We start from the raw sequence: 129,012 nt of genomic DNA on the forward strand, positions 1-129,012 counted from the left end.
GCTTTACAGCCGCTACTTGCATCACGTCGACCCCGATCACTCCGATAACTTTGAACACTCGGGTCACTATAGCCAATTTGGACACTCTAGCCACTCTAGACAGCTATACACGCTCCAGACACCTGAAAATATATCCAATACCGTGTACTATAGATGACACGGGCATATAAGGTAAAACGTAATCACGTTATACACGGTAAGTTTTACAGATTATATTATCGGCACAATAATTACAAAACAACAGCTTCAGAACTAAACCTAACCCTGCTCGATAAGAATCCTACTGTACTAAACATTTCTTAAAAATGTAGCTTTATAATACTAATATAAATTCCTTGATAAGTCGCAACCAATAATAGAAATATGTTCATTATACTGCGTAAACCAAACCCACATAGCAAACGCACCAAAATAATCGTGGTAGTACAATCGTTATAACTTAATGCAAGAAATTAATAACCTTACATACCTCTACAGCTGAAGATGTCCAATTCCTTAAGGTCTATTGGTGTTGTCCATCTCAGAATTAACATCATTTGACGTATCCCTAGTTCCGAAAAGTTAAAAGGTTTTTATGTTTATTTGTTTTCCCTCCATAGTGTGTATGTTTGTTTCATTTATTTTAGAAATTTCATTTTGAAAGATTTTGATCTAGGGTTTCTACACCTGCCTAACTAGTTTATCATTTCTCCTCAACCCAGGCTGGTTTTTGGAGTTAATTATACAAGTGATCAAGGCCAATGGATCAATTGTGTCCAGTGTGTTTATTGCTATATTGTTTGTATGTTTTTATCCTTTTGCGTGTTTGTACGGACTGGCTTATATGATCAAATTCCATTCGAGTTGTTCTTATTTTACTTTGTTGGAGTTTTTAGAAGCATTTTAGTGTAGGTAGTAGGTTGGAAGATAGTAGGTATATATATATATATATATATGTGTGTGTGTGTGTGAGAAGGTGTTGAATGTGTTCTTTTCATTGTTATATTGTTGTGTTAGAAAGATGAATAAGTAGGTATATAATAGTATATACTGTCGTACAAGGATCTCCTTAGGTGTGCCAAAAAACAAAAATTTTTTAATAAAAAAAATCAAATATTAGTATTAAGTTAAAATCATAATTTCTGAGGTTTTAAGTTAAAAATCTTCCCTTCTCGTTTTCATAATGGAGTTGATATATAGTATTAATTCGTTATATAGTTTCTTGTCGTTGATGTTGTTTGTAAATAAAAATTGTGAATCATTTACTGTTCCATATTTAGTTGTGATTTTAGTTTTAAAAGTTGTCTTTCTGCATAATTTTTAGGACATCGTAGTATCAGGTGTCCTTTTGAATCTATATGCTTTTTACATAGTCTACATTGTGGTACCGCATTTATTATATGTCTAACAAAAGCAGTCTCACCTGTTATCCGGCTTTCGTGTAGGTATAAAAAAAGTAGTCTACCTTGTATACATGGTGATTTTATTCCTGCAAAGTTTTTCCATATTAATGTCCAATTTATATTTGGGTATTTTAGTTCTATTAATTGTTTAACTTGACAGACTATATCGTTTAGAGTTTTATATATATATATCCTTTTTTATCCCATATATTTTGATTATAGCTACATTTGTATAGTAGTTCAGTTATTCTTTTACATCTTCCAGGCGGTTTTAGTCGTTTAGTTAATAAATTGTTTTTATATATTGAATCGTTGAAGCGACATAGATATCCATATGTGTATATATATTGCCTCCCATGGTAGTTGGGGTGTATTATTCAAAATATTTAAACCTCTTTAAAATGTTAGTTTTCTTTATTAAGCTTAAATTAGGTATGGCTAATCCTCCTTTGTCTTTAGGTCTGCATATATGCTGATTTTTTTAACTAGCGGATTATATTATCCCAGATAAAGCTCAGTATTCGCCTTTCTATATTGTTAGTAATGGCTTCAGTTGTTTCGTGCTCATTGTGTAATTCAATTGACTATACATGTTGGTTTTAGCTACCTGTACTCTGTTCATGAGTACATTCCTAGTGCTTTTACTTGTTTGTTAATTCAGTTGGGTAATCCTGGGTGATTACCTCGCCAGTTTCCTATTAATAAAACTTCTGTTTATCATGATTGATCGCTGAACCTCATGTGTTTCCAGATTTTGTGAATTCATATTGTAGATGTTTGAAAGAAAATTCATCTCTGGTAAAGTTGGTGCAGTCGTCTGCACGTAATATAGTTTTAAATTCTTTTTTCAAATGTGGTATTTTTATTCCCTGAATATTGTTGTTTTGGTTGATAGTTCTGCTCAGGGATTCTATTGCTATTACATATAGCAGCATAGACAGGGGGCAGCCCTGTCTGACTGATCTTTTTATATTAATTTCCTTAGTAAGCGCTCAATTTACTATTATTTTAGAGGTGATATCTTTATATATAGCTTTCATCCAGTTTATCAAATTTTGGCCGAAGCCACATTTTTTTAATGATTTAAAAATAAAATTATGTTCTATTCGATCGAACGCCTCTTCTTCATCAAACAGATATATTACTCTCTTTTCTCCTTTAGCATTTAAAAGATTTATTATTTCATTAATTGCTAAAGTATTATTCGTAACATTTCTTCCATTCCCCCCCCCCCACAGCTCTGGTTTATATGTATTATCATGTTTAAAAAATTTCGTATTCTATTGGTCATGATTTTGCTAAAAAAATTTATAGTCGTTATTTAGCAAGGTTATCGGTCTCCAGTTTTTTTTTATCAATTCTTTGTCTCCCGTCCCTTTATAGAATAAAGTAATAATTCCCTCCCTTGGAGTTCTCGGCATATCCCCTTTTAACAGTACTTTGTTATATAATAGTTCTAGTAAATTAACTAATTCGTATTTAAATGTAATAGAGACGTCCGTGGCTATGCCGTCGGACCCTGGTGATTTCTCTTTTCGAAGGCTATTAATTGCTTCTAAGATTTCTTTATCGGTGATAAAGTTTGTGCATTTCTCCTTATCTTCTGTAGTAATTTGCTTATCATTAGTCTTTTCTATATAATTATTTATTTCCTTGTTGATATTTTGAGATTCACATATTTTTGTGTTGTATTGACTTATATATCACCACTTACCTCTCTTATTTCGGCTCAACAATTTAAAAAAATTTCGACCGTTAATCTAGATGAATTATTTAAAATCCCTCTTAATTCGTCAACCTTTGTGTCAACTATCCAAGAAATACCTCTACGCATTGCATTATTCAATGCCCAGTCAGTAGGACCACCGGAAAAGCGCACAGAAATAGTTAATTTTATCAACGACCAAAATGTTGACATATTTTTCCTGACAGAAACATGGCTTAAAACATCAGGCGATGAACCCAAATGTGCGAAACTAACACCCACTGGTTACTACATCAAGTCGTTCCCCCGTAATTCTCGCGGAGGTGGAATTGCTGTCATCTCAAAGGACTCCATGATACAACGTCTTAACTACACTACAACTTTCAATTTCGACCACATACCGTTTGAACTAGTCCAAACCACACTCACACTGGAGCAAAGGTCAGTCCATTTTTTCAGTCTATACCGCCCTCCACCTAGTAGAAAAAACAAGCTGGCTGACTCTCTCTTTTTGGAGCAGTTTCCGAATCTCCTGCACTATGGAAATTCGATAGGTGGCAACCTGGTTATTCTTGGAGATTTCAACTTTCACTTTGACTGTCCCAGAAACTCAAATACATCAAAACTCATAGATTCCATTAATGTTTTCAACCTCAAAAAGTCAGTTAACCAACCCACCCATAAACATGGTCACATTTTAGACTGGATTCTTCATAGACCTGATGATAACATTCTACGGTCCTCCCTGGTATCCCATGACGTTGCATCAGATCACCTCTGCATTATATGCCATCTGGACGTGTCAGTCCCTAACCCTCCATCTTTATCTGCTACTAAGAGAAAACTCCGTATGATAAATAGAACCAAACTAATGCACGACATCCAAGCTAACCTAACAAAGTGCTTACCTCCTACTGCAGAACAACTCGATAACTGTATGCGTTCATTGCTTGACAAACATGCCCCAGCTACCAAGTGCAGAGTATCAATTAAAAAGTGTTCTCCATGGTATAGCAGTGTTAGGGACCAGCTTCACACTGCTAAAAGAGACCGCCGTAAAGCTGAGAGGCTTTGGCTTTCCACCTAACTCACTATTCATAAGCAAATCTATGAAGCCGCTAAGAAGAATGTCACAAACAAAGTTCCAGCTGCAAAGAGCTCCTCGAGATTACTAACAACCTAATGTCAAGGAACAAATCAACACCACTTCCAACTACCTTCTCTCCAGTCGTCCTTCCGGACATGTTTGCAAATTTCCGAGACAAATTACAAACCATTAGAGATAAGCTTGACACCACAATTTCAATTGACTCGTCGTCACCATACAGTTGGGATACAGAATTTGAGCGGCAACCATTAGCAACATTTGAACCTACCTCTATGAATTTTGTACGTACAATCGTGATGAAGAGTGCACCAAGGTCATGTGAACTTGATCCAATACCAACATCACTGCTGCGTGAGTGCTTAGATCTAGTATTGCCTTCACTAACCGATGTTATTAATACCTCTCTCTCATCCGGGAAATTCCCATCATTTTTCAAAACTGCCATTGTAAAGCCTCTGCTGAAGAAACCAACACTAGACCATAACGATTTAAAGAACTACCGCCCAGTTTCTAATCTCCCATTCATTTCAAAAATCTTAGAAAAGGTTGTTCTATCCCAGCTTGTATCTCATCTAAATTCAAACAGTCTTTTTAGCAATGTACAATCTGCATATCGACCTTGCCACAGTACTGAAGCTACTCTTCTAAAAGTAGTTAATGACATTCTCTCTGCATTGGATAGCGGAAAGATTACAGTCCTCACCCTCCTTGATTTGTCTGCAGCATTTGACAAAATAGACCATGATATATTACTTCACCGTCTCCAGCATGTATTTGGCAATCATGATAGAGCCTTACTGTGGTTCAAGTCCTACTTGGTCAATAGGACACAAATTGTATCTGCAAATGGAATACACTCCAGCCCAGTTGATCTATGGTGTGGTGTTCCACAGGGGTCTGTTCTTGGACCTGTTCCCGCCTTTCTGTACACTCAGCCGCTCTCAAGTGTCATAGATCATCATCCAGTACCTCACCAATTGTACGCTGATGACACCCAAATATACAAATCTAGCCACCCAACTGAAGTTGATGCTACCATCCAAGGTGTAGAGAGGTGCATTTCTGATGTGAAATTATGGATGACATGTAACAAGCTGCAGATGAATGATGATAAAACTGAGGCCATTCTGATCACAACACAAAGACTTTCTCATTCACATACTTTACCTCAAACAATAAATATCAGCAACGCCAACATTAAATTCACACAATCAGTAAGAAACCTAGGTGTTACTCTGGACAGTACTCTCCTATTGCTCCAACATGTCATGAACATATGCAAGGCTGCATATCTTGAGCTGAGACGCATCAGCTCCATTCGCAAATATCTTTCAGTTGATGCCACTAAAACACTTGTATGTTCATTGGTACATTCAAGACTGGACTATTGTAACTCAATTCTGTCTGGTTCATCTCAATATCTACTCCAGAAACTTCAAAAAGTTCAAAACACAGGTGCTTGGATCATACTTAGAGTACCACGATCAGAGCATAACTCCCCGCTGCTCTGTTCCCTACACTGGCTATCCATTCGATCCAGAATCAAACACAAAATTTGTTCTCTGTGCTACGTTTCACTGTCGGACTCTAGTCCAACACACATATCCGATCTCACCCATGTGTACACACCAGCAAGACACTTACGCTCCTCTTCTGACAACCGTATACTCATTATTCCCACTGTGAAAACAAAGTCATATGGACAGCGTTCTTTTGCATACCAGGGCCCAGCAACGTGGAATGAATTGCCCACTGAACTTAGACACAAAGTCACAGTGATCACATTCAAGAGAGCTCTCAAAACTCACTTATTTCGACAGCAAGAACAAACTTAAAGACCTAATAATGTTTCCTATCTGAAATATTCTCAACATGTTTTTTTTAATATTTTTTTAATGTTTTTTTCTAATTTCATGGTGTTTGTTTTTGTAATAATATTATTATATGTTTTTTATCTTATAGGTGTTGTCTAATGTTGTAAAGCGCTTAGAGCTTCTAAAGATTAGGTTCTATACAAAGTCCTCATTATTATTATTATTATTATTATTATTATTATTATTATTATATATTCTAAACTATATGTTTTATTTAGGTGTATTATGTCGTTTTCTTGTATTGATTCTATCTTTTTATTTTCTCCCCTTTTAATTTCTCCATTCTTCTGTATAGCCCTCTCCCCTTTTTATATATATTCCCATATTTCGCTGATCTTATCTTTATTCCTTGTGTAATCTCTTTCAATTTTCTCCCATTTATTGATTATTTCATTATCTAATTCTGTTAATGGCCTTACAGATGTCATTAGTTCTAAATATTTTTCCTTTAGGCATTGTTGTTGCAGGATTTTTTGTCTTACTATGGTATTTCGTAATTCGTTTAATTTCACTTTTGATTGTTTCCCAGTCTTTCATTATGTCCCCAGTATAGTTTTCCTTGAAAATCTTGAGGTATGTGTAAACAATGCTCACATGCAGGTCATCTTGCATGAGAACACTGTTTATTTTCCACACTCCCTGTCCACATGTTATATTGTTCGGAATAGTTATTTCAAGTAATACTAATTTATGATCTGCTAATTTTTCTTGTAGAATTTCACATTTCTTAAATGCATTTGTCTCGTTTTTGGTTATGTAAAATGTATGAATACGACTTTCTTTATGGATTTCATTTTTAAACGTATATTCCCTCTTAGTATAATTTAAAAATCTATAAGCGTCTACAATATTATTTGTTTTTATGAAAGTATGGATCCATTTAAATAGCTTTTTATCAATTTCCATCAATCTATCACTTTTATCTTCTGTTAGTATCCAATTAAAATCTCCCATTATACATGGTTCTAAAACATTTTTGACCATAATGATTTATATTTTGAATAAATGTAGTTTTCCTGATATTTTCACCTGGTGGCGCATATATATCAAAGATGTTCCATTTATTTATTTTTAAGTGAATTAGACGTCTTTTTAGTTCATTATGTATTTCCATATTTCCAGGGTTCAATCCCCTGGCGGTTTGCCTGATAATTGTAGCCACTCCAGCTCTTATGTCTGTAGGGTCGTTACTAATAAAGATTAGTGCATATAGTTCTTCCTCTAATCTTTTCATAATGTGTTCCGGTTATTTTGGTTATTTTGTAAATTTGCTAGTGGGTAGTTTTTTGCCCTGTATTCTTCGATGTTGATTATTCTTTTATCTTCTCTATTGAGACTGACTTTCGTCTTGTTTGCTCTGTTTCTTTTGTTTCTTGTCTGGATTTTCTTGTCTCGTTTCCTGGTGATCTAAACTCGTCAATAAACTCCTCTTCTGACAGTGTTCTTGGCGTTGATGCTGTCCTTTTTTGTGTTATTGTTGGTGTTGCAGGCTCTTGGTTGCGTTGCTGTTGTTACCACTTGTTGCTCTATTGAAGTGTCTTGCGTCCATTGTCTCTTTAATAGTCGATATATCTGGACTTGTCTGTATATTGTCAAGAGTTTGCTACAAATTTTGTGGTGTTGCTGGTTTTTGAGTCTCTTCGAGGACATAGAAGGGGGCTGTCTGTCTCTCTATCAGTTTTACTTCCTGCTTCTTTCTTTGTATTTGTCTGTCTCTAGCTCTTGCCCTTTTCTTTTCTGCTGAGCTAGTTTGGTCCACAGATTCCCATTTTTCATGTTAGCTTCCTGTAGTGTCATTTTGAGTTTGTAGATCTTGTTCAGGTTCTGGTAATTGTACTAGAATATTTTCTGTCACTGTATCTGTCCCCTTGGGTACTGAACTGGACAGTGCTTCAGCATATGATTTTGGGGCGGTGTCAATCTGCCTTTCTGTGTCCTGCGGTGTTGCTTTTTGCTTGCATTCTCTCAGTAGGTGTCCAGTATTCCCACATTTGTAGCATTGCCGGTCGTATTGGCATCCTTTATACCACGATTTTATTATAAAAACCATTATGTAGAAAAAGGGTGGCAGCTTCTTTACGTTTTCCGGGGTGAGGTTCATTCCTGTGTATACTGAGAAGAGTCATTTTGTGCAGTAGTGATTATGATGCCGTACTTATTTTGCAGTTTGTTCGTTAATTCGAAAGTCGGTATTTCAATTGGGAGTCCCAAATAATACACATCTATCATTCTATTGCCAATTTTCTTGATCAAGGGCGGCGGGGCGTAGATTTTCACTGGCTTGCCTCTGAACTCGGTTGTCTGATCATTGTCATATAGTGGAAGTATAGCCCTCTGTACCATTTTGTAGTCCTTTGATGTCGTTAGTTTGTGTTCCCGTGCATATTAGGTACTGCAGAATCTCGGCTGGGCGCGGCTTTCTGCCTCATTAAAGCTTAAGGTCCAACACCTGGTACCCTGGTGATCTATACGCAAGTAGTCTTCCACGGTCTGTATTCTTTAGGTCTGTGGGAAAGTAATTTTTAATCTTTCCCCCAATTTGTTCTTTAGTTGGCATTGCTATTTTGGGCTGTAAAAACTACCCTCTTAATTTGATAGGGGCTAAACACCCTTCAACTTCAAAAATGCCCCCCAAAAAAAAATAATAATAACAAAAATGTACACAGTATAAAAAATGGCACCTTGCAAAATATAGGACAAAATATACATGGAGAACCTTGTATGAAAATCACAATCAATCACAATGAATCACAGAATAAAAATCCTCAAAGCACCGGATAAGCTTTCCCATAAAGGGGTAAACTTTCTGACAAGACTCGTCGTAATGTAATTCCTTAAGGTAGACCGCTGACTGACAAGACTATCCGTAATGTAAAGAGTTGTGCCTACGGTGAGGTATTTATGCTCATATATAGCCTGTGCACTGAAGGCTTTCTGTTCTTCACATCGGGAACACTTCGCACGTGCGGCATATGAAGAACCGAACTCACTGTTTCTAAATACAACACAATATATATAAATCATCCTTGGGTATCATTGTACACTAAAAACGAAATCCGAGTACATGTTGTTGTTATAGGGTTTAACGCCATTTTCTCAGCACAAGATAGGCTATAAATGGCGGCCAGTATTAATTGTGGAGGAGGAACTCGGGAAAACCCCAGAAAGAACCATCGACCCACGCCGAGTACATGTACAGAATAAATAAAAGAATTTTTACAATTCCGTAACAGTTGTATGTGCCTACTAAAGTTCTACCTACAACAGCAAACACTAGTACATTGTGAGCTAGAAATAATAAATAGAACTTACCTTACATTTCAGACATGGAAATTAGACTCTGATAAAAGGTAATTTGATAACTACGTCAAATCCGCCGAGACGTATTCCTGAATCGGTCTTGACTTGTATTCCGATAGGGATAAACAGTTTACAAAATGACACAAATGTAATTTACTGCAACATGTTAGGTCACCTTGGCGACTGCATGGTCATTGGACCAACCTTGGATGCAATTGGTGTCCGGCATAGCAATAAAACATCGTCACAATGTTCCTTAAAATAAATACAAATAATAAATAATCCATCAGACTAAGCTCATGTATGAGCTACTTCAGCGTGGTGTACAACGTTATAGGTAGCAACTTTAAACTGTTCGAAAACAAATTTAATCTCCACCGATCCTGGACGGTTGGATAGCTATCACCCCAGAAGAAATTAATATTGTGCAGCAGACAGACCTCCATAAATGAGGAAGTATTCAGTCGTTGCCAAGTAAATACGTGAGCACTGTTAACCTAAGTAATAAAAGTAGGACTAGAACCAAAACATAATCGTCAGTAGTAATCTGTTACTAGCAATTATAGAATATAAACTGTCATGGTAAAGATTAATGGGTACCATCGTAAGCCCTAGTGTAGCACATGATAAAATACGCCGGAAGACCTGAATAGTGGACAAGAATGAGACTTTGCCGAGTTACCACTTCTGGTCCTCAGATTATGTATCTTTACTACCCCAGACAAACGCATATTCAGCATATCTCTTCTCTCACATCTTAACAGGAAATTGTGGTGGATAGTATCATTATCATTTAACTAAATCATTTTTAAAAATATTTTGGAAGAGCAAAGTTTGATGTACGGGACAAAAAGTTTGTTTTAAACAAACCTCACGCTTTATAGACCGAAAGAATATGACGTTTGAATACTTAAAGCGAAATAAGTTTTGCAGGCTTGAATGAACGTATTGGTACGATGAAGTCATCTAAATTGCCAATACACGTGTATATGTGGGATATTCTTAGTACATAGAGCCCTCTCAAATGGACAAACTGCATTACACATTATATAATACGAAATAGGCGAAACCTAGAGTGAGAAACAAAATGCTAGATGTGTATGTGCATTATGACCGACATAACCCGAGATTGTGTGGATATGATGCATTGTGCACAGTAGAAGAAACATTTATTGATATTGATGCTGATTTAAATATAAGAGTATAAATATAAAATATTGTTTTAATGGTGTTACCTCTCAACAAAAATATAGTCTGATAAACGTTGCAAATACTACGATAAAGCCGGAGACTGTATGTAGCAGTTTACTGTTGCTGGTACAATAACATATGCAATATCTTGGAAAGAACAAGCGCAGCTTCAGGTTCATGCACTGAATAAAATAAATGTTACCATTACCGACAGAGTGCTTTCCAAATTAAAAAGGAGGAATCTCGGTGAACAGGGGCAATATTCCGTACCGTCATATATATCAGGCTCTCGATTTCATAAACTTTTCTGAGTTGCGCGGGATATTCATTTCTTGCAAAATTATTAAACATGTATTGAAATTCACGAAACATGTTTTTATTGTTTTTCATATCTTTAATTTTTTATATATTATATTATATTATATATATATATATATATATATATATATATATATATATATATATATATATATATATATATATATATATATATATATATATATATATATATCTTGACTGTTGACGTACCTTCATTAGCAAATCATACAAGAAACCAGAAAAATGCATCTAGAAAACTCACCAGACGATACGGACTCGTTTTGACTCCGCACTCGATAATGTTTGAGCTTCGATTTACAAGCTGGCTTCATTAATCGAGCTTACCAGGCCTCGTTGTGAATGAAAGACACTAAGGGTAGTAAAATTTAGTATACATTCTTTATGGTCTTTATAATAGTCACGATTCTATTGAATACACACCGCTATACGAAAATAAATATGCAAGAAGAAAGCACTCGCAATAGTCTGGATAATACATTGTTAGCAACCCCTCACTTTCCCGTTGGAGATTCATCCCACAGGCACCTATCTTATCCTAAACATTGTGGGATGGATACTGTCATAGATGACGTAATGAAGGAAACCCATCCTGTTTGTATTATTCGTTTTAACGCTTACAACTAACTATTCATTGGTCAATACATACCTCATTACATTTAAATTTGAAACCGTATCGTTTGGCATCTTGAGTCCTTGAGAACGTTGCGATACATATTAATTATATTATATGACGAAGATTTTGTTATCAGAGGCAAAGTCCAGGGATTCTGCATCTCTCCGTGTGTTATAGGAAGGAACATCAAACTCAACACCTCTATATAGTATCGAATACAGTAGTATCGAATATAGTAGTATCGAATACTATGAGGATAACTCAATCCACTTATTAATGTATTGATTTAAATAACGTCTGAGAAACAAATGCTTTTTCAATAAGACATAAATAAAAATGGGTGTATGTAGGCATTAACAGGGCACCATTACAATCATGGCTATCTGACTACGAGTAAACATTACATAGTAAAAGTACAGAGGTAAAAAAATAATAAAATATGTATCTTAATTTAATACAGTCTAATTAATTCTTAATTGCTATAGGAGGAAACGTACATTGTAAGTAATTTAAGTAAAGTATCTAAAATAAAGATAGAAGCAAAAATGGAAAACCGTAAAATATAGTTAACAGTCATATTTGAACCAAATTCTTTTATGCAGTCTGATTTTCCCATATAGCAGATTATGAAAGGCATATTCACCGAGTCAAAATCAAACAATTTTGCGAAATTAAATAAAATTAACAAGTCATTGCTAGAAGAAACTATTTCGAAATCTAAATATTTAACTAAGCTGCTAAATAACAACCGTTTAAATATCCACACTACTAAATAGTAGCGGTTTAAATATCCCCACTGCTGAATAGCAGTTTATACAGTCCGTACTGCTGAATAGCAGTTTATACAGTCCGTACTGCTGACGAGCAGTTCCAACAGCCTTCACAGCTGAATATCAGATTGTACGTCATTGCTGAATAGAACCTTTGAATTCATGTTACTCAGGTAAGCAGATAATTTAATATTATCTTATATTCAAGAAATATATTGCTGCCAGTGATTGTAATAAATAATGAAATTAATGTTCAAATTTAATTTTGGTAGTTTTTGAATACCTTGGTTGCACCTTAGTCTTGAACTTTTCAGTCATATTCCACTGTAGTTGCAGAGTTCGAGACTATTCGTTACGTTCCAGTTGCATTGCAAATATTTTATTATATTTCTCAGATTCTCTGTATAATGAATACACAGTTCTTAAATATTGGGAGTTGAGGCAAAAATACTGCATGTTACTTAATGCTTTTACGATAGGCGAAACGCTTAACAGCTTAAGGTTATGCGAGGTCGTAGGCGTAACATAGCGCAGTTGTTAGAATCATCCGAGATGTCAACATTTCTGTGAAGAGTTCACGTCATTGACTTTATTATTATTTTACTTTAATTTATAGTAACAAATCGCTGCAAGAGAATTCTCTTGTTTTTATATTGAAGACTTTTAGACCTGTTATATGTAAATGTTTGCTATAAATGGTGTCTCTAATTGCACTGAATTTTATTAAAATGTGGCTTCTAATTTTTCGTTGCCTTAAACAGGTATCCCTTGTAAAGGTTCGATCGCTCCGTACTGGAGGTGGAAAATGTTTTATCTTTAGAGGTTCTAAACCCATGTTTGTTCCTGTATATCCCCATCATATCTTGTTTATCCCCATCATATCCTGTTTATCTTAAACGTTTCCTATTAATTCTAAAGTCGACGCGAATGTAGTTATTGTAATGCTCGCTCATTCGACTTTATCAATTTAAAAATGTTGGCGCATTAAGTTTATAAAAGTTAATTTTGACAAGATTCGATAATGATAATACGAAAATAAGAAAAACACACCACTAAAAAGTAAATAACGGAATGTATTATACACATTCTGGACAAATTCAACATGAACTACTGCACAGCAATGTGCCTTTTTACAAATTTCGAATAAAGAGCGGTATCCATTTTATTTCAAGCTTCTGTCAGTATACGAATGAAACATTATGGTGCACAATCTCTCTCTCTCTTCTCCTCTCTCTCTCTCTCTCTCTCTCTTTTGTACTGAACACATTTTATTTAAAATAACGTCTGTACTGTGCGTTAACAGACGGCATTATAGCAAGTAAAAGACGAATTTATCACAATCCTCACCACTGTATTTTCTGTACGCGTTATGGAGGATATGATTGGATTTCGCTTTAGAAAGTTACACTTTATGGGACGTTTAGAAACCAAATATATTAGTAATTTTAAATTTAAATCAGGAACTTGAAATATTGTATATTTAAATGCGTGGTCCTTTATGAAGAAACAATTTATGCAGGCTATGCTAATTACGTGAGAGCGTGATAAATATGCTTAGGATTACTGGTTTGGTCATCAGACAGATTTACTTGTATTATTACCAAATGATAACGAGCGTATCATGACTTAAATAACTTTGGTAGGTGATGGACTTGTATGTGCATGCAGATATTACTTATTTGGTACAGAACATTCTCTCAGTTTACATGACAAATACTGTAAACATTACACTAATGTCATAAAAAGTTTGTTTATCACTTAATATAGATTAAAGATTTGGTCCCCAAAGAACGTCGATCCACGTGCGTATCTGTACAGGGTTTCGCAATTAGGAAACAAATTGAAAATAATAATTTTATTCCCGTAATCGCCCAAATGCCGATAAATGTTTGGACCCCAAAACTAATATGAACAAATTTTAGATTATTAAAACCAAAAGCAATAATAAAGGAAAGTAAAATAATGGGGTCATTTAGTATGTGCAAATTTGAGAAAAGAACGTTTCCTCCATGCTGCATCCATTATGTCATCATCTTTTGTATTTCAGCAAAACAATGCCTACTATTATGCAAATTTAGTTGTTAAATGGGTATCTCCGGCAGATACGATTGTATTTTTACCTTGCTTTGGTTTATCTAAGTCGAATTTCTTTTTTTCCTTTGTACTTCTTGCCCCACTCCTCCACCCCGTTGTTTATCTTGTACGGTATGAGATATAAGCAGAGCGCATCATATCTATAAATAATGACCAGTATATCGCCAGTCGTTTTCAGAAAGGGAGTCACTTGTATGTAAAGAAAATATAATTTCCAAACAATGTCAGAACTATTTTTGAAACAGCAACATTAAAGTCATAAATGGATAGTGTTTTCATTTTGTATCTCGAATCATAAATGCCGAACTCACTGCAAAAGAAGGCAATGTACTTCAATTGATGAGCCGCGCTTCTAGTCTTCTTCCAGACTTGATTCTGATCTTGATTTTTCAGTTATACTTTTGTGCAGTAAAGCCTGTGCCCTATCATCCGATTTGCATAATCTGAGTTTTATTTCTGACACAAGTGTTTTGCAATTGATCAGGAGGGACACTGCTTTGTTGGCTTGTCGGGAATCGTGGTACATAGGAGAGTAATAATTTACGATAAGCTTTCATTATATCAAAACAATGTGGGCATTCGTCAATGATGTTAGTGGCATCGACAACTATATGCTATACACTGGATTGAAATACTTGCTCCGGCGATCTTTCTGGTATCACCTTAAGTTGTAACCACATTCTCGTTCGCGCATCCACTATTTCACGCCGGTAATCACTAAGAAATGAGTAGACAGTTCCCTACAAGACATGTCATTTTCTTGCATAGTCCCATTAGTCGATGAATGCAATTGTTATAGACCGTTCGGGTTTCACTACCACGGCATCACGGCGATTCTCTTGATCTACCCCTAACCTATATATACCAACAATGTACATGGAATCCTCATCGTGCTTTAGCTTACTACACAATATTTCGTACCATACGAAACATTTCTCTCTGAAAGTTTGATAAAACCTCTAGAAAATTAAATTGAGTCTCCTAATTCAAGCTTCAATATACATCGAAGTTTAAGCATTAATCTCGAAAAATAACCCATAATCTCCAATAATTAGCACACCTGTTCGTAACGTCAACAAATTGATCAACGTTTGGAATGCACGAAACATGACTCATTTAGAAGATGACATATATTTTTACAAAGCCCTCTGTCCTGACGTTTTACTTGTAAATCCTCAGAAATGAATGCAAGTTCGAAGATTGTCCTAACGCTTGTCACCAAGAAAAGCGGTACCTATGTTTACATGCCACTGTTTTATGGTTACAGTTCGAAATCCACAATTATATATGTCAGTGTCCTATAAGAAATAAAGGACATGCCCACCAGCACAAATAATGCAACATCTGGAGCCATATATAACATTGCAAATATTTCTCTCTCTCTCTCTCTCTCTCTCTCTCTCTCTCTCTCTCTCTCTCTCTCTCTCTATATATATATATATATATATATATATATATATATATATATATATATATATATATATATATATATATATATATAATGAATTATTTCAGTTACAATGCAACAAGAAGCACTTACAATGCTAGAATTGCAAGTGAATGTGCGGTATTTGAAGACACGCAGAAGAGGGACGGCAAAGATCCTACCTTATATGACCGTGTGCTAATGATTGTACTGATTATGAATGCTATACTTACCTACATTTTGTACGTATTGATTGTGGTTTTAATTTTGCCGCTGACTTTCTATAATCACTCCGAAAAGTTAATTGTAGTCATATTGTTTTGTTGTAAAATTTTAATATTATCGAATAGCATTATTTTGAAACAATCTCTACCTATAATCTCATATATTGTAGTAAATCGCAGAAGGAAAATTATTTTGTTTATTTCATAAATAATTTTGATTAAACATAAATAAAAGTAAATATCACTGTCGCTTCTAGCAACATATCATCAAGGAAAGAATTCGACTTCATATATGTGGTCGAATATACTGCTAGCCTTAAGAAAACCCTATCTGCATTTATTTGTTGCATTCCACTTCTGTGGTCTTTATCTCGCATGTTTGTGTCGAGCTTAAAACCAGGTAAATCCAAGGGTTAGTACTGCTGTTTATATGGGTTAGTAACATCCTAATGGTGAATGCGGCTCCTGAAACAAAATATATATTTGCAAGTGCAATATTTATTTCCGTTTGCCAGATCGCTTGGCCTGAATTTAAGATGGTGTCAGCCTATTTTATATTTCACGTAATAATTCTGAATCTTTATGGAATAATTAGAGATTTCATTTACATAAAACATTTCACAAACTCAAACTTGTAATGTTATAGTGTTCTCATGTTTAAAATATATAGCATGACACGTTTGTTAAAGAGAAAGCTTTATGTTTTCATTGCTGTCGAAAGCATCTGAAATAGCTAAATATAAAAACATGATTTGCAAACAGTGCAAACGAATGCTGATAATAACATCTTCTTTTGTGGAACATTTAGTATATTTCCCCTTCCATCCTATATAGAATGTAACAATGTATAAAGCAACAACGACCTCGTCTTCTTCATCCAGTAAATGAAAACCCGTGTATATGAGTTAGACGATGTATCTCTATTAATAATGTGTATATTCAATTCTGGAAAAAGCATTCAGTGTGGATGCATCATTGAATGTTAACCTGAATAAGCTACGAAACTCGAAGGGCTTGAATATGCGGGTCATGATATATATTTCATTGCCATTTAGAAAGAAAAAAAACAATGATTAAATAGATTAAATATATGATTTTGATTAAGATCAGGTTCAAAATGACATTTTTTTAAAAAATAAATAAAGACATCCGCCGAATAGTTGGAGTAGCCTATATCACAAACATGGTTTTGGAAGCCAGACTACGGTGGTATGTGCACGTGGAACGGATGGAATAAAACTGCTGCATGAAGGCCGATGCTATGGAAACAGAAACAAGGACGGCGGAAGACAAGCTAGATGGATCCGGTACAGCAGGATCTGAAGAAACTCATATCAACCGCAAAAGATACTGGCGACAGAACTGATTGGAAAAGGATAACCCGTGTGACTAACCTATCTTTGGAGAGGTAATAACAGCCGTAAGGAAAAAGAGAAAAATGATCTCATGTTTTACCTCAAACTGGACGCGATAGTCCTATAGCATGACGAATTAAGCATACAGAAAACAAATTTCCTTTGCCTGAGATTTATCTGCTTTGGTGCTAAAACGAATGTAAAATTATTGGAGAGTCTTGGATACTCTTTTACCATCTGCGCATTATTGTTTCGGATAACTAAGTCTTTTTAAGTCAATGTTTTACCATATATCAAAATTTTTTTAAAAATGATTCATATCAACTGTCATATTGCAGCATAGATCAGTAATGTTAGGGATGCGTATCCGTGTGATACTGATTTAAACAAAGTATGTATTACCCTTCATCTCAAAGGCATCACATGACCTATCTTTAACTTCTTTACGTTTTGTTTATTTTATTTGCAAATATGTAGAGTTTGTTTAAAACGCTCTGTCTATAGCAGGTCGTTTTGTGAAAGCAAAATTAAAACAGACCAGATAAGAATCGAAGTTTGGCAGGCCAAATGCAATCACACGGCAAAACGGTTCTAAGTGAATGTACAGGATTATCTGTTATGCGGTCCATATATACGATATACAGATCTCATTAGCTGACCATTATTATTAAATTATGTATATTCGCAATCCCACATGCCTATTATTGGATATGAGTTGGCAATAAGTTATATTCTTCTCTGTTAACGTTATTTATTCTTTCATTGATTCATTGATTGAGTGATTGATTGATCCATTCATTCATCATTCATTCATTCATTCATCCATTCATTCATTCATTCATCAATTCATTCATTCATCAATTCATTCATTCATTCATTCATTCATGCTGTCATCCGTTTGCTGATTCTTTAAACAAATTTCATTATACTTTGTAAACATAGTTATGAAACGAGTTCGCATATAACGTATTCTCATTTTAGTTGCTATTGCACTTATTGCACATATGAAATGGCGTGTCAGTGTTTGCTCATTAATAAGGAAAGCATGCATTCCATAAGAATCGTGTCATCGTAAGACGTCTGTATCTAACACAGAAACATTATGCTGTTACAGCAATTTGCAATACCTAGTAATGACAATTAACATTTTGGGTTTTTTTTTTACTCTTTTGTAATTATGTGATTGTTTCCTTTAAATTTTATATGTATGTAAATATATCGGGCGCCTACGAATGAGACATGGCTGATAGTTGCCTTTTACTCGCGTCGTGGGTTAGATTCCTAATTTGAAGTGACCATAATTGGAACGAAATATAAACTCTTCAACCAGTTAGATTATATCGATGTCATTATATCTAAATTTGTGTCATGTACTGGTGTGTGCAAACATTTAATATGGGATGCTGGAATATGCGCTTTCATTTCCGTTTAATATATAGCTGTCTATCTTTATAATTTATTGTACACAATTCATATTTGTTAAAAGCAAGTTAGCTTGTTTGTGCATATAGCTAAGTGTTAAGCTCTCTCTCATAGCGACTGTGTTCTCATCGACCTGGATCAATCCTTCTCTTGAGATGAGTGCATGGCCGTCTTAGTAACGTCGCCGGTTCGTGAGAGTCAGGCGATCGATACTGTTATCAGTAACATTAGCTCCATTTCCGAGGGGAACGAATTATGGCTCTAAACATGATTAATGTACTTAATGTCTTATATTATATATATAAGACATTAAGTACATTAATCATGTTTAGAGCCATAATTCGTTCCCCTCGGATAAATACACACACACACACACACACACACACACACACACATATATATTCAGTCATTCCAACGTAAAAGAGTCCAGTATTACTTCCGGGGTTTGTGTCTTGTATTGGTTGGCTGATTTATGCCCATTGGCGAAGAGCTGTTTTGAATTTGCGTACTTGTTTGCACAGACACAGACACAGGCACACGCACACGCACACACGCACACGCACACACACACATTGTTCTGTATATTTATTTTAGTTTATCTTTGATTTATTTTAATTGTTTGTCAGGGTTTTTTGTAAATCACTTTTAATCTCATTATATGTCAAAATAATGTAGTTTCGTTTACTTTTCCACATATTAGTTTGACCTTAGAGTTAATCGTAAACACTGAACTTTGCATCGTATGCTGACCTAGTTCCCGACCTTAATTCAGAAATCAAAAGTAAACAGTTTGTTATATTAACCTTATTCTTAGAGTATAATGATTGGTTTTTGTCAAGGTCATACTGGGATTACGTTCTTTTAGACGTAACTACTTTTAGAAAATTCTGGAGAGTTGACCCTCATCCGGGAATCTGTTTCGCGTTTCAGGTTACTGTATTTGTGGAGATATTTCTCAGTTGGGACTGTTTTGTTATAGTGAGTGTTTGTGACCAGTTTGGGAATTACATTTTAATTTGTATTCGAATTATTTTGATTCTAAAAGATTAATTCTTTTTCCTGTAAATATTTGAGAGCACATACTGAATTATAGGACATTTTATTCTGAAATTCAAACACCGGACAATGGAATTAAAACGAACTTTAGACGATGCAACACCAAACTGATGACAGTATACGTCATAGCCTTCCATTTTGAATTCATCATCGGGACTAGAACTTTAATTCATTAGAACATTTCATTATTAGGACTTATACAATTTTATTCGTGGATTATTCTTGGATTATCTTTGCATTTGTATCTTAAAAACGTAAGTTCTTATTCTTTTTATTTTTAAAGCGTTTATCAAGGGAAATCAATTAGTTATGAAATTGTTCAAAGCTTATTGTTTTCAATCTATCTTATGCTACTGTTTATTAGGGCCTACAAACGTCACAATATATATATATATATATATATATATATATATATATATATATATATATATATATATATATATATATATATATATATATATATATATATATATATATATATATATATATATATATATATATATATATATATATATATATATATATATATATATATATATATATATATATATATATATATATATATATATATATATATATATATATATATATATATAAACAGCTTGTCATAAAAAATGTATGTATATATAGAAAGGGAAAGAGCGTGGTACGGAGAGTGTGTGTTGGAGGTGGAGGACAAATAATTGTTGGTCTATATAATGTAATGTATATTTAATTTAAATGTTTGTTTGTTAGTTTTATAAAAAAAAAAATTATTTCGTTGCATGCTATTGTAATGTTACACTGTATGCTGGAACTGACCTTTTCGAAGTTGAGTTCATTTTTGCTTGACCTGATTGACTTATTTTATTTTCTTATGTTTTTTCCTAAATTTCATAAAAACTAATATTATTTTCTTTATTCTCTATGTGTATAAACTTAATATCAGGATTTTTATTTATTTTTCAAGAAGGATTAAATCTGTTGATTTTGGTGAGTGTTTTGGAGCTTCCTAAGTGAATTTTACAGGTTATTGTACTGTAAATAAACAAGGCTCATTAGATCATTCTTGAAGGTTATTTTCCATTAGATATTTTTTTCTTCATATAAAATGCTAATTATGACCTGAGGTCAAATATAGAACTTTATACAAGTTTGATTGTGCGGATTCGCTCATTTGTGCTTTAACATCTAGCACTTTTGAGTTGTATTATGTTGTGATCAGTTTCGGCTGAATTTTATTTTCTTCAAATTATTAAATTCAAGTGATTATCTTCTCTGGAAATAAAAAGTGCTCTGATAAAATTCGTGAATAAAGAAACTCACTGGAATTTATAATATAATTAAAACCTGGAATTATATGACAGTGATTCAACGAAAGACTGTTGACACCCAAGGTCGTGCAGTATTCCATCCGAAAAAACTTATTCATATTTTCCCATACAAATGCAGTAATCTATAAATAATACACACTAAATTAAAGGAGGAGGACTCAACTTCTTTTCTGCTAAATAACTGAAAATCATTAGCACGTTACATTCGGCGCAATATTTTCTAATCAATCACCTTTCAAGTAGAAAGAAAGATCTCACTATCTATATGTCAACTACATGCAACACAATATAACTCCAGAAACTGGATATGGAGATATAAATAACACAGCTGCTGGGCAGTGAAAAAGAAGTTGGAAACATAAAAGAACTATAAGGAAAAATTAACTCCAGAGAAATCTTTGATATATTTCGGCAATATTGTGAGATGAATGTATCTATTGTTCGTGATTTTTATCAGATTAAATGAACCTCCCATGTGTAAATGGCCTGCGAAATTGTTTTTTATTGGCTACGTCTACGTCGCTAGAATGATGACGTGAATTTATTTCGTTTGAGCAAACATAACGCGTGAATCAATTTCTAGTGGATTTTTATACTGTGAATGCGCCTTTAATTTGCATGCCAATATACAGTGCACACATATGTGTTTTTTGAAAATCCACGTTCCAACGGTGGACCTTAAGGAAATGACATCTTGGTCGTCGTGGACTGCCCACTTACGGGTTTATAGGGGACAAAGTAGGTTTCAGTGACCCAATTGGAAGTCACCGCAGTATAATTATGTAACCGTGGGCATCCACTGCAACGTATTTTACTTACTTGATGGCTCAGCTCTTTTTAAGTTGAACATAATGCCTTTAAATATACAATAAGCCGCCCACACAATCACATTCTGGTATTGATATAAATTAACGATTTCTGAGCAACGAATACTGAGAAAGGTTAGGTGCTTCACGACGTAAGCAATGTTTAATTATAGTAATTTTAATATGAGAGAGAGATTTAGCATTTAAACAAACATGGATAAACAACTCACACATAAGTATTAGCGGGTTTCATTATGCTAGTCATTTTTAAATTGTTTGCCTAACATGCCCCACACAAAGAAATATGCACAGCACTATCCAACATGCAACTTCTGCTCGGTAAGTCTGTTTTGTTCTTGCCATATACATATCCACGCAACAAATATTCTCAGGAATTAGGTATGCTTTTACTTTTACCATATTCCTACAGTTTTTACGCAGGGTTGAATGAGCCACGTGATGCCACAGTCTATAAACATCAGCTTAAAAACATACTTAGAATTGCTGGTTAGGTCATCTGATCAGTTTTCATCTAATATTAACAATGAGAGTGTGATGGTGATACAATAATAAAACGACAACTATTTCCATTTAGAAATAAAGTTTTATGCATTTGTTTCAGTTAATGCAGATGATGAAAATTTTGTACGTTAAACTATTTATATCTACATGAAAATTACTGCAATAGAAGTCACTTTTTTCCAGTGCTAACATGTGGATGATACCATCATCTTTTGCATTTAAACGGAAATGCATACTATTATGCAAAACTAAGTTGTAAATTGGGTATCTGCTACTTTATTTTCAGTAGGACAAATATCCTCTAGTTTTGCACGTTTGTTTTTAAAGCCAGTTTAACTTGCACGCTGAACACATATTCATCAATAATGCCATGTAAATCGGCCGGAATGGCTAAGAAATGTTTACCATGGCTATATAATATATCTCTGATTTCACTGATTGCTATTACTACAACTTCCTATGTGTCGCTTCTTTAAACAGGTATTCCTCGTAAAAAAAATAAAGTACGTCCCTATCATTTTATTTTTATTTTCAAACTTTCCTATTAATTCCAAGGTCGTCAAGAAATTTATTGTAGTAATGTTCACTCACACGACTTTCCGCCTAATAAATGTTTGAATTACTTACGTTCGTACATGTTAATTATGACTGGATTCGACAACAGAAAATACGAAAAAAAGAAAAGCAAACCCCTAGCGAATTTCTTAAATAAACTTTTGCTAAATACATGAACTTCTTCACAACAAATGTACCATTTTACTTCTTTCGAAGAAAACTCGGAATCGATTTTATTTCAACACTTTGCAGTAGATTAATTCCAAATGGAAGATAAATGTAACACGTCTAACAAATAATACTCTTGAATTATCTATAACATCGATCAAACGTTATGGTGCATAATCTCTATCGGTCTCACTCTAACGTGTAATTAAACTTTTTTTAAAAAAAAGAACAGAATATAGTGCTGGTTAACAGATGGCTTTACAGTTCATAATAGACAAATGTATCAGATTCTTCACCGTACTTGCCTCGGCAGTACATATGCTAAATAAAAACGATACAGAAAAGATTAGCATGGAACTTGGATCGAAGGGTATATGTATACAGGGTTGAGTAATTAGGCAACAATTTAAAATTGATAAAATTATACACATAATTGCCGAAATGTCACTGAATGTTTGTGAACCATAACTAACATGAAGAGATTTGGGATTAGTACAGCTAAAAGGAATAACACACGAAGGTTAAAGGATGGGTCAGTTAATGTGTGCTTATGTGATTTTGTAATTCAACGGATGCGCCTAGTATTATGCAAATTTAGTCCTGAAAATGATATTTGCGGTAGATACGAGTGTATATGACATACTTTGAGGAATTTTATTTTGTTCTACATACTTCTTCCCCCCCCCCCCCCATTTCACCGCTCCACCCGGTTGTTTAATTTGTACGGTATTAGGCATAAGCTGAATACATCATATATATCAAAAAATGTCCTGATATTCCCCCAAAACAGCAAAGCCATGTATTTGCCAAGGAAACAGAGATATTCTCTAATTGCACTGATTGCTATTAAAATGTGGCTTCTTTTTTTTAGCGACTTGAAAAAGTACGTTAGTGATGACAAGATTGGACAATACATAATAGGAAAAAATATTCTAATACGCTATAATATCACAGCTAAACCACATAGCGATTCGCAGTTCATATTATAAGTTCGAAATTCGTTTATTACACAAACAAAACATTTCGATTCAGAAACATCTGTGGTAAAACATATTGAGGTTCAACACCTTCCTGACTGGCCATAGTTAACAAGCATAGCTCCTAACTTCAAAGTAAAAATTCACTTCTCGGCGTAAGCTTGATGACATATTCATGAACAATGACGAACACCGTCGTTTGTTGCATGAATAGATGTTGATAGAGATAAAATTACAATAACGTGAGTAGTGAATGGGGCCACCCTAGCCTCAATGGGAATTATCATTACAGAGACCCCTGGGCCACTCTAGCCTCAATGGAAAATTAACATGGAGAAAAATCGTGGGCCACTCTAGCCTCAAGGGGAATTTAACATGGGAAATAGTCTTGGGCTACTCTAGCCTCAAGGGGAATTGAACATGGAGAAAAAAACCCTGGGCCACTCTAGCCTCAAGGGGAATTGAACATGGGGGAATAAAGTGTGGGTCTATCTAGGGACAAGGGGAATTGAACATATGGAAATTGAACATGGTGGATCTGTATAGCGTCAAGGGGAATTGAACATGGTGGGACTGTCTAGGGACAATGATGATAGAGGGTCAAACACAACAGAGACAGAGACATACATACAGTAGAACAAGCGTGAGATTTATATATAAAGCATTACCAAGACCTGAAATCTTGATGGGGTGTTCAAAAATTTGCATAATTGTAATGATGCTATAAATAGCGATAATCAAGGTAAAGGTAGAGTAGCCCAAGACTATTTCCCATGTTAAATTCCCCTTGAGGCTAGAGTGGCCCACGATTTTTCTCCATGTTAATTTTCCATTGAGGCTAGAGTGGCCCAGGGGTCTCTGTAATGATAATTCCCATTGAGGCTAGGGTGGCCCCATTCACTACTAACGTGTGGACTAATTGGGCGCATTGAAACATTATGCCCTAAATAATCAGCAACATTCTAAGTCGACTAATAAAGGTATTTATATACTGGAACGCTTATGCGTTCATCAAGTCCATTGGACCATTTATTTAAATTTTAAGCTAAACGGATGTTCGCTAATGGGAACAAAAAACGATAATTACATTCAGGGCCAAATAAGGTCAAGTACTGGAGAGGACATCCAAACTTTCAAAGTTCACTGACTTTCCTGGAAAGAGCACCATAGCAAACGTCTGTCTTTTTACTCTAACTGTGCATAATACCCAATAAACGTGTTGAAGAATACAACGATGGTCAAATGTCAAGTGACAAGTGGTTTTTTGTTTGTGTGAGTACGTTTCTTTTTAGGTGGGGGGTTGGGGTTGGTTGGCTTGGGTTTCTACCCCACCCACTCCGATCAGGACCTGATATTTAATTTTCATATAAAGTTAGCGACTAGTTTCATGCGATCCTATGAGAACTTAACATAAAATGTGTTTCTCAGTCCAATTTTGATTTACCAACTAACATCTGTTTAGTTGTAAGGTAACAGAGTGAAACAGCCAATACAGTGTATACAATTCCATGCCGTCAAATACATGCCGCAATCTCTCATAATGAAAGCTGTAAACGTGCAGAGAACTTTTCCTAGTTTAGCTCGTGTATTTCTTTCTTTTAACGTACGATCCCATGTCTTTCTAACAGAATAAACTTTGAATGGAATTATGACTTGCATGTCACGATGTTCCAGTGTTCTTGATTGTACATCTCCGATATAAATAGTACGGCATTCGTTCGTAATATCTTATCAAATTTTATATTTTGTTACTGCTTACACTAATTGTTTCAAAGTGGGTATTGGAAATAGTATGGAAATAAAATGGAAACATTTACCAACTAATAACCAGTACATATAACACGTTTATGATATATTTATTGAGAGTGTCCCCTGAAGTTACGACTTGATGCAAAATGGGAAGTTCATCCATCAAGTCAACGAGGACCACTGTTATGCATATTTGATTTAATTTATATTTGATTTAATTTAAGTGTTTGTAAGTTTTAAAATCTTTCTATTTTTAATTTCATTATATGTCAAAGCAATGTACCTTTGTTTACTAGGAATTTGATATTTTCTAGAAATTAGTTCGACCTAACTTAACTGTTAGTTGTAAACGCCGAACTTTGTATCGTTTGCTGAACTAGTTCCTCGCTTCGATTGAGAATCAAATAAACGTTTTTTTAAATTAATTTTTAATATGTGAATGATAATCGTAAAATCGAGGCTGTACTGGACTACGTGCCATTAGACTTGTAGATGCCTTATAAACCATTCTAGAATGTGATCACGTGACCCTCATCCGGGAATCTGTTTTCGGTCTCAAGTTACTGTATAACCTTTGTTTATAGAGAAATTATTTATTTGGGCTTCTAAACACAAGAGACGCAAAGATGTTCCTTTTGTTGCGACAGTTTGGAATTATATTTTATTTTATATTCAAATTATTTGGATTCTTAAAGATTAATTCTTTAACCTGGAAATATTTGAGTGCTCATACGGAATTCTTGGACAGACATTTATTTAAATTTTATTCGGAAATTCAAACAACGAAATGTTATTGACTGTGAAATAACAAAGAGCTGTAGATGATACAACACCATAAAGGCTTCAGTAAACGCCGTCGCCTCCCATTTGGGATTTTTCGTCGAACTGGAACTTGGATTTGATTATTAAAACCGTAAGGTTTTATTTTATCAGTTTAGCAGTATTTTTCCAGTGAAATAAATTTTTTAAATTTTTCAAAGATTGTTGTTTTAACATTTGTCATCCAGTGTTTAACAGGAAACGAATGGTCTGTGGGTGCATAGGTGCGCCCTGAAGGTTATGTGGCATTGAGTACATTGTATGGTAGCAACGCTGATCGTAGGGTTCCTGCCTCGGGATTTCCTGGCCTGCCTCCGTTGTTCTTACGCGGCTGTTATATTGACCTTGCTAGTTTCAGCACCTTTACTGACACAAGACTTTCACGCGACCCTGTCCTGGGCAATCCGCTCCCACTGGTCATAGCGAATGCCAAAGTTCTTCAATGACGTCTTCAGGGTGTCCTTGTATCATTTTCTCTGGCCTCCTTTATTGCGTCTACCTTGTTCAAGCTCGCCCTAAAAGAGTGTTTTTGAAAGCCGGTGGTCTGGCATGCGAGTCTACATTGTTTGCTTATCGAAACTGATTGCATCAAGATGGTGTAGATACTGGGAAGGCTTGCTTGGGCAAGGACCTCAGTATCCGGTTCCTGTCTTGCCACTTAATGTGTAGGACTCTTCTGAGGAAAATAGTTTGGACGTGGTTTAACGTCTTTGCATGGCGCCGGTAAACAGTCCAGGTTTCGCAGGCGAATAATAGCACAGGGAGTTCTATCGCTCTGTACACCTTCAAATTTTTCTGATGACTAATGCCTCTTCTAGTCAAGCCCTTGGCGTGTAGTCAGCCGAATGCTGCGATGGCCTTTGCAATCATGGCATTAACTTTGTCCTCTATTACGACATTCTGGGACAGTGCTGCCAAGATTGGTGAACCTGTTCATTTTGTAGCCATTGACTGATTTTTTTTGGCTCAGCTTACGGTTTTCCTGGGGAAAGCTGACACATAATTTCATTCTGAGTTGTATTGATCCTAAGGCCAAAATTTGTGCAAGCATCAGAGAACTTGTCGACTATGCGTTGCTTATCAGCTTCAGGGCCAGTGTTGAGGGTGCAGTCATCAGCAAATAGAAAATATATATGATGATGTATGTTGTGACCTTAGTTTATGATGCAAAACAATGTAAATATAAACTTTAGCTAGGCAATTGGTTTTTATACAAGTTACATAATGTAGAAGGTTCGGAAGATATCGATGAAATTTATAATCTCGTTTTAATCAACGAGTGTTTATCTCATCTCAAATGCAATCCACCTACGACGGCTGGTCAAGGTTTCCTTTACACAAGTCAAATAGTTGTATGAAAACAATTTCCCTCCTTTCAGACGTATTAATTCTGAACATTCACATTTTGATTCCAAATTCCAAAGGTTTCTGCGTACAAAGTATTGCTAATTAAACTGGTTTGAGAATCAAAGTCAATATGTAAGATCCAAATAAAAAACAGACTGATGTAGAGAAAAAATGTATAACATGTTACATTGTAATACCTAAATAATAAAGCATATACACTTTTTCAACAAATCGCTTTCGCCTTTATATATCCCTATCTAGGCCACTGATAAATATTACAATAAATGTTATCACTCTAGAGTTTGTACAGGTGCACGTATGAAAGTGATATTTGTAATGGTCGCATTTACGCTGTTGACGTTTCGCCAAAAGGTTTGGTTGTTATTTTGACTCGCGGAGAGGATATAACAGGACCAGCGAGGGGTGCCATAGAACCCATTACAGCAGCAATAAAGTCCGTGAGGGACTCGCACTAAACTGATTGGATTTCCACTTGAATGGTTGGAAAATCCTCCAGACTGAATGGACTTTCACTACTCATAGTGGGCAGATAATATCATAACCCTCTGTCCAGGTCTACTGGACTGAGTAGGCATTATACGGACCATCAATTGCAAAACAGCACCTTCAACATTGTATTTAATTTGGATTTACACAAACGTTGATTAAGAGCATTAGGTCTTGTGTCTGTAATTCTGTGATTAATTGGGATTTGATTCGCAAAACAAGTCGCATTTTACAAAGTTTTATGCTTCTCGCTCTTTTCTATTACTTATTTGATACCGGAAATTTAATGTGAGACTAATATTATGATTAACTAAGATTTAATATGCATATAGTGATGAGCTTGTTTGCAATCGGAGGTGTCCAAAGCCCAATATAATAAGAAGTTATGCTGTAAATATTGCTTCTAAGATACAATCAAAGGTTCTCATAATAAAGGCTTGAACAGAAGGAAGAAAAGATACATTTAAATCAGAATAATGACAAAGAGGTATGCTAGGAGAATAAACGAAAGCTGGTAAATGACATGGAATGAAGACAACTATTAATGCAATAACATCTTATCACCGTAGGAAGTCGAAACAAGCTAAAGGCTATTATTTTATACCACGAAATTTGTTAATTGCATCGATTGCATCTTGAAGGTGTGAGAACATCTCGCTTCCCTAAGCTTCGCACGGTTTAGTAAATGATCGCTAGAGGAATAGTTCCAAGCACTAAATTTATCTTCAATATTTTCATTATCGACAACCTTTGTATTCTGGTTCAGACTAGATATCATCATTCCGGTTAAATGCGCAGCCAAATTGGCTTTATTGGATATCGGAACGGCACTGGATTAGTTATTATTCCCAATAGAATTACAACCTCACTAGTCCAAATGCTTTATGACCCGTTCTAGGCACAACTGTATGCTGCCATTCTCAGAAGGTTGTCCTGGATAGTTCTCTATTGTAAACCTACATTTCATTGTCTACGTAAAGTCTTTATTGCACAATCAATAAACGTACCTATTTTTTAGAACAAGACAACTATTTCGAAGCGCCTAATGACACGCACAATCAATAAACGTACCTAATTTTTAAAGCAAGAAAACTATTTCAAAGTGCCTAATGACACGCACATACAACTCTATGTACACATGTTCAATAATTTCAATCACATAAACTTTTGTACATACTTTCCAGGAGACACTAAGGCAGAGCTCAAATTTCCATAGTTACAATTAAGATTCAGCCTCTATTACGTGTGATTATATTGGAGTTGGTGTAACGAAGTCGAGCTAACACCCTTTGAGACTGAATTGGTATTTAAGAAATAACAAACACATATGCAAGTGACAATAAAAAGATGTATTATTCTCTAACACTAATGATGAAATAAGATGACATCAAAATAAATACAAAGGTACATAATATGGATCCAATGGAAAACTATGATGAACAGATATATAATTATTTGAAATGTTCAATAATTATAAAGTTATCTCCGATAATTAAACACTACCATGCTTTTTGTCGCTGTGGTCAACCAATATGCTGACCCTTTCCCTATATAGTCAAAACACTAATGGCATTCTTATAGTCAAACACTATAATGAAATTCTTATAGTCAAACACTATAATGACATTTCTTTTAGTCAGACACTATGACCTTATAGTCAAACACTATAATGAAATTCTTGTAGTCAAACACTATAATGACATTTCTCTTAGTCAAACACTGACCTTCTTATAGTGAAACACTATAATGAAATTCTTATATGTATGTCCAATGTTTACTTAACATTTCATATCCCTTTGACTCGCTTCCGGGCTCGGCCACTTCAACCATCCAGACTTTTCATGCACATATACGTTGGCACCTTCCTGGCGGTTTTTCATCACTATTGCTGCGGCCTCTGGCTACACCTAGTCAGTCCGCACATAGTTATCCACACCTAGACACTCATACCTAGTTATCCACAACTAGTAATCCACAACTAGTAATCCACACCTAGTAATCCACACCTAGTAATCCGCACCTAGTAATCCACACCTAGTAATCCGCACCTAGTAATCCGCATCTAACCTAGTTATCCGCATCTAACCTAGTTATCCGCACCTAACTAGTTATCCGTACCTAACTTAGTTATCCGCACCTAACCTAGTTATCCGCACCTAGTTAGCTGAATATGAAAAGAATCAACTTTCCAAATAGTCTGATTTCTGTGTATCTAGATTAAAATATCTGAGCATTTCAAACGGATTGATACTAACACACCTGAAATAGTCCTTATGTACGACTATGACGTACGAATGGCATACCAAAAAAAAATAGAAATATGATATACTAAAACTCTAATACATACATAACACGTCTTCAATATTAGTTATAATAGCGACAAGATAACCTACCAACAGGAGTATTGCATATGTCTTCATATCCCTGTTAATAATCCGAATCGTACAATCTCTCGCTACCAAATTACATAAGCCATACACTCTTGATGAATTAAACTACAAGTACGATAAAACAACGCAAACGTATAATACAACATTGAACGTGTTTTGCGAAACTGAACGTTATTTAAAAAGAGTTGATTAAAAAGAATGTAACCCAACTCGTTGGCTCAAACTAAGACATAATGGCGATCCCGCCCCGACAGCTAAACACATAAAGAGCTTCCCTCTAATGGCTGTGTCAGTCAAGATCCCTAAGTAACATACATAGTCGCGCGCGTTAACATGTATTATGCACGTGCCGCGCAAGCGAAGAAGGCGTCACGCGATGCAAAGAAAAAGCATATTTACAAGATACTATGGCGCGCGAAACACGTCAAATACTGGAATTTATGGTGGTCTAAGCAAGCCATATCAGGTATTTCGTAACAGTTGGTGGAGACAATAACTACGTAAAGGATCGATATTCCTAAACGTTTAACTATAAAAATGTGCAAGTAAGAGAAAAGAATATTTCAGCAATGAAATTGAAATAATATTGCAGTACAGGAACAGTAAAAAAAAAGTCATACCTTATAGATGAACATATTTATTTTTAAAGAATCTAAAATCTAGGGACAGAGAAAGACCGAAAACAATATTTTACACAGAGCAGGCATATCTTCAATAAATAAATAAAAACTTTTGGCAGTGAAATTTAAATATTTTCAAAAACCTTATGTATCAAATGTATCGGGAACATATACAATCAATCCTTATATATATATATATATATATATATATATATATATATATATATATATATATATATATATATATATATATATATATATATATATATATATATATATATACATATACATACATACAGAGAGAGAGAGAGAGAGAAAGGGGCCCCGAGTGGCCGAGTGCTCTAAAGCGCTCACCGTTCCGGATCACTGCCATCTCACCTCTGTCTGCGTGGGTTCGAGTCCAAGGCTCGGCTAGCGTAGGTACGTGGGAAAGCCTGCCAGTAGCTTCTCGTGGGTCGGTGGTTCTTTGTTGGGTTTTCCAGGGTTCTTCCTCCACCAGTTATACTGGCCACCATATATAGCCTATCTTGTACTGAAAAATGGAACAACAACAACAATAAACGGTTTTCATTATACCCAAATCAAAATAAAGATTGAAGTAAAGACATAAATAGATTAAAGCACAAAAAGACGTAACAACAAAAGAATAAATAAAAGGAGTAAAAGAAATTGGAAGGACCAATAGTACTACAATAACATATCTTGCTGGGTGCAAAGAGTATAAGATACTGCGGTCTATAAGGATAATACAGAAAATTAGTTATTTGCATTATCTGCAATGAATGTTAAGAAGATGCGATGAGGTATCGGCTCTATAGGGATCACCCGGCTTAATGAAATCAATACTAAATCAAATGTGTCTCGCACTAATCTTACTTTTAATATTTTCATTTTTGATTATGTATTTATTATAATCTAGACTTTATCTGATTCTGATGAAATGCGCAGGAAAATATATTTTATTGGCTATATGAATGCCACTTCACTTTTTAGTATCCCGCACAGGATTACAATCGCAGTATTTCAAATGCTTTGTAATCCTTGCTCGACACAACTATATGTTACATTCGTCAGAAAGTTGATCTGGATAGTTCTCTATTATATAAATCCATTTCAGTCACTTATACTTTATTGTAGAAAACGTTTGCATATGAAAAAGATACTCTTGCTAAATATGAGATTTTGTAAAATTAAACAATACGTGGACATTACGCTTTCGTGATGAAGAGCTATGTATCCTTATTTTTTATAACATAGTAAATTTTACTATATCGAATATCTAAAATATGCGCACTATACAATATAATCATTTTTGTAATCTACCAATATATTTGCGGTTCTAAACACTGGTTCTGTCTTACATAGTCACGTCCGTCATTTCATAAGCTCCAGTATGTTCCACATAAAATAATGATTATTTTCGTAATGTAACAATATATTCGTTTTGATAAACCATAGTTACAGAAACGAAAGGATGCGGCAGGTCGTGGGTTCGATTCCTGGCCGAGTCATACCAAAGACTTACAAAAATGGTACTTACAGCTACCTCGCTTGGCGCTCAGCATTAAGAGCTTAGTGTTCTGACTGGTCGGCCTGGTGTCAGAAGAATGTGGCTGGGTGCGACGCATTGCGACATGTCTGCGGCGTGATGTCCCAGCGCTAGACAACACTATAAACTGTCACACTGCAGACATCGTAGAGATATGACTAAAACTTTGTTAAAGCTACGTTAGAAATCTAAGACACACACAGACACACACACACACACAGAGAGAAATAAAAATCTTTTGTTCAAGCCCTTTTTATTACAAGTACTAAAAAATGCGCAACGCGCTACAGCTCCGTTCATCTTAAGATGAAAGCTTTGATATATAGTTTTAAACTGTTTTTGCCACTGGTCCAAACATTCGTGTATAAAGTCAAATTTGACATGTTTCATTTTGTTTGGACATTGCGTTCTAAATAATCCCACTTGAAAACGATGAACATCGGGTGGAGAAGCCACATATGCATTTTTGGGCCAGGTGATAGTTACATTAACATCTACGCTAATACATTAGTAGAATTAGTAGAATTAGTAGAATGCAACAATTATTCCATAGAAAGCATAGACACTATACTGCTCGCATTTTCGTCAAATTATAACTATCCTTGTCGAAATACTGTACTAAAATGGTCGTAGTAGTTCATCATCATCTTTATTTCCTTCCATGGAAGATTACATGATATTAGAATAAATCATCTGAATACAATCAATAAATAAGTATTAAAAAAAATAATTAGAATACAAATTCTTACACTATATCAGCCAACAAAGTGTTCGTCAACTGCATAAGTTGCAAGTTTCAGTACCTTATCTGCAAAAGATAGCTGCACACTGCATGACAAAGTATGCTGCATACAGGACGAATAGCTTGGAGTTTTCTTTGTCGATTACACCTGATGGTAACCTTGCTTTTACAAACCAGATATAATCGCCACTAATAAGAAACCGATCGAAAAATGTCGCTATTTTGTAACTCTCTAAAATTATTTCGAAGCGCCTGGCGGCACCCAGATACGACACTATAAACGAATCTTCATTAAGTGCATGCGCATAAACTTGGAATTTATTCTCAGAGACGCACCTTTCCCTTCTTAACATTTCTAAATCTGCAGTTGAACACCGGGTCATCCGTGAGTGCGCATTCAGCTTGGTAATTTTGACCTCTTAAATTCTGACATCAAAGCCATGAACTTTGAGTGGCATTTTTGTATCAAGAGTACGCCTCTGAGGTCTATCAACGAATCTGTGTTAGGGACAGTGGTTGTGAAGAGTTTAACCGATCATTAATAACCACTGAGGATAATTAGAACAGTGACAATACCCGTTTAGTTAAAGAGATTACTTCGACAGAATTTAAATATTACAAAAACTTTATTTTATTAGAGTAAATAAGATATTACATTTCATGCTAAGATTGTGATTATGTAGATTGCACGAAGGATCTGCAAGACATCCAAAAACTGTCTTTAAGAAAGAGATGGATGAAAAATTAATGTTTGCATCTTTCGTTGTAAATATTTGAACAATATAACTTGTCTGATATACCCATGAATGAAGGATTCGAACTTTCTGCAGATCATACAAATATATAAATGTAAATGCGATAAAAGAAAACAAAATTTTATTTATAGATACATACGCAATTATATACAAAAATCTTACGCATACTAATACACATTTAATCTCAACCATAACCATTTTTTCATTATAAGTCACTAAAATTTTCATGAAGACTTAGAGAACGTGAAAGCTTGCCGGGTATTACCATACATCCTTTAAGTAATCGGAAAATGTTATATAGGTAATTTTTATTTAAATTTACGTGCTCAAATTTCTTTACAACGGTACAGTTTGAAGTAGGGAAAGCGTGGAAATATATAGGCTCCAGAAAGGTCCCAAGTCCAACATTTAAAACTGTAAGAAACAACGATTACCGAAGTATAAATATGGCGACTTCACTGAGTATTGTGATGCATTAACCACTGACTCATACCTGTGCAAATGTAAATGTTCCCCCTTCAAATTTATTCCAGTAATACGACTTTGTGGAAACTACATTGGTTCTCTTCCAGCACAAAAGTCTAATAGCGACGACACCAGGTCTTATATAAATTAGAGTTGTAGTAAATTCTTTTTACTTTTTGTTTTCTTAAATGTAGCTCTGTAAATCAATAGGTATGCCAGGTTTGCGTCTAGTAAGTACAAGGCTAAAAACAACGAACACATAGACACTTTCTATTCTCGGTCACTATTAACTTCATCAGCGCGAATGTGATGTCGACAATATGTTTCCTGATGTATACGATTCATGAGAGAGAGAGAGAGAGAGAGAGAGAGAGAGAGAGAGTCATAAGATGTCAGGAACGTATGGAAGATATCTTCCCACTCGATGTGCCGGAAACCCTTGTTGTTAACTTTTCAGGTAGCAGAATATATATTACCCCAGTCCATATGCATGCTGAGTAATGATATGTTAAAAATGATTGACCTATTGAACATACATACTGTATAGTATTTTAAAGAGTATTTTTTGCCGAAATTCCTAAGGGGCCAAACATCTACGTTTGAATAAACCTCAAGGTTAGGTCCGTCCATTAATATCTGATTAAGAGTAAATGCACCATGAAAGAAATTGAACTTTAAAGGACAAAGTTCCAATTTGCTTGACTGTACCTTATATGTGTTGAAGATGGACTCTTATCTAAAGATGTAATGTATCAACAACCATTTCTAATTTTTGGAAGGTTAAGTTTATGATCAAATGAATATAACATCGTGATATCAGACAAAAACATAGCACACACAATATTAAACTGTAGGAAGAACCCAAAGGTCAAAAGGTAACAATTCAAAGAATGATAAACCGTATGATATAATACACTGAAAACGTAATTTATTGTAAAAATCCAAAATATGCAATAAAATGGATTGCATATGTTTAGTGATTCATCGCTATATTTTGCCACGCAAACTGGTTAATTAAACTCTCATTTTAATAGTGATCTTTAACAAAAGCAAATGTAAAGTGACAAGCGAAAAAAGTTATGTAATTCTTCAAACGAATATCTAATTTTTAGTAAAATAAGTGAGTGAAATATATTCTTCGTGTCTTTTAATGTATAGTAGAAATTAAAACTGTTGTGATGATAGCCTTCATTTTATTTTTAATTAGAGATACAAATGATGATTGATCTATCGAAGTTTCTCTTTTATAGGATCAAAATCTAATGACGAAGTCTGAACAAAGTCCGTGTTGGATGGAATAGGAGAATTTAATTTATTGACCGAAACACCAATGTCTGCCTATCGGTGGTTGGTTGGTTTAGAACGATAGGGTAAACACAGTATTGCTTATATCATGAAGAGAAATTGGGAGCTACATTTAAGTGCCTTTCCTCAGACTACTATGAATCATCATACACAAGCTGGACAAGGCGAGTGTCAATTCGACAATCGCAGGATTACGAATCTGGTTTTCTACTATCAGCGGCTCTACAGCCATATAAAAAATCAGCTTTTTGCACAATAAAAGCTCTAGTTTCCACTCCACCGTGTATTCTTGAAGGAATGTAAACTTTACAATTTTGGCTACCGACGAAAATTATTCAAATATAACCAACACCTGTATTGTTTTATTGCTTATTTGTGACATATTTCTGTATAAATCATATGGTGTCAGAGCGCAATGCATGTGATGTCCAACTGGGATCATAGACACAGATTTATGTTATTAATTTTTATGATAGATTAACATTTGATACTATCTGTGTATCTTCCTAGCTTGCATCAAAGGTTCTTGTAAATATCAGAATCATTAAATATCCTTTAGATATGATGAACAAACAAAAGTGCAGGAATAACATTCCAGTGTAAGATTAAAACATAAGACATATTTTGTTTGTTTATGTTTGTTAATGCGAGAACATGACATAAATTTTAGAATGGTTTAGGATTCTCTTGCACAAATCTATTTTGTAATATCTTGAAGCTATATTCGTGAACTGTCCTAACAGGCCTACGATATGAAAATCATTTAAAATGTTTGTTCTGAAGACTTTCGATGTCTGTCAGATAACTAACTATAGATGACTTAAGGTGCCGTAGTTCCGAATTAATATCACGTAGAAAGTACAACTTTGCCGCTCCACCTTTAGCAATGTCGACGTTTCCAAAAACTAAATGACACAAAGAAACTTTCATTACATTATCACAATCTAAAAAGCACATATTGGCTGTTATTGAATAAGCACAGCACGATTTTAATCATGGTTATGACAAATTAGTACAATTTTGTATATGACCGCTGCTTCTGATGGAACAATTCTGTGTCATGACATACTTGTTAATACTGAGCATACATGCAGCATTGGTTCTAAGCATTTTATCATGCTTACGTGGAACGGCAGATAAATCACTTTCGATGTATGGTTATGTGTTCCATGTAAAGTTACGTATGCTGTGATAGAGGCAGTCATATATGAAATGTACATTTTTCATAGAACTCAGGACTCCGTAGGGTACGACTGTGACAATTAATTAAATATTGTCCGTACATAACAAATTATTGAGGATTTGAAATAATTAAAACTGACCATATTCGGTACATGCAGTTACTGTACGGATGCCAAACAATCTGGTTATTTAAAATAAAATAAAATAAAATAATCGAAAAGTAGCTCTAAATTTCTATGTCAGAGTCTTATCCTGTAGTTCATTAAAATGTTGAGAAGCAAGGTTGAATGTATACATTTTAAACTTTAAATCAAGAGGTATATCTTCCGTGATATATGATAAATATTTTGATTTAACTGCTGTATACAATGCATAGAAATAGGGTTCCATTATACAGATATATATATATATATATATATATATATATATATATATATATATATATATATATATATATATATATATATATATATATATATATATATATATATATATATATATATATATATATCGTCTAATACATGCAAATATATACATTGTCAATAGTTAAACAGCATAATTCTGCCTGACAAAAAGGTAATAATGGAAGATAACTAAGGTGATAGGAAAGAGAAGAAACTACTGGTAATGGAATTCGGCATCGAAACGATCAATTGTTGTAGGCGAGATTGGTTGAAAGGTCAGAAACAAAGAATGAAAAAATGCAAAGATCACAGATATCCGAGATGTAATTATACTTACTCAGATTAACGATTTCATATAGAATTGATTGTTTTCATGATGAAAACAATACAGCGGCAAGGAGACTTTGAACGAAAAAGTGCTTATAATTTCCATAGTTAACTCATTTGAGATCTTGGCTTGTAAAGAAGTGATCTTTACGTTAAACTTGCGTTGTGTCCATATATCAAATGACAATATAGGTTACATTTATATTTTCCTAATAATAATAATAATAGATGCAAATCATGCCTTATAATCATAATGTATATAAATTACAATGAGATGACAATGCAGCTTGGAGAAAAGTTTCGTTTAAAGTTGATATTTGCTTATAAATTCCATAATGACAGAACATACCCGAATAACATAAATCGATGACTTTACCGTAATAGTTATAAATTCCATAATGACAGAACATACCAGAATAACATAAATCGATGACTTTACCGTAATAGTTATAAATTCCATAATGACAGAACATACCAGAATAACATAAATCGATGACTTTACCGTAATAGTTATACCCAAAAACATAGTTGCCCATCTGTTTGAAACGCTCGAGAGAGTAGTAAAATATGGTTTTAAAGCAAACGTATGGTGTATATAAGAAAACGCGAATCTGACAAGAAACCATTTCAAAAGATCAAACGTAATATTTTATATCTATATATTATACGTTTCATGTTGATCATACTTAAGCAGTTTTATATTTAATTCAATGAATACTTTATGACACATGCTAGTGTTTATAAACAATTGATGCATTGTAAATTATTAATTGCAAAAAGCAGTGGTCAACGTTATATTCACTGAGGATATTTAAACATCATACTTAAAGCCTCGCTTTGATACATGTCAGCTACGTCTTTTCACGTCAGTTTGACGTAACACATTGCACATTTTTCAGACTGGTTCATGTTACCAAGGGTACCAACTCGTCAAAGTATCCGATCTGAGTTACTTGTGTTCATTAAAAATTTATCTGATTCAGACAGCTGAATAAAATTGTATCAGGAGGTATGCATATATTCGTTCATTGAAGTTGAGTTTCTTCCAGGAGAAATCGACACGATATCATTTTTATTCCTAACCTGAACTTCAGCCTGAAACACGTTGTTGCAAATGTATCAAATTTGGTATCGTTTGATACATTGAAAGTGCATAGTTGTCGAGTAGAAATTTGTACAGTGGATACTGGAAGAAAACAATGACGAACTAATTTGTAATAAATGTTTGTTAATCTTATTGACCTTAAGCGTGAATTTTCTATATCATAAAGGTTTTTCATACTTCCGGTAGAAGTTTATTCATTTCAGTAACAAGCGGAGCCGAGTGGTGCCAACGTAGGCTGGACAGTATGTTTGCCTTAACTTAAAATAAAGGCAATTTTACATTCAGTGACCTCGTCATCTTTTGTGGGTTAATAAGTTTTGTGGATCCCGTCTGTCCACCAAATGATACATTTGAATATCATGCCAACAATGGAGTAATTTGTTGAACCGCATGATCCATAACCACAGATCTCAAATTGAAATAACAAAGAATGTTTCAGTTTTGGTAACACAGTGAAATATTAGACTACCTCAAAATAATCGAATTGGCTTAAATTGCAGGTCAGTTCGGTTTTGTGTTTCAATCACACGTGTCTTATTTCTTTATGTTTAAAATATCATCGCATATTATGCAATAAAAGTACACATAAAAAGTAAAACATTAGATGATCCATTCATAATTAATGCTTCATAGTGAAGCGTTGGCCACACATTTCAGACAAGTTGGCAGCAATGTGAACAAAACAGTTAATTAATACTATTTTTCCTGGGTGTTTTGAACACGTTAATGCCAAAGAAGCTTCTTGTTATTTGTTTGTTTTGTTTTGAAGGAATAGATTGCCGCTGAAGTGAAATTGAACCTCTAACACAATTTGGAGGTCCTTTTTGTACAAATTATGTATACTTCAGACCTCAGAGAGAGAGAGAGAGAGAGAGAGAGAGATTTATAACTGCAGGAAGTGAAAAGTTATTGAGCCTTATAGGGAGATGTTATGTTCGCTGTGATATAAGTTAAAGACATTATGCAGATTAGGAGCTTTTTGAACCTATATAGATAAGTTGAATGTAATGATTAGAGACACTATCATTTATGGTGTCCGTTGATGTCTGCTTAAAAGCTCTATCGTGTAGAAAATCCCATATCTTTCAGGAAATGCATTTGACACTCAAGCCAATCACATTGGAATCCAACTTTGACTTTCACTCTTTGTTTGGCGTGGACAAGGTATTAGATTTGTTTGAGGTATATCTGAGATAGATGTTGATTTACAATTTGTAAGATGTAAGAACAGAACACAGAACAATTGTATAATCTTCTCAAATGATATGTTCATGTTATGGATATGGTTCATAACAGCACAATGTGAAATAAAGTGCAAACTAGTTATGGAAATAATGAAAAGTTTCGACCAGGTGTTAATGGCTTCAAACAATATAATTATACATTTCAAGTATCATGCGTTGAATTATGCTTGAAATAGTACCATCACGTGGTTTTGCTACTGTATTTGCTAAGAATATGTCATTGTTTCTTGTATATAAAAAACGTATTACGTCGCGATGAAAGTTGAAGCGATTAAGGAACAAAAGAAAACGCGTCACTTAAAAGGTTAGTCCTCGTAACTTTTAAATATGTTCATCCACAGTGTACGTTAAATACAAAATACTTAAGTGACAATATCTGCATTGCTTGGTTTCTAATCTGAGATAACGATTTATGAATCCGAGATCTCCGTTTGCTAATTAGTGATAAGTAATTGCTAATCTGAGATCTATTTGCTGTGAGAGTAAGCTGAGTTCTCTAAGTAGTAAATTAAACCAATATGTTTAACTAGAGAATCACGATTTCATAACAGAAAATATATTTTTCCATTTCAATATGATCGGCTAGTTTCCCTTGTTGGGCCCATACGCATAACTATGTATTGATCAATTAGAATGGGTCTCTGTGACCACGATCTGTTAACCCTTGACCCCACCCCAACAGCATTAGTTATATCCAATGGTGAACATCTTTACTTTGGTTGATGGCAATTTATTTATGGTATTAATATTGTTACATCCATAAAATTACAATCTGGAATCCCATCAAAACTTTAGACACTTCTGACTGTACTCTTGATCTTATAGCTCGTGGCCATCAATTTGTGCATATTTCCCCCTCTCTGGTAAAAACGTAATGGCAAGGGCAGACGATGTGTTCCTGATAAAAACAAGAATTATTGCCCCTACAAAATGGGATAAAGAATTAATCAGAGAAATATAAAACCTAAAATACAGCTCTCTGTGAAGGTCATCTGGCATTGTTTTATTTGGGTTAATTGTTGACGAAGAGTGTGTTCTGAGTCGTAGAACGGGTAATACATATGATTAATGACGGGTTGGAAATTCGTTTTGGAATCATAACAATTATAAATGAAAACGATATCAATATAGATTGTTGATGCTCCTATCTCAAATATACTTCTGACATTGTTCAGAAAGTATGATTCGCTTCCAGACAGGTTGCGCCCGATGCTGAAAAATGAATCAATCAATAAAAATAATTTGCAGAGTATTGCACAGAAATTGGTTTTACTAACATGCACAAAAGTTATCTTCAAATTGATATTTTAATTTAACGAGCTTTTGATAATAATCTTACTTTTGTTTTAAGTGGTAGTTCTTCGGTTAAAATAATTTTCCTAACCAGTCATCAAGCTCACATCTGTCTGTATATGTGTGTGTTATTCGGATAGCTTCTCTCTCTCTCTCTCTCATATATATATATATATATATATATATATATATATATATATATATATATATATATATATATATATATATATATATATATATATATATATATATATAACTATATATATATAACTATATATATATATATATATATATATATATATATATATATATATATATATATATATATAGTTATGTATAATTAATTTAATTGTTAGTTTTATTTTATTTTATTTCATTACCTGCTTTTGTAACGTACATTGTATGATGGACTTGACCTTGTCCAAAACTCAGCTCATTTCTGCTTGACTTGATTTACTTTTTTATTTCAGTCGTTGTAAACAACTAATTGAGAGTTTAATTATTCTTTATGTGTATGGGCTTAATATCAGAATCTTTATTAACAGAAGTAAATATGTTTATTTGGGTCAGGGTTTTGGACTTTGGTAAGTGAATTGTTTAGGTTATGGTTTTGATTTTGTAAACATCATGATCATTCTAGAAGGTTAAATTACATTAGGTAATTTTTATATAGAAAATGCCAATTGTGAGCAGAGGTCAAGTAAAGAAACATATAATCTTGCAATTGTGAGGAAATGATCATTTGTGCGCTTACATCTAACATTTTTCAAGTTGTATTATGTTTTGATCAGTTGGAATGAATTATATTTTCTTCAGATTATTTAATTCAAGAGATTATTTGCTCCAGATATGCAAACGTGCTATGATACAATTCTGAGACAGATACATTTTCTGGAATTTATACTGAATTCAAACCTGGAATTATATTACTGTGATTCAACAAAAGACTGTTGACACATCAACACTTTAATACCTACAAGAGATACGTCAGCGACTTCAGTCTTTAGAGTTTTTTGGGGACTTTTACTAAATTTTATTCAGGACTTTCAATTATTATGACTTGTGACTGTAAATCTTGGATTATTTTGGGAATTCGCAATACCGTAAGTGTATGCTGGGGAAATACATTATTTGTAAAATTGTACAAACCTTGGAGTATTTTACTCTTTTCTGTTACTTATCTTAAGAGCATCTTTGAATCTTGTCAAGAAACAATTAATCAACTAATTAACTTTAGGTAGACATATTTTAATACAAATACTATTTTCATACTGGTTATATAAATTTTAATGTTAATTCTGCCTACTATTATCTAGCATTCTTCTATAGAATCTAGGGAAAACACTTTCCGTCCTGTCTGGCAGATATTTATAATTCTCTATACTTCTATTTACCTTGATTTCTTTCATAGGAATCCGGTATGAATTTGTGTAGATGATTAATTTCTAGGTCGTCAAGCGAGTGTGTCTGCTACACACTAATGCATATATCCCCGAGTAAGTAACATTTTTTGGTGATGTGTGGTTAGTCGTGAGGGATTATGGGCTTGTGTGTGCCGGCGCGGCGATGTGTGCCGTTTACCAGCGGACTTGGGTTCGAATATCCGTAGAGTACGAAATAAAAATTATCTAACATATATGATAATATTATATATATAATCAAGGAAAACACAATTATACAAATATCAAACAAGAAACGTTTACTTTAAGATATTCTGATTTACTTCGTGTTAAATCAGTTTGTCGCACTTGATTTATTCAAATTAGTAGATTCACTCGTGGATGAACATAATAAAAGCAAAGAGAAAAATACGGGGAAAGAAACAAATGCATGAAATTATTGTGATTCCCTTTACCTGAAATTGGCGCAATCTCGTCTTACGCCAACCAAGGTTGAGCTATGAAAAATGGCTACCAACATATGAAATAGCTGCAGACGACAGTCATGGTCAATTTAATAATCTCCAGCTTCGCAGTGGCATCCTCGCACGTCCCGCTGACCTCTGTATTTCATTTGTTTTCGTCGTTTACCAGAGTGTGAAACGAATTATCATCTAGGACTGATAATAATTTGTAATACTACTGCAATAGGTATTTGTTGTCATAGGCATGTCCCCACGTTTCGTTGTTTGTCCAAGCTGATATCCAGTGCGGCCGCCGCTTCATACAGCCACACACATTCTGCCATGGCAGTATGTCATTATTAGCGTGTGGAAAATGTAAACGAGTAAAACGAAGACTGTTGAGTACAATGTCGACGTCCACTGCATTGAAAAGATAATCATTTGCGGGATGCTTAGAAAGAAATACAATATCCAGGCTATTCCTACAGTTTTATTCGTTCTCCTATTCGGCCAAGTAAGACAAAGAAATGGGTAGCATATTGCGATAAAACGGTCAATGACAATGACCACTAGAATATAGGAAGCAGCATAAACAGTTGCCACTTAAAGAGATGTAACCACTTCACACAGAACCGCGCCTCCTTGGAAGGGATAGATGATGTCCCACATGAGTTAGGGAATCAAACTTCCAAAATTAACAAAGAGATCAGCCGTAGCCGAGTGAACCATCAGCCGATTAATGCGGGTTAACCTCTTCTTCATCCGGAACAAAATTATGAGGCAGTAAGATTACCTAATAATGCTACTGAAAATATCACACCTTGCACCTCTATTTCACACTGTACGAAAAACATGTCGCGCCCATTATTAACCGTCTTAGTGTTTGATATTTAATTGCCTTTGCTATGGTTATATTCATGGAAAATGTTGCTATTTGGTATGTTCGGAAAAATTAATGTTGATGATATATTATAGTGCTGTACATTGCGTCTGACAAAGTTTGTTTACTCCTTTGTAAAATAATGACAATTTTGTGTTTGCATATTACTTAAATTTTTAATTTCCTCATTAGCACAAACAAAACTAACAGCCATTCCGTTATTAACCTCCGGTGTCCTTTATTTGGTAACTGTCAAAATATCCCAGATAGGATGCCTTGAAACATTGTAGCTAACATGAGCTGGTAACGTTCAACGATAATTCTATTTTGTCCGGTTTATGTCATACGGCATTCCTAAATAAATGTTCTCTTTCCAAGTAGTGCGAACTATAATGAAAACACAGAGTACGTTTAGATTTGTCGCAATATTTACTTAGTCATTAGATTGCCCCTTTAACATGGTCTTTGAATTACAAAATAAAGAATAAACTAGAAGTTTAAATAACGTATTGTTGGTATCAATCAGCACTATATTGATTGCAAGCTGCGGTCCTTCAAAATGATTCAATACTACGTTTAAGAGAACCCCGTATCCAGAATGATGATTTGTTAACATTTTCATTTTAATGAGTAGCTTATCCAATCATATTCATGGAATTATTTGAATCAGAAATTGAATGGTATTGACAAATTTTGGGTCAATCGTTTGACATTATTTCAATTTAGTAATAATATAAAAGAAAAAATAATTAACAACAAAAAGCCATTTTACTCGAACAGCAAACATTTATACTTTAAGAATATTTATTAATATATAAAAAAGGAAAATAATAGTGATGTCACTATAACTGTTGAGTTACAGCGAGAAATTTCACATGTACAGAGTGTTTAATGACAATAATTTACCGCAAAACCAAAGTTTCCAGTTTCGAAAATCTAGTGAAATTATTCGAGATATACTTGCATTCTTATCCATAAACTCTAGGTATACGTTCCATCTTTAATTGCTGTGTTATGTTCTTATCCATTGCATGCTGTAATTGGTACCAATCAGAGCGTTTATCCGAACAACTCACTTTTCACTGTTTGGTAGAACAGAAATAAGCCGATATTTTGTGCTCGTCAAAAACAACTTGGCAGAAAAATTACACCTTGTATAGTGAGCGGGGGGATTTTGTCTGAATACTAGGTGACGATTACATGTGAATAATAAATGTAGTTGACTTTATATTCGGTGAATTTCCATACTAGAGAGTTCACTTAATACGATAGAAATTATGATATTTGTATGCTATATACAGATGACTTATTTTGATGCAAACCGGATACAGTAATGCTGATTTCGTTAGTATCACGTACGTATATCAAATATAGATACATATGAACTGACGTTTTAAGCACTATATACTGCTCTATGTTTGGCTTATGCTTTATTCATTTAACATATTCTAATTGCTTTCTGCAGATAGGTGTTAAGATGGTATATAGTGCCGAGAACAGAAAATTTTATTGAGCCATATATAATAGAATCTAACTGTTTTATATCGCTGAACAATCCACATTAAGAAGTAGGCAATTCTCTTATATTGTTCGGAAACTTTATAAGGCTTGAAACAATTGTTATCGAATAAATTTCTGTATTTACATTGAAACAAACGTTAATATCACTTTGACACTATATGAGTGTGGTTGATTCTTGAACTAGAACATAAAGACATAAGCACCATTACAATATTAGTCAATTAGTCATTCAGCCACGTTCTGTATGTATTTATGCACACGCGTACTTATTTATGTATGTAAGCTACTCAAAGGAAAACGTTCCAATTAAGTTTTGTACATATTGCATAGAGACTAAAGAAAATATGTATTTGAGCCTGCCAATTTAGAAAGTTTTGTCTTCTTGTATTAATCTCTCAATATCACGTTATGGCCATACTTGAATGTCGTGTATCATAGGAGAACTAGGCTATTTCCTGGTGATCCACGCTAAAAGTATCCTCGTTTTGTTTTACTTAATGGTTGGTTTGGGGGACAACTCATGTTGTACAGTCCTAAATGTGAAGGAATGCTGTTGACTTAAACCACCAAACAAGGCGTAAATTTCAAGCATATAGAAGTTTCCAGAGATTTGTAAATGTACTTAGCATTTTATTTTTATGCTAATTCCGTTTTAATGTAAACATTTAGCTTTAAAAAATTGCAATTGCTCGGCATCACAAATTCCCAAGTATTTGCCATATCATTATAATCTCAAGAGTGTCTCCCATCACATTTTCCCGATAGTCATCTTCCCTCTGACCTCCAAAACAGTGTATGTGTGTGATTTAGATTTTTAATGTAGCTTTAACAAATGCTCAGTCATATTGCTACAATGTCTGCAGTGTGGCAGTTTATAGGGATGTCTAGCACAAGGGCATCAGGACGTAGATATTTAGCATCATGTCCCACCTAGTCACTTGACACCAGGCGGACAAGTCCTAACATTAACATGTCAATGCTGATTTCCAAGCAAGGCAGTTGCTAGCAAAAAAAATTATAAGTCTTTGGTAAAACACGGCCGGGATATAATTTGCGCTTACATAAATTTACATCAAATAACAGATGTGGTTATGGCTCATCGATTTCTAGATCAATATAACTATTTTTCATTGTCATCAACAAGTTGAAATAAAATATTTGCAACATAATACAGTTAAAATTTTGACTCCTGTAGCAACAGCCATGTAAAGTTTTGCAAATATAACCGTTTTTCTGTTTTATTTGTTTGTCTTGTCTATGTTTTGTATTTGACAGTAGCATTGAACTTCGTCTTTCTCTCTGATTGGATATAATAAAATGTAAAAGGATTTTTCTAATGGTAAGCATTTTCTTGTAATGACTAATACTCGTCCCGAATACTGACTTAATGGTAGTTCAATGCTTAAAATAAACCTTAGGCATATTTTATTGCTCAATCCAAGGTTTGACGTTCACATCTATTTCTGAACTGATTTATGACGTTCACAAGAATTTCTGAATATGAACTAAGTTTCTATTTACGTTATTTATTCAAAGGTATAAGCCTTGACGAAATTGTCTGCGGCATGTAAGTATTATGTTAATTACTCAACGAATTCCTTTTGGAGCTTTTATGTGAAGGTCGTCTTATTTTCAAGATTTAATTTGAATCTTAGTCATCACTTTCAAGTTTTAATTAAGCCCTAATTATAACAAGCTTCCACTCAAACAGCGTAGAGTTGTTTGGTAATGAGAATGCTAGCCCTTAATTACGTTACACTCTAAAGCTGTTAAGACTTTAGCTTCATTATACGGAGATATAATAAAAGTAACATATGTGTACTTTGGGCAGATTATGATTTGTATCAGTACTGGTTAACTTAGTTTTTAGGAGCATCTCATTATTATGGTTCGTGGACGGCAAGAGTTTTTGAAGCGCCGAATAGTTGCGATATATACCTTTTTATGTAGGAAAAGGAGTTATCAGTGTCGAAAACTTAATCAAATGAGATAAATAACGACTTTTATCATGATAGCCGTTAGGTGAACTGCATATCGGATTGTGCAGTATATATATTGGCTATTTCAGCTATTATATGTTGATGCATGGCTTGACAGAAGGGATGTTAGCGGTTAGAGTAGTGATCAAACTAGTATATTTCGTGTGCGGAGTCTATCGCCTATGTGTTTAATGGCGATTGTCACGAGCTGCGAAGTGCCACATTGTTTGAAAATCGTTGCAAATTTCGCCGGTATAGTTAGACCGCTGACAGACTTAGCTATGAAATGGCAATCTTTTAAAGTGTTTTCGGGTTTGTCAGGAAAGAACATATAACACTTTTTAGTGAAAATAATCATTTTACCAATCATGAAATCGCCAGAACCAGATAAAACGTGTATTGATAACTGATGTACCTGGCACAGGATTGAGTGGTTGTGCTACAATAACAAGAGTAGATGCACAAACCCATCCCGTGTCGCCTCGGGAGAAAACCTACCCCTTGATCGAGGAGTGCTTGGATCTGGTGTGGTGCAAATTTCACACGTATTTGTTCTGAGGGAAAATTGTCCTTGAAACGGGCCATCAGCCTCGCATGTATTTAAATAAAGCAAAAGTCGCCAACACAAGATTGATTGTTTTGTGCATTAACTCGGCCATATCGTTGCCGGATAAAGGTAGTTCTAAAGTCGGAAAATGTAAGAGCCGATTTCGTGTGCAGAGTGTTATTGGCAGATAATTTATGTGAGGAGCCATTCCATTGTTTTCCAAGAGGCGCCACTATATCAGCGGGGATATGTTGTCATGGCATTGTGTATACTTATTATTTATGCATTGGAACTAAAACGTGTTCGGGTTTCGTGCACGCGTACCGTGTTAACCAAAGATGGTTTATTTATTTATTAAAGAATACAAAGTTGCAATATGGCAATATCAGGCCATGCAGGGCACATTCTACCTACCGCAATCATTAACATATAGAGAAAAAAGAATATATCGCTTAACATTGTCTACTTCTTGAAGGGAAATATCTTTTTTTAGTTCCTTAAACATGATATTTATCTCTCCTTTTATATATGTGTATATCATAAAATAAAATAGAAAACGTCGTCATATCATATAATACTTTACTTTTGACCTTTTTATCACTTAAACATATTTTTCAAACGTAAAGATTGTACTATTGGAGGATTTAGGATTCATACATATTAATATTTTTGCAGTAAAATTCTGTATCATTACATTTCGCTTTTACAAAATGTAATGTTTACTACCGCAAAGGGACAAAAGGGCAATACAATATATTAAACTACATCCACAGTGTCTACAGGGCGTATACCGCCCGCCATTATTTTACTTCCAACACGGCCATCAGTTTGCTTCCAAACGTCAAATAACTGAATTAATTTAGAGTTAGACTGTACAACATATTTCAAACCACGTAATCTACGATTACAATCATCAACAAAATCATCGCCCGATAGTGCATACTTATATACTAATATTGTCATCAACAACAAAATCTAGGAAGGTCAATGATAAAAGGAAAACAACCACATATGATACATTTACAATCTTTATTAAAAGCACTATCTATTCTCACCAAAGACAACCAGTTCCTGTTAAAATATTTGCATCATTCATCGATTGCCTGCTCGTTTAGCAACTGTCAATTTTGTTTGCCAAATACTGAACATAAAGTCTAATCAATAAAGTATCGTCATACCAGACATTATGAAACAAACATTTTGTTCCTAACAAATGTATATTTTACGTTTACATTTATTCCCCACACCAAAACACACACATATTTTATTTTCCTATGGGTATTCTAAACATATTTCTTAGGTCACAGTCATTTTAAGAAGAACGGGAATATTTTGCTCCTATCTGATTGTAGATAACTCTTGCATAATTAACAGAGAAAAGCTTGAAGTCTCTTTCCCCACCATGTTTAGTTTTTGATAATATATTGGATTTTTGTCACCTCATCTTAACTCTCTAGTAAAAATGTTCTGTCTTCTAGTGTTCTTGTGTGAACTTTGGTTGTTTCTGTGTGAAAAGCAACTGGGTATCGTTTTGGTTACAGGACCGTGCAAACAGCAACTGGGTATCGTGATGGTTACAGTTGTATGTCATATTTTATTTTCACTGACGAAGACGCTCGACTATTAATAGTGCGATATTGATTCCAAAGATGTGTACAGGCTTCCTGAATAGAATCATTTCTCATGGAACACTGGTGTCCAGAAATATTTACTTCACTGCCTTTATACACTAAGTTTTCAATTGTTAGTTTTTTTAAAACAAAATTCCAATTGGCGTACATTGTATTCTATTTGAAAATATTGTCAATTGAGATCGTTTGATTGCGTGACATTGACTTTCTTCTGCATGAAAGTGTGACTAATTTCCGTATATTCTTATACTTGGGAATGGAAGCTCATGACAATTACGTGAGAGATATTCATCATTTATTCGGATTGCGTTCTGACGTTTAAGTTATAGAATCCTGGGGAATAGATTTTGACCCTTACGTTATGAAACATTAACAGATCTTGTGTTTTGGGGGAGGGAGAATTCGTCATATTCGCATTCAATTGGAATGTTGCAATGTTATCACCACCTTGAAACACATTTTAGTATTTATTTTTGGGAAAGGATGTTAACACTCTATTATTTTTATGCACATCTATGGGTACGTTCCCATGCTAGCGTGAGCAAATAGTAACAGCCATTTTGGTTGCACACTCTGTAGGCATGCACTGAGTATGATCATTCTGAGTATCTTTAACACCCGATGTAATTTGGAATAAAGTTCTTCAGGTTTTTATTGCTCGTATTGTTTTAAAAAGCAAAAACCTTACTCGCGAAGGTATCGCGCATAACCATTTTGTTTCCCTCCTTTTCATGCTTCCTATTTTGACCCATCGGATAAGGAAGGAGACAATGCATTAAAATATTGAGGAATCAGGGAGTTTATAGGATTGAGCATCCCAAATATGGAGCGGATGTTCGCTGACGCGGCAGCTCAGATCAACTTCTTCACCTCAGTCCAGTAACCAAAGTGTTTTCTTCTCCGAAAAGCAACCTGTTGCTAAGGGAGAAGTGGCAGTACATAGTCCACTGCCTTGTCAGAGACAAGATGTATCCGGAGTGTACCCTTACCCAGGCCATAAGAAGAGTGCTACGTTTAAATGCAGTTCATACCCTTTTTGCTTATAGGACAAGAGGCTTTGACAACTGAAAGCATTAATAAACTAGAAGTAGTATTATGAAATGTATTTACATGGAAGAGTATAATGTAACGGTTATATACTTAGAGGCTGAAGTGTCTACTTGAAGTGATTATACAGAGAGCCATTGACAAAGGTTACATCACTCAGTGAAAAAGAAACGATATGCTTCGTTCTAAATACTAGAATGAACGGACATGCGACTGAAGGATCCTACACATCACAAGTTTGATACAATCAAAGACTTTGAGCAACTAAGAATAAAACTACGCAAGATTGAGCCTTCAGATTTGCCGCATGATGGTGCATGTGCATGCCAAAAGATATAGTTTATGCTAGTCTTTAATCTATCCGCAAGGTTTTGATAATTGGTCCCAAACCTATACGTTGCGAAGCTTGGATCCTCAGAAAATAGACACCGACGGTATCTTACAAGAAACGAATGGCGTGTGTTGGTTTACGAGAACTTACACCTATCTTGCATATAATTTGATCACGATCCGGATTAAATTACAAAGCAGATGTTAAGAAGGTACCAACACACTTGGGTCATAACACCGTTAATGAGTATGTGGTATAATTAACAGACAACACACCATTTAAGCAGCCGCAGAGAAAAATTCTAAAGGATTTATATGAATAAACAAAAGAACATTTGCGGGACATGATGAAGTAAGAAGGTATCAGAGAATCCGTAGGCCCGTTTTTATCAAATTTTGTTCTTGTCCGGCAATATGATAATTCTCTTCGATTATACGTAGATTCCAGGATCGGGAGTTCTTGGTCAGTAACGGATGTCGGTCCTTTTTCCCGTACATTCGAGACTTTAGAGCATGGCTGACGAATGTAACCTGTAATCTAGTCCATTTCTTGCTTCGGCAAGCTCTCGTGGGTATTCTCAATTAAATATAATACCAGTGCCAAACAAGATATTTTCGTTTGCGGACATAGAAACTCACGCGTCTTGGAATGCCACCATCAAGGACCGTTAAGCTTGACTACCTCCAAATCACGGCGACTCTTTTGATTTATCTTTAACGTGAAGCCACAGGCAATGCATATGGAATTAACATCAGGGTCCAGCTGACTAAATACAATTTCACACCACATCGAAAGAGTTTCCTATGCAAATTTCATCAGGAATATAGGAAAACGTTTACTTCGCGCTTCAATATCTATGGAAGTGTTAGCCATAATCTTTTAACGTATCAGCACACAAGTATGTGTACTTTCAATGACTAGGTCAACGTTTTGCATGCGGACGACATTATACTTTTAGAAAATGACATGCATTCTGACAAGACCATTCGTCCTGACTTAATCGCTTGTAAATCCCCACACACGAATGTAAGGTTAAGAGATGGAGACTTGTTACAAATGCTTGGTTCTCAGAATACGTAACCTATATTTACATGCCGCTGTTTTCTAGTCATCGTATGGAACAAACCTTTACACCTATCAGTATCATCTAGCACGGAAAATGGTTTGTACACCAGTACAATATATTCAGCATGAAATGTTTGTGTGATATTATTCATTTAACTCTATATATGTATAGATATAAGCGACCCTGTCATGATTAACGGGAGCAATTAACACTTACAAAGATATGAAAAATATAAACAGATCCATTTCCCTAATTATACTCATACTGATGTTACATTCGTCAGTTTGATCCCGATCAATGCTGTAAAGGTATTTTGTGGACAAAATATGAAGCTAAAATACTCATGAGGGTTCCACAAGAACTATTGATAGTATCATCTGATCCAAGTTACTGGCATTCAGTCGTTTATTAATCACTTCAGAGGTGATGATAGGTACTGGAACATCAGAAAGGCATTTTGAAGAAAATCAGAACCAGCTATGATATACGCCGTGATTGTTATGTTCTTAAAGAGAATATACTTCATTATTCTAATTATTACGAATGCGACAATTCCCTAGATTATATTGCTATTGACTGTGTTTATATTTGTTTACTTTGCATTTTGTATGTCGCTCTGAAATGATCATTGTAGTAATCGACATTTTCTAGACTGCTCTTGTCCTTGCCCATTATCTAATAGCTTATCTAATAGCTTATCTAATTGCCCATTATCTAAAGTCTCAAATCCAAAAAGATTAAAAAACGAAAAACAAATTTATAATTTCATGGACAGTTTTGATTGGACGAAAGGAAATATTGGTGTTACTTTCGAATTTTATCAACAAAAGTAAATTTGATGTCATTTCTTACAATATCTGTATACGTTATTGTTTAAAAAGTTCTTGCCTACAAAATATATTCACGTATATAATTTCATAAACTAAGTTCTATATGTTGACATAGAATATTCGGAACATCATCTGTTATAGCCGCCCTACTTTGAAGAATTTCTTATTGAAGATGTGAATAAAGTATATGTCTGACTGGTTGTAACAGATATATATGTATCCAAATTCTAATTTGTCGAACCGTACTCTAATTTATACTGATGTGAAAACTGGTGATAACTAATTGAGCCAGGGAAGTTTGGATCAAATCTAAACAAACATTATGTCTTTCGTTGTGTGAACTGCCATTTGCTTTCCATCCATATAGCTGTTTTTTTTTTTTTGTAAAAGATTTTTTTTCGATTGCAACAAAAATACAAATATACAATCAGATCATCTGTTTGTAGATACAAATTGTATAATGTTTGAAACGGTGCAACAGGTAAGCATGACTTTGAACTCACCTGTTCCTCGTAAGGGGTAGTTCGATACTATTTTGCGATGATTAGCATAATGTAATAAGGCAACATTTGTGTACTTATAAGGTTAATATATAGACGTTATCATATCACAATATATAGTATGCCATGAAAAAAGGCAAGGTGAAAGAACAGAATATAATTGAAACCGTGCATTGAAAGCATAGACAATGTACCTATAGCTTGAGAAGATTTAGTTCTATATGTCAAGAAATTGACTCATACATACTATTATTAGCACTTCATAGTATTTCCACAATTTACAAGACAGAGAATAGTGATCTTAAACAGAAATAGGATTACATGTTTACGCAAATTGAAGGAGAAAACGAAACGTAGAGTTTGCGAAAACACAGTTTACAGTTTATAATTCCTTTCTCTAGAATATTAGTTTTCTCGATTTTGTCATATTAAGGTGCTTTTTGTCAACTTATTTGGATGATCATCAACAAAAATGCCGTATGACAGCTCTTTGTACTTTTCTCCCTAAGTCGATGTAAATGACAATTGTAATCGAAACAACATTGTTTTCAATTCCAGTAGGATGCATTCGATTAACTGAACGTGACTCTTTCCAGATTAGTACGATTTTTGCGAATATACTCCTAGATCCTAATAAAAAGACAAATGCTGGTTTAACACTCCGGAACGTTTCAGCAATGAATCTGTTAATGCACGAATAATTTATAGTGTTATTCGTACAACCTTTCGTGACAGAAACTCAGGAATGGTCAGTTTAAAGTGCTTAGAACTGTTGCTTACGTTGCTGTTAGTAATGGCACCTCGTTCTGATTTTGCAGCGTCAAGAAAGCTACTGAGTAGTAAATAACCATGGAGATGTTAATACAGCTTGATCACGATTGGAAACCTAGCATTGGAAGGAATAGTCAATATTTTTTAACCAGGATCCAATGGTTGTTGTTGTTGTTGTGGGGTTTTAACGCCATTTTTCAGCACACGATAGGCCATACATGGCGGCCAGTATTAATGGTGGAGGAAGAACCCGGGAAAACCTCAGAAAGTACCACCGACCCACGACAAGCTACTGGCAAGCTTTCTCACATACCCACATTGGCTGGGATCCAATAGTCTTAATAGTCGTATGCATCATAAGGATCAATGCCATCACATATTTTAACCATACATATTATATCCATCGGAAAATTAATTGACATGTTTGTAAATTACATAAGCAAATTGAAAGGTCATGCTGTTAACTTTAAATAATTCGTACGCAGAGTTAGGAAAATAGAGTGAGGTGTTGAGCTGTTGACTTTACTATTCAACATTAAATAAAACGATTTAGCAATAAGCCTACCTGTTGTGGCCATAATTATGAACAACAAAATGGCACCAGTGGAGATTACTCAAATAAGGATGGTGTGTTTGGAACAAAAAGACTGTTGACAATTTGAAACTGAAATACTTTGATTAAAAGCAATAATGGTGGTTGAATCAGAAATAGAAGGCAAGAAAGTGTAGAAAATAGGTTAGAAAGAAAAACGTTGGCTGCCACCAAATATATTTGTTTCCGTAGGCTTAGACATTTCTCCTTGATACACATGCTTTGTTCTTTCGTTTGCTCTACGCTTTTTAATAACTTTGGAACAAATATTGGTATTACATACGTCTGTGAATATGGCAATTAAGTTTCGATAAATGCTTAAGAAAATATTTCATATGTCATGTATTTTTTCTTATTATAAAATCACAGTAGCTCAGCCGTACGAGTGTTAATCGCGTAACGCACGGGTCCTTGTTGAAACCTGCACAGGTAAACGAGGTGGCTCCATTGGAAGAGTGTCCTACTCGTAGTTCATTGGTCGTATGATCGATATCAGTCCAGGCCAAACAATGTCGGCTGCCTCCATGCACCCATGGGAAAGCCACTTAGCTCATACTTCGCCAGTACGATAGAGCTAATAATATGTTAAAAGTTGCCATTAAAACCAATCAGAACAATTCGATATCCTATTCCGATCACCTCAAGTCGGCTGCCAAATAAATTCCATATCCCGGGAATGATATATGGAAATAAAGTACTGAACGTGCAGTTAAGGAATCCAAATAATTGCCTCATCTCTCCAAAACGCAGCAATTATCTCTGTGTGTCCATATATTAGAAAAGAGAAAACTCCATCTACAACACCAATAACCCTTGCAATGTTCTTTACATATTAAAATTCACAATGATGATTGAATTTGTAAATACAGAAATGAAGGCATGCAAAATTGTCGTTACTATATATCATACCTATGTTTGTATTGTTTGATGCTATGGGAGGTAGATTATGTATGGGCAGGAGGATTCTGTGGCGGAGTGATTAGATGATTAGAGCAACAACGCAGACATTGTGCATTGGCGTCAAGTATACACACGGGAGCCATATTTCGAAATTAAAGTGTTACAATACTTATGTTTACAATGCTGTAATGACCTGTCAAATTGTTACATGCATTTATAGCGTGTACTTACCTGTCGTCATGATTGTAATCTGTATGTTCAGGTTATTGTCATTTTCTAAAGAAATAGTTATATACCCTACTTTTGTCCATGATTGTATGTTGTACTTAAGTTAATATTTGTAAATTCATTTGCATTGCATTTTGAATTTAGAAGTGTTTGGGCAATGTCATAGTGATAATTGAGAATGTTGGTAAATTAGCACCTTCGGGATCTGGAAATCATTTTGAACACTAGTTTGTAGGTATAACAGAACGTGTAAGTAAATGTTTTATGTAGTTCACCATTCTGTTAAGTTCCCCTTAAATTTACATCTTTAACTTCGAAACTGAAAATCATTTCAACGTTTTTACAATACCTGTTGGTTTCCGTTTGATATTACTTGGTTTGAGACCATATAGACGTAATATTTGTTTATGACCCTAACAATATATATAGAAAGCAGAACTTAATATATCCAGATTTTGATGGTTGCCTGATAGAATTACATGATCGATTTCAGACTTGATCACATATATACAAATATTACGGATATTATTTTAATAAGGGTTTTTGAAAAAGTCATTTTCCAAGCCGTTGAAGAAGAAGTTAAAAGTGGAGAAATACGATTTACAAAACAGAATAAATCACTTGATTATGAAGTCAGAGGGGACATGCATGAACCGTTGACTTATTGTTGGATATTAATATTTCTTAAGCTATGATATAGGGAACTGGAACTTACGAAAGGAACATATTTATAACTTCTATGTACGACCTAGATTATGTTGGTAAAATAGGTATGTCATATGATCCGATGTCGTTATTGTAAGTTAAGTCTATGCTAATTTATAATGTGTTTTCTACAAGAGTCGGAACATATTAATGCAATATGATTATGTTCTATAAATTGTCATAAATGTAGATTATAATATGCATAAATACTAAGCATTTAGATATATGGATAAACACTATTGCCAATCAGTGTAATAATCATTATATCACTCCCTAATGAATGACACAATAATATATTGAGATCTTGTTTTTCTAAGAGAAAACCCGTCTACCATATTAAAGGTATATGTTTGTAGAGTTCTGTTCTTTATAGGCTCATGTCGTAATCGAGATAAGACAAATTTCAACAGAACATCAAAGACGGAATTAAAATGTTCAGTCTGATGTATTCCCGGATTAGCACATGTCCTGATCACATTCACTTGGTTCTCTCAACAAGTATATGATGTAGCTCGTGTGTTTGAGAGGAACTTCTATCATTATTTGGCGGTTTTCGTTTCCGGAGGAAACTGTACAGACTGGTACACGAGTTGTAAGTAAACGCGATGTAAATCCAAGGGTTAGTACAACTGTTCAGATGGGCTAGTAGCATCATAATGGTGAATGCGGCTCCTGAAAGAAACAAAATATATATATTTACAAGTGCAATATTTATTTGAGTTTGCCAGACCGCTCTAGTATGAATTGAATATCATGTAATGGTATTTTATTTGTCATGTATATTTCGTAGTTTGGTTTACATAACTTGAAAAAGGCCAGACAATCACAATGGAATAAATCCATTTATATCAAGAATTTACAAATTCAAAGGCGACAGAAGACCTTGGGATGCAATTTTGTTTTCATTTTCACAAACAATTATACAACTACTGGCTCCTTAACTAAAACATTCTATGCTTTCAGTCTTAGCAAAACGCAGACAGATAAAAATAAACATGATTTGCAGAAATTAAAATGAAGGTTTCTAATCCGCTAGTGTGGATGACATTTGGAACTGTAAATTAGTGTGTGTACGTGCAGGATTCAAAGTATTTACTGAAATCAAAATATATATTGTACGCCTTAACAAAAAACAACAACGTGTATGGCTTATAAGATTTGCTTATGGTCTAAAATGGTATGAAAACGCCACCTTTCAAGCAAAATTATATTAAACTATTCGAGGTCGAATAAGAACGATAGTAACAATAAAATCCTACGTTAGTATATATATATATATATATATATATATATATATATATATATATATATATATATATATATATATATATATATATATATACTTTCAATCGGTAGGATGTTTTGTACAGTTTTGTTGAAATTGAAATCAGGACTCATTCGTCCAGAACAATATATCCTGTCTATATAATTTGATATTTCAGTCATGTTCAGTAATAGTTCAGTGCTAAAATGGAAATGATTTCACAGTGTTTATATCATTGATATTTACACAGAAGCAAATTGAACATGGTAAACGTGAAGCTTGCGATATACAGTAATTGATTACCACTACTGGGAAAACATTCTTAAAGCATGCACGTTTAAAGACAAACTATTTTTATTAAGATCAGAATCAAAATAACGTGATTTGTTTTTAAGGTTAGAATGTCTTTATACGTGAAGTTGTTTCGGTTGTTTTAAACGGCTTTCAGAACTACAAACAGTGTCTCACTGTTAACATTCACATGACAAATAATCAAATACGCATCTACATTATACTCTACAAAGATGACAGACGTGTTGTAAAATTAAAGAACCTACTTTTCATTTAGTACTCTATTAAAAGAGTAAGACTCCATGTTCAGGCATTACTAGCCTTTGCAAGTCTTTTTAGGGTAAACAAAAAGGTAAAATATATTTAACTGACACTAGTGTATGATGTATCTTTCAGTTTTTTGCAGACAACATGTATGTTCAGAAGACCAAAATATACTCCTAACTAAAATGGTCAGTGCAATAGTAAGTTTAATCACAACAATCAACACAATCTACTTTATCAAATTATTCTTCTGTTTTGTTTGTATCAGACGATTGCCTTCAACGCGCTCCTGAAAATATCATGCTCGTGTTATTTGCGTGCATTAGTTTTACACAAAACACCGAAAATAAGAATAATTGATTTTAATGTAATTGTCTTGTTATCTCCAACCAACTCTATCTCTAGATATATCAGTTCTCGTCGTAGAACGTGAGACATCTACGAGTCGTCTCCAATAATATCGGTCTGCTGATTGACGGACAGCTCATGTGCATATCGGATTACCCTGTCTGAGCTCCTCCAGGTCTCCTTTGTACATACCGTTTCCACTCTTCACCTTGGTGTCCATCTTAGTGGGATCTTGGGCAGGCTGTCTGGAATCATCTCCACCTGAATTATTGTACCTCGTCTGAAAGAAACCTTGCACTGACGTTGTCATGAGTTCGTCCCTCTGTAGGATATTACGCAAATTGAATTGTTCATTTTCGTTTAAGTCACGTGGATTCTAATGAGTCCAGATAGTTACCGATGGCTTGGGAGGTTCTCCATCACTCAGGTCCAAATAAGTGGATGCAGCGTTCATTTAATTTGTTGATTCTTAGTTTGTCCAGAGGGAGAGTTGTTTTTATTTCTATATTCCATTTAGCATGGCAATCGTCTTGGCGGCTTTCAACAATATTGATACAACCCCTGCCTCACAGTCACCATCTGCTGAAACTTTGTTGCCAAAGTATATATATATATATATATATATATATATATATATATATATATATATATATATATATATATATATATATATATATATATATATATATATGAGGCACAGCTTCTTTTTCTTTACGAAATGGGTTTGGCGTCACATATAAAAGTCAAGTTGTCATCTGATCAGCAAGTAATGTTATGCAAAGATAAATTAAAAACTTGGCAACGACAATGTTTGTCTCAGATAATAAATAAAACAAATTATCACCGAACAAGAGGAATAAAAGCGTTTCCAAACATTATTTTTAAGCTGACTAATATAATAAAACAATCAGGCATTTAACTGCATTTCATGAACTTGATTCAAGTTTAATTCCAAAGAATCATCTTTAAAATTCATTATAGTGTTATTGGTATGTGGACCCATATATATATATATATATATATATATATATATATATATATATATATATATATATATATATATATATATATATATATATATATGTGTGTGTGTGTGTGTGTGTGTGTGTGCGATTCAGTGAATACAATTATGTTACAGGATATCATGGTCTAATTGCGAATGAACGAAAGTACCCTGTCAAATGTAAAATAAATAGACTGATACAGCTATCTGTTTCTGTCTCATTAACAGTAGCAAATAGCGATCAATTGCCATCAATTTTCAATAATTGTATGAGACATATATAGTGTTGTTCGTTCTTGATTTCATTTCTTGCAATTAAAGTCGGTGGATGTATTCTGATTTATTTATTTCGTTTGATATAATGTATCCTAGTCTTCGGATATAAGCTGTAGCCACTGTTCTCCATTACTTGTGTCACATATAGACTGTTAGTCATAATGCAGTGTCAAATTCAGGAAAACCACTAAAAATCAAATTAAGATACAAAAGCAAACCTACTTATATGGAAAATATTAATAATACATAATAATATATATTTAATAGAGCGCTTAATCTTTTAGAAAGCGTAATACACCATCAAGTTAACACATACATATATAAAAACTGTTTGCATACACACAACATAGATTACATGAAATGTTCTAGCAAACACTATACAAAATAAAAAAATTATTACAGAAAAAAATAGCATGAAAGTAATGAATGGGTCTGCAAAATTACCTTATAAAAAAACAAAACGAGCGTACAATATCGTAAAATGTAACCATAATATCAAATGGCTGAATGTGACGTTTATTCATGTGGGTCAAAAATATGTGTATTGAGAACACTATAGAAAGTGATCATGGTATATTTGTGTTTGGGATGAAGAAGCAGTCGGGGAAAAGAACTGGGCCCAAATAGGACTAAGTTTAATGTCGAAAAGCTGTCGGATAAACCGAACGGAGCCTATCAAGGGTTCGTCTTTGTGACCAGTTTGACGGAGAGCATTGACGGAGGAGTTAGAACTGGCATCCGATACTGAAAAGGGGAAGTTGTTGTTGGACAGGTAGGCCAATGTTTACGTAGAAACTGTTCTCACTTGTCAATGTCTTGTTCTTATGTTTGAAAGCACATTGTTTTATTATTATTAATATAATCGCACAATGACTTGATTGTCGTTGTAATGTTCCCAAAATATATATGACCGAATGATCGACCTTGCACTCGGTGATTGCATTTTGTGGGTTAGATATCTATGGGTAGAGGTTTCTTTATAACAGAGTGCACTTAAAGGTCATCTGCCATGTAAACGTGTAGAACAAATAATACATGTTTGAGGTTGAACTGGTCATACCCTTTTATATATTTGAACCTAAAACTGATCCAGTAAAATGTTAATCCGGAAGCTTATACAGAAAGGTCACATCGCCTTACTTGAGGACAAACATTGTATGAATTGGAGACTAAAATTAAAGTAAGGTCGTCCCATGAGAATTAGTAAAAACCTGGCACATATCAACTGAAGTTTTGGTAAAGGAGATCGCTCGATTTTATAATAGGTTGGTGGAGGAGAACTCTCCCTTATACAATTAGCTACATAAAATATGGAACGGTGCATGATATATGGAGACCTCTTCTAAGGCAGGCTATACTTTATATAGTATTCTGTAAATATCCGCAGTTGAAACTGTTGTATCTGCAATTGCTGAAAACGTTTTATATTGATTGTGTATGCCCTTTTTGCCAGCATTGTGTATAGGGCAGAAATGTTCTGACGTTTCAAATAATATGTATGAAAACATAATTGTGTAATGCAATATTATGTGCAGTTACAAATAAAACAAAGACTCAGTTTCACTGGATTAATTTAATAAATTCGTACAAGGAAGACAATTCGTACAAGCAAGCAAGTGTTTCAGTTCATGCAAGCGTAGAGGGGATGAAGCTACTGTACTTCGAAAAGCATCCGGATATCTGTCACGTATCAGCCAGACACAACAAGAGGGTATGGTACGAATCCCTCCAGATCAAAGCCTTCCGTGCTGTCTTACCATGAACTGCCCATAGTCTGCATGTCTATTAGCGCTCATCATGTCAACTGCATCGTCGAGGACTAGAACATCCCATCTGTACATCATAGCCAAGGCAATGACAACCTCATTAGTAATTAGAACTTGAAAATCCTGAAACATTATTCCAATTTAATATTATGTTTCTAAAATGTAAAATATAACATGTTAAACAATAATATAAAAACACGCTTATTCAAAGTGTATTTATTGTCCGGCAGGATATTCCACTGTAAAATAAATATGGCTCGAATCTACACACGTTGTTTTTTGGTTTTTTTGGACATGAAGACTGAGAGTTCCATTACAACTAGAACTGGTATTAAGTATAGTTAATATCAAGATAGTCAGCTCAAAGTTTTCAGGAGCATGTCTAGAAGTCACATCTGCTATGGGATCAAGTAGATGACTGCAGATGGAAATAATACTTAATCAAGAAGCTCATCTTTCCATCATCATTGACCTAGATTTGTCTGCTATAGTGAGGTACCTGTATTGCAACCAATTTATAAAACCAGGTAATGAACTTGATGAGGATCAAAAATAAAATGAGGCCTTCTCTTTTGCATATGTATGCATGCTTGGATGGCTGACATTTTTAAAATTCATCAATAGTGGGTGCAAAAAATAAATTAAGCCTACGTCTTGTTTGGTAAGCAGTCTCTGTAAAGGTTGTGAAACTCCTTACGTTAAATAGCCTCTTTAGCACCTTACGATTAATGCATTAAGCGACAGTACATATAAGCACACACGCACACGCACACACACACACACACACACACACATATATATATATATATATATATATATATATATATATATATATATATATATATATATATATATATATATATATATATATATATATATATATATATATATATATATATATATATATATATTTGTCACCAGGGAAAATGAAATGCAGTGCTCACATAACACTTTGTCCAGATATGTGAGCATCTCCTTACATTTTCCATGCACACACACTCTGGTAATTTTGTGTCAGAGGTTGGGTGATAATTACCACATTGCCTTGGACCTGGATCCAACATATTAAAAACAAGGCTAGGATGGAATTGCAACATCTGTATGAATTGATCACTCAGCTGGACTTGATCCACGTATCTTACGATCTCCTAGAATTTGTTTAAGATATCAAGCATACAGAATCCTCGATACAAAAAGCGTGAAAGATAAAATCACAATACGATTGAAACTTTAACCTTTACCACAATCATGTATTTACATCAGGTATCAGTCTGTGCAAGTCAACCGTGGAAATAGATGCTTTACATATTACAAACGTTGTATTGTCAGGGTAACGAAACAAGTTTTAATTTTGTGTGTAAATGAATACAGTATTTGATTTTTGTGTACAAAGTGCAAATTATGCCTTCATATGCAGCTGCTACACATAATATGTATACACAAAGACGTTTCCTGTAATATCGGCCAAATTATTCAGAACACTGTGTTATAAAGATTTTGTACAAATAAGTTATAAGCTTAGGCGATAACATCCTCAAGTAATATATAAAAGTTCTTAAGTAATTAACGAAGTTTCAAACTTGTCACTGTATCAAGTAACAATTTTATTACGGAATTCATTTGCAGTAATCGCCAGTTCAGAAGTGGAAAACGTGAATGCCAAGCAATCTGGGCAATTAAAATCTTTAGCCAAAATGTGTTATCAACTATGAAAAGAAAATTATATTTCTTTAAAGCCTTCATGTCCGCCAAAAATCTGTGCAATAAAGCATGTTGAGAAATCTTAGGTCATTTATGTATCATGATAATACTTATATAGCATTATCTTTACCTATTTTGGTGATTTAGAAATATACTTTAAGGACCCTTCATATTTCAAACAGAAGAATAAGTGTTGCCATTTTTTTACAAAACGTAGATGGGTACATTCATTTTGTACTCGTTAATTTTTTGATCTGTACAGTCAGGCTCCTTCCTCGGGTCTAATCGTTAACATCCACAGAAGGAGGACATGGACACTTACTGTTTACATATTTTGTATTTTTTAAATTAAAAATATAAATCTCTTACTTAAACTACAAAAGGTGTAAGCTGACCATAAAAGTGTTAAGAATTTGTTTGAATGCCACTAGTGTAGATCACATTGTCCTATATATGAAATGATTCTAGCAAGATCGCCACAGGAATTTAAACTTGTACCACAATCATCTATTTAACTCGCCTTATGTATATTGGTACATACGTTTGCTTGACTTGCTAAACCAATACGGATATATCGTTAATTACTGAGATTGACGAAGACAAAATAAATGACATGTATTTTCTTTGGTGTCAGGTGACCTCTGTATTTTCTAATTTATATGTGCATGGCGTTCCTTTATCTAATGATGTTGTGTGGGATGATGAGTAACAACACAAAGTAAACCATTTCAACATACATTATTTGGTTAAAACAATTAATCCTGCAATGAAATTGTGCGTTTTCTAAGTTGTGCAAAACACGACTGACATAAAGATATTTATAATCTTTCCCAGATACCAAACATTTTTTAATATGTGTCAATACTTGTTTTGCATTATATAAATAAATAATTACCCCCATTTTTAAAAGCAGTCTTTGAACTATCTGATAGCTTGGTCACCTCTTTTTTCAGACTGCAAAGCATGTCTTGTTCCTCCCACCCACCCACTCCCATTGGTTCTTGTTCCACGTCTCGTCCTACCTCTTTATCTCCGTGTCCATTTTACATACTGGTCAGTCTAGACTTAGCCTGAAATTGAGCTTATTTCAGTCACGGTAATAATAATGACTTTGTGCATTTGAATTTATCATAGACTGTATATCTCTTCTATTACACATTATAGTCGCTACCGTGTGTGTGTGGTGTGTCTGTAATGAATTTTGACATTTAAAAATATTTCATAATTTAATAATTTATGTATTCATGGTTACTTATCAAACTTATAGGAATACGGTGCTAACGGAGATTCAAGAATTAACACACCAGAGGTTGTAATTATACTGCAGTTTTATAGTCCTGAGTTTATCAAGTGTTTGGAGGGGTTCCAAAGTTTAAAAAAGGTCCAATCTTTCCTCGAAAGGGCACGAAAGCAAACCAACGGCTATGTGATATATAGTCAAAGTGCGAATGATACCCCAAAAACATGCTCAAGAATAAAAGGATGGTCAAATTTCAAGTGATAAGGACTGTACGTACGTATGTATGTGTGCGCATACATTTTTATCTTAGTGAGTCACCCTCTTGATATGGCCCTAAGGCTTCGACCTCTATTCCATGTTCCAGTGGCGGATTTTATTAAAACTAACCTTTAATTCCCTGTCTATGTAAGATAATAAACGAGAGAAGCAGAGCACTATTTTGTTTTTCCAAAGTATACTTTTATTTCTTTCATTTGATGCTACAGTGCTTAGTTTGTAAACACACTTTTGATAAAGCAGAAGACTTGTCGGATCTAAGACATGCACAAAAGTTATATCATTTATTGCTTTAGAGCTTTCAACCGTACTATCGCCAGAGGAGTCCCAAACGGGAGTTTCTTTAGAAATGCTGTCGCCGTATTTGCATTGACTAATCTATGTTTCAGGCAATATATGTCTTTTAAATTGATATGTTTAGGTATTTTAAAATGTCCAGAGTTACTTCTCCTTAAACACGTGCATACTATTGGTGTTGCTTTCGATTAGTTCATGGCACTATGGAACTAATAAAATAAGACATTGCAAATACTGGACCTAAGAACTGTTACATGTACCAGAAGAGGAAAATGAAGATTCCATCTGATTCTTTGTGTCGCGGTCAAACTAAATACTGCAAAAACTAAGTCTAACAAAACAACAAAAAATCTGAGGCCTAATAAAATCACCCACAGTCTCAGAAAGACACGCAAATTAACAGTTTGACAATAATTGTTCAAATTAGAACTTTGTAGCCAATTTTCGGTCATTTAATTCGGCATAATTATAATGAAAACTAATATTTCGATTAGGTTAATTTTAACAACAATTTAAATTACGATATAAATAACCTTTTCTAATTTGACTTTGCATGGTTGTATGGTTATTTCAAGCTTTGTATGGTTTTGTAAGGATTAACTATGTTTAGTAGTTTTTCATCCAGAGCTTCTGCTTCTGTGTGGAAGGTCAGTTCGAAGACAGTGTTAGGGGTCCGCTGACGACAGCCTGGTGAGAATTTATATATTGATTAATGAAACGACTAAGTGTTGATCATTTGTTTAATATCCCAGACAATTTTCGCGTATCAAATCGATGGATGTGCGGGGGAACAAACAAACGGGAGGGTGTGCGAATACTATACAAGCAAAAGACTACTTTTGGGTTTTTGCAATTCTGTACAAAGCACTTTGATTTAAATCATTCTTGTAATACAAGCATTACTTAAATATTACTATACAAATACTTTTAAATAAATTCAAATGTTTCCTCTGTAAATAAAAATGTAAAGAAAAAGGATAAGGAGAAAAAAACAAGATCAGACGAAGAACGTACTCACCTTTGCTGACATGACTAAATTGATTTTCGAATAATGTATACAATATGCATGTATTATCTATTTACCCATGTGATACATGTTTTATTAGCTTGAAAAAAGCGACTAAATATACTAGGAAATTAGACATAGTAGTTACTTTGCGATCACGCATCTGGAACGTGTATATATAATCCTGGGATGATACATTGTTTCGAAATTGCATGTCTAAATACAAAATACTTTTTCAACTCTATGTTGGTAGATACGCAGCCTGTGCGATTGGAGGCCGATAGAGTTCGCAAATATATAATTTGCTCCCAATCTGTTACCTCGAGTTTCTTGCTCTAAATATACTAAATATTTATCCTTGTTCGTGACTGTAAAGATATTTTTCAATAAAGTGCAGGTAAATTTTGTCTTTCATCCTGTCTGAATGCCGCTTGATTTGGCCCTATTCATATTCAGAATTCGATTGCAGTCATTGTCGGATGAAAGCTGAATGGTAAAATTGTGTTTCTTTGTCTAAATAAACTGACAAGATTAATCCGTGGGCGTAAACATGCGTTTCAGCAAAAATACCAAATCACTCTTCGGTCAATGGTATAGTCATATTTGGGATCCAGTTTTGTCACTTTCTTGTCTTTAACTGATAACAGCGATTGTTTAAACAAGTTTGTTTCTGTTGTTCATGATGATCTTAGAATTCAGCCTACATGACTGATGGTTTCAATATTAGATGCAAGTACGTGATAGAATTCCCCACGGCTAAATTTGATTCACCGTATGCCATGTCAACATTAATTTTTCAGAGCCAAGACAATGCTACTCAGATATGTTTGATTGTTAGACATGATTGCTATTACGTATTCAAATTTTATATTCTAACACTCCGAAAGTCATTTCAAAACGTTGACACACCTATAACAGTCAAACAATGTTGGGAATGTGCTCGAAATAATTTTCTGTACATTATATATATAGGAAACGTATTATGCTCAGGATATATATGTTTGTGTGTGTGTGTGTGTGTGTGTGTGTGTGTGTTCCGTTTATTTTTTTTCTGAGAAAAACAATAATTCTCTGCTTCAAAGAGGAGTGCGCTGATATTAATTTGCAGATGAAATTTGGACTGAAATATGTCAGGCAAAATGCAAACAATCCATTGGGAAAATTGAACTTCAAAACTCTATTTTATTTCCATATGGAAGATTGATAAGAAAGTCAGAACCTACAAATGTAAACCTTAGGACTTCTAATTAAATGTCAGTTATTTAGTAAGTTGCTACATAATTCGTTCTGAAATAATTTTTTAAAAAAGAAGAGGGGGGAAGGCAAGATGTCATATGATGCTGAAACCTATTTCACAGCAGCACCCTAGATACTTATGCAAAATAGTAAATAAATCGCCAGGGAAGAAACACGTTCATGTTTGAAGGAAAGTAGTTAACATTAAAACTGTCCTTAGAAAAGGAAATAACGGTCTTGTATCCAGTTCATTCATATATTGCGTTGAAAAAAATGTTTGCGAGGTTAGTGTATAAATAGACCTAAAACTACTTTCTGTTTCTATAAGCATACGTTGAATGAGAGTTATCATACCAAGGCATAGCACGACAGAGAATGAAGACAGTTGTATGGTGTTACCTAATAATGGAACGGATAACGCTATATTGTATTCTGTCTGGCTTGAAAGCTATCGTTAGAGATCGTGAGAAACTGTAAATATCCGAGACTCTTTAACTAGTGTCAGGAAACATTGATGCACGAGAACCCCAAAGCTCATTATTAGTCACTTTATTAAGAAAGAATGATTATTCCGTGTGAAAAACGAAATGCAGGAGATCCACAAGGATCATTATTGGATTCTTTATTATTCTTTGTTCTTGTAAATGATAATGCTGAAATAACGAACTCCATCAATCACCTTTTGCATCATGATATAACAGGCTATTTCCCATAATTTGAAAACATTAACTGACTGAGCTAAGCAGATTTTTATGACACTGAATACTATGAAAGATCAAGAAATGTGAAATACTTTTAGATAGTACACTTTGTAAACTCTCATAGACAACGTGGTTTTGCAATTCAAAATATTTTAGTTGGAAGTTGCTTATGAGACATAGAGACAGAAATGGTAAAGAAAGGATTAGCATTGCTGGGAGCATTTACATTTAAGCTTTTCAAAGAAATATCTTTCCGAATCGCAACCGACCTATGTTAGATCTCAATTGTGATACGCCAATTTGCCTGTGACTGTTATAGTGGGGATAATTTGATTAAAATACAGTGAGCAAGGCTTGAAGTTGGCCTCGTTATCGCAGGGTTTACATTATATGCATTTCAAAATGTGTACATTTATAAACAGGTTGTTCTATGCATTTGAGAATGTGTACATTTATAAACATGTTGTATATATGCATTTGAGACTGTGTACATTTATAAACAGGCTGTATATATGCATTTGAAAATTTGTACATTTATAAACAGGTTGTTCTATGCATTTGAGAATGTGTACATTTATAAACAGGTTGTATATATGCATTTGAGACTGTGTACATTTATAAACAGGCTGTATATATGCATTTGAAAATTTGTACATTTATAAACAGGTTGTTCTATGCATTTGAGAATGTGTACATTTATAAACAGGCTGTATATATGCATTTGAGACTGTGTACATTTATAAACAGGCTGTATATATGCATTTGAAAATGTGTACATTTATAAACAGGTTGTTCTATGCATTTGAGAATGTGTACATTTATAAACAGTTTGTTATATGCATTTGAGAATGCATACATTTATAAACAGGTTGTATATATGCATTTGAGAATGTGTACATTATAAACAGGTTGTTATATGCATTTGAGAATGTGTACATTTATAAACAGGTTGTATGTATGCATTTGATAATGTGTACATTTATAAACAGGTTGTTATTTGCATTTGAGAATGTGTACATTTATAAACAGGTTGTATATATGCATTTGCGAATGTGTACATTTATAAACAGGTTGTATATATGCATTTGACAATGTGTACATTTATAAACAGGTTTTATATATGCATTTGACAATGTGTACATTTATAAACAGGTTGTATATATGCATTTGACAATGTGTACATTTATAAACAGGTTGTTATATGTATTTGAGAATGTGTACTTTTATAAACAGGTTGTTATATGCATTTGAGAATGTGTACATTTATAAACAGGTTGTATATATGCATTTGACAATGTGTACATTTATAAACAGGTTGTTATATGCATTTGAAAATGTGTACTTTTAGAAAAAGGTTGTATATATGCATTTGATGATGTGTACATTTATAAACAGGTCGCATGTATGCATTTGAGTATGTGTACATTTATAAACAGGTTGTATATATGCATTTGACTATGTGTACATTTATAAACAGGTTGTATATATGCATTTGACAATGTGTACATTTATAAACAGGTTGTATATATGCATTTGACTATGTGTACATTTATAAACAGGTTGTTATATGCATTTGACAATGTGTACATTTATAAACAGATTGTAAGCAGCAGGGAAGTTCTACAGACCCCCTGGCTCAGATAAAATTAACCCTCCCACCAAACATTTCTCCGTAGAAGCCTCAGATTTCAAAAATAAAGCCTCCTACGCAAATTAATCCGCAAAATTTCAACCCAAAGTGCATTTTCAGACATAAAAAAAAACAGCATTTTTTGGGGGGGGGGGTATTGTAAAATTTATTTGTGCCATAATGAATTATGGTGGGCTGCGGATGCTAATTTTATTTCACATTAAAACAATATCATTGAAAATAAGATGAGTCGGAAAACTAGCACAGTTGGAGAACCTCAATCTGCTAGATTAGCGCGAGAGCAATTAGCGGCATTAAAGAAGTTCATTCCGACAAAACAATTATTTAAGAGAAATGTTCGTGGTTACGAAGATATGCAGCATGGAATTTCAGAAACTTCGGCAAAATGGTTGAAGCCAGTGACCGGAACAATTGAGCAGGTTGTATATGGCGACGAAAAAGATCCAGATGCCAGAAAACGTGGAATATTTCCTATGTTGAAAGGTATTGAGGATCAATCACGAACATTACCCGAGCGATTAGCAATAGCAGCAGCGGCGCAACAACTTGCAATTGATGATGGAGGACAACCTGGAGGAAAAAAACCTGGAGGAAAACCTTTAATGATAAAAGGAAAGTTTAATATTGAGAATTTAAGAGAAAATTTTACCGAGGAGGGATGGGATATGATATCGCGACCTCTCTCGGCATTGTATACTATAGAACAAATTGGTGATTTTGCGGAAAATTATTTTAGCGATCGAAATGAATATTTGACTCCAATAGGAAAAAAAAGATATGGAACTCGTGATAATTGGTACAGCATGGTATATAAAGTTTATACGGGAAAAACACATGTGAGTGTAGTAACGGATCCGCGTTACAGAAGATTTTTAGAAGCGGCAAGAGATACACAAAGATTTAATAAGCAAGTAGCGGACGAAAGAAAACAAGAGGAGAAAGAAAGAAAACAACAGGAGAAGAAGGAAAAAACTAAAAAACGAGGGAGAAAAGAAACACTACAGGAAGATATTCAACCACAGGAGTCAATATTTCAACCAGAGGAATTAGAAGTTAGACCAACACCTAAAAAACGAGGAAGAAAAGCAGCACCACAGGAAGATATTCAACCACAGGAGCCAATATTTCAACCAGAGGAATTAGGAGCTAGACCAAAAGAGAGAACTCTACCACAGAAAAAAGAGAGAAAATCGAAAAAGAAAAAAGATCAGAGTGATGAACCGATAATTGTACCTAAATACATATACGATGAATCTGGTTGGTTTATTCCTGATCCTAGTTTACCTGCTGATAATTATTTGGATGAAGATAACATACATGCAATTCGTGAAGATGATGTTGCGAGAGTTGTAATTGCTTCAAAAGCTGATTTGAAAACTAAAAAAATTTATTTGAAAAAAGATATTAATGTTGATAAAATCAACGATCTTGTTTGGTATGCGATAGTTTATTTTGGTAGTTTAGGAAAACCAGTAAATTTTAAAGATGATGATTTTTCAAAATTTTTGTCGGATATTGTTAATTATCAAGTAAGGAAAGATGTAAAAATTTCAACACCCAAATTTAAGGGTTCGCCACCCAAAAGTAAAAGTTCGTCACCTAAAAGTAAAAGTTCGTCACCTAAAGATGAAAGTTCTGATTCATCCTCCTTTGATATTCGCCACTCCATTGAACTTCCTGAAATACGTGAAAAGTTTTATCCTCACGTAGAACGCCCCTGGTATATGGACCCACCTCCGGAACCAACAGCTTCAAACTACAAAGGACCCCTCCCTGAAAAACCAATAAGATGGGGAATTCACCCGGGGGAGGGTTCAACACTTAGGGGTGGTACCCCTCCATCTCCACCAGAAATATATTCACCACGGACGTCGTCAGGGACATCGCCGGGATCACCATCAGAGGAGAAGAAATCTTCAACACCGTCAGACGATTTATTTTACGTAACGCCATTGGAATCTCCAGAAACAAAAAAAACAGGAAGTGGATATTCAGTTTGTCCCGACAGTGTTGTCAATGATGTATCTCGCCTCGAAGTATTAATCGGAGGAAAGCGAGCCGGAAATAACTCCCGTGAGATAGTCAACGAAGCATCAGATATTTGTCAGCGATTATTCCGTGGTGGTATCATCGATTCTCACATTTATAAAGAGTTTGTCGATGAACTCATCGATTAAATCAATACAATTGAAATAATATGATTATTCACAAACATCAACGCAGACCTAATCAGGTCCGCATAGTAAACTCTCGATTGCCAGTATACAAATATATTCACGGTAATGGATTCGGCGATATCGTTGGAAGTCTTGTCACGCGAGTAATACCTAAAATTGGACCCGTGATTAAGCAATTTGGGTTGAAAGCGATAGGAAAGATCGGCGAGACTGCCATTTCTGGTATCGGTAATTTGGCCAGTAAAGGCTTCAACGCTATCAAAAATAAAATATTAAGTTTAGTACGTAAAAAGCAACCTGTTAAATTACCTAGCACCAGAGAAATGCCACCCGAAGTTAGTAAGGTCATAAATGATGCGGCAAATAAAAAAATAAATGATCTAGCACAGGAAGCTGCTATAACAAATCTAGTGCAGGAAGTTGCTAATATAAATCCAGCACAGAATGTTGCTAATACAAATTTAGCAAATACAAGTTTTGTTTCAGGTAGTGGTCTTCGTTTTAGACGATATTATTAATAATAAATGTTTGCACAAGTGTCAAATGAAGTATTTGATATGGACGAGCCAGTAGGTAGGGACACATCAGTGCGAGATTTTCAGTATTTCTCGTACGATGTAGTTGAGCCAGATTCAAGAAATCGGAAGGAAATTCAAGTCCACGATACAACAAGATATTTTCTTCCATCTGAGGCGTATATCGAATTTGTTGGTAAAATTGTAAAGGCAGCTGATGGTACCAACTACGATGCGGATTTTGGTGTTGGTTTTGTCAATAATGGTATCATGGCATTATTCAAGAATGCCACTTACATGATTGATGGAAGAGAGATTGAATCAATTACGAACAACGTTGATATAGCAACGACTATCATAGGTCTAGCGAGATACTCGGATGATTTTACCAGATCAGCCGGTCCTAGTATGATGTTTGCCAAGGATAATTCCAACTACCCTGAACATTTACCATTTGATATCGGTAGACCGGTAGACCCCAATGGCCAACCCGCTGATGTTCGTTCAGCGATGATTGCCCCCAATGGCAATTACAATCTTGGATTTGCCATAAGAAAAAATATGTTGAAGGGAGCTGAACGAAAATTCTCCTGTGCAATTCCATTATCTCATATTTTTGGATTTTGCAGACATTTCAGAAAAGTTATTTACGGAGCGAAGCATACGATATCTTTCGTTCGAGATGCCAATGATGACAGAGCCATTTGGAGAGATCCTGGTGATCCTGGTAAAGTTGTCCTTGAAAAAATTACCTTGTGGATGCCAGCAATAGTTCCATCAATGATCATAGAAGAAAAATTACTGTCGTTTATGAATCAAGGAGGAAAATCCATCATGTCTTGGTTGACAACAATGACTGACTCCAACGAAAATGTTAATTTGGACGGAATATTTACTTGGCGAATTGCGTCACAGCAGGGCTCTTCCGCACCTAGACATATCTTTGTTGCCCTGCAAAGCATGATTAGAGACGATCAATTACATAGTAACATGATATTCGATAGATTAGAGGCAACAAACGTATCGTTGAGAATAAATGGCCAACAGGAGCCATCTGAGGAAATAGCCATCGATTTTGAAAATTATTCCACGGCGCGCGCGTATCATCGCTTGCTAAGTTTTATGGGTCGTGATCAAAATATTGATACCGGATTGCAAATATCACAGTTAGATTTTAATACTCTCTATCCCATCTATTACTTTTCCCTGGAACATCTCGATTTGGTAAAGCAGTCGGTTGTCGATATTCATTTCAAAGCCAGAATTAACACAGGAGGACCGGCAAGAGCAATCGCGGTTATTCTCAGCGATAGAACAATGATCCTAGAAGGTATTAGTGGAAGAATGAGAGTCATCGATGCACCCGTAGAGAACATGTAACAAAATTCTAAATTTAGATTAAGTGATTATTAATATGCCATACGATCACGTCAGCGTAACTCTGACCCCAGGTCAAATAAAAAAACTTCATGCAGCAACAACAGCGCGACGAGGTTTAAGTTTAACCTTAAAAAGTAATCAACTTCACGGTGGACCTAACAAACTATCGTTAACTAAAAATCAACACGGACATTTCACCAGAGCCAGATCAGCAAATACTGGTATTCGCCTGAATCTCTCGATAGGCGCAATCAGAGATATGATCAAAGTAGGTGGTATTTTTCCTTTATTCGCGGCTATTCCAGGATTAATAGCTGCAGCGGCCCCCATGATTGCAAAAACAATAGGATTAGGTGCACTTAGTGGGATGGGTACCGTATTAGGAAAGAAGATCGTCGGAGGAAGATATCGCAAAAAAAAGGGAGGATTTCTCTTCCCCTCTCTTCTCGCAAAATTATTGCAGCCGCAACAAGGATCAGGCCTTTACCTAAGACGACCCCCGTACGGATCCGGTCTAAGTCGAGCCTACCAGCCTCAAATTTAGATTTAATCAGTGAAGCAAAAAAAAAGAAAATAAAATTTTTCAGAGGCGTATTTATGCGAGATCAACTACCAGATAAACCAAATCTCACCGAGACAGGAATAATAAATCTCGATAAAAATTCTGGTCCTGGCACTCACTGGGTTGCGTATGCGATTAATCCTCGCGAAGTTATTTACTTCGACTCATACGGATTAGCACCGCCAAATGAATTTATCAAATACGTGTCAAAACTAAAACTTCCGGTTTGGTATTCAACACTTCCAACACAAACATTAGCAGATCCACCAATATGCGGCCCGGAGTCAATTAACGTCCTTGATGCAATTTCAAAATCATCCAATCCTTATCGCAAAATTTTATTTGAATATACCGTAGATAAATATCATGGTTGACATTTACGGTAGATCTCTTTTTAGGAAAGAAAAAAGAGAAGTAGTAGGCGACATCGACACATCAAAGTTTGTAACCAAAGGCGATATTAACAATCTTTTATCGCTGTCAGAAGTTGATCCTGGTGAAGTTGCTGTATTTCAAAATACAGAAGGGCGATTACAAACTAGCAACGTCAAAATAACTGATATAATTAAGCGAGACGAATACCGCGATCACATTAGTCAATTTACTCGCCAATCGGAGATGGTATTAAAATCTATTGCTGATATCGCCGATATTATAGCAAAGTTACCCCTGAAGGCCGATAAAGCATTACACGACGATCTTCAGGATAGAATGACAAAAAGACTTAATAGGCTAAATAACGACCTTAAAAAACTTGACGATGCTTTAGATAAATTTAGCAAAAAATTTGACGAGAATATAAAAACATCAACTGATACTTCCTCCGTATCAGATAAGAAAGCCGATCAAGCATCACATGACGATCTTAGCGAGAAAATAAAAAAAATCAACGAAGATATCGAGAAAATAAACGCATCTCAAGGAAATGATGCAAATTCCGAAGCGATTAGAATAATAAAAGATAATCTCGAAGTAATTCATATGTTATTGCAACATAAAGTCGATATAAAATCACATGAAGAAACAAAAAAAACCATTAAGGAAGTTAACGACAATATCAATAAAATGTTTGAACTAACACATAAGAAACTCGATCCATCAGTGTATCACGGAGAAATAAAAGATATCAATGAGAAATTTCTTACTTTAACAACAAACATCAACGAAATCAGCACAAAATTATCATCAATGAAATTTGGAAGATTATCGCGAATTTCGATACCAGAGGAAGTAGAAACAAAAAATCTTACCTGCAGTGTGCCATTCGTGTTAAGGACAAAATCCTATATTTGGAGTATTAAAAATGCCACAACCGATTTTAGTCTCACCGTGCCAATTACCGGTATATATCGAATACATATTATCTCTGATACGAAATTTAGAATCCGATCGTGGCATAAAATCCACGAATTTTATCCCTCATCTTTTATTATTTCACTAAAAAAAGATGAGGATACAGTATGCAATCTGGAACCACCAGATAGAACTACCACAGGACCGGTGGATTATTTTGTAATTTTCGAATTTTTGTCGGGATTGGAAGTATTTGGATAAATAATGATTATGCAATTGTTATCGTAGGATACTAATAAATGACAGCATCGGATTACCGTTACAATCAGGCGCGATCATGGCAGGATTCACTAAAAAAACAACTTGACGATTATCAAACAAAAATAAATAAATACCAGCGCAAATTAGTTATCATTGATGTTGCAGTGTACGCGGTATCGGCCGTGGTTGTTGGTGCAGGAATAATATTATCCGCGGTAACAATGATAGCGCCAATTGCAGCAACAATAATAATCTCGTCAACAACAGCAATCGCGGGTGTTCTTAGTATCATCGCGAAAAAAATATCATCGTGCACAAGTGAAAAGTTATCTTTGTACAAAAACAAACTAACTAAGGTAAGTGACGCGTACTCGAAGTTATCATTGTTACTTTCTGAAAGTCTCAACGATGGTATTATATCCGATCTAGAATTTTCTGCAATGATCAGTATTTACTCGGAGATTGAACAAATGAATATTAATAATGTCCGAGTTAGCCAAGATCGTGACAAACACGACGCCGCCGACAACAACGTTAATATCGCTAAGTTCAACGAAACCCGAGTTTAGTATTAATTTTTCAACACCAATTAACGTTAACGAAATTGCATTAACACAATTACGCGTCTACAACAGCTGGCCTAATGTTAGATCAAAATCATTCGGTAATTTGATGCCAAATAATTCACTTGTTTTTGCAAATAAGAATAAACCCGATGGAACACCCGATTGGATCGTCGTTGGTATACCAACCGGTAGTTACGAAATTGATCAGCTGAATAATGAGTTTACTACCAGAATATCAAATTTAACCGGCGATGCTACTCCGGGAATAAAAATATCTGCACATGATCCAACACTATCGTCAATGATAGAAGTGAAATCACCGTACGTGGTAGATATTTACCAATCATCGATTAGAAATATATTAGGTTGGCCCGAGGTCGCACCTCTGATAAAACCAAAGAAATCGGATGTTATTATTCCAGGTTGGTATGATGAAACCCTTCCAGAACTACCGGAACCAAAAAAGGAAGATTTTACAACCAACGAAGGATGGTATGGAGATATCAAACACAAACCTCTGATCCACAGCGCCATCAATCTCATGAATAACCACAAAATTAACCTAGTAATATTCGCTTTCACTTTTATTAACGAAAGAATTCTCTCATGGTTGCCTCTTCCTAAAATCCCCCCAGATGTGAAAATCTTCGACGCTACCCACATTAACAGGATAATAGCCCCCATAGACGGTATCTTGGTAAGAAGAACTCTCGACGAGTTTATTCAAGAACACGAATTACAATTAAATTTATTGCGAGGATCATTTCATGAATGCATCCTAAATAAATCTGGTTCATGTAGCGAAATTGTAAAACACGTGAAAATTTTAAATCAACTTGCAAATGATATTGAATATTATCATGATATGTTTATTCGGGCGATAGTCGACGATATATCAATTGCCGACTATGTTCTTCCTATTAGCAAATTCGAGTTGATCAAGAACTCGGGTGAGAAACAAAAATTCATGAGAGTATTTGAATTAACCGAGGAAACACTGCCAAATTTCAAATTTCCCAATTCTGATTTTGATGCGATGAGAAAATCCGTCACTGATACCATTGATGATTTATTTCCGAAATTACATGCCTCATGGACCAAAAAAGTACATTCAGAATTGATTCTTAAACACAATAACGATCCTGACAAAGGTGGACGGCACATATCGCCGGGTATCGTTAATATAACGGAAGTTATCGCGATTTATCTTCACGCGGATGTTGTCGAGGGTAGCTACAACGTGGATTCGTCAGAGTCAAATCAAGCCCATCAGGGTTTTATATTGTATTCATTTTCACCTAGCGCATCTCCCGGTTATTTGATAATCAAGGAGCCAATGAATCCGTTTTACCTGCGATGTCATAATCGATTATTGACAAGAATAAATTTCAAATTAACGGATCAAAAAGGAAATTTACTTGATATACGAGGAGAAACTGTAAGTATCAATCTTTTGGTGAAATCGTGAGAATCTCTGATTCTTGATTTTTAAATCGCAAGTGAGATTTTCCAAATCTGTCTCCGTGGGAAAAATGGGCGAAAAAAATAAATAAAATCCAGGGAAATTTTCAAAATTAATCTTTTTTTTTTGTTTTGCGGAGATATTCAATTATTCTTCGTCACTCTCCGAATCAAATATTATTGGTACATAGGAGAATTTGATCCACGAATCAGCATCATAAGAAAATGTTGCGTTATATTTTCCTTCTGCCACAAATTGTACTGATCGTGGTTCAATAAAGAAATGTTTTGCTGCTGCACTCATCGATGTAAACGCGATTTCCTCACCTGTTGCTTGATTCACTGATTTAACAGTCCTCGAATAATTAGGAAATCCACGGTTATTACCAAATCTTGAATTTTCACTCTGGGTTACCGCGCGCAGATTGGAAAGTTTATTGTTAAGTTTATTACCGTCAATGTGGTCGATAACAAGTCCGATCTCTATTGGTCCTTTGTAGCATTCGAACACAAATCTATGATTCGAATAACATTCTGTTCTTTCATTTCTTTTATGGACTGTAAATTTGAGATATCCCGAATTACAAATACTACCAACACGTTTCTTTGTTTTGATGTTTCTGACATTACCATCCTCAGATGCTTCGTAACCTTCGATGATGGGATGCGATTTATACTCGCATGTGATTTTCATTGTGGGAATCGCTGATTTCATTTCCATATATGATATTCTCTTTGTTTAAATCGAAATTTGCTTTGAAACGATTAATATAATCTTCTTCGCATTTTATTACCGAGGAGGATCTTTTCTCATAATATCTTCGTAATTCACGATATTTTTTTCCTCCACAAGAGAAACACAATCTTGTTTTTCCTCGAATACCAACTTGGCAAACTAAACATCGTTGTGGTCCTTTGTTGCCTCGTCGAATTTCGTATATGTGAGCACCACAGTATTCGCCTCTACAGGATTTGTTACATGATTTTGTTGATCCAACTGTTATCCATGAACATTGCTTCATTATATTTAGATATTTGTCTAAAATATAATAATGGATTTATTTGATCTTGATGAGGCAGAATATATCATTCCTGAAGTTGATAATGCGAAGAAGGAATTTTTTGATGATGGAGCGATTCATGTTTGGTCGACATGGAAAACTAACTTTGTTGATGCTACGATGAATTTGGAGCGAGCGAAAAAGATAATCGAACATATAAAAAATTCGCATAAAGAAGAGCGATTTATCTTTGGAATAAAATTTATTGCACAAATGCCCGATGACATTTGGATTATTCGTGATAAACGAGATCCGGTACGCGGCGGTAAGAAAAATGTTGTTCTTGATAAAAATTCGAAACCAGGATTGCTGCTGGGGATTGATGGTCCTTATTATGCTAGGGCGTATCCTTCTAGTGCTGTTGTTTATGGAATTTATCGGCTGAATAATAATCCTGATGTGAAAAATCTACCTACGATGAGGGAATCTCCGATAATAAACTGCGTGGCTGAGCGAGTTATCGAGCACATGAAAAATGCTCGTCGCGGATCTGGTCTGACTCAATTGAGATTGGATAAAATTAATTCATGGGCAAAGACAGTTACTGATGGCGCATCAATCGATGATGTTGCTGCGTTAAGTAAGAAACTTAAATTTCCTATTACGGTTAAAACACTATCGGGTGAAATATTATATTCATCGCCGTATAATTCTCGAGGAACACCAATCGAAATTGTTGATCATAATTCACATGCGTGGAGTCAGTCGGTAATGATATTCCCGCGAGATCGTGTTGTTAAGTTTTATCCCGTGGAATCTGGGAATGACAATTCTGATGCAATGTTTAGATATATCAAACTATTAGCCAAGTCCGATCCAATATCGATTTGGTTATTCTCGAGCGAAGAAAGATACGATCAATTTATCTTACCACGCGGAGATATTTACCGAGATGAAATATTACATGAATCGATGAAAAATATCGCGGAGAAGTATTCGTCAAATCCAGATCGATTACTGACAAATTGCTTTACCATTTCGTCTGTTGCTGCTCATGCTGCTAGAGAAAGAAATTCGTGGAAACCTACAAGAAATGAATTTCTCAATGATATTCAACTTAGTTGTATCGAATACGGCCATGGAGGATTATGGAATACCAAATATTATTTCGAGGATATGATTTCCGTTGATATGAGCGCATGCTATCCTGGAAGTTTCCTTGGGTATGGCGATTGTGCAGATTACTTTGCTAAATTCGGTCATCCCACCAACGAGATGACTAGAGTTGCAATTAACGGACCGTTACCCGATTTTGTCATGACCGGATTCGCTCATGTTACTTCATTCGAACTTGCTGAAAATTTGCATAAAATTTGTTATATTTGGTTTGGTCGGCATTTATCTCAGCGAAGATGGGTCCCTACGGTATTGTTGAGATATATGTTGGATTCATCGATGTTACTATCGCTGATGGTGAGTGAAGCGATTATATCCTATAGGAAACAAACTGAAGTGTGGTTACCCACGGACTGCGAGAACGCGAAAGATATTGGAAGAAAAATCATTGGTAAATTCACTCAAGGAGGATCAGTTGATCATAAACATCGCCACGCTAGGTTATTTATCAATGATGCTGAGATGGATTTTATTATTGCTGATACAGTGTCTCGTGGAATATTTTGCAACAGAGAAAATATTATTATTGATGGAGAAAAGTTGGGTACCGTGATCACTTATCTTGATGGAGAATCCGCGCAGTATACTCATTTAAGATCATCAATGCTCGCTTATGTGAGTATCAATTTACTGTCGATGATAAATAAATTTGCCGATATCGCAGTAAGGGTTGCAACGGATTCATTTTATATCAATAAGAAATTTCAATGTAGATTGGAAAATTTAATCACCGATGGTTCCTGGGGAACTTGGAGAATAAAAAACGAGGATATTCTAGATTATTGTGAGGACGCGGATGTAGAAGATTGCGATAAGTTTCATAAAGACCAATGTGATGAAGTATCAACAGCAGTATCAGTGTTTGATCCAATTTCACGAAACAAATTCGTTTACCTAAATGGTCCTGGTGGTAGTGGTAAAACAACACGAGCAATAAACTTATTTTCAAACTCTGATATGATCGTGTTGACTCCAACTCACAGACTAGCGAGAGAAATAAAACAACGTGGCGTTAATTCTTGTACTTATCACAGTTATTTCAAATATAGTGGTGGATTGTGGGATCCGGCTCGAATGGGAAACAAGTACGTTAATAAGATTATAATATTTGATGAAATTTGCACAGTAAATTTAGTTATACTAAAATCATTCCTAAGTTGGTTGGAAGAGAAAAACACCGCAGTAATAATGTGCGGCGATCACGGCCAACCTGATCCTATTGATGGTGAATCTCCACACGGGTGGCTTAGAAAATTTGTGGATTATTATGAAGAGATTGATGCTGATTATAGATCTAATGATATTTTACTGACCGAGTTTAAAAAAATGATTCGGTTGCAACCTAATAAGTTTCAATGTGATGTGATGAGAAAAATAATTGATGAGACTCCGATGGATAATTTTCTAACTTTGTGGCGTCCTGATCATTTGATCGTTGCTAGCAGAAAAATTATTCGTGATAATATTCAAGAAATACTATTCAAACTTCATTGTGAGAAATTTCCAACATTGCAGGTTCCGTTGTGCTATAGGCCAGCTGATACTAGGAAACAAAATATTAATGTTACTTTGCCATGCGGAGAAGAAAAAATATTAGTTTTGAATGATATTATTTTCGTTGATATTAATCTTGTCAATGATACAATAAACGCAGAAAGATCACCGTGGAAACTTGGATATGCAGCAACGATTCACTCGTCACAAGGATTAACAGTAGATGGTCAAGTTTGGATCGTCGATGATAGAATTTCCTGGTCAAATTTAGTTTATCTAGCAGTTTCTCGAGTAAGAAAATTATCTCAGTTAGGTAGGATTAAATTTCACATTAACGAAGATGGCGGTAATTGAGTATCTTTCGGTATTATTTGTAGTTCTTCTTTGGTAAATCCGCGTTGTGGCGCTAGTGAATCTAGAAAATAAATCGCTGGCCTTCCTGATGATCTTGTTACAGCTGATATTTTATGTGTCGTAACACTCCAGTTTGGATCAGTTGCTCTTTTTCTGCCACCTTCGGCTTCTCCTTCTTTATATAAATACCTTACAATAACGCTACCTAGCACAGGTGGAATAGTAGAATCTCGCTTTAGTGGTATTTTTGTCTTTGTAATTGCAATTGCGGGTTTCATTGATATCGTTCGTGTTACTTCGTTATTTAGTGCGTTAATCACGTGAGGTAATCTTGTTACCCAATCGTGAGATCGTTTATCTTGGATAAATTCTCTCGCGTACTGATATCCGAATAATCGTTCTGCAAGAGTTTTATTGAATCTCTCAACGATAGCTTGATTGTGATGAACACCTACAATACCGCGACGGATTTTAACATTATTCTTTTTCATCAGTGAAGTAACCGCGCCAAGAAATTCTCGACCTGGATCAACCTGGAGAAGCTTTGGCCATGTTAATGGAGATCGTGAATAAATTTCGCTAAACGCCTTAGCAATATCTGTTGCTGTTTTATTCGATAACGGTTCCGCTTCCTTGTATCTGCTAGCAATATCAACAACCGTCAACACGTATTTATATGTGACTCCGTCGACGGTATCGTAAGGAAGAAACATAAGATCAGCCTGATGGACTTCATTAGGGACGCTGACAGAGAAACTCGCATATGATATTTTCTTAGGCGGAGGAAGATAAATTTGCCAGACTGCTTGCCTCGATAGCCACGATTCAGCGACAGATTGCTTTACTTTTGCTGCCTTAGCAAGTTTGGCTATTGCTGATTTTCCTCGCCAAAATCCTCGCGGAGAATAATATATTTGCTCCATTATAAATTACCAGCACCTAGTACTAATTTACCTTTCATTGCTCCTTTTATCAACCAAGTTGCCAATTTCTCTTTGAAATTTTTATCAGGAATAGCATCTATTGCGTGAATTAATTTAATATCAGCGAGATGTCTTTGTTGTAAATCTCCGCTGCGATATGCAAGATCGTGATAGTAGCATGCGTTATCGATAGCGTTTACTGGATCCTCGCCAGGATTTGGTTGATTATTATCGTTAAGTCTTATATCTAGCCTTGTACCAGGTCCGCAGTAATTATATCCTGGTAAATGTTTCTCTCCGGGATATTTCGCCCAAGGAGTTCCAGGCAGATTTGTTAAGGAGGTTGCGATGTCTCCTCCGGTTCTACTTTTTTTTTTACAAATCTAAACTTAATTGTCTTGCAAACTTCACATTCTCCCTTGATTGCATTCCTGTTGTTGCGTGTAACGACTTCGATTGGATTTATCGTAGCAGTTCGAGTGCGACACTTAACACAATATGAATCCATAATATTCTAATAACATGAATGTAATTGATTTTTCAGCCACGAAAAAACGCGAGCAAGTAAAACATATCGAGGCATTACCAAATTCGATAAGAATGATAATCATTGGCCCATCTGGTTCTGGAAAAACGCAATTGTTGCTAAATTTGATAATGAGATGGCTAAAATGGGATAAGTTGTATTTAGTTGCGCCATCTGTTGATGATCAGCGATGTTATAAAGTACTAAAGGAATTTAGCGATAAAACTGAGGATGGCACAATAGAATTTATAACGGATATCAATGAAACTCCATCAGTGGAAAATTTAGACGGTGATACTAATAATCTTGTTGTTTTCGATGATGTGATGCTGGATAAGCAAACTAACCCAGCTAGGATATTCTCGCGTGGCCGACATAAGAACACCGATGTGATTTACGTGACGCAGCGATATACGCAAATTCCGAAGGTGATTAGAGATAATTGTAATATTTTATCAGTTTTCAATGGCGTTGATACTCACACACTGAGGAATATTCATCAAACTTGGTGCAACGGCGATATGGACATAAATAAGTTTAAAAATTTCTTCAGTCACGCTCAGGCAACACCACACGGTTTTGTCACGATTAATCTTCATGATCCACGTAGTAGATATCGAGTCGGTCTTGATCAGATTTACTCATAAAATTGCAACCGGAATCCTGCAATCACAAACAAATTTTACCCCCCCCCCCAAAAAAATGCTGTTTTTTTTTATGTCTGAAAATGCACTTTGGGTTGAAATTTTGCGGATTAATTTGCGTAGGAGGCTTTATTTTTGAAATCTGAGGCTTCTACGGAGAAATGTTTGGTGGGAGGGTTAATTTTATCTGAGCCAGGGGGTCTGTAGAACTTCCCTGCTGCTGATTGTATATATGCATTTGATGATGTGTACATTTATAAACAGGTTGTATATATGCATTTGACAATGTGAACATTTATAAACAGGTTGTATATATGCATTTGACAATGTGTACATTTATAAACAGGTTGTATATATGCATTTGATGATGTGTACATTTATAAACAGGTTGTATATATGCATTTGACAATGTGTACATTTATAAACAGGTTGTATATATGCATTTGATGATGTGTACATTTATAAACAGGTTGTATATATGCATTTGAGAATGTGTACATTTATAAACAGGTTGTATATATGAATTTGAGAATGTGTACACTTATAAACAGGCTGTATATATGCATTTGATGATGTGTACATTTATAAACAGGTTGTATATATGCATTTGACTATGTGTACATTTATAAACAGGTTGTATATATGCATTTGAGACTGTGTACATTTATAAACAGGCTGTATATATGCATTTGAAAATGTGTACATTTATAAACAGGTTGTTCTATGCATTTGAGAATGTGTACATTTATAAACAGTTTGTTATATGCATTTGAGAATGCATACATTTATAAACAGGTTGTATATATGCATTTGACAATGTGTACATTATAAACAGGTTGTTATATGCATTTGAGAATGTGTACATTTATAAACAGGTTGTATGTATGCATTTGATAATGTGTACATTTATAAACAGGTTGTTATTTGCATTTGAGAATGTGTACATTTATAAACAGGTTGTATATATGCATTTGAGAATGTGTACATTTATAAACAGGTTGTATATATGCATTTGACAATGTGTACATTTATAAACAGGTTGTATATATGCATTTGACAATGTGTACATTTATAAACAGGTTGTATATATGCATTTGACAATGTGTACATTTATAAACAGGTCGTATATATGTATTTGAGAATGTGTACATTTATAAACAGGTTGTTATATGCATTTGAGAATGTGTACATTTATAAACTGGTTGTATGTATGCATTTGACAATGTGTATATTTATAAACAGGTTGTTATATGCATTTTAGAATGTGTACATTTATAAACAGGTTGTTATATGTATTTGAGAATGTGTACATTTATAAACAGGTTGTATATATGCATTTGACAATGTGTACATTTATAAACAGGTTGTTATATGCATTTGAAAATGTGTACTTTATGCATTTGATGATGTGTACATTTATAAACAGGTCGCATGTATGCATTTGAGTATGTGTACATTTATAAACAGGTTGTATATATGCATTTGACTATGTGTACATTTATAAACAGGTTGTATATATGCATTTGACAATGTGTACATTTATAAACAGGTTGTATATATGCATTTGACTACGTGTACATTTATAAACAGGTTGTTATATGCATTTGACAATGTGTACATTTATAAACAGATTGTATATATGCATTTGATGATGTGTACATTTATAAACAGGTTGTATATATGCATTTGACAATGTGTACATTTATAAACAGGTTGTATATATGCATTTGATGATGTGTACATTTATAAACAGGTTGTATATATGCATTTGACAATGTGTACATTTATAAACAGGTTGTATATATGCATTTGATGATGTGTACATTTATAAACAGGTTGTATATATGCATTTGAGAATGTGTACATTTATAAACAGGTTGTATATATGAATTTGAGAATGTGTACACTTATAAACAGGCTGTATATATGCATTTGATGATGTGTACATTTATAAACAGGTTGTATATATGTATTTGACTATGTGTACATTTATAAACAGGTTGTATATATGCATTTGAGAATGTGTACATTTATAAACAGGTTGTATCCCCAAGATGAAGAAAAGAACCAATCACCGACCAGCAGCTCTCTTTTGGACTGTCAACATTGATACCCGACTATTTGACCAAAATTGATTTCCATTATGAGCATTATCTACCAATAGCCACTGCATATTATGCTGGCATTATTTCAATCTCATAAGGTATGCACCTTATGGAATATCAGCCAATGTTTGTGACAACCATTTAGGAGAAACACGTGAAACTACCTTGCTATGGAATTTCTATTTATCACTGCTTCCATCATCTAATACTTATAAAAACGTCTGGAATGGTGCTGGAAAATCATAATAGCAAAGCTGAGGAATAACTGAATATCATTGATGAGTCAACAAACAAGGAGATTAAAGAAGCAATCAATCCTGCATATATATATATATATATATATATATATATATATATATATATATATATATATATATATATATATATATATATATATATATATATATATATATATATATGCCAGCCAACTTTACATGTTTTGCATTACAAGTATTCTTTCCGTGGAAAAAATACTAAGTTCATATAATTTTCAAGCCAATCCCGATTATATTATTTCAAATAAAATAGTTTTAAAGTAAGTTGTTCTTTTATTCTCTTTATATAAAAAAACAAGGAGGTTTGACGATATTGGAAACACAAAGATAATACGTTTATAAGAATAAGCACAAATATTTGTCAAGCAAACATGAAAAGAATACGAATTTGATTTAAAGAGACGATTTACGATTACGTTAGAGACACTAATTCCGTGGAATTATACTGAAGCTGTGAAGTCTGTATATTGTAAACTCAAGGACTGATGTGGCTCTCATATGCGTACAATTAACAGTATTTGTACCAAGCTTATATTCAGAAGATATATTTTTCACCGCGATCAGGCACGACTATAGTCGAACACAAAAGAGGGTGTTAATCACTATTGATAGTATGTTTAGATTACTTTCCTTAAATTACACGCACTTTATCGAAACCATGTGTATTAAAGAACACAGTGCAGTAAGACATTTCATTTTTACAACACAATGAAACTCAGCAGAAAGATGTAACTTTGTATGTAGCAGTCTCATAATACGACATCACAAAGTGCAAATGCTAAACTGATATATCAATATCTTTATAAAGGAAAGCGTTGACAGAAATACAAACCATGTGCATTTTTAATAGAACATGCATACTAGTTCCCACTAGTGGTCATTTCAATGGATTAAATTACTATTAATTTCAAAAGACGAATTTAAAAAGCGCTTAAACATTTGATTTGAATAAGCAGCATGTATGTTGCACAAATTACGTTTTTTCTCGCGATATTTAATTAGAAAAAGACTACGTTTGAGCAGAATGCAAAAGAGTTGCATTTTTTCAATCAATAATCTACCTTTTGTTAGTTAAAGTCTTTTCGATAAATTTGTATTCAGCGCTTGTACCGATGTAGTTGATGCCGATATGTCATGCACATTGCTGTGTTTGGGGGACGTTGAGCTTTTTGATCCGTAATGTACGAAGCAGGCATGTAAATCAGACGTTTTCTAAATCTGTTTACGAAGTACCAACCTGTAGCATGCATTATTTCAGTAGCGTGTTACTATCCAATACATACCACAATAGATAACGCTAACTGCCGACATGTCAAATCTAATCTCGCTTTTTATGACAGCGTGTTCAAAATCTAAACTAGCCTGTCCTGACAACATGTATACTCCCAACTCTTATTTTGTTTCAAGATCTCACCATGAACCTCGTTTCCTTTACTACAATTTCCTAGATTAACTATATCTGGCTAGGAATGTGTATTTATAAAATAACAAAATCAAATTATTTCGATGAATGTCAGCATTTGCTCACAACTTTATTTGTTTCTTCCACTCTTGCTCTTTAAACAAGCATTTATTGGAATGATCATATATACACACAATATGCTAACTACTTTCATTGATATATGGTCAGTTTAGAGTGACCTTATAGTCATTGTGCTAAAGCGAAATAGGGACACACAATAAATTGCAAGAAATTCAACTATGCTCCTTATAGTATCTTGCAAACTAATCACTTTTCGAGCAAAGCAAGCAAACCATTACTGCCAGATGCATTGTTTGTTTCCTTGGACGTCACATCTTTGTATACTAAAATACCGCACAACGAAGGGATACAAGCGTGCAGAGAAGTATCGGAAACATGAACCGTAGACAATCCACCCACACACTTCCTAGCCCATCCCCTGAAGCTTGTCCTAAAACTAAATAACTGTGAAATTAATGAGGACAACTGCCTGCAAATTAATGGAATAAAAATGGGTACAAACATGGCCCCTTCGTATGCTAATATTTTTTGGGAAAACTAGAGAGTCAACGTTTATCATCGATTGGACTTACACCATACCAGTGGGTACGCATTATCGATAATATAGAATAAAGTGACAACATGGAATCGAAAGACTATATGATTTTGTAGCAAAGGTAAACAACTTCCATCATTCAATATAACTGAAGGCAGAAGTATCCAACTGAAACTACGTTTTCACGGACACAACAAACAGACTGGCAGAAAACAAACTCCATACAGACATCTACTCGAAACCAACCGACACACACCGTTATCTCCTCCCAATCAGCTGTCATCCGAAACACTGCAGTAGGAATATCCAATATAGCCAGGCACTGAGGATACACATAATTTGCTCCGGTAATGAAACATCCCTAAAAAGGTCTGGAGAGCTATCAAAACATTTAATTTACCGAGGCTAAGACAAAGACCTGATTGCGGAGGCAACCCAAAAGGGCAAAACAACCAAACCGCGATGACGTACTAAAATTTGGAAAGAAGGAAATGTCTTACAGAATTCCCCTCACCTACGATCCAAACAGCCGCCAAGCAGGCAAAATCATCGGGAAACATTGTCCCATCGTGGAATCATCGGACGCACTAAAAATAATCCTCGCGAACGAACCTGTAATAGCCTAACGGAGACCAAACAGCCTCAAGGATATCTTTGTCAGGGCGAAGCTAACACCAATCACTAATCAAGACCACTCTAGTCAATCTGGCCCCTGTGGCTGTAAAATGTGCAAAACCTGTCAACATATGATAGAGACCAGGACATTTTCTAGCACAGTGACTAGAGCAAAGGTGGTCCAAACAAAACGTGCAAAACAGAGAATGTCATTTATCTCATTACATATAAGATCTGTAGCCTTCAGCATGTCGGGTAAAATGAAAAGCTACACAAAATGATCAATCTTATCTGATGACAAGGAAGCTGTACAGAAGTCCGATCTCAGAAAACTTCTCCTCCCCTGGCCACACTTTCAGTGCTATAACACGTGTTGCAATTGCTCTCAACCCCAACTGGAGTTCCGAAACCAGGATAGAAAAGGAACCTTACTGGATATGCCGTCTTAGAACATTGAAACCAACCGGTTTAAACCAAGAAGACTAGAAAAAGACAGCCATGCACAAATAAAATTATCTTTGACAGCCGACAAATTTTCTTTTAAATAATTCTCTAAATTTGCTAAGTAGCCTATAACTGCTACTATAAAAAATGAACTATTAGTAATATAAATTGTGCTTGCATATATTTACATAAACTAGCAGATGTCGGTATGGCTCGTAGATGTCTAGGTCAAATCAAATATTTTCCAGCATCCTCAACAAGTTGAAAACAACTAGTTGAAACATAAAATATGTATAGGTTAATTGCTGTAGAAACAGCCATGTAAAGTTTTGCAAACACATTTGTTTCGGTTTATTAGTTTGTCTCGTATATGTATTTGACTCTAAATAAAAGACTCAGTAAGAGTCGAAAGAGCTCAGGCTAGTTAGATACTAGTTTTGCACTGTTCAGCTCAGGCTAGTTAGATACTAGTTTTGCACTGTTCTTTTGGCAGTTATATATATATATATATATATATATATATATATATATATATATATATATATATATATATATATATATATATATAGGGACATTATATTTGGAATATATCGGATTAGCCCAGTCTATAGCTCCTGTTTCATTTGTGTGTGAAGTAAACCATCAAAAGCATGTACTCATTTGTATGAACTTTAATGGGACACGAATCTCAAGGTTAGGTGATATTTAACAATGATACAATAAAGAGTTGGTTGCAATTTTTATGTGTACAAAACACCATAATAATAACAATAATACGTTATCTCGAAAACATTGCTTCTAAGACAAAATGAAAGGTTACTATTATTAAAAATGTAAAGTCGATGGAAGTAAAGAGAAGATTAAAACAAATGGAAAAATAAGTAATAGTACAGGAATAAACAATAAGACAAAAATAAATTGGATGAAGGCAGATATTAGTGCAAAAAATCTCTTATTGCAACCAAAAGTCTATATTAGCTAAGATCTATTTGGATATTGCACGAAATGTCAAATTTACATTGGTTGCCTCTGAGAATTATGAATATGTGATAGCATCTCACATGGGTATTTATCACCGAGTTTAGTTAGAGTATCATTAGATCATTGGTATCTCAGATTAATCTGGCAATCAGTATTTTTCATTTCTATAAACGATGTATTCTCGTCCAGATCTCATACAATTCTTTTAATGAAATGTTCAGAGAAAATTGGCTTTATTGGCTATTCGACTGTCATTAGATTTGGTATTATCCCTGGCATGATTACAGTCTATTCCAAATGCTGTTTTGCTTTAACGTCCCTGTTAAAATCGTCAGTAATGTGAGAAACATTTTATACATGGCCGTTATTTTATAAGATCTAAAGTTAGTTCAAAGAACTCAGTGACGTCCATATACACCTCTATAGATATGTGCTAAATATTTGAAAAAATATAATCTTCAGACCAAATGACGCTAATGTAGGAACTCTTATTTCCCTTGCTAAAACTTCAGAATCTAAAGTTGAATGTTGGGTAATCGGCGAGTTCACATACATTAATTTAATCCTTAAGTCTTAAATTTGTTCAAATATATCTTTTTGGAGTGGGATATCTTATATCAAGGGTATGCTTCTAAGTGCTATCGTTGATATCTCAATTGGAGGACCAAAGTTGCATTAAGTGTTGCCAACATTAATATTTACCGTTTGATGTCGAGATAACAATACACCACTGCGTATCTAAAAACTGAAATCTTTTAGATTTCCCAGTGCGAATTATCTCTCACTCTCATAATGTAAAATTCGTTGATATTATAATGTTGTTTTTAAAACAAACATATAACTCTAAGAAATGATGTACATTAAATAGTAATATATTATTTTCCATGTTCCCTATTGTGTCGGGTCATTTGATTTATTTATAGACTGCGTAGGTAAGAATCTAATTAAAACCTATTTTAATATTCCTCTATGCAAAGGTCAATCTGATTATAGTCATATGGGAAGAACTGACAGCGACAGCTTAGGTTGGTTGGGTTTTAAAGGCAGTGTGAATAAAGTATTGTCAAAATCATGATAATAAGATGGTAGCTGCGTATAATTACCTTTCCCAGAACAGTGGAACAGCACGCATGGGCTTGCTATGGCGAGTGTCGATTCCACAATCCTTGGATAACGCTCTACCCACCGCAGCTCTACAGTCATATTAAAACAAATGTGTGCTATTCGGATATAAATGTTGTAGCTTCCTACGTGACAATGCAATATTCAAGGAATTCGCCTTCTCGAGTTGGTTACAGACGAAAATAAATAATGCATTACTTATTTATCAAATATTGATATCTTAATCAGATTGTTTGCCAGAGCAAGGAATGTTATTTGCAATTTGGGTCCCATAACCTGATTAATGTTCTTCTTTTTTATAGCAGCCTAATGCTTTATATTATTTTTGTATGTTCATAATTTAGGTGAATGATTCGGTTGCATTGTTTATTTTAAAATCTATTTTCTTGTTGCATAAATCTAATTGTATAGTTAAAAACGGTGAACAACCTTTGTTGAGACATGATTAGCTAACCCAAGAGTATGAATGAACATTCCTTTACAAGATTAAAACGTAAGTTGTATTAGCTTTATTCTTATTTGTTATCAATCATGCTAATGTTGGAGGTACGTGATATTGAAAGGGTAACTTGCAAAAATCTGTTTAATATCTTCAAGATATTGTCAAGCCAGAAAATATTTACAAATGGTCTTAAAAGACCTACAGTAAGCACCCTAATATCATGTAATGCGGAATAAATAGCATACATAAGTCATGCGAGGTACAACTTTGTTGCATTCTAAACTTAGCACGATCGACGTTGTGGAAATGAACCTTTTTATTCTAACACATGCATTTTCCTTTTATGAAGTAAGCCCCCTACCCATATATGATATGCCATGTAATACAGGGCGAAGTAGTAATAATCCGATGATAACGTATGCAACGTTTAAGAAAACCACAATTTTACTAACAGTAATCAGACATTAGCAGAAGCTTTCAATATCACCATTGTTATTGATGGAACGACACCGCATATTATTGTTGATGTTTTTGTGATATAATAGAAAATATAACATTTGCAACCTTTCCAAAACAGCAAACGTGCAAGTCCTGAACCGGATCCGGAGTATAATTCTGATATTTTTTTCCAAGCAAATAAGAAGCTTTACATGTTTAAATGTAGGATTGTATGACACTCATTTTCCTGCATGAGGTGAAAGGCTCCCTGAAAGTTAGGTAACTTGTATTACTAGTACTTATAGGTGATGTATTCATCCTTCATCAAACTAGGTAGCCATTTTTTCACACGCCTGGAACAATTCATTTATTAATGTCCTCTCATAAAAGGCTAGTTGTGAATTATTTGCGAAACGTAAAATGGATCATATTTGGCACAAGCAAATATGGTATGAATGCAACAATTACTCGTTTATTCAATTATAAACATAATATTTTAGGGAAACGTGTGGAATGTAAGTGCATATTTCTACAAATGTTACTAAAGCCTCTCTTAGTCTGCCATTTATTAGTGTTGAAAAATAACGTTATTTTATTTTAGAACTATTCATCAGGGATAACAATAACAATTTTCTCTGACAGACTGACTCTATTTATGTGTTTTTAAATGTATGCTCTAATAATTGTACACAAAGACAGCGTGGGAAAGCCATATAGTTCATATACAGTGGTATTACATTATATGATGGAGTTGATAGGAAGCCGTGTTTAGAGAGCGAGAGAGAGATTATTGTATGAAGCCAAATACATTCCTAACTGACCTTTTATTTGAACCCAAAATTGTATTTCTCACGAAAATATCACGGAACAGGAATGATTATGTGGCATTATGTGACATTCAGGCTTAACTACTGATCGCATATGTCTAGTGTAACGGCTTCCATTCAGAGAGAAAAAAGTGTCTGCAGTGAATCAATAAACCTATTTTTGACAATGTGCGAGCTGAGTCTAATATGGACAGTCGACAATTACGTGTTTCTTATACGCAATAAATAAACTCAACTATATTGAAAGATAATTTTCAAATAAAAGTTGAGGTTTCGAATTTATTTTGAATACCTTTTAAAGAATGTTTGCATAGGAGTATGTTTACTTTACGTCTGATTGCTTTCTCTTCCGTTATATGTTATCATCGCTGGACATGTTTATAAATGATGTACCTTTCATACATATACATCAGTCGATCCTTCCATCCATCCAACTATACATACATTGATACATGCCAGCCGCACACCGCGATAGTCAAATAGTATTGTTCTGCCAGGTAAAGAGTAATAGTGGATGAAAACATATGTCAGAACAAATACAAACACCTACTCATGCTGGTAACTGATTTCTTAGTGTTTCGTTGGAAGGGAGATTGGCTGATATTTTAGGACAAAAACATAACAGAAGAGATACAAAGATAACAATCTTCTTAATTATAATAGTTGTCACGGAACTGTGTATGAGTTATATCAATATGTATATGTTGTCAAAAATGTACTCGGGTTTCGTTGCCGTTCAAAACGTTACCTGAGGGTGGTATATTTTTTCGGCGCTAGTTATTTCGAAATCCTGAACGAAACTCAGACCATACTGTACGTGCGAATTACCTGCAGCGGGAAGACCTAAGCACCTATTGTGCATATCTGTCGCAGCTAGTGTACATATAGAGCAAATTGTCTATAACCAAATTACATTACGACGAGTCTTGTCAGAAAGCTTACCCCTTTACGGAAGCAAATCTGCAGCTGTAGAGCTGCCTTATACATGCTGCCATGCCTTATACGTGCTACCATGCCTTATGCATGATGACATGCCTTATAATGGTTTGATGTGGAGTCACAGAACTATGTGTGGTTTCGTGTGACGTATACGCTGTGTTATGGTGACGTTGGATCGGAAGAGTGTACTGGTTTTCTCGATGCGAGAGACCAGGGCTTTGCGACCATCGGGTCTGTGATTGATGTGAGAGCTCTCGAGAGATCCTTCAACAGACTGAGAGGAGCGGACCGTTCGTGGGCGCTTCTCTGGCCATTGACTAGAGCGAGTGGAACGGGAGTTACATCTTGGACGTCAAATGGGCGCCGCGATAGTTATATATATTGTGTTCCGCGTTGTTATTTTCACTATTGCTATCTGAGCAAATCTGCATGCATTTGAATATCGTTATTTGAACGATACATTCAAATTTACCTGCATTTCAAAATCGTTATTTGAACGATACATTCAAATTTACATGCTTTTCAATATCGTTTTATGAACGATACATTCAAATCTACATGCTTTTCAATAACGTTTTATGAACGATACATTCAAATTTACATGAATTTCAATATCGTTGTATGAACGATACATTCAAGACTTTCTTTATATTGGGGTGTACATCATATACTTCTGATTAAGATACCTCCAGAAAAACAAGTTGTAGGATATGTTATTATGATTCCGCTATACAGAGGCAATTAGCCGTTAGAAGACCTTCACGAAAAAAGAATCTAACCACATATACGTCTAAGTAAGTTTACATTTTCGTTTATAAGGAATTTTTATTTTATTTTTGTACAATATCATCAGTATAGATTATAATAACAGCAATGATAATAATAATAATAATAATAATAATAATAATAATAATAATAATAATAATAATTATTCGAGAGGCTACGTAATCTTAATGATTATGTTCAAAGGACGAGGTTTACATTCAATGGAAAATGTATGTAGTGAAGTGGGATACCCTAGCGTCAATGGGAATTAGCATTACAGACCCCCCCTTGGGACAATCTAGCGTCAGTGGAAAATTAACATGGAGAAAAATCGTGGGACAATCTAGCGTCAAAGGGAATTTAACATGGGAATAAATCGTGGGACTGTCTAGCTTCAAGAGGAATTGAATATGGGATTTTTTTTTTTTTTAAATTTTTTTAAATTTAAATTTAAATTTAAATTTAAAAAAAGGGGTAGGCAATGGAAAGGCTATCTCTTTTCGAGAAATATGGCTGGCCCTGCAAAGGGCCTTTGGGTTTATGTTAATGTATTCATTAACATAAAGGGCACCGCATTGGTCTTCTTCTTGTCCTTAGGCTGCGTCTCACTGTTGGCCCGTAAATCAGCACTCTTTTCAGGCATCCTTGTCTTTCAACGTAGATCCTACGTATCCACAGGCTGGTGTTTGTCCTGTGGACAACGGTCCACTTGGACCGGACATACATGAGCATGTCTGTCCGAAACATCATGGAAGACACAAGGGTGGATGACTCAACTGTGGTCCACATCTTGAAGCGACGAGAACAGGTGAATCAAATGCAGTGAACTGCGCTTATTTATAGGCAGAGGTAGGATTGAAACGGATTGAGTTCATTCACCAATCCGAACACGCGTTACAAAATTCAGTCAGCCCGCATCCAATCCGAAGAGAGCAGTCTGTGACGTCACGTAGTCTTTATAGATTCGCTAGCGCTTGTGTGCAGTCAATCTATGCGACAGTGATTCAACATGACGGAAACACAGAAAACGATCCAATGGGGTGCACCAACAGGGGAGACCGCCCAAGGGAACCCGGACTTACTTTCAGAAGAGGTGAATTGGGATTTTGTGGATTTTCTCTCCTCGCAAGAATTTGTTCCGGAACCATCGTTACCTTCTTCATTACCGCAAGTGGAGAATTTTAGACAGAGACAGAAAGAAGAATTGGAGAAATTTATACAACGACAAAAGGAAGCGGAACAGGCTTTTCTCCTACAGCAACAGCAGCAAGAAGAAGAGGTAAGAAAAAAACAACAGCAACAACAGCAAGAAGAAGTAACAGCAAAGAAACAAGAGGGTGAAAATGAAACGGTCACGGTACTGTTGGACATTTTAGCGGAGTTAAGAAGTCTGAAACAAATGTATCAGACTTCTTTATTACGACCGAAGAGAATACGACCTTCCCGAGCCAAACACGTCAACCCTGTGACTAAGCCTACCGTACCACCCTTAGTGATTTCAACCCAATCATTATCATCATCATCAACATTACGCAGTCCAGAAGTAGGCCTTGGCCGTGGCAAAGGCTTAAGGCAGTTAAAATTGATTGCTTAAACTCACCCCTACACCATAAAGAAAAAAGGCCCTTTTCAGGGCCACCCACATTTCTCGAAAAGAAATACAATTTCAATTTGCCAATAACTCAAAAAAAACCCCACCCATTTTACCCCTATAGTACGTTTCTTTGTATGAGTGCGTGAGTGTAGCTTCTTATTTTAAAATCAAAACTCAAAGACACTTACCTTATATCATTAATTTATTCTTTTATCCATTGTTACAATCCAATTCACAATTCACAACACAACACTTTAATTAAAAGTTCGTTGATTTCTTCTTTTCTCCTTGTTTAGTCTCTCTGTTTTTTGAATTTCTTCACCGTCACACTCTTTTCCTCTTCTTCCTCCTCGCTTTCTTCCCTTCTTCTTTTTTTCTCCTGTTTCTTTTTCTTCACCTGTCTGCTTTCTTCCTCTGAAGAATCCCTCTCTTCCTCTGAAGAATCCCTCTCTTCTTCTTCTGAAGAATCCCTCTTTTCTTCTGACTCCTCTTGTTTCTTTTTTGGGCAATCTGGAGACCAATGTCCTTTTTCTTTACAATAATAACAGGTATCTTTACTTTTGTCTTTTTTAGCCCCTGTTTTTGTTCTTTTTTGACGGTCTGGACACTCTGAAGACCAATGCCCTTTTTTCTGACAGATATAGCAAGTATCTTGAATTTTATCTCGAAAGGAAGGAGAGTAGTCCGTAGGCTGGTCTGAAGAGAATTTTCTAATGACCCCTCGCAAAGCTCTGACGAAACGTTCGATTTGGTTAGTCTCTTCCATCGTTGTGCTCGGCTTGAGAGTGAAATGAATAGTGAAAGGACAAGACACACACCCTTTTATATACGCTGGCCTGCCACGACTATAAATTAGTCTATGGTGTTTAAACTTGAGTCATTTGACGTTTTTCACTCAAGATGAAACGATCCTATTCATTCGAGAAGAAAGAAGAAGAAAGTAAGAGGCAGAAACGTGATCTATCGCCTCGAACCAGGGCTGAAATCTTGGCACAAATTCATGCCAGTGATTTTGAAGAGGACATGAGTGAACCAGAATTTGAAACCTCTAAACCAAGTTCACCACCCTTACTCAACCCTGAAAAATACTATTCCATTCGAGAGACGGAAAAGCGTTCCTCTAGAAAATTTAGAACCACGGCTTACAAATACACGGTGAAGTTTAAAGATTTCAAGGCTGAAGTGCCGTTAGAGAAACCAGAAGTGTTTATCACTGGGGTGTGGGATTCTTTGCTCACTGCACTCAAGCGACAATGTCAACCCAAAGAAGACGATCGCTTGAGACTTTCCATACAACACGACGGTTTGAAATCCCCTGTTTGGATCGAGTTTAGCACCCCTGCAGAATTGACTGCTTCCAAAGTCATGGACAAGATTCAACACGTACAACAATCTAATGACCAGTTTGACATCACCGATGGAAAAGCCACACTGGACATGACCCACGTCTCTCCTCCTCAAGGGACAGGACGCAAAAAGATGTTATTGGTGGACGACCTTCGCAACACCAAAACAAGTCTCGTCCGAATTAACAACCCTCATGACCAGATGTGTTTAGCCCGTGCCATCGTGGTGGGACGAACCTATGCCAACAAGAACGATACGGTAGAATGGAAAAGAACCTGGCAAACTATTCAACAATCCGACCGAGCCAAACAACGAAATGATGCAGAACTCCTGTTACAACAAGCCGGACTGTCCAAAGACACACCCTGTGGCATTCCTGAGATGCAAAAATTGCAAGATGCCCTAGCTCCACGCTACACCTTGAAAGTGCACCCTCAAGAAATGCGTGGGCCTCTGTTGTTTCGAGGCCAAGAATTTAAGGACGGAAAATACATTCATGTCTATTATAACGATGGCCATTTCGATACCATTACCAGTATCACTGGATTCCTAGGATACGGTTATTATTGTGAGAAATGTGATTATGGTTATAACAATCGAGAGCAACACAAGCATTGTGGATCGAAATGCCCAGGATGTTTGGCCTCTCCACCCTGTCTGAGCGAAGAACCAGTGCCTTGTTCAACTTGTCTGCGCACGTTTGTCAGCCCTGCCTGTTACCATCAACATTTGAAAACACAAGGTTCACAGAAGAAATGTGCTTGTCAACTGCTGAGATTGTGCCCTACGTGTGGACAAGGCATACTTACCAACAATGTCAAGGCACACGTATGTCGAGGAAAGAAAAAATGTCACATTTGTCACCACATCGTGGACTTGGAACACGAATGTTACGTGCAAAAATACCAACCCCCGCCAGAGAAAGAGGACGGTCACAAGAAGAAAGGCAATTTCATCTTTTTCGATTTCGAATGCATGCAAGAGACTGGCATTCACATCCCTAATTTCTGCGTGGCTCATCGAGCGTGCGAGAAGTGCATTCAAGAACCTATCTTCAGTCATTGCCCTCACTGCAGCAAGATTCCTGGAGGACGTGAAAAAATCTTCCGGGGACCAAACACGTTAGCCGATTTTGCCCAATGGGTCTTAGACCCCGTCGACAAGACGTGGAGCCAAGAGGACATCGAACGTTACGGAGATTGTCATCGTCATGCCACAGTGATGGCTCACAATTTTTCTGGATACGATGGACAGTTTCTTCTCAGATACTATACGGAACAAGGCACCGAGCGTCCTAAAGTGACTTTGAACGGAGCCAAAATCATTTTCATGCAAGTGGGACAAGTGCAGTTTAACGATTCGATGAGTTACTTGGCCATGCCTTTGAGTCGAATGCCTAAAACGTTTGGAATGACAGAAATGGCTAAAGGGTACTTTCCACACTTTTTCAATACGGAAGCCAATCAACACGCCGTTCTACCCCATTTGCCTGAGGCTCACTATTACGACCCCGACAACATGCGTACCGAACAACGAGAAGCTTTCTACGCTTGGTACCAGATTCACGCCTCGGACCCTTTCGACTTTCAGGAAGAAATGCTAAAGTATTGTCGTTCCGACGTGGACATTTTACGGCGTTGCTGTGGAAAATTTCGAGAACTGTTCATGGAACACGGAGGGGTCGATCCTTTGAAAGAAGCTTGCACCATTGCCAAAGCGTGTTCCCTAGTGTATCGACAACGATTCATGCCTGAAAACACCGTGGCTGTCATCAGCCCTCAAACGACCCACTTTGTCAAACGTCAATACTCGGTCAAAGCCCTACGTTGGTTACATTACTTGTGCGACAAGGAAGACAAGTGGATTCAGCATGCCCGCAACGGAGGGGGCGAAAAGACCATCGGAACGTATTCGGTCGATGGCTGGGACTTAGAAAACCCCAAGATCGTGTACGAGTTTAACGGTTGCTTATTTCACGGATGTCCTGTTTGTTACCCTGACCGTGGCACTAAAAATTAGTTTTTGCAACGAACCATGGAAGACTTGTACCAGGACACTTGTCAGCGACGCCTGAAGTTGGAAAAGCAAGGATACCAAGTGGTGGAAATGTGGGAACACGAGTACGATCACCGTATGAAAACCGATCCCGAGTTTAAACGTCTCGTGGAAAGTTACCAGTTCATGGACCCGCTGAACCCGAGGGATAGTTTGTACGGAGGAAGGACCAATGCCACCTGTTTGCTGTACCAAGCCGACGAAGAGAAAGGAGAAGAAATCAAATACTTGGACGTGTGTTCGCTGTATCCCTACGTGTGCAAATATTGTCGCTTTCCTGTAGGGCACCCACAATTGTTAACGGAACACATCGACCTGAAAAACATTCGACAATACGAAGGCTTGATCAAGTGCAAAGTTTTGCCTCCCACGAACCTATACCATCCCGTCTTACCTCACCATTGTCAAGGCAAACTCATGTTTCCCTTGTGCCGTACTTGTGCCGAAACGTGCAACCAGGACCAGCCTTGTCATCACAGCCAGGAAGAACGTGCCTTGACGGGAACCTGGGTCAGCGTAGAATTGTTCAAAGCTCTGGACATGGGATGCCAACTGTTAGAAGTGTACGAAATTTGTCACTTTCCCAAGACACAACAATACCACAAGGGTGATCCCAGTCAGAAAGGCATTTTCGCCGACTACGTGGATGCCTTTTTGAAACTGAAGCAAGAAGCCAGCGGCTATCCTTCCTGGTGTCACACTCCCGAAGACCAAATACAATTCAAAGAGAAATACTACGAACAAGAAGGCATCACTTTAGACCACATCGAGAAAAACGAAGGCAGGCGGTCGTTTGCCAAAGTGATGTTAAATTGCTTGTGGGGTAAAATGGCACAACGACCGTGTTTACCCAAGACGGAATATTTGACAGAACCTTCCCGCTACTTCCAGATGATTCACGACAAAACCAAATACATGAAACACGTGGACGTCGTTCGCGAGGATTTGATCTTGGTCAATTACGAAGAAGATCTGGACTTTGTACAAGACGACCCTTTTGGAGACGTCATCATTGCGGCTTACGTGACAGCCCATGCTCGCTTAAAATTGTACGAAGTTTTAGAACTGTTAGGGGAACGCGTCCTGTACTTTGACACGGACAGTTGCATTTACATCCATCACCCGATTCAACATCACCCTGACATCGAAGGAGACCGTTTAGGAGCCTGGACAGACGAGCATCCCGACGACAAGATTCTAAGTTTCGTCAGTGGCGGTCCCAAAAATTACGGCTACCAATACCGGGACAAACAAGGAGAAGTGCACACGACGTGCAAAGTGAAAGGACTGACTCTGAATTATCGTACCAGTCGAGTGGTCAACTTTGGGGTATTGAAAGAAGCCTTGCAATCGGGAGAGGATGGAAACTTTAAAGTGACCACCTATCAACCGAACAATATTGTACGTTTACCCACTCACCACATCGTCAGTCGACCCTTGGAAAAAGTCTATCAAATCGTGTACCAGAAGCGAGTGCGACTTCCCAATCATTTCCCCTTACCGTATGGACATGTTGGTATAAAACATTGGTTGTAAGAGGATAGTTACCCCACCAGAAAGATGACTTCGCCACAGCAAGAATCGAGTGAGAAACCCGATGAGAACTCCAAGTTCAAACCCTACCATTTTCCAGTCTTCTTACCTGACTATTGTGACTGTGCCCGTCGATTGGACACGTTTCAGAAATGGCTTATGGATAGGGAAGGATTACCTTCTTCGCATGTTTTAGCTAGAACAGGATTTGTCTACTTGGGACCTGAGTCAGGATTGGGATACGAGGTACAGTGTTTTGCTTGCGGACTGAAGTTACGAATGGATCTATGTATCTATAAAGATTCAGCTATTCTGGAACATACTCGATGGTCTCCGCACTGCCCTTACCTTTCTATGGCCTTTCCACCCATCACACTACGGTACAATGTTGACGGTACCTTAGAGACGGTACCTTCCAGAACAAGACATAAAAAATGTAAAAAAGGAAAGATGTACAAGCTGGAGACTGCATTGAGGCTAGTATAAAAAGGGGGCTATGGTCAAGATCGATAGTTCATTGTGACTACCAAGACCGAGCGAACAAGATGAATACTTTGAAAGAGACATCGTTCCAGTTTGGGGATTGTAAAAAAGTTGTATCCTCCTCTAGTGTGACTAATACTGGATGGATAAGACCCAGACATTGCGACGGAAAATGTCCGGAAGGAAACTGCGATTGTCCATGTGGTTACCATTGTAATTGCGTAACGGAGTTTGCAGACGAGTGCGATTGTGAGCCTTGCGATGGATACGATGCTGTACCTTGTGACCTGAGCGATGCCGTAAAGCATCATGGGAACTTTGTTCTCACTGCCCCTATCATGGAAAGTGATGCTGTGCGTGTCAAACCTGAGGGATGCGAAAGCGATGCCGCTCGTCCTCTTAGACATTTTACCGGGTTTAAAGGGGAATGTCGACCTTCACGTTTACCTCCCTACGGATGTCATCCAGCCCTGAGCAAACTCCTGCCCATGTCACTCAACCCTCATCGAAACGAACCTGTGAAAGACGAATATTCGTTTCCTGTGCGTTTGTCGGAATACTGCGACTTTGAAAATCGTCTTCAATCGTTCAAAGGAAAATGGCCTAAGTATCTGGGAGGACCGACCCCTGAAGAATTATCCAGAGCCGGATTTTTCTACTTGGGCGAAGGAGATAAAGTCAAGTGCTTCAGTTGCGGTGTGTCACTTCACCACTGGGAACCGCAAGATTCGGCCTACGTTGAACATGCTCGATGGTCACCGAATTGTCATTACTTACCTTTAGTGGGACCGAGACATTGAAGTAACTTCTTACCATAATAATCTGTTCATGGATACTTTACAAGAGAACATTCGTGCTTTGCCTGTGGAGTTGAGAGAACGCATTTATCGAGAACTAGTCAAAATACAAGTGAAACGTAAAGAACAATTGCATCCGTTACGTCACCGGTGTTTGAACCACTGGTACCTGAAGGCTATACAAGGATTGATTCAATTGAAAGTATTTCATCGGACAGACATTGATGAACGATCGTCTTGTTTTAAATTGAATTGGTTTGGTATGGACGATTCTACCTACATCATTGTAAACGTACTGCATCGAATTCCAGAGGAAGAGTTAACGAATTACCAACATCTTGAACACAATGTCAACTTGGTGAAAGAGGAAACTTCTGAACGAATTGTAATGTGTAGATTAGTGACTCAACGATTTAAATTCGACACTGAAGTAAAACCATGTTTGTGCAAAGAGTACATTTCTTGTGTCAGACCAAAGAGGATTTAGTATGACCTATTCATGGATACTTTGCTAGAGAACATTCGTGCTTTGCCTGTGGAGTTGAGAGAACGCATTTACCGAGAACTGATCAAAATACAAGTGAAACGCAAACTCAAAGTGATTCATCCGTTTTTAAATTATGCTATGTTCCAAAGTACAAGAAGACTGATTATGAGTGGATATTACATTAGGCACAAAGTTAAACGAGGCTATTGGCCACCACCCAACGATTCCAAAAACAGTGTATATACTTATGGATACTTTACAAGAGAACATTTTGGGCTTGCCTGAGGAGTTGAGAGAAAGGATTTACCGAGAGCTGGTGAAAATACAAGTGAAACGTAAAGAACAATTGCATCCGTTACGTCACCAGATCTTTAACCACTGGTACCTGAATGGTATAAGAGGACTGATTCGTCAGAAATTTTTTCACTGGTCAGACCTTGTTGAACACTTTCAGTATATGAATGATGATGATGATGGGCCAGACGTTCGTAATTTTGGTTACTTAGAGATTCACTTACTGCAACGTATTGAGGAAGACGAGTTAAAGGATTACCAACATTTGTTACATGGAATCTGCTTAGAAAAAGACGAAACATCTAGACAAACTCTGACGTTTCAGTTACAGTATGTAACATTTAAATTCCCTACTGGAGAACGAACGTGTTTGGTTAGAAATTACCTTTATTGCTTCCGAAACAAAGACACTATAAAATCAAGTTGCCATGCCACGGATTATGTCACATATCATTCAACAGATTCCGTGGAAGGAACTCAATGACCATATTCAAACCGTGGATCATTATCATCAATTATTACAAGAACTGTATCCATTCAATTTGGGACGACAAGTGGTGTGTGTCTTAGTGACTTGTTTTCTGGGATTTCGTTTACCAGCCGATTCTTTGTGGACTCTTTAAGATCACTACTTACCACCTCAATGGCCTTAAATGGTCACGAAAAACTCCTTTTGCTCAAAGCCTTGCGTTTTCATCTGGATACTTCTCGACCTCAACAGGAAAAAAAGATTCGTCAACTTTTAGCTACCCAAGACGTGTATGACGATGTGTGTGTAGCTAGTGACTTACATCCCCATTGGACAGATGTCCGTGCCTGGAAAGAATGGGGTTTTCAGGCTTGGACCCCAGAAGTGGCCCAGTATGCACGAGAGTTGTTCAAGGAAAAAAGTTACTTTTCAACCCGTGTTAGTGACGGTGCCAGAAGAACCCGTCACCCAGGACAGGACTGTCGTGGACAGACCTGAAAGACCCTTTCGGGAGGACACTTGTGTGACCTTACCCCCTACTATAGAACTGGTTAGAACATTACCCAAAATATGTTGTACAGACACTTGTGTTTAGTCCACGTTCATCGTTATCATGTGCCTTTTATCCTTGTACTTAAGCCTTTGGCTTTTATGTATTTTTGTCTTTCGTATTCATGTTTGAAAAAAAACATTCAATAAACGTGTTCTGAAAAAGTATATAAACTCTTGTCTTGTTTGTTTTCGTGTCACAAGTGACATTTCTCACACCATGGCTACCTCTACTGTCTCTGCTCCCTCTTCCTCTACTGTCAAAGTCATCGACGAACACTTAGATCGTGCTAGTTGGGAGGCTTTGTATCTTCGCCATCCCTTTAACATGCTCATTGCTGGACCTAGCGGTTCTGGCAAAACCGAATTCGCCAAACGTTTGATCGAACATAAACATCATTTGATCGATCGGCCACCTCAACGGATCGTGTGGTGTTACAAAGAGTGGCAATCGGCGTACAGCCTCTTGCGAGAAAGTCAAGGCGATTCCATCGTGTTTGTGGAAGGCATTCCTAAAGAAGACGACGGCATCGTCTCTGACTCCCGTCAAACCCATTTGGTCATTTTCGACGACATGTTAGGAGAAGACGAAGAAGAAATTAAATTGTGGTTCACGCGCAAAGGGCATCACCGTAATGCCGGTGTCATTTACATCACCCAAAATTTGTTTCAACAAAGTAAAGCCCATCGCACCATCAGTCTCAATGCGCATTACGTGGTCTTGTTTAAAAGTCCTCGAGATAAATCGCAAGTGCAAGTCTTAGCCAAACAGTTAGGAACGCCTTGGCTGACTCAGGCGTACGACGATGCCACTCAAACGCCACACGCCTATTTACTCGTCGATTTGAAACCTACGACCCCCGAGGATTTGCGATTTCGTACCCACTTGTTTCACCACTGGTGCCAAGACGGAGGGCCTGTCCTGTACACGTCTCCGTCCTCGACTTCATTTCACTCCCCATAAAAAAAAATCTATAAAAACCTCAGACCCTTTTTCGTCTGTCTCACACAGTGTGAACATGACGTCCCTTCAGTCGCATCTTCCCGTCAAATTGATTCTTGCCTTGTATGGCATCAGTCGAGAAAAAAATCCACAAACACGAGCTCGTGTCTTAGAAGCTAGTCTCAAAGAAGTCTTACGATGGTTCACGGTGACAGCACGTCAAATACTCCAAGGAATCATTCAGATTCCTCATCAAACCCAACGCTTTTTCGATCGAAACAAAGTTGCTTTGGTCCAACTGGCCGATCTCCGCATCGATTCTCAAACCAAAAAACAAATCATTTTGAAACCTGGAGGGAGCGGTACTCTAGGAGGGGTCATCATTCGCTCACTCTTAAGATGGGATCCTAATGCCCCCAAAGTTATCCCCAAGGCAAAAGTCCAACGAAGCCCCAAGAAGAAAAAGAAAAAGACCAGGTCCCCAAGAAGAATAACTTCTCCAGTGGCAGGACCCTCCTCTTACCAGACACCATCCCGGAAAAAGAAAAGAAGCCCCCAGAAAAAGAAACAGAAAAAAGTCCCCAGAAAAAGAAAAGTCCACAGAAGAAAACTAGTCGCAAGAGAGGCACTTCGGCCAGGACGCAACCTTACACTCGCAAACCACGACCTGCCACAGCGGTGACTGCGTCTCCGGCAGCCTCACGTTTATCCACTTCTCCGTTGATGTCACCAGGAACTGAAGAGTACTTGGAGACGTTGATCACACCAAGAACTTCTCCGTTGATGACCCCCAAAAGAACTTCCCCAGTGGCAGGACCTTCCAATTTAGCGGCAGTGGCTGCTGCTCACAAAGTACCTTCTCCCAAAATCAAAGTCCATGAAAGATCGGGCATGTTACAAAGTTTACTGGATTTGTCCAAACAAGAACTGGCTCGATTTAGTCCGTTGCGTACCCCTGCACGACGTGTCATGCCTGTCCTCAAACTGATACGACGTAAAGACAATCAGTGGCGACGCGTTCCAGTATAAAAAAGGCCTGTGACCAAGTCGGGGTATCAGTGAACGTGTAAAAGATGTCACCTCCAAGAAGCCACAAAAGAAAGAGACAAAGGCAGACGCGTCATCCGACAAAGCGCTTAGCCAAGCATCGACATTACCCTAAGAAAAGACACAGTCGTTCCAAGAAAAAGAGGCGTCAACAAAGGGGAGGATTCCTTGGCGATTTTGGGAAAAACATTGTCACCTTTATGACAAAGCGATAGTCCCAAAAAAAAAGATAAAAGGGTGTGCGTTAAGTCACCGACGTTAGTGTCTGTTCGGTGAATGTCCCGGAACCCACAAGGAAAAATGTCACCCTCCAGAAAACCCCAAGGAAAGAAAAGGAAAGGACTGCCACCACGTTTAGCCAAACATGGGGACATGTTATCTGTCCTGTCCAAAGCTTCTCCACCCCTACGAAAAAAAACTCATTCAAACGGCCTCCAAAGAGGTCATCGATACCGTGTGCGAATGCTGTTTGAACGTTTTGAAAGGCACGATCCCTTTGTCCAAACACCAGAAACAATGCTTAGGCAAACATCGTCACGTTCTTCGGAAAATGGTTCAAAAGAAAATTCCCATTCGTCAAAAAAAGAAGATGTTGGTCCAACGTGGAGGCATTTTACCTCTCTTGTTAGGCCCCATACTGAAAGGAGTCTTGGGAACCATGTTGGGAGGACTGGTGGGAGCAAGATAAAAAGGCCATCGGAAGTCCCAAGATCTCAGAATCCACCCCTGACAACCCCATGGAAGGACGAAAACTAGCTTTAGTGCCTTACAAACGATGGATGGAATACCATCGGTGGCAAGAACAACGCACCCCGCATTTGCCTCCTAATCCCAATTTGAGCGAGATGTCCCAGTTACAACACGAATTGCAGTCCTTGATGGATCGCCAAGATTTGTCCGAAACAGAAAAATCGCAAAAGTACGGTCAACTCTTGCAACGACTGCAACTCTTTCACCAGAAAGCTTTAGACGAAACAGCTCTACCCACTCTGAAAGATTTTAAGACCTTGATGAAAAGTCCAGCACCATCATCATCATTACCACCACCACTGCCATCCCCAAGGGTCACCAGAGATGCTACCCCACAAAGACCTGAGGAAGAAGAGATGCGCGAAGTGTTTCAAACACCGTCAGCAGCTCCCATTTCGAGTAAGATTGCAGCATCCTTGTTGACCCCGTCCCCCACACCCAACGAGAAGAAATGAAAGCTTGGGTTAAAAAGATGATGTCCACGCCTCCTTCGACAGAAGTGAAAAAGAAAGAACGGAAACCAGAAGTGAAAAAAGAAAAGAAAACCAAAGCCATTCCATTGCCACCTCCACCTCCACCACCACTACCTTCGACTTCTACTCCCGTAGCCCATCGGACACGTAAATCCGTATCCAAACCACCCTTTCGTCCCACCCAAAGTAGCATCACCGAAGAGTGGGTGACTTATTAACACACCAACAAAATGGAAAAAGTCTTAGCCAGCATTTACTACGATCCCTCTCATCCTGCAGGTTACGCAGGAGTTCAAAAATTGTATCGTGCTGCCAAAACTCGACTGAAAAGTCTCCGTTTACTTCAAGTGCAACGATGGTTACAAGAACAAGCTACCTACACTTTACACAAACCCATTCGACGCAAGTTTGCCAGAAGTCGCACCCGAGTGGAAGGCATCGATCATCAATGGCAAGCCGATTTAGCCGATGTCTCTCACTTGGCCAGCTACAGTCGTGGCTACAAATATTTGTTTTGTGTCATCGACGTCTTTTCCAAATTTGCCTGGGTCGTGCCCTTGACTTCCAAATCCAGCAGCGAGTTAGTGCGAGCCCTGCAACGGGTGTTGAAACAAAGCGGTCGTCACCCTCTTCGATGGCAAACGGACAAAGGCACCGAATTTCTGAACCAAGCTTTCCAAAAAGAATTAAAGAAACGTGACATTCATTTTTTTACCACCGAGAATCCCGAAACCAAAGCCAGCATCGTGGAACGTTTTCAACGCACTTTGAAAGAACGCATGTGGAAATATTTTACGCATCACCACACTCTGAAGTACATCGACATCTTACCGCACCTGGTGCAAGCGTACAACCAATCTTACCATCGAAGCATCGGACGTACCCCGCAAGACGTGACTCCCGACAACGAAGTGCTGGTGTTTGAGCGCCTGTTTGGTACGTCCCCGACGAGGGCTGTCCCCAAGAAAAGTGGAGAGTTGACCGTAGGAGATTGGGTGCGCATTGGCAAAACCAAACGCACTTTTGACAAAGGTTACTTACCTAACTGGACGACCGAATTGTTTCGCGTCACTGGACGAGTGCATGGCCGTCATCCTGCCGTCTATAAATTGGAAGACATGAACGGAGAAGTGCTCAAAGGAACGTTTTATTTGCCCGAGTTACAACGTGTCACCAAAAAAGAAGACGACGTGTACGACATCGAAAGCATTCTCGAACGCAGAACCCGTAAAGTGGGCAAACGACGTGTCAAAGAAGTCAAAGTACGTTGGAAAGGATATCCACCCAGTTTCGATTCTTGGATCGACGCTTCGCAAGTCATCGACTATAAAAAGAAGTGACCATCATGCCCTTTCACACATCTGACGCAGCTACGTCGACCACTCCTTCTTCACCCAGTTCTTCTGTGCAAGATTTACAAAAACAACCCTTGTGGGTGTGGTGTGGAGAACGTGTGCCTAAAACGCAAATCGTCTTTTTCTGCCAAATCTTCGTGGTGTATTGTGTCATCGGGGCAGCCATTGCCAATTTGAGTTAAATGGGCCTTTCGTTCGGTGGCCCCGGTGTTGAAACCGATGGTGACACGCGGATTGCACACCTTGAAAGATGCGGCACTGACGCAAGGCAAAGAATTTCTCCAAAATGTCATCATCGACAAACAAAACCCTAAAGAAGCCTTCATGAGGGCAGGCAAAAATGTCTTGCTGCAAACGGGCAAAGACATTTTGGGTCGACGAGACACACCTATAAATGCCCTGCACGCTACCGAGTCAGGCATTCAGCAAGGACAAGGCAGAAAGAGACGACGACAAAGAAAATACCCTTTCACCAGACTTCAAGCTAGAAAGGCCAAGAAAAGAAGAACCGTTCGAGACTTAGACGTTTTCGATTATTGAGAAAGAGAACTGAATCGTAGCAGTGCCGCTTTCCATTTGATGGCCCATGCCAATGAATACAAAACTATCATCCAAGAAGCCAGACTCTACGTGCGTCGTGTGGAAGTGTTGCCTAAAGTAGGTAACGACATCAGTCAGACATTGAGCAGAACGACCGCCAAGTATCCGATACGACGCGTAGAAGTGAAAACGTTCACCATTCCCACTGGACAGCGATCTATGATCGAAGATCATCTGTTCCAAGGACAGTTACCCAAACGTTTGATTGTTGGTATCGTCAGGAATTCAGCCTTCAATGGAGTCCACGATCAAAATCCTTTTGAGTTTCAACATTACAATGTGTCCAAGATCGAAGTCAGTCGCGATGGCAAGACCTTGTGTACCCGACCTTTCGAGCCTAACTTTGGTGCTGCGAAGAATTATTTGAGATCGTACTTGTCCCTGTACGAAGCTACCGGACAGTTAGGAACCAACACCAGTCACGGCATTACGTACAAGGATTATGCAGGAGGCTATGCTTTGTGGGCTTTCGATTTCACTCCAGACCAAGGCAGCGACGAGGGACATTTCCACCCTATAAAATCTGGCCAGATTCGTGTGGAACTTCAGTTTGCAGAAGCACTGCCAGCGACAGTGAACGTCATCCTGTATGCAGAATTCGATAATACCATAGAAATCAACAGTTTGAGAGAAGTCATTCTAGATTATTAGAAGCCATGGAAGACTGTTATCCCTCTTTACCTAGTGGAGAAACTTTGGACATGAAATGTGAGGAGACTCTGGAAGAAGAAGTGATCATGATGAAATCGAGATGGCCAGAACAAGAAGCCCATTTAGTCTCCTGTTTTGCCAAACACTTAGTCGACAAAATGACGGAATTGATCAAGAAAAATTGCTATGGATGTCAAAACGATCATCCTAGTCAAATTCAACACGATAAATGCCTGATGCTGAGTCAAGAAGAAAAATTGGACGAATATCTGGACGAAGCTTGGAGTCTCATCTCGGACAAAGACGTGTTGCACCAGTGGTATAAAGACTTGCGTGAACATTCTTGTCCACCATTAACCACTCAAGAGATCCATCGTATCGAAGCTCTCCTGAATCAGAGTGAGGAAACAGAACGAATAACCGTTTATTCGTAAGACATTTTCAAGCAAAAAGTCAGGATCGAATTGACCACTTATTATTACCTGTGAAGAAGAAAAAAGCACACACAAAACAATGGATACCTGGGAACTTTATTACCTTTTGAACCACAGTTCGTATACGGCTTCTTGGAATCCTGTCGTCTGTGCTAAAGATGAACTCCCTCATCGCAAACCTAAAGACCATCAAGCTTACGTGATCAACACGGACGACAGTCATCTCCCAGGAACCCACTGGGTAGCCGTCTACTTTCCTCAAGAAGGATGTGTGGAATATTTCGATTCGTACGGATTGCCCCCTTTGGAAGACGATATCATTGACTTTATGAGAAGAAATGCTCAAACCACCCGATTCAATAATGTGAAATTACAAGGCACAGATTCCTTGGTGTGTGGACAATATTGTGTGTATTTTCTGCATCATCGCAGCTGGGCTATTCCTTAGAACATTTAGTGACTCATTTCGATCCTCGTTCTTCTTCAAGAAATGATGTGAAAGTAGATCGATGGTTTTGTGACCATTATGCTTATCTTTTGTCTCAAGCTAGGAAACGTAGTGTCCATCAATAGCCTAATGATTTCCAACAGTGGAAATCACAATTTCATTCACAACGTTGTCAGCCCTGTTTAAAGTAGATTGTCCATTGAGAAAAAAATGTTTGTGATTTGAAAAAAATTGTTTGATGTTATAGTGTTGAATTATTGTTAAAAATGTTAGAGTTGTTGTTTAGTGTTAAGTGATTTTTGAATAAAAAATGTTGTCTTTTGAAAAAAATGCCTTTGTGGTTTGTTTAGCTATAAGAATGTTGAATTGATGCTCTTTCATTTCTTACTATCCCTCTCATGACACTCACTGAACGTTGCGACTCGAAAACCGTGTGGGGGATGTTTTCCTTCACGTCCGCGCTTTGACTTTAAGAACCGGGGTTGTTTCCAGTCTAACCATCCATTGTCGACTCATCCTCCTACGAAGATGTGCTCCAAACTAGCTAAACTCAACGAAGCCTACGTGAATTTGCATAGGGTCAGACACAGTCTGATACCGAAGCCAGAAGAAATAGAGAATGTGAGAATGTTAAAAATCACTGAAGACCTGATAGAAGAGCTCTTCAGAGAAGAAATGAACAGGGAAAAAGAAGAATGGACAGAGAAGTACAGACTTCAGAGACAGCAGCAACAGCAGCAACAACAGCAACTACAGCAGCAGCAACCTGAAGCTGACAGAGGCTATGTCGATTGCCGTATCGACACCAAAGAGTTCTTCTTCTCTTTCCGAAGAAGCAGACCTATCGCCAGAAAGTCCATCCTCAGAGGACATCGCATTCTTAGAAACTAAAAAAAAGAATGCCATAGCAAACAAAAAAACAGCCCTTTTCAGGGCTACCCCAATACTCTAGAAAAGAAATAACGATCGATTTGCCAATGTGTGTAGGTAGAGTAGTGTGAAAATAAACACTAACTCTTTTATAAAAATGTGAGGGTATGTGTTTGTGTGTTTGTGTTTGTAAGTGCTCACGTAAGTTGGTGTGGATAGTAGATTAAAATGATGTCTTTTTTGGTGTTTGAGGTGTATATTTGGAGTTAGATTGGATTGCTTTGCGTATGTGGATAGTCTATTGAAGTGATTTATAAAAAAATTTAAAATAGTGATGGGTAGCATAAAAAGTGAGTGAGTGTTTCTTTTAGGTCCGCGCGTTGTTGTTTTTTGGTCATGATCTAGGTAAGATCGATTTTATGTTTTTAGGGGGATGTTTTCCTTCACGTCCGCGCTTTCAGTATAAATTGAAACTCGCTCGGCAGTCTAGCTACCCTTGTTGATTGATCAACACCGCCAGAAGAATGAACACCAGAATTGTGAAACTGTTAGAACTCCAGATGCACCTGGAATATGCCAGGCGCATAGTAAACGAACTATCAGCGGAGGCTATCGTAGAAGAAGCAAGAATAAAGAAGGAAGAGGAGGAGAGAAGAGAGAGGGAAGAAGAGGAAAAGAAAATAGGAGAGAGGATGTCATACAATATTCCCGAGACAGAGGATTGGGGTGCTGAAGCGAATCATCCCGCCTCTGCACTCTCAAGACAAAAAGTAAAAAGAGACTGGAGTCAAAGATGCGTGTGTGGCGCCAGGCCTGGAAGGTGCAACCATTAGATAGGTGCATCTGGAGTTCAAAAAAAAAAAACAAACAGCCCTTTTCAGGGCTACCCAATACTCTAGAAAAGAAATAACTATCAATTTGCCAATGTGTGTAGGTAGAGTAGTGTGAATATAAACACTAACTCTTTTTTCATTGTGTGAGGGTATGTGTTGGTGTGTTAGTGTTTATAAGAGCTCAGGTATGTTTGTGTGAATAGTAGATTATGGGTTTATTTATTGTTTCTTAGCGTATGTGAAGAGTATAGTTAGGGTTTTATTATATGAAATGAGAAAGTAGGGGATGTTTTCCTTCACGTCCGCGCGTTGTTGGGTCATGATCTAGGTAAGATCAATTTTATGTTTTAGGGGATGTTTTCCTTCACGTACGCGCTTTCAGTATAAAACTAACAGTGTTGGCCATTGGAACCCATTCTACGGAATAAGCAAACAAGAAGATGCCAGCAGCTTCAGCTTTATACAACGATCTTATGGGAAGTTGGTATTGGATGGTGGATGGATTGAGTGTAGTAGAAAGGGTTGAACAGGAATGGAGGTATGCAGTGACAAAAGACTTCGTCTCAAGACAAGTAACCAGCCTCCACTTATCCGTAAATATTGTAAAAGAAATGATAGAGGATGAGGAGAAGAGAATCAGAGGTTTAATTAACCCACCGTATGTCAAAGTGGGTAAGTTAAAAGAAGCGATAGATCATGTGACGAGTGCAAGGTGCTTTCTAGAAGACATTGTAGAATGGACAGATTGGTGTTTCGCGAAGTGGGGGTTAGAAAAACTTAAGAAAGCTGAAGAACTAATGAGGAATGTGCTGACCGAAGAGGTCAAGAAGATCAAAGAAAAGTGGTCAAAGGAAAGAAAAGAAGAAGAAAATAGAAAAAAAAATGATGAATTCGAAAAACTGAACACAAACTGGATGAAAATCCAAGAGAAGTTCCGGGCCATGGGCCACCCGGACTGGCTGCCGGAAACAGAAAAGAAAAAGAAGAAAGGAATGATGGAGAAAATAAGAGGATGGTGGAAGAAGTTAAGAAGTTAAAAGAAGAAGAAGAAGAAAAACCAAAGGCCCTTTTCAGGGCCAGCCATATTTCTCGAAAAGAGATAGCCTTTCCATTGCCTACCCCTTTTTTTAAATTTAAATTTAAATTTAAATTTAAAAAAAATTTTTTTTTTTTAAAAAAAATCCCATATTCAATTCCCCTTGACGCTAGACAGTCCCACGATTTATTCCCATCTTAAATTCCCCTTGACGCTAGATTGTCCCACGATTTTTCTCCATGTTAATTTTCCATTGACGCTAGATTGTCCCAAGGGGGGTCTGTAATGCTAATTCCCATTGACGCTAGGGTATCCCACTTCACTACTAATGTATATTTGATGCTATCTTTTCGTCCGATGGGATTACAGAAATGATTAATATCACAATTTCTTCCAACACTAAATAAATCGACAGGAAAATGTAATTTTTTCCAATGGTAGTCCCTGTTGCCTACAAATCTCATGTGAAATTATTGTTACTGACAAATCAGTAACATTCAGTATCGAATTTCGAGATGCCTTTTGAAACTGCGACAGGGCCAGATCGTTATTCAGCGGGGAACATTACATGCGATAAATTACCTAAGTTGTGAAAGGACAAGGTTTATAACTATAAAAAAAGTATATTTGATCCCATCTCTTTGTCCCATGGAATGTGTCTATCATCCAATAACCAACACTTCGACTGGAAGTATATCCCATTGTTGCGGAAAAATCGCTCAAATCCGGCATATTTACGAATGTTTCTGAAATAGTATCTTCAGAAAAAAAACATGCAGGTGTTGAAGTCTGACCGTAGCATCCAGCATAAATGTTACAAAAGCTAGCGGCAAATTTGTTTTCTACGCAGATTTGTTGGTCTAAATAATAAACGTCTTTTGCATCGCATGTGCATGAGATACTGATTGCAACAATGCTTACATAGTTAAAAATCGTGATGTCGATGAGTTTTTCACACAATATATATTCACCTGCCAAATTGAAAAATCAAATTATTATGCTATGTTTTTATTTTTATTACGATGACGATTATAAAATCAATTTATGTTTCAAGTTTTCGTGTGCATTTGAAATAAATAGACTTTATATCTATTTCTCGTCATGCTTCGTTCACATGTTGGCGAGATATGGTACTATTTATGATTATCAGGTCCGGCATACTTGTTAGAGTTTAAATTATTAAGGATGTATACATACTCTCTTGTATAGTTCAACTAGGTCATATTACTACTCTGTCCAATATTTACTGTTTTGCATAGTTACACTAGGTCATATTGCTACTCTGTCCGATACTTACTGTAACTGATGCAATGCCAGCAACACGTCATGAGAGGGATTGTGCCATCATATTTATGTGAATATATGTATTATGCTGAAATTCACAGTAGGGATTTTTTTTAGATCGTTTTTCGAAACAATATTCCTTAGTAACTATAGGCAAACCGTTCCTTTCTAGTGAGGATAATAATGCTAGAAATCTTTCTTGAAGTCTTTCTAATATAAAATAAAGAAACCAAGTATTTTTCTTGTCTAATCAAACAAGAAATCCAATCGAAAAGAACTGCATCAGAAAGGTAAAATGTACTTTAAAGGTTTCTAATTCGCTTGATGTACGATTTGTGTATAGCGTTTTATTCCTTTTAGAAAATTAGCAGGTTCATTGACGGATGCAGAGAAGAAATATAAAAAGAAACATTGAGGCTACATTTACCTGTAATTGGCGCATTTTCGTCATATGCCACCCAAAGCTGAGCTATGAAAAATGGTGACCAACAGACGAAATAACAGCAGACGACAGTCATTGTCAATTTAATCGTCTTCACCTTCTTAGAAGAAATCTTCGCTTTTGGCGGTAACATTTTTCTTTCCTTTCCCCTTCGGTGCCTTGGTTTGTCAGCAACACTTAGACCTGCCACAGTGCGTGAGGCGATACGTTCTCTCCCGGACAAATCATTTGTAATACTACTGCCGGAGGTATTTATTGTCGTACAATTGTCCATATTTTTCATTCTTTGTCCAAGCTGAAATCCGACACGACCACTGGTCCATACAGCCACGCATATTCTTCCATAGCAATACCCCAGTATAAGCGTTGGAAAAATGTAAACAAGGATTGTAAAGATTGTCGTATACAAGGTAGCGGTCCACACAGGATTGAATGATGCCCAACAGTCAAATGTATTATACATTGTCCACTGCATTGAAAATATAATCATTTGCGGGATACTTAGAAAGAAAGACAATATCCAGGCTATTCCTACCATTTGATCAGTCCTCCTATTCGGCCATGTATGACTAAGAAATGGATAGCATATTGCGATTAAACGGTCAATGGCAGTGACCACTAGAATATAGGAAGCAGCATAAATAGTTGCCACTTGAAGATATTTGACTATTTTACATAGAACCTCGCCTCCTTGGAATGGATAGATAATGTCCCACATGAGTTGGGGAAACAAACTTCCGAAAGCAACAAAGAGATCTGCCATTGCTAAGTGGGCCATCAGCCGTTGCATGCGGGTCAAATTCTTCTTCATCTGGAACAAAGTTATGAGCACAGAGACATTCCCCAAGACTGCTACTGCAAAAATCACACCTTGCACCGCTATTTCACATTGTGCGAGAAACATGTCGCGTCCATTATCAACCGTCTCATTGTTTGATGATTGGTTCACTTTGGTCTGGTTGAATTCCTCGAAATTGATGTTACGTGATATGTTCGACATGTTGATTTTGATGATTTATCCTATAATTCTAATTTTTTGTCAGACAAATGTTCTACGCATCATTGATATAATGAAAACTGTTTTAATATCATAGACAACCATGTCTGCCTATAATTTTGACAGCAGCGGGAATAAAACTGAAAACTATTCATTTTGTTATGCCGACGTTTCCTTAAATTGATAGCTGTCTAAACATCTAGCATAAACATTGCTGAAAACGTTCAGATAACTAGACATTATTACGTTCAACGTAGAAAAGATTTTTGTCTTTTAAATAGTACAAGGACCGCCCAAATAAATTTCCAGTTACAAAGTATTGTATTTCTGTCAATCAGCATTCTCCGGATAGCAAGCAGAATTCTTTATATAAGTTTTCCGTATTCAATGCCACGTTAAGGGAGCACTGTATCCAGAACGGAGAAACATTTCCGGTTGTTTTCTTTTCTAGGCGTAGCTTATACACTCTTAATCTGAGATTGCTTTCACTCAGCTGAAAGGAGAATTAATGTTACAGATAAGTTGATCCAATTATATGACACTATTTCAGTTAAGTAATAACAGATAAGAAAAAAATATTACCGTCTAAAATCAATTTGCATCGAACAGTAACCATTTTGTACATAACGATATATATATATATATATATATATATATATATATATATATATATATATATATATATATATATATATATATATATAAAAACAGTTGTGTTTTTCGTTTTCATGAAAATGGCAGATTACGGTATTATATATATATATATATATATATATATATATATATATATATATATATATATATATATATATATATATATCTGATTGACCTTCAAATATAGTGTTATATTCTTCTAATTGCTTGATCTAATTGGTATCAGTATTGCGCAAACGTTAATAGATGAATTTATTTATTCATAGCCTTCAGAGTACTTCAACGCATACTGGTCAAAGAAATTACACAGGGTTCGTGCACTTTCAAATACGTGTTTACGTGCGTGTGTAGGTATTGACTTAGTCTTAGTAAAGGGGGATATTAACAGCGTTAGAGGACGCAGCGTCGTTTTGTTAAATTTGACATTCTTGTGTTTTTGGGCTGTTTTATTTCCTTAAGTGGAAGAATAATTTCTTGTTGTACTGTCCTTCTCATCTTCATACAAGAACGGTTAACATAAGCTGGAAATATTGTAAAATCTCTGTAACATGCATTATTTTACTTACACTCCCTCTTGGAATTGGTATGATTCACCAGTTGTATTTTTGGTTTTTATCAAAATGGCAGATTACGGTATTTTATCTTTAAAATGGCAGATTGTGGTATACATGCCGGGCTGCATCTGTTTTAGATGTGTTGCTCTGTTTGATTTCACGCTTACAACTTGTTTTGGCAAACGGTCTAGCAGCGAGATATTTTTCATTATGCTTTTCTTTTTGCTTCAACATGTACTCAGGTTTCTACAAATTACACTTGGTACTACGAGACGGGGGATAGGAAAGAGTTGTAGATGGAGTGATTAGGTTAACTGGTCATTAGCTGTTAAACGATGTTGCAGCTAATACTCTAACCGTCATCCTTTATCAGAACAATCGTTACCCACCTAAAAACTGTGGACGCTTACTGTTTATCTTGGAAGACTTTTTCAGAGAGGAAATCTTTCCACATTTTTGTTTCTAAAGGAATGCAAACTTATCAAAAATGTAATATGATTTTATTATTTGCAAGTTTTCTACTATCATTTCCTGCAACAATTACAGAAAAATAAGACTTAAAAATTTACTAAAAATGTCAACCTCAAAAAATGTAAGTTTTTGAGCTAGTCTACGAGTCATTGCAAATACTTTCTTTTTTCCATTGATATTGAGTATGTCAACAAATTAGGCCACTAGAGTTATTAACAAATATAATACCATTTCTTACTGTGTTTTCATTATAAGTCTCCAAACGTCAGGCGTATGCATCAATATTATTTCATTTTGAATTTGTGATCTGAGGCCTCTTCTATATTTAGCTACTGACCCCCCCCCCCCAAGATGTACCCTCCCAACACCGATTTTTAAAACCTAAAGCATCAATGATACAAAAAATGCACATAGTGAACACGACCATAGCAATGGGGTTCCTAATAATTTCGTCATTTTTTCGTTTAGAATCCATCGATTTTCTGCAGAACAAACTACTTTTATTAAATGTAAAATTCATGAAAAGTTAGATATTTACAAACGTTAGTTTCTTGTTGCAATTCTTGTAAGGGATAGCTTGTCATTTTCTTTTCCACAGTCAAAGAATTCTCCACTGTATAGGATGCCGCCATATTATTAAGCTCTTCGGTAAGTGAAAGTGACTCTACGTTTTGCTCCATTTTTTATCAAGTTTTTAGATAATTTTGATTAATTTCATAAAATGGCTAAATTACATGCCGTTCCATCGCAATATGTTGATAAAAGAATTTAGTTAATCTAAAGAATCGATAATAATTATTTTGCCGTCTTGAAACTCACTAGGGTTTTAGAGCACGTTGCACACATTTGAAAGCATCGAAACGCTTTTTCTTTCTATCGACATAATCTGAATTCGTTTTTATCACTTACCACATAGTCTAGTATTGTATAATTCCAAAATTTCTATTGCAATAACAAGTTGGGAGACCAATGTTTTGACTTGGTCTGAATTATTAGAACTTTATCCTTAATGTTGAATCTCGTAGACCAGACAATAGCCACGTCTTTTGTAAATTAATGGGCCAGATAGTTATAATGTATCTGAATACAAGTTGTGCGTGTACTTTCATTCATGTTGTACATCCATTCAAGGCATATGACAAATAAAATGTGTTCTCCTTTAAAGTTATGCATGCAAATATGTTTGCAATATTATAATGCAGACTTCAGAAAATGAAACTACCTGTTCCATATTACATTTAAGGCCACTCGCCAGAAAATGGTAATTAGTTATAACAGCTGATTTTCTTTAGGTGACATAACCTATGCTTCGTAGATGGCAATCGCTATTTCAGAAATAACTATTTTATATTTCGTTTTAATCGGCATAACTAAAAAAACATAAATAACGTAACAATAACGTAACAATTGTTGATTCGGTAATGGCAATATACTAGAATAGATAATACAAAATAGCGACAAATATACAAAAGAAATCAAATATAATAAGAAATGACCAGAGTTGATATTTAAAGATATGTAAACAATTACATTTGTCTGGCAGCGTTGTTGAGAGAGACAGACAGACAGATAGACAGACGAAGAGAGGTTTGTACCAACCCGTGAAAGTGGTGCTTTGCCATTAGTGCTCCAGATAAGTCTTCCTTCCTAATATTAACCCAGTTCTAAAGTTGCTGGCTTATGCTGCAGGCTATTAATGCATTTGGCTCTTGCTGTCTGCAAATAGTCTTTACGAGGGTACATGCGGTCGATAGCAGTTCATATAAATGAATGTTATTGCTTTATAACTTTGACCAATCCCTTTTGAGATTCCCTTTTATTGGCTGGAACGATTAACGTCTTGAAGCAATGTCACAGAATAAGGCAAGGAATAACTTGGTTTCGTCTTAGAACGATTTGATCATTTTCGTCGTACCTGCATACGTTACCTAGGGTGAATAATTGTTTTTTCTACGTAAGTAACTGAATTAGCATGTATCTCGTCGTAGATCGCTTGCGGTGAGATACACTAAAGCACGGTATGCACGTATATTTTACCCGTACCAATACTCCTGTAGATTTAAGATACATTTGTTTTCTGAGTCACTGATTTTTGGATCTTGTCAAGGAGTGAACGTTCTCCATTTTTTTTCTCCTGCCATAGGGCTGTCTGTACCTGTCTGTACGTATGTTTATGCGTATGTCTGAGCGCACGGAAGATCCATGAAGGATAGGTGTGGCCAGTACAAGCGATTCATATCATAACCATCCATCTATCATCACGCTGTGTTGTGTTGTCATTTGATCCAAGCATCCATTCAGGTCTATCCTGTTACAAGCAAATATTATCAAATAACTTGTTTCATTGATAACGAAAGAAAGAAATACTATTACTACAACACTAATTGAACATGGCTGTTTGATGAATAGAGAATACATTCATAGATAATTATAGAATATCAGTTAGTCAGTAAATCAATCAATAAGTGTATGTATGTATGTACGTAGGTAGGTAGGTAGGTAGGAAGGTAGTTATGCAGACAGGCAGGTAAATAGGTCGGAAGGTGTGCGTGTTTGTACACAAATGTTTTTGTATATCATCTATTCGATAGAAAACATACCAATTGCATTTTCTAAATACCGTAACGACTTCAAAAACTACTTTCTTATGCTTTCCAATATTATGTTCTGTTATTGTAGTCAGCTATTGAGACAAATTTTCATGGTGTGTGTTATATGAGGCATATTGGACCGTAAGCCAGTTTGTGTCCATGCACACCAGAACTAATATTTGTTCGTTTCTAGGGTATAAGGTTTGAATGATGCCATAAAAGTAAAACTGTGAACGAAATCCGTCCCGTACAACCAGCAAAGAACGCATACAATTCAACCTGACATACGTCTCTATAGGGTTTTGTTCATTTACTCAAAATTGTATTTTTATACCCGATTATAATTTAAATAATTATTAATGGTTTGCCATTTGAAATTTCCGCATATGTTCCTACATAATTCCAAACTACTGTACCTTTAGTACTGACTCCTAGCGTCCCTCCACTGTCCCCTTGCGGTATTCGTCTCCATTTCCATCTCAGACTGTGAGACAGGCGTTCCAAAGCAAAGGTCCATGGTATATGTCATGTGCTAGCATCCAAACGATGCATGTTTGGGCGATCAGTGTTTGATGTGAATTTTAAAATGCATATGCATTACATCCATTTTGCGGGAGCTATGGATGACAAAAAGCCCCGACACTCAGGTCGTCATCTTAGAGGCACCATAAGTTCAAATTTGTACGCATTTTCACCTATGGGCTTAGGCGGATATGTTTTAACGGAGATGTGGAGAGTAAAAGAAATTCACAACTCCTTACATAATGCGTGGAATTAATACCAGAAATATATGATTTTCGTTAGTGTTAGTTCATGAATTTAAATTTTACATAGGAACCTTCCAGTATGCCTGACTAGATGTAAACTAAGGCACGATCTTTGCTTCTTTAAGACATTCTACTGGCGAAACTGTATTTTCACTGCAATGAACATAAAAATGCTATTTTGCATTCTAATTTATAAACATGTCTAAACTAGACACCAATTTTATTATGCGTTCTTATTATTATTATTATTATTTATATATATATATATATATATATATATATATATATATATATATATATATATATATATATATATATATATATATATATATATATATATATATATATATGCTTAGAATAGACACCAGTGTTAATTTGCGTTCGTATTCATTTATATGTCTAGAATAGACACCAATGTTAATTTGCGGTCTTATTTATATACATGTCTAGACTAGACACCAACGTTATGACTATATTGAATACTGTTCGTGAATCTCTATCAGATCTTGGAAACAATATTTTTAGTTCCATTTTCTCTGTTTTCTTTATCCAATAATGTGTTCAAATTGCCTTTGTGCGGCCTCTATCCACACCCACCTCCACCCCAAAAAACCTCATTCTCATTTAAAAATTGAGACCTCTGCGTCCTTTATATGCATTAATATTGGATATGAAAAAGTATATTTGAGGTACTTAATTTTGAGCTATAAACAAGGTTTTGGTGAAAGTCAGATAGAACGTTTTGACTCCGAGACTGAAAGTTTCCAGCAAATCTTGCACCAATGTACAATTGATTATTTGCACACATTCCACAAGAACAAATGAAGGTCAAAATCATAATGGCGTATTGTGGATATCGGTGTAATTTTCAAACAGCTAAACGCTTACTGAAAATCATCTTAATTTAAGAAAGCGTGTGAAAATATTAGAATTACAAGAAGCAAAAGAGTGTAAACTTAACAAGACTTCCAAACATATGCCAGCTTTCAAAGACGAGTGATTAAGACCACAGAGGTAATAATACTACAAAGCGTCAGAGCTGTGTGATGCAGAAATCTTTCGAAATGATACAAAATGTGGAGAGGTAAACAATGTCCTCATTCTTCATTACGATTAATCAAGCCGGCACAAATAATGATAAATTCTTCGATGCAACTTAAATACAGAACTGATCTAAAATTAATAGTGAAAGACTAAAACATACATTGCAAAAATGTAAATTGCAACAACGGCTCTTTGTAATAAAGTTCGAACTACTAAATCTGTCCATGTAGTGTGGTCAATCAGTGAGAACCAACGTGTTAGTGGGACGTCAATTTGAACATAAGCCCATTTCAGTACGTAAATCGACCGTCGTTCATGTTCGAATTATTTTAAACGAATGATAAAGGAATTATTTATATTGGGGCATTTTTGTCACGTTCTGTGCACTATACTCTCAGTAGGAGGTCATTAGACTAAAGATATAAACAACTACACTGGAAAGCTAAATTGTATAGGAAGGTGAGAAACCAATACGGGGATGCAAACTTAATACGAAAGAAACTTTACTTTGTGGCATTACATGAAATAGAAATGTACGCTGTGGCATTTCAAGACATATTAGTAAGGTACAAGGACAACAAACCCAAAATGTAGTTGAGGCATATTGCTCAGGAGCAACATTTTAAAATGTATCAAGTGTTCCGGAGTTGAGTTACAAGTTGCGAACGAACAACAATTTCAATAACATAAAATCCTGTATAGTTTATAGATACTTTATACAAGGAAACTAGCAACTGAAAATATGCCAAACGCGGCACAGCTAAAATACATTTTGCACAAAGACAATTCAAAATGAATGAAGCGGTGCATAGTTCACATACACTTTGCACTACTAGAAAAATTTAAAATATATCAAATAACTAAAAACTACTTTGGACGATCATAATACTTAACATGTACAAAACGCTACATATTTGTAAGACTTTCTACGAGGGCAGCAATCCTAAATTGATCAAAAGCTGTTCTTATGTTACGTGTTTATGCTCTAATAAACAGTAACACAAGAAAGAATGAAAACAACAAGCTTCGAAAAATTTAACAAATAATTTTTTTATTCAAAAATACTGTACAAATGAACAAATTTTAATTACAGTTTTAAGAATCAAATCCAAAATCAATCCAAGAATAATCCAAGAATAAAATTTTAGAAGTCCTAATATTGAAACGTTCTAATGATTTCAAGTTTGAGTCCCGACGAAGAATCCAAGATGGAAGGCGATGACGTATGCTGTATCCTGTTCAATGTTGTTGTATATAGTTCATTGTAGAACACAAGAAGTGACACTCCGGTGTTGGAAATCCGAATAAAATTTTTAAGAAATGTTTTTGTTCACAAATTCTGTATGAGCACTCAACAATAATTATCCAGCGAAAGGAATTAATCTTTTAGAATCCAAATAATTTGAAGAAAACTAACATATAACTCGAAACCTGGTTATAACATGAGAAAACAACCTGACATTAAGTGTTTTGTACGACCAGAATGACTAAATTCTCTCTAAGCATCACTTATTACAACTAACTAAATCACGTAGCCCCAGTATGACCTTGATAAAAATCAATCATTATATTCTGAGAAAAATTTGTTTACTTCACTAAAACTATTTCCAAGCCAAGGGTCATGTATTCAATACAGCCTCGATATCATGCTCATTATTCCCACAATAAAAATAAATACAAAATAACTTCTTGACATGAATGTTACTAAATTTGAATTAAGGTTGGGAATCAAGTCAGCCTTATAAACAGCACAACATTACTTTGACATAGAAATAGAAATTTTTTAAAACTTACAAACAATCAAATCAGATATAAATTAAATCAAATGTATATAGCACTTTCCCCAATAAAGAAAAAGAACGATTTATATGATAAAGTTTTCTTTTTACCACAGCCTAATTACACATGAGGTTAAAAAGAAATCATATGAATTACACCCAATGTACATGAAGTAATACATTTTTATGCACAGGAATGTGCGTCTGCTATTAAATTATATTTTATCTTGATGTGCCTGATTATACTCCTGTAACAACAAACTCCATACAGGTAGTCTTTGATTTTTATTTATCATCTTGCCGATGAAAATAAAGGGGTTGTGGTCACTAAACACATTAATCGAAGAAGTAGCTGAACTAAGGTAAACTTCAAAATGTTGTAATACCAATATCAGAGCCAAACATTCCTTCTCGATTGTTGACTAATTTCTATAATGCTTATTTAATCTCTTAGAAAAATAACACATTGAATGATCAATACCATTTTCATCTTCTTGAATCAAAATTGATCCAACCCAAACATCACTTGCATCGACAGACAGTTTCAATGATTGGCTGAAATTTGTAGCTGTAAGAACCCGCGATCTTTTATGTATTGCTTTTAACTTGACAATTTCCTCCTGACATTTTTCAGTCCAAAGGAACTTGTTTTTCTTCCTTCTACATAAATTAGTCAGGGGTTCAGTAGTTATATAAAAATTGAGAAAACAATTTAAATAGTATCCCCCATACCTAAAATTCGCATCAGTTGCTTTTTATTAACAGGCACTGGAAATGCAGAAATAGCCTTAGCATATATAGGTCTAACTAGTCCATGTCTCACAACATGTCCTAGAAAACTTACACTAGCACGGCAGAGGTCACTTTTAGATACATTAATAGTCAAACATGCATCAGTGAGTCTGTCAAAGAATTTCCGAATTGTTGATAAATATTATTTCCAGTTGTCGTTGTAGATGATGACATCATCGATGTAGCATTACAATTATCTAGACCAGAGGTGATCATGTTCATGAGACATTGAAAAGTAATTTGCGACCCTTCCATCCCAAACGGCATCAATTTATACTGATAAAGGCCATCTGGAGTCAGGAATGCCGAAGCTTCCGTTGCTATTTCCGTTGGTGGAATTTGCCAGAATTCTTTCACAAGGTCAAATTTGGTGACATGTTTGGCATTTCCGATCTTATCAATACAGTCAGCGATTCTTGGTAATAGAAATGAATCTGTTTTTGTCGCATTATTCACCTTCCTATAATCAGTGCACATATGGAAATGTTTATCTAGTTTTGGAACAAGTATACATGGTAAACTCCAGTTACTTTTACTGGGCACTTTGAAATCATTCTCGAGCAAATACCGAATTTCTTTATTCAAGTATCCGTGTTTGAGAGGCTTCATCCTATACGGTTGTTGTTTGACAGGTTTCGAAATTACAATTTCAACGTCATTAAAAGATTTGATCGTTCTTGTAGGATCATCTGGAAATAAGTGCTCATATTCAAATAATAACTGTATAAGTTCATTACTGTCTTGCTCCTGCAAATGTGAAAGTTTCTGTTCCAGATCTGTCATAATTTCAGACTTCGAAAGGTTTTTCACTTAAATCTTCACTGAGTAGGACAGGTACAACAAAATTAATTGTATTTTTAACCTGGCTATCTCATTCAATATGCTCCTTTAACAAGTTTATGCGGCAAAGTTTTTTCTCGCATCCCATGACTATTTTTGATTTAATTTAAATTATTTATTCTCTTGTAAACTGCTTAGGAACTATTACAATTGGCCTGAAGATGATTTTTTGTTATAGGCAAGAGAGCAAATACTTTATAACCTGGCTGAAAACTCGTTTCCTTTGAGTTTTTATCATATTTTCATGTCATTTTGGATTGAGTAGAGTGCAGATTTATTCTCGCATCCACACAAACCTTCGACAACTTATACCTAAAATTGGAAAAATAATCAAGAAGATTAAGTTCAGTATCTTCATTAGGAAGACGTTTCTCTTTCAACCACTTCAATAGTCCACGCAAAGTGTTCCAAAAACCAGTTCAAAGAGACTGAAGCCTAAAGATGCTTGAACTGATTCCCTAACAGTAAGCGATAGTAAATGAATGTCTTCATCCCAATCTTTATCCGTATCAAAATAATGTGATGGAATCTTATTTTTCAAGGTCATTGGGTCTTGGGGTAATATGCAGAAGATTTGAATTGTTGGACGCCTAATTCGTACATAACTTGCTGAAAATTCCAGGCATGAAATTTCAGCCTTGATTAGATTGAACAGATCTGGGAAAACCAAACTGAGTAAAAGAAAATTTATTAAAGCTGTTACTATTGTTTTTGACTTTATATTTGACAAAGGGATTGCCTCTGGAAACCTTGTTGACGCACACATTATGGACAGCAAGTATTGTTTACCTGACTCGGTTCTAGGTAAGGGTCCAACACAATCTACCAAAATTTACTAAATGGTTCGTCAAATCCAGAAATGATTGCAGATGAGCCTTAGGTATTTTCTGATTGGGTTTTCCTACCCTTTGACAAGTATGACAAGATCTACAGTATTTAAAAACATCACTTTTGATTTGTGTCAATAGAAGTCAGTAAAGATCTTGTTATAAGTCTTACTAATCCCTAGGAAGCCACGAGTGGCCGAGTGGTCTAAAGCGCTCTCCGCTACGGATCACTGCCATCTCACCTCTGTCTGCGAGTCTCGGATACGACCAATGTGGGTATGTGAGAAAGCTTGCCAGTGGCTTCTCGAGGGTCGGTGGTTCTTTTCGGGGATTTACCAGATTCTTCCTCCACCATTAATACTGGCCGCCATGTCTTGTCTCCAGCTAGGTTGCCGCCTAGAAATAAATGACTTCCCTCAACGGGTAAAGCAAACACTGTTCCGACTGTCACGCATCCTAAGATTATGTCTGTTACAACTTTTACACAATGGAGAGGAACTTTAACAAAGTAGCACTCTACTCCCTGAATAATAACACTTTCATTAGATGAAGACTTCTCAGAAAAAGCCAAAGTACCTGACAATAAAAGAACCTGAGAAGCTCCTGTGTTCCTTAAAATTTTAATATGGATGGGACTGGCCGAATCACAAAAGAATGATTTAGAACCCTTCGATATGAATGTTTCATAATTTTCAAATAATAAAACCAGACTGGGGTGTATTAAACGCAACAAATGTATTGCTTTCAATACATGACAGTGACCTTGACCTCATAGGTATAAGATTATTCGGAATAGGTCTGTCTTCATTCTGATGTCTATTTCTCAATATGAAACAATCAGAAATAACGGGTCCCATATGTACATAATTTTTCCAGGGAAATAAATTATTTGTTAACTTTTTCAACGCTTGTTGTGTTTACTCTT

At 35.9% G+C, this 129,012-nt stretch overlaps 1 protein-coding gene across 2 annotated transcripts; it reads right to left on the minus strand.

The window, feature by feature from the left end:
- Positions 1-54,110: 54,110 nt before the first annotated feature.
- On the minus strand, positions 54,111-121,239 carry LOC149790713 (cephalotocin receptor 1-like). Of its 2 annotated transcripts, none has more exons than XM_089972761.1 (3): positions 121,048-121,222; positions 116,758-118,262; positions 54,111-58,046 (listed from the first exon to the last, which is right to left on the minus strand). In XM_089972761.1, the coding sequence occupies exons 2-3, from the start codon at positions 117,770-117,772 to the stop codon at positions 57,853-57,855; spliced, it is 1,209 nt and encodes a 402-aa protein (XP_089828887.1). In that variant the 5' UTR covers positions 117,773-118,262; positions 121,048-121,222; the 3' UTR covers positions 54,111-57,852. The 2 variants fall into 2 exon arrangements, with proteins under 2 accessions (XP_089828887.1, XP_089828888.1); XM_089972762.1 differs by lacking the exon at positions 54,111-58,046 and adding an exon at positions 62,436-62,709 and having other exon boundaries at positions 121,048-121,239.
- Positions 121,240-129,012: the final 7,773 nt, after the last annotated feature.

The sequence above is a fragment of the Sinohyriopsis cumingii genome, chromosome 10 (genome assembly GCF_028554795.1).
Source record: "Sinohyriopsis cumingii isolate HCF-2022 chromosome 10, ASM2855479v2, whole genome shotgun sequence".
NCBI lineage: Eukaryota > Metazoa > Mollusca > Bivalvia > Unionida > Unionidae > Sinohyriopsis > Sinohyriopsis cumingii.

What these genes read in the sequence shown, in the direction of transcription:
- LOC149790713 (XM_089972761.1), bottom strand. Translation starts at nt 117,772, where the DNA reads ATGTCGAACATATCACGTAACATCAATTTCGAGGAATTCAACCAGACC. An exon ending in CGAAAATGCGCCAATTACAG is followed by an intron (nt 58,047 to 116,757) that starts GTAAATGTAGCC and finishes TGTTTCTTTCAG; the next exon opens with GAGCCGCATTCACCATTATG.